This window comes from Rana temporaria, chromosome 1, assembly GCF_905171775.1.
Source record: "Rana temporaria chromosome 1, aRanTem1.1, whole genome shotgun sequence".
NCBI classification, from domain to species: Eukaryota; Metazoa; Chordata; class Amphibia; order Anura; family Ranidae; genus Rana; species Rana temporaria.
Window position 1 is genome coordinate 277681267 of NC_053489.1, and position 144179 is coordinate 277825445.

Below are 144179 nucleotides of genomic sequence, written 5' to 3' on the forward strand. Positions count from 1 at the left end.
GGCGTATCTACTGATACGCCGGCGTACTTTCAAATTTCCCGCGTCGTATCTTTAGTTTGAATCCTCAAACCAAGATACGGCGGCTTCTGGGTTCGATCCAACAGGCGTACGGCTTCGTACGCCTTCGGATCGTAAGTCCAATACTTCGGCGCCCGCTGGGTGGAGTTTGCGCCGTTTTTTTTTTTTAATTAGCATTTTCTAACGTCGTCTGTAGTCGGCTTTTTTCCGGCGTATAGTTAAAGCTGGTATTTTGCGGCGTATAGATAGACTTGCCATGTTAAGTATGGCCGTCGTTCCCGCGTCAAAATTAGAATTTTTTTTTTTGCCTATGTCGTCCGTGAATAGGGATGGACGTAACTCACGTCTAAGTTAAAAAAATGACGTTGTTGCGACGTCATTTCGCGCAAAGCACGGCGGGAAATTTCTGGACAACGCATGCGCAGTTCATTCGGCGCGGGGACGCGCTTAATTTAAATGAAACCCGCCCCTACCCGCTGATTTGAATTCCGCTGCCAGAAATACACTACGCCGCCGTAACTTAAGGCGCAAACTCGCTGAGGATTCGAGTATACGCCAGGTAAGGTACGGCGGCGTAGTGTATCTCTGATACGCTGCGCCGATCCAAATGTATGTAGATCTGGCCCTATGTGTCAGCAAAAAATCCCCCCAACAAAAGCACTGAGCACCAATCCCGATGCTTACCCCTAAGCATAAATTCCCCCTCCTCCAAGTACAAATCCGCCCCCCTGCTGCAATCCCCCCTCTCCGCACAAATCTTTGCCCCCCATCCTCCAAATTACCCAGCTCAATTGAATGCCCCCCCCCCCAAAAAAAATGATTTGCCCCTCCTAACACAAATCCTCTACTCCTAAAATATCCCCTCCCAAAACAAATCCCCCTAAACCACCACTCTTAGCACCCCCCCCCCAAATTTACCCTGCTAGAACAATACTTACCCCCCGACGCCCCCCAAATTCCCCCTCTCAACACAATTCCCCCCCCCCCCAATCGCTTTGTGGTGCCCCTCCACCTCACATGATACTGCAGTGTGCCCTCCCTTGTCCTGGCCCTGTTCTTGGGACAAGTGAAGAGAAATCTTCTCAATGGAACACAGAAAGCAAAAAAGAAAAGCTGGAAAAGTTTTATCTCACTTATTGACATAAAATGCCACCTCCCTGCGCTGCTTACACTTACCATCTCTTTGCTTTCTCACTACTCTTAAAGATTGAGGCCACATGGAAAAAGGTTTTCTGGTCAGATGAGACTAAAATTGAACACCTCAACACCAAATGATGTCTGGCGGAAATCCAATACAGCTCACCATATAAATAACGCCATTCCTACAGTAAAGCATGAAGGTGATAATATCCTGTTATGGGGGTATTTCTCTGCAGAAGGGACTGGAGCACTTGTCAGGATTGAAGAAAAATGGGCGGGGAAAAATACCATCAAATTCTTGTGGAAAATCTACTGCCCTCTGCCAGAAAGGGGAAAAGGTTTACCTTCCAGCATGACAATGACCCAAAGCACACAGCAAAAATTACCACACAGCAGTTGAAGGAGAAAAAGGTGAATGTCCTTGGATGGCCTAGTCAGAGCCCAGACTTAAACCCCATTGAAAATCTGTGGAATGACTTGAAGACTGCAGTCCACAAACGGTCACCATCAAATTTAACTGAACATGAGCAGCTCTACAAAGAAGAGTGGGCAAATATTGTCTACTCTAGATCAGGGGTGCCCAACCTTTTGAAAAGCAAGGGCCACTTAAGCGACTGGGTAACCGGTCATGGGCCACAATGAGCGGAGTGGGTTGATGGCTGCCCACTCGGCTCTATAGAGCCCACTCTACTCTCACTACACCAAACTCACGAGTAACAGAAGTCTATGGCTCAGTGCAGGTAACCCGCAGGTGCACTTCTCTGCACCTGTGGATCAGTTTGAAAGCAGCCAAGTAACCACTGCAGAACAGATATGCCCATATATACCCTGTGATTTTAGTAATAAACGTACCTTTAATAACGGTATTCTATTCTATTTTATTCCATCCCAGAGCAGGAGGTCACAGGCCACATCAGAGGGCTCCGCGGGCCACATGTGCCCCCCGGGCCACTGGTTGGGCACACCTGCTCTAGATGTACAAAGTTAGTAGAGACATATCCCAACAGACTAAAGGCTATAATTAAAGCAAAAGGTGGTTCAACAAAATACTGACATAAATAGGGTGATCCTTTTTCCAACTAAGTCATGTTTTGATTTTTTTCTGACATGTTGGTGTTCTAGCTTTCCCTTGGTTGTTATACATTGTAAATACAGCTGGATAAAGCAAACACATTGTCTGTCTTAATTTCAGGCTGCAAAGCAACAAACATTTAAAATTGTATCAAATACTTACGGTAATTTTCCTTTCCTGAGGCCAATACATGGAAGCATACATATGATATAGCTCTGCACCTATATCCACCCACAGGACCAGTTTAGCTCATTCAGGCTGGGTTCACACCTATGCGAATTGAATGCGCGTTTCGCCGCATCAAATTCGCATAGCAGGAGAATGTGACTGGCTCTCTATGGAGCCGGTTTACATATCTCCGCAGTGGGTCTGATGCGGTGTGCAAGAAAACGTGTGCCTTTATGGTTCATTTTAGGTTTGAATTCAGCCCAAAATTCGGGCTGTATTCGGACCTGAAACGGTGAACCAGCACGCACCAGACCCCTGTTGTACAACAGATGTGGCGACAGTGTGAACCAAGCCTATAAGTCTGACTGAGAGCTACATCCGCCATTCTCCGTATAAGGCACAAAGATCAGAGGGAGGGTTTGTATGCTGCCATGTGCTGACGTCAGAAAAGGAAAATTATTGTAAGTATTTGATACAAGTTTCCATTTTCCTGACGCCAACATGGCAGCACACATATGAGAAATAATGAGCTTTTGAGAGGGAGGGTTTAATGCTGCAAACTTAGTCTTTATTTAATAATAGACATAGAAGCTTGGATAGTAATTTCCTCCCAAACTCTACTGTATTAAGAGCTGCTGGATGTACCCTGTAGCGTTTTAAGAATGTATGATGTGATGACCAGCTAGTCGCTTTGCAGACTGTCTCCAGAGACACTCCTGCCTGTGCCACCCAAGAAGAAGATGACATCACTCTGGTTGAGTGAGCTCTAACCACCTCTGGAGGATCCTTCCCGGCCGCTCAATATGCCCGGTGAATAGGTTTTTACTATCCAGGCCGAGATGGTTCTGGCCGAGGCCTCTTTACCTTTAAATTTTCCGGTAGGTATGATGAAAAGTCTGTCAGAACATCTGAATGTAGAAGTAGCCTGGAAACAGGCTTTGAGGACTTTTGGAATGTCCATTTCCCGCAGAGCAGCATCTGATTCCGCTGGGAAGGCTGGAAGCACCCATTCACTGGAGAGATGAAATATCAATGCCACTTGTAGGACAAAGTGATCCAATGGTCTCAGCATAACCCTGTCTGGGAAGAACATGGAGTACGATTTGGCTGACCCCAATTCTTGGAGTTCCGACACACTTCCCCTTGAAGTTATGGCTATTAGGAAAGCCGTTTTTAAGATGCTATCCCATAATGAACAGGTCTTCTGTCGGAGCACAAGGTGGGTTTTCTAGAAAATTGAAGACTACTGCCAGGTCCCATTAAGGAAACCTATTTCTCTTGGGAGGGTGTAGTCTAAGTACCGCTCTCATGAAGTGCTCCACCAGCAGGTTTGCTGCACCTATCTTTTGGGTACATTTTTAGATGCCTAAAATTTGCACCTTAAGCAAACTTAGGCTGAGCCCCAATCCAATCCGAATTGCATGAAAGACAGGATTTAAATTACCTTTGAGTCACTAGGGTCAAATGGACATCCAGCTGCAAAGCTCATGAACCTATTCCATATTCTGGAGTAGATGGCATTGGTTGACCCCTTTCTGGAACTCTGTAAAGTTTCAATAACCTCTGGAGAACATCCTAACTCTTGTAACCCCTGCCTTTCAATCTCCAAGCCGCTAAGGTCAGTCATGGATGTAGGATATCTCCTAGCAACTAGAGATAAGAAGTCACCAGCAGAGTGATCGGTGGGCACAGGCAGAGATCCATTGCCATAGAGAACCATGGTCTGCGAGGCCAGTAAGGTAATACTGGCAAGCTGCCTGAAGCCGTTGCTGCAAAGTAGCTTTCCTGGCAAAAGCCTCATACACACGATCGGACTTCAAACTTTTCCATGGATTTTTGTTTGAAGGGAGTTGGCCGGGCACACCCATAGCATACACACGGCAGGACTTTTCTGCAAATTTTCCCAAAACGTTCCCAACATCACGTGGTTTTTCTGCTCTTTGGTCAACTTCTGCTATTGTTGATTGATTTTAACATTGGTTCTGGGCATGTGTGTTTGTACTTTGGACAAAAGTCTGATGGATTTCTGTACACACGATAGGACTTTGCACCATCGGACTTTTGTTGCCGAAAAGTTTGACCGTTTGCAGAGTGAACGTTTGTCCGATGAAAACCGAAAAAGTTTGTCCGATGGAGCGTACACACGGTCGGATTATTTGGAAAACTTGCTCATTTTGAAGTTTGTTGGCAAAAAGTCCGACCGTGTGTACGAGGCTATAGAGTCATCTCCACATAACCAACATTGCCTTTTGGGCACTGAGCCCTTAGGAGAAGCCGTGTGATTTCTTTTAAGAGTACATTTGTGCCCTTTGTACTGGGGTCTGCCAAAACTCGAGGAGTCACTTTCTGCCCTGCAAAAGTCCTGAGGATCCAGAGGGCCTGTGGATGGACTTCCTAGAGCGGGAGTGCGAGCGGCCGGGGCTGCAATAGACAAGAAGGCACGCTCGTTCAGGCATAATGCACTCTTTTTCCTGCATCTTCTTACTTACCCAAAGTTGGCCCTTACCTGGTATTGTGGTGGTCTTTGTTATGTGGTGTTAGGCTCATGCTGGTGGAAGAACCGAAAGGTGCAAGGGGGACTGCATGGCAACAGAGCAAAATAAGGGACACAAGAGAGGGGGAAAAAAATATATATATAAATCCCTTTTTTTTGGGCAAAGAGAAGCAAATTTAAATAAAAGGGATCTGGGAAAACTAACCCCCCCCCCCAATAATACATTCTTCCATGCTCCCTCTCCCTTCTATCCCCATTACTAGAATAGCAAGACTTACATATCATTGACCATTCCTCAGAATGAGATGTCTCTGCATGCCTGAATCACAAAGACATCCATTACCTGACCATTTGTGCCCTTTAAATAGAGCACCTGAGAGAGAGCGGAACCCAGAGGGACTTTGACATAGTTAGTTGGCAGGTAAGAGCTTTATCCTGAGTGTAACGGCCTGTAAGAGTTGATCTTTGAGGACAAGAAGGAGAATGGGGGAGGTAGCTCTCAGTCAGACTTTTATAGAGCTAAACAGGTCCTGTGGGTGGATATAGGGGCGGAGCTATATCATATGTGTGCCGCCATGTTGGCGTCGGGAAATGTTATTATTTTAATAGGGGGCCGATTCATTTCTATACCCACTGTAGATTATGGTAGACCATGAGAGCTTTAGCATAGCATAGTCCAAAGCAAAAGATTTTTCAAGGGTGTTAATAATCTATAGTAAAGGCTGCTTGTGTTTTTCATTACACCTTTGTTAGATTTTGCAATTACAATTTAGCAGTTAAAAATAAGTGGCACCTATATGCACAGCTGTCTGCATATGCAAGTTATAAATGGACATGTGAAGGCCTCATTATAGGTCACCAGTAACATTTTCCCCACCAGCTTTACCACTCTTTTAGTTGAACATTTGACATAGTTCACAAATAAGTTTAATTTTATAACCAATTTTTTTAGCTCATTATCCTTTGCTCCGGCATGGTTTTGTTGAAAAGACAGCGTAATGCCTCGTACACACGACTGGTTTTCCCTGCCATGACAGTTTTTCGCCGTGTGTATGCTAAATTGCAATTTTCCCGGCAGGAAAACACGTTCTCCATTTTCCTGCCGCGATTCCCAGCGGTCTTTTTCCCAGCAGTTTCCCTATGGGAAACACTGCAATGGAGCATACACACGGCCGGGACCCCAGGCCAAAGCTCTCACCGCAGTTTTCCGGAAGGGAAAACCTCTGGTGTGTACACAGGGAAGGTTACCAAGCAGGTTCTCGGTTTCCCCCCCAGGATTCCCGGCAGACTTTTTACCGCCGGGAATCCCAGTCATGTGTACTAGGCATAAGGGTTCATTCATATCTCTGAGCTTTAGTGTGTTGCATTTGGTAAGGGTTTAAAAACAAAAAGTTGAACACCTGTCAATAGCAATGAACGATATCAAATATAAAATACATCCAAATGCACTCCTTGCAGGGTTGTGAATGTAGTTTAACCACTGGACCTTTGGAAGATTTTATATCCTTTATGACCAGGCCAATTTTTGCTATCTAGTACTGTGTTACCTCATCTGGCAATTGCTCAGTCATGCAGCACTGCATGCAAAAGAAATTGATCTTGTTTTCACACATATAGTTTTCTCTTGGTGGTATTTGATTATTCTGCATTTATTATTATATAAAACTAAAAAAAGACAGAAAATCTTGAATTAAAAAAAAAAAAATGTCTTCATAAAACTTAGGCCAAATGTATTATGCTACATGTCTTTGGTAAAACAAAATCCCAATAAGTGTATATTAATTGGTTTGTGCAAACGTTATAGCATCTACAAACTATGGAATATAGACACTATACTGTAATGGTGGTAATCAGGGATTACGTCTTTACCACCAAGATTGGGAGACCTGATGAACCATGTGGTTTGCATGCAGGGCAATAAGCTCCTGAATGTTTTACAATTTGTGTCTAAGTTCATGTCATCTTTATCTCATGTGTAGGTGAGGAAGAACCACGTGTTGGGGTATGTGCACAGACAGACATGACCTAAATGAACTCCACTTGGCTTTGTTTCTAAAGTCTAACTACCAAGAGCTTAATTGTACCTTTAGCTAAAGGTTAAATATTACCGTACAGTACAGAGTTGCAAATTCAGTGAAAAGCATAAAACGGAGTTCAAACATTCACAAAAACTGCTATCTAGGGGGAAAAAAACACATTTTTTTTTTTAGAGGTCTATGAGAACATGCTTGCTAAAGGAATATCTGTATAATTTGTAAAATGGAAATGAAAAAAAATTGGGTTATGAGTTTCCAAATATTTTGATGAATGTTCACTCAGCTCCTAGTTAGATAAGAGATTGATTTGATGTTGTGGATTAACCCCATCCCCTAGACCAGGGGCGCCCAACCTTTTGAAGAGCGAGGGCCACTTAAGCGGCTTAGTAGGCAGTCATGGGCCACAATAAGCGAAGCGGGTGAAAGACAGGCTCGTGTCCACGCTGCATATGGAAAGAGGACAGACACAGCCCACTCTACTCTAGATCCAATCAGCCCAGATGGAAGGGAAACTAGACCATTTACATCTGCCGCTCCATAGGGATGAATAGAGGGTCAGCAAATTTGTTTGATTGAGATTAGCAGATTTTTCAAAATCATGTCATGCACACAATCAACATTTTCAGGAGATTACGCTGTGATGGGCCTTCCAGATTTTGCAGTATCTTTGGCCAAAAATTCACCACGCAGAAAGTTTGCACACTATTTCTAAACCTTTCAATTTGATGGGCTTTGGTCACCCAGTGATTTCCATCATATGCCTATAAATTTCCTTTGGCATTTTAGAAATTTGTGATGGCTCATTGCTCAATGCTTGTAAATTCTGCCTTCTTCTCCGCCATGGTTCATTCAATTGCCTACAGCAATTGGGAAAATAGAGCTCTAATCCTCCAAATTTGCATAATATCATATGAAATGTCACTCTTTACAACTACAATAACAAAATTGATGTTACATGTTGGGAAATGGGTCGGGCCGAGAACTTTTCAATCCCCGCCTCATTACAGCCATTTTGTTGTAGCACATGTCTTGGAAATAAGCCAGCATGTAGGAGGGTAAACTTTGGGAGCATTTCAGCCAGGTTTAATAGGTGACAGAAAAGGCATACATTTGTATTAAACAATATTTTATATATGAAGCAGAGTATTTTAACTACTGAGACCCCCTGTCTGCATAAACCAGTTTATTTAAAAGTTGAACTTCACTTTTAAGAAAACTGTCAAAATACAGTGCCTTGAAAAAGTATTCATACCCCTTGACATTTTCCAAATTTTGGCATGTTACAACCAAAAACTTAAATGTATTGAGATTTTATGTAATCGACCAACACAAAGTCGCACATAATTGTGAAGTGGAAGAAAAATGATAAATGGTTTTCTATTTTTTTCCAAATAATTATCTGAAAAACATAGCGTGCATTTGTATTCAGCCCCCTTAAATTAATACTTTGTAGAACCACATTTCATGCAATTACAGCTGCAAGTCTTTTTGGGTATGTCTCTACCAAGTTTTTGCAGCATTTTAAGAAAAGTGCTTTTTTTTTTTTTGGAACGACTCTTGATAAAACACGGCTGCACGATTATGATCCTGAAACCAAAACAACAGTCCTCACAGTGATGGCACTCAGTATTCTCCAACTCAGACTTGCAGTTCCAGTGCGTTCTTTCCAGTTCCAGAAAAAAAAGTAGCGCATGCTGCATTTTTCTTTTACAGATCTGTACTGGAACGTGGTAAAACGCATAAATAATGCACCAGACCCCAGTAGTGTTTTTTTTCCACTGTACTGGGGTCCAGTGCGTTTTACTGTGTTTCAGTACAGTTCTGTGCAGGAAAAATGCAGCATGTGCATCTGGAATGCACCTGGAAGCACATAAAAAAACGCAAAGCATTAAAAAAGTGTCAAAAACGTACAGGAATGGATCTGGAGGATGTTTTTGTGGTGTGAACTAGCCCTTAGGGTTTCAGTGCATAGACCACCCACCCTATTCACAAAATCTTGCTCTGCACCATTTCCTAACCTTAAAAAGACATTGAAAGGACAGACATTTTCAACGGATTTAGAAGTCATAGCAGCAATAGAGCAGTTTTTTGCAGAGCAAAAATTTTCAGCCCTCCTCGTAAGTTGATATGTTCCTATCTATATGGGACCCCTTAGTGTGCAAACTTTGAGGTGCTCCTTTCTTCTTAGTAAATCAGCAGAAACTCTGCTTACTTCATCCAATCGTGTGCAAGCAAAAATGCTTTTTTTCCTTTTGTTCCTCGCATGTGATTGGGTACACTTTTCAAAGTGAAACTTTACCTCATTCACTAAGCTCTGGAACAACTGCACTTGCAGAGGGCAATTGCACTTTGCAAAGTGCACAGTTTATTTGTCTTTAGTAAATTAACCCCATTCTATCATTACAATATGCCATGGAGAGGGGGGGAAGGGTATGTTGATGCTATATGAATAAAATAAACCACACTTTCTTATATTAGAAAATAAAAGTAATATAATGTAATAGCACAGACAATAAGTTATATAAATACATTTATTTACAAGCCTTAACAAAAATATGTAATAAAACACTGTAATAAATATTTAAAAAAATACAAATTGCTTTCCAATCATGACTAGTTTAAAAATGTTTGCAAAAACATAAAAATAGCAAGTAGAAAAAAAAATCTAAAAGGTTTGCTGAAAACAATCACTTTGGCTTGTGTCACGTTTTTAAAAACAAATGCCATCAAGTATTCTTAATAACCCTATGACAATGCTACTTGAATCTAGACTCTGCATTCAAATTTCATTTCTTTTGCCAATTATACCATATCAGCTGTTGAAAATGGTAATTTTCTTCTTGGAGAGAATATTAACTGCTGTGGAGCAAATCTGGGAACGACTTCAGCATTTCAACAGGGCTCATTCATTTTTAAACAAGTTCAGCGCAAACATAAAAAAATAAACTTGATACGGTCAGTCAAGGTTCGTGGCTCAATCTAAACCACTGTGGCTGTTGCTGGTGGAGTGAAGGTTTTCTGGGATATCTGATTCTAGAACACTGGCATCAGAAAAAGGTGAACTTTTGTGACCATTTTGATGCCCAGCTTCCTCAGAACAAACCTTGTATGAGCCCACGGAAGGTTTTCTTTTTGAAGATTGCCTTCTATCCTTTCCGCTAGACGATTCTTTGGATTTTTTACTTGCACTACTTTTTCTACTTTTGCTGGAATCTGATGCTGAGCACTCGTTACCAGCTCCTTTCTTTTCCGACAGGAAGGCTCTTTTTAAACCATCTGTATTCTGCTGTTCAGAAGCCATCGTGCTGTTCTGCTGCGACTCCAAATCCTTTGTAGGAAGATCAAACGCTTTGCTCTTCAAGCTGCTGGCGTGAATTTCATCAGATTCACCAGAAGGAAGGAAGGCTGCTGCAGTCATGACACGGGGTTCTACGAATAGACTTGGGGGGGCACCTTCCTCATCCCTTTTCTAAGCCATGAAAGAAAAATTTGCAAAAAAAAAGAAAAAAGAAGAGCAACTTAAAAACCAAATCTGAAAAGCACAGTTTACATCTAACCCAGGCATAATATACTGTAAATCCATTACGATTTCAGAAAAGCAACTGTGTGAAAATAAAAATGTATACCGTTTTATGAGCCTCTCATTTATCCACACGTTGCACATATGGAGAATTTCAAAATACAAACTCTGCATGATCACACCTCCATAACATGTCTTAGCTGTTAATTGTGATAAAAGCAGACTCTGTCACAAAAAAGCTCCACTTATTTCCAAAGAACACCCAAGCCGTGCAAGACAAAGTAGTGTTTTTTCAACTTTGCTACTATGTTACAAAGTGACATTTCATTCATCTTTATTCACCACATCGGGTTGCACCATGCAGTGTACTGCGTTGCAACATGCTGCAATGAAAAAATGTATATCCTACATTTATTTTTAAGCAAACACCAGTGTAGCACAGTGGTGTAAAATTAACTCATAGGACTTGAACCAAATTGCCTTGTCTGTGCGTTAGGACTGCGTTGGGGAATGCTGTCCAGCACAGCCCAAATCTTATGGCGCAAACCTGCCCTAAAAACAGAGTATTACTGACCTTAATCCATTGTTCTACAATTTTCTTCCTAGCAGGTTCTGGTTGTAATGGCTGGTCCCCCGTTGTCAAGTCTCTGACCAGTGCTGTTACCATCCCTCTTAAAGTGATTGTAAAGTCTTGTTTTTTTCCTATAAAAAAAACAAACATATTATACTTACCTGCTCTGTTGCAGTGGATTTGCACAGAGCAGCCCGGATCTTCCTCTTCTTGGATCCCTCTTCGGTGCTCCTGGCCCCAACAAGCAGCTTGCTATGGGTGTACCCAAGTCAGTTCCCTGTGTCCATTCAGACACAGAGCCCTGACCCGGCCCTCTCTCTCCCCTGATTGGCTAGCTAAATTTGATTGACAGCAGCCATTGGCGACGCTGCTGTGTCTCAGCCAATCAGGAGGGAGAATCTCGAACGGCTAAGACACTCGTTGACCTCGCTGGAAAGAGGGACCTCCGGTAAGTGTTAAGGGGGCTGCAGCACACAGAAGGCTTTTTATCCTAATGCATTAAGATAAAAAAACGTTCTGCCTTTACAACTCCTTTAACGTCATTAGATACAAGGCAGGTCCAGCTGCCAATGGCTGGTCCTGCATTATGCATAATGATAAAGAGGGCCAACCCACATGTTGGCGTTGAGGAAAAGAAGGCTAGGGTGCTTGTTGTTGGAAGACTGCAAATTATGTTAAGTAATACTCAGTATCAGAGCATTCCATCAACAAAATAAACATTACATTCTTCATTTGCTAGGAGAATGATACCTTTTATCATTTTACCATCTTGGAGTTCAACTTTAGAAATAAAATATGCCGTTGGCTGCATACTGTGAAATGTCCAGATTGAATCCACCTACACTTGTCAAATTATACTTCGATACAAGTTAACACCTTTACTTGCTTTCTTGCAATGGCAAAGCATTTATCAAGATATACTGAATAAGTGTAAAGGTTCACTTACACTAGTACATGATAGGGGAAAGAATTAGACCGGGTTCACACTGGTGCGATGCGGGTACCACAGAGATTCCTGTGCAGGTTACCGCACCGCATCACAATCGCAGGCAGTTCACACTGCTCTCTGTAAAATGCTGTGGGTGTCAATATAAAGTTAATCGGTTCGCAGAGCGCGAATTGTGGAATCGGATCGCATGGGTCGGAACATCTATGTGATCCAATTCCAGGGCAGACCAAAAAAATACCCTGCACCATTTTGGTGTGAATGCAATGCAATTTCAGCCATACAAACTGTATGGCTGAATTTTCACTGCGCAGACATCGCATGTGATGTGTACAGGCTTGCGGTGCAAATCACATGCAATGTCTCACATGGCACCAGTGGGAACCCAGCTTTACGGTTTTATCTGAAATTAGGATCACATGTAGCCAGTTTAATCGCAGTAGGTCTAGCGTGGTTTTTTTTTTTTGAGGATTTCTAAAGCAGGATAATGGTAAGAGTAGTAAAAGAAATTATCAACCATCATCAATAAATATTCTAATCTGATTACCTGATCAGTTAAGAAGGTTTTTTGCAGGTCATTGTGGGTTTCAGAGGAGGGTGGTTGGGCTTTTCCAATTGTAGAAGACAGCTGTGGATCTCCTGGCAGGGCGAAGTCGGAATGTTCAATGCCTGCCATACTGGCAAGCTGACCTAAGCTGAAGAACAGAAATATGGATTTTTAGAATGCAGTGAGCAGAATTTTTTTGTTGATTCAGCAAAAAAAAACTAAAACATGTAAGCACAGTTCCATGCGTTTTTAGGCCTAGTACAAACCAGTGGAATTTCAAATGCAACTTGAGATGCATAGAATTGCGCGACAATGGAAATCACATTGCTTTCAATGGTGTCCATTCACATCAATGCAGCACAGCACGCCACAAGGTGAACTAACACTTTAACCACCTGACCTCCTTCATGACCAGTGCATTTTTTGCACTGCGCCACTTTAACTGGCAAATGCTCGGTCATGCAACACTGTACCCAAATTAAATTTATATCATTTTTTTTTTAAAGAAAAATTATAAAATTTAGGTCAAAATTTAATCAGCTGCATTTCATTGGTAAAAATAACCCAAATCTGTGAATATTATTTAGTCTGTGTGAACGTTATAGAGTCTACAAACTATGGTATAGATATACACTGTTTAAAAAAAATGAACGCAACACTTTTTAATCAGAGTATAGCATCAAGTCAATTAAACTCCTGGGATATTGATCTGGTCAGTTAAGTAGCAGAGGGGGTTGTTAATTAAATTAACACCAAAGCAGCTGAAACTGATTAACAGGTACACTAGATGGGCAACATTGAGACGACCTCCAAAACAGGAATGGTTTTACAGGTGAAGGCCACTGACTTTTTTTTTCCTACTCATCTTTTCTGACCTTTTTTCACTAGTTTTGCATTTGGCTAGGGTCAGCATCACTACTGGTACCACTGTGGTAATGATTAGGAATGGTGATAGTAAAAAAATAAAAAATAAATTGTATTTGTTATTTTTTTTTACATACTGTCATCATAGTGGTTTAGTGTCACCATAACAACACCGACTATTCTAACAGCAATTATTTGAACTGTCATAAATGGCTTTCATTAATGACTCATTGTTTACTATTGTGATGTCCAGGTACCATCAATCAGATCACACACAGTTGTAAACAATGATGTCATGAATGAGGTTTACTAGGCCACATGTGATCGCACAGCAATCACGTGGTATCTTGGCCGACCACAGCGGCCTGATACCGAACACCATTGCGTGCCCCAGTTGGCATGAGCAGGGCAACATACAGGTACTTTGTGGTGTCTACTCAAGCCTCCAGCAAGTAGTAAAATTACTGTTGGCTGGTTTGCCAAGTGGATAAGGACCAGTGTTGCCAAATGTAACCAATTTTCAGCTGTCTCTGGAGTTTGTAACCAACACCACTGTGTCCATAAAACGTTGTCGATGGTCTAGAGCAGTGGTTCTCAACCTGTTAGTGCCGTGACCCCTTGATAAAATTTCCCAAGTTGTGGGGACCCCTAACAGTAAAAATATTTTCCTAGCGTGGGTTGTCGGCGCCCAAGGATGTACCACTTTTTCTCTTTGTTCTCCTCTTTTTCCCCTTTTATCTTTCGCTGTCCTAATTTCTTGTTTATTTCCCCATCCCTCTCTATCCGTTGTTCTTGTTTTTTCTCTTATTCTTTCTGTCCCTTTTTCTTTCTTCCTCCCCCTCTTTTCCTCTCCCTTCCATGTATTCTCTATTTCAATTTCTTCTCTTACTCCTTGGTGGAGGGGGAATGGGATCAGTGGCAGTGCTGGGAGAAGTTCTGATCAGCCAACTTAGATGCTCTTGATCAAGGTCATCCGCTGATCTGAGAACTGTAGTGGGGACTTTTAATGGCAACTATAATCACAGGTAGTGTTACCCAGTGTGTCTCCAACTTTGTGGTGTCTCGTAGCAGTGACACCTATGCTGAAATCAGGAGATAGGGTCTCCTCCAGCCCCTCCCACCTCACAATCCTCACCAGTTAGCAGACCTCTAGTCTCTGCCCCCCAACCAATGCCGTGAACTGAATGGGACGGGCCAGCTGGGTGGCCACTGGCTCCAAAGACAGCCCTGCTGAGCAGCCGCAAGAAGGCTGGGAGAGTGGTGCGGGCTTCAGGAACAGCCCAGGATTTGGTGACCCCTGCCAAATCATCATTTGACCCCCGAGAGGGTCCCGACCCTCAGGTTGAGAACCACTGGTCTAGAGCTAGAGGTTGCAGATTACACAGAAAATATTCACTTTGTTGGTATGGTGTTTCCCTTACATATTGGGGTGTGTTCGTTCATTGCGGTGCTATTCATTTTGAATGACACCCCAAAGCCCCCAACAGCGCACCTGCACTGCAATGCACCTCATCAATGAGGCGTGCTGCAAAAAATGCAGCAATCCCTATTTTTCCATTGCAGCTTGTTCATTTGGAATGGGCCGACATTAGTCACATTATAGCACAATTCAATGCACATAAATGTGTGGTCTGTGGTGGAGGGTGTTTTGGGGTAAATGGACCCTTAGCATTCAAACAGACATTAAATGTTTGAATAAGGTTAAACATATGGGGAAGTTTAGGAATGCTTGTTTTTTTTTTGTTTTTTTTTAGTGCAGAAAAACATGCAGTGAAGAACAATGAGGGTGCATTTTACTTCAGTCCAAAGAGATTGCATTTTCAGGGTTATTTCCACATTAGGCATAACAGCCAATTGTCTATAAATGATCTTGGATTAGTAGCATGTTCCACTAGACACATTAAATATTCATTTAAACAGATTACACAGAAGACCTGATATGCACTGTAAACTGGCTACAGCACTGCTATCCAACAGAGCTAACAATTACCATCATTAGTTGCAGACATAAACAAAGTATCAGGCTGAGTTATTACTCATGAAGTTACTGCAGCCAAGCCCTACCTGGCAGACAGCTCCCTAGCAAACATAATAGTCCATTTATGTTGTATGTTTTTCAATGTTTTATATATTTTTCAAAATGTGCTTTAACAAAATGGTGATTTTATAAACAGCAGCAGGTATGCAGAACCACATAACAGTGTGGAATGTATTCAGCAGGGGGGCATAAATGTATAGGACAGGGTACATTAAACAAATTTGTTAGCCTCTTCAACATGCTTGTATAAAAGCAGTACAGCAAACGAGACCACCATTCTAAAACAATATCTACTGTATATCACCTTTTTTTCATAGCAATATCAAAACTGTATATTCATGTTGATGCATCATTTGTCAAATCATGATGGCATCACTCTCTCCAAGTCTCCTGAAGTCAGTCCCCCAAGATTCTCAACTTCAGCAACTACATAGGCATGTCAGACGGACAACAATTCTATTCAGGACAGGCTCGGTTAACAAGTGTAGCTACTGTATATGATAAAATAGGATTTAAAATTCAACAAATGTGGGCGTTTTGTGAAAACAACTTTATTGCGATCACACATGCAGCGATGCGGCCTTTAATAGTGCATACGTATCCTAGCAGATATTGTATCTGTATGCATACAATGGTGGCAGTAGTTGGTACAACAGTCCATTATTAGTGGTCTAAGGCACCTTTCACACTTGTACAACCTGAAACGAACTCTAATGCCGCGTACACACCATCACTTTATGTGGTGAAAAAAAACGACACTTTCTGTGAAGTAAAAAATGACGTTTTTGAAACTTCAATTTTCAAAGACGAAGTTGCCTACACACCATCGTTTTCTCACAATGATCTTGCAAAGTGAGGTTACGTTCCACCACGTTTTACCATTGAAGCTCGCTTCATAAGTAGCTTCTGGGCATGCGTGGATGAAAAAACGTCTTAGAAAACGACGTTTTTTGCTACACACGGTCAATTTCTGTGAAGTAAAAAGTGCACTTTTGAAAAACGACACATAAAATTGAAGCATGCTTCAATTTTTTTTGGTCGTTTTTTACAAGACATAAAACGACGTTTCCCCCCACACACAGTCAATTAAAGTGACATTTTTAAAAACGTCATTTTTTTTCATCACATAAAGTGATGGTGTGTACGCGGCATAAGACTTGAAGCAATGCCTGTGTAATCTTGAGGTCTATGGACCTCAAGTTGCATCAAAGTTGGACCAAAATAGTGCAGATGAATATGAATGGTACTCATTGGAGATCATGGGATGCGACTTTGCAGTGACAAGTCACGCAAGTCTGAAATGGGCCTTAAATGAAGCAAGGTAATCTGCACACATAATGGTAGACACCCTTATTCTTGTACATCAAATCTAGTGCATCAACTTTCCAGAGTGAAATAATCAAAAGTACCGGTAATTCAATTTAGTCCAACTGATGCCTGGGTTATAAAGCACATCATACAATTACCCTGCATCTTTCAAAAGATCCAAGAAAGCGTGGAATTTACTGAAGGATTTTTCTATGCTGTCAAGAACTCCTTCATCCTCCAAAAGCACAGATGTTACCGTTCGCGTTTCAAGTGTTTCCGAAAGACTGTGATTGATTTGCCTTAATCGAGTATTTTCAACTTCCAGCTGAAAGAAAAACATAAACCAAGAGTTAGAAGCCAATATTTTTTTTCTCATAAGTTGTTATGGATTATAAGGCATTTACTCCTTCTGAAACTCTGATGCCGTGTACACACGATCATTTTTCGGCATTAAAAAAATTCGAGCATGCTGCATTTTTTAACGACGTTTTAAACAATGTCGTTTTTCGGGTTCTAAAAAATGATCGTGTGCGAGCTAAAAACGACGTTAAAAACCCGCGCATGCTCAGAAGCAAGTTATGAGACGGGAGCGGTCGTTCTGGTAAAACTACCATTCGTAGTGGATTAAGCACATTCATCACGCTGTAACAGACAGAAAAGCACGAATCGTCTTTTACCAACACGGAATCGGCTAAAGCAGCCCCAAGGGTGGCGTCATCCGCATGGAAGTTCCCCTTTAGAGTGCTGTCGTACGTCACCACGCTTTGCTAGAGCATTTTTTTAAAACGATGGTGTGTGGGCAACATCGTTTTAATGATGAAGTTGGAAAAACTTCGTTTTTTCTAAATGCCGAAAAACATAATTTTTTTCATGTCGAAAAATGATCGTGTGTACGCGGCATTATGCCCCGTACACACGTGCAGGATTTCAGACGGAAAAAAGTTCCAGTCGGAAATCCAGAGGGGAAAGCCGAGAACCTGCTCGGTTTAATCTTTCCCCTACACACGGTCGGTTTTCCCGACAGGAAAACTGCGATGGAGCTTTGGTCGGGAATCCCGGCCGTGTGTATGCTCCATCGCAGTTTTCCCATAGGAAAACTGCCAAAACCTGCCGGGCAAAAGTCCGCCGGTTTTCCCAGTGGGAAAAAAGAAAACTGGTTCTCTTTTTTTTGTCCGGCGGTTTTTGGGCAGTGTTCCTGTCATACACACAGCTGGGATTCCCGGCCAAAAGCTCTCCTCACAGTTTTTCCTTCGGGAAAACTGATCGTGTGTACGAGGCATTCGTTTTTGGGGTGTATCAGAACCTCTGTGTTAGACTTCGAACATGCATGCAGCAATTAAAAAAAATAAGAGAAAAATTGTAATTCCTTATCTCAGTGAGTCTTCAACCTTCAGGCTGGGTTCACACTTGTACGGAAAACGCTGACATTGGGAGCTCATGCCGCATGACATCTATAAATCAATGTTTCCCTATAAGAGCCATCTTAACTGTTCCAACACAAGTCGGTCTGACTTTGAAAATGCTCCCTGCACTACTGTGGTCCGACCTTGATCCTGCTTCAGCCCATTGAACATCACTGAAGTCGGATCGTCATCTTAACTGATGCGACTTGTGCTCTGATGATCTTGAAGGGGAACCCCACGCCAAATTAATAAAAAAAAAAAATGGCATGGGTTCACCCTCCAAGAGCATACCAGGCACTTCGTTCTGGTATGGGGTTTAAGGAAAACCCCCACACAAAAAAAACAGCGTGGGGATCCCCCCCAAAATCTATATCCGACCCTTACCTGAACACGCAGCTCGGTGGGTCAGGTAAGGTGGTGGGGACGAGCAAACGACCCCCCCCCCCTCCTGAACCATATCAGGCCACATGCCCTCAACATGGGGGGGGTGGGTGCATCCGGTTCTTCTCTGCTGATGTCTTCTAGCCCTCTCTGGTTCTTCTCCCCTTGTCCTCTATCTTTTGCCTAATGCCAGGTGCGCAGTGTGCCACTACTTATACTGACATGGGGGGGCACCAGGTGACATAATTCGGAGGCCCATCACCCTATGATGTCACTGTCCACCATGCCCACCCAGGCGGTGATGTCATAAGGGGACCAGTCCTCCGGATGACGTCACCTGGTGACCCCGCCCCATGCCAATATGAGTAGTGGCACACCGCGCACCCAGCATTAGAGCAGGAGAGAGCGTTGAGTCAACATCGGGGAAAAAACAGAAGCAGAAGACAGCAGACAGAGGGAGAAGAACCGGAGAGGGCTAGAAGACATCAGCGGAGAAGAACTGGAGAGGGGAAAACAACCAGCAGAGGCAAAAGGCATCAGCGGAGGAGGGACAAAAAAGTCAGAGAGAGGAGAAAAAAAAAATCGGAAAAGATGTCAGAGCTGCCTTAATAAATTACTTTAAAAAAACCTGTGTACTGCGTTTTATTTTTTACACTTTTTTTTTTTAGGTGAATGGGTAGGGGCCCCCAGATCCCGGCCCCTGACTCATTCACATAGGGTCAGGGGCCGGGATATGGGAGCCCCCCTTGTTAAAATGGGCTTCCAGATTCCGATAAGCCCCCAGCCCCCGACAACCAACGGCCAGGGTTGTTGGGAAAAGGCCCTTGTCCTCATCAACATTGGGGGGGAAGGTGCTTTGGGGCATGTGGCCTTGTACAGTTCAGGAGGGGGGGCGCTCACTCGTCTCCACCCCCTCTTTCCTTAGCTGCCGAGCTGCGTGCTCGGATAAGGGTTTGGTATGGATTTTGGGGGGTTCCCCTTAAAATCGCTACCAGACCTAATTTGCCATGGAGTTCCCCCTAAAGATTCATACCCGACACAAAGTGCCTGGAATTGTCGGGATCAAAGTCAGATCCCCATTCATTGAAGTCATACTTCAAGTCGGAGGGCAAAGTCAGGTGCACAGTCGTACGACTGTCTTGTCATACCAGTGTGAACCAGGCCTCATTCTTAAAATATTAGCAGTAGAAATACTCAAGCTGATCATTATCTTTCACACACCAGCAATAAGACAAATATTCAGGTAAGGCCGGGTTCACACGGGTATGACACGATTGTCATCCTACTTTGCCCTGGGACATCGGTCCTACTTCCAACCGACTTGAATGAACAGGATACGATTTTTCTCCGACTTTAGGACAGTCTGACTTGTCCTTTGACCAATCAAAACAATCCCAGTGTGACATAAATTTATTTTCCTGCTGCTGTAATCACCATGTCGGATGTTACAAGTCAGATGGTTAGAACGAGTAGGATTTGACTTTGATCCGACTTTAATTATATTGAATGGGCTGAAAACTGACCAAAGTTGAACCAAAGTAGTGCAGGAACCTTTTCTAAAGTCGGACTGACTTGTCTCGGACAAGTTAAGACGGCTCTCATAGGGAACCATTGATTTGTACACGTCATGCGACATGTGCTCCCAAAGTCAAAGCGTATGTTGTACCAGTGTGAACCGGGTAAGAATTATTTTTTCATCACATGACCCTGCTTTAAACTTCTCCACAACTTTATCCTTGACCTCTATGTTGTGTTCCTTGGCCTTCATGATGCGGTGTATTCACTAACAAACCTCTGAGGGCTTCACAGAACAACTGTATTTATACTGAGATTAAATTACACACAGGTGGACTCTATTTACTAATTAAGTGACTTCAGAAGGCAATTGACTCCACTAGATTTTAGTTAGGGGTATCAGAGTAAAAGGGGGCTAAATACAAATGCATGCATATATTCATTTGAAAAAACTTTTGAAAACCCATTTATAATTTTCCTTTCACTTCACAATTATGTGCCACTTTGTGTTTGTCTATCACATAAAGTCACAATAAAATACATTTATATTTTTGGTTAGAACATGACAAAATGTGGAACATTTCAAGGGGTATGACTACTTTTCAAGGCACTGAATGTAACTGTTCACACTGCCGGTGTGCTGCACTTTGAAAAGTTCTACATGCTGGATCTTTAGTGAAGTTTTTCAAAAGCACACCTTCCAACATAAGTTAATGAGAACGCATTAGTGTGAAAGGACCCTAAGGTAATGGAAAAGTGAATGTTTTGAATTGTCACTAAAACAGACATGGGAACACTCCCAAAGGGGACAATTATTCCTGTGACAACCAAGAAAAGATTCCCCCTTACTTTGGAGAGATTATCTCCCACTTTCGGTTGCATCTCAACTGACAAAGTAAAAGAAAATCAACCCAGTGGGACACAGGAATTGTGAAAAAAATAAAAACAAATGCACATATTTTTGCAGGAAAAAAAACAGGCGCCTGCATAGCATTGCACCTGTAATCAGCAGAATGTGGGTACAATGTCAGGCTCCTGCAGACAAGCCCTCTAGCTTTCTGCCCATACCTTTGTATCAGTTTGAATGCTGTAGGGCTTGTGAATGAATTATGAGCATGCTCATCTTCATCCTCCCAGTTCATTGAGCTGCATTGGCAGACAAGATTTGTAGTTTTCGCATTCACAGATCCCTGTAAATGAATGACGCAGCTGTGCATGAGAGCCCCACAGACAGAGCCCCTGTTGTGCAGTTTTAAAAATGCGATAGCGGGTGCAGGGAGAAGATCCCCACCCACTTTTAGAGGGAGGGGTTCTGGCAGCTGAAACGGTGTAAATAGGAGCATATTATGTTATATGTTACACCCTAAATAGGGATGTAATATGCTCCTAAAAAAGGTGAGCTTATTCTTTAAACCCGTAATAAGAATAATTTTATATAGGATAGTCATTTTTATGATTTGTGAACCTGAGCTAAATATGAAACCGGCTGTCTTAAACTCGCAAAAGAAATCTCCATACAGAGAGTAACTGTAATCTTTGCTATCCACCAAGGTTTCTCTAGTCACCCTCGTATCTGCTGTTAAAAAACTGCTGTGCTGGTACAAATTTCGCAGAAAGCAGCAAAAAAGCCACATTGTAAGTGAAGGCAAATGCAACAAAGCCAGAATATTTTTATGTAAAAATGAGGACTATTATTACTAATGATAATAATAATACATAGCAATACTGCTACTATTTTACCTCCATTATCCGGTCATCAGCTCTTAACCTTGTTTTTCTTTCTTCTTCTAGTCTTAGCTGGCATTCCTCCAATGCAACCTTGTTAACAAAAGAAAGACACCTTTTAAAATACTGAATGAATCCATAAATTAACAAAAACAAAAGTAAAAGTAGATGTCAAAGTTGCAGCCACTCCAAAGAAAGGGTCTGTGGCCTCGTACACACGTCCGAGGAACTCGACGGGCAAAACTCATCGATTTACTCGTAGAGTTCTGTGTGAAGCCGCCGAGGTTCTCGGCGAGCCAACTTTCCTCATTGAGCAACGAGGAAATAGAGAACATGTTCTCTATTTGGCTCGACGAGGAACTCGTCGGCTTCCTCGGCCAAAAGTGTACACACGCCGGGTTTCTCGGCAGAATTCAGCTCCGATCGAGTTTCTGGCTGGATTCTGCCGAGAAACTCGGTCATGTGTACGGGGCCTGACACTCTCAAAAACACAATGTGTGGTTGGTATACACTAGTCCTATACAGCAAAGGGCACTTTTTTTTTAGCAAGTTATCATGAAGCTAGGAGTATGCCAAGTACTCCAGACCTCATCCAGCTTTTCAAAATTCATCATTAAAAGTAATGATCTGAAAAAACAAAGAATTTAATTATGTATAGTTTGGCAACTTTTCCCTATCGTGGTTAAAACAACAACAAAAAGATGGGCAACTAGGGAGCACTGGCATGCAGGTGAACAATAAGATTAGCAAGAGAACAATATATGCAAAAATAGAATATTTGTACTCACCATATTTTCTTGGAGACCACTGAGAAACACATCTCCTTAACCTTAGCATTATATTTCTGCCTACAGAGGGTACTGTACAAAAAATCCTATTTTTTTTTCTCGTCCATAAAAGGACACAGGAAGTCCCTCGACTTCGGGACATCCAAAAGCAGTTTAACTGAGAAGATGGGCAATACAGCAAACACACAAAGCAGGCACAAGAAAGCAGGAGAGATTTGAGAACAGTCTGCAGCTCAAAGAGCCACCTGAAGGACCCTATGCCCCAAGCTGGCTTCAGATGAGTCTGCAATGTCCACTTTGCAGAACCTGGTAAACAGTTGCTTGATGCTGAAAAGCCCAAAAAGCACTCATCGATCTAGTAGATTGTGCCCTGCCAGGGAGGGGTGGAAAAAATAAACTGATGCACCTTATGGGGACCATCTTGGATTAAATAAAAGGGAATCGGTCATTCTGAAAGATACACATCGGTATGAAAGTAATGAAAAATGGGACCATAAGAAATGACAACACCACCAAAGCTCTTTTTGCTTTCATGCGTTAGAGTAAAAAAAAAAAAAACACACACGTATAAATATGTAGACACGTGAAGCATAATACATAACTCATGTCAAAGCTCTAAAACAGTCTTAACGCATATTCTTTCCTACTGGAGCTGTATGTTATAACGATCACTATATTTATAAAGCTTCAACAAATCATGATATTTTAAAGTATATTAAGTTTGCTTGCATGAGAAAGGTGAACTGGGAAGCCTGTATTTAGCACTCTACATGTTTCTTAGACCAAAGGTCTATTTCTTCAGGAGATAACAGTAGGCATATCTGAAATTCCACCGCTATATACATATGCATAACAGAGTCAAGTGCAACAAAGTACACAATTATCACAAAACCATAATAAAGATACTTATAGAGACTATCACAATACATTAATTTTAACTTCTTTAAAATGTAAAATTATTACACTTTGTTCCAAAAAATCTGGAGGTGGGCTGAAGGGGATCAAGGGGAAGCCATATTCCATGACCAATGCTTACATTTGGGTATAACAATGCAAAGATGAACTCAAATTAGGTCTGTAATATATTTTTCCCTATTTCATTTAAGCAATGCCTACTAAATAGAAATAAACACTGGAATTCCCCAACACATCAAAAAGGAGGCCTTAGTATGGATCCACACTTCTAGGCCCGGATTCACAAAAGAGTTACGACGGCGTATCTCCAGATACGTCGTCGTAACTCTGAGTGTGAGACGTCGCATCTCTGCGCCTGATTCATAGAATCAGATGCGCCTCACTGTTGCCTAGATACGAGCGGCGTAAGTCTCTTACGCCGTCGTATCTTGGGGTGCATATTTACGCTGGCCGCTAGGGGCGCTTCCGTATATTTCCGCATTGAATATGCAAATGAGCTAGATACGCCGATTCACTAACGTACGTGCGCCCGGCGTATCAAGATACATTGTTTACGCAAGGCGGCTGACCGGCGTAAAGTTACCCCTCATAAAGCAGGGGTAAGTCATGTTAGGTATGGACGTCGGTAACGTACGAACAGCGTCGTATTTTACGTTTTTTGCGTAAGTCGTCCGTGAATGGGGCTGGGCGTAGGTTACATTCACGTTGACTAAGCATGGAGCGGGCGTAATTTACTTTGAAAATGCGACGTGATACTGAGCATGCGCACGCATGCGCCGTTCGTTCGGCCATGCATCTACATGGGCTCAAGCTTAATTTAAATACAACACGCCCACGACCTGCCTACTTTGAAATACGCGCGCTTACGCCGGCCCATTTACGCTATGCCGCCGTAACTTAGGACGCAAGTGCTTTGTGAATACAGCACTTGCCTCTCTAAGTTGCGGCGGCGTAGCGTAAATAAGATACGCTACACCCGCACATAGTTACGCCGCCCTACGTGAATCTGGGCCCTAGTGTTTAATGATGTAAGTAATGCAGGTATAAATATAAACCTACAAAACATTATTAATGATACACATGTATAACTATAACTTAAAAATTATAAGGCTAATCCAAAAATAGCACAAAGAGGTAAGAACGTTTACCCATGAACATTGTAGTGTGAGAATGCAATGAAGTGCTGTGCTCCAAGAGCACAGTGCAGGCTTAAAGTGGTTGTTAACCCACATTTCATAGTTTATACAATCCTCCTGGTCTCCGGAGGATATGTCCCCCTGTGTGTGTGTTTTATTAAAATAAGTCGTCCTTTACCTTATCTCAGAGCACCTATCACGTGACCCGGCGGCTCTCTCCTCTCCCTGTCTGACAGATGCAGCTAGTGGGCAAGATTCCACCGCTGAAGTCAGTCTGGAGGGGAGGAGGAGAGAGTCGGCGGGTCACATGAGCGGCGATCGGCCCTCTGAGATAAGGTAAAGGACGTCTTACAGTAGGTGCACGCGATATTGTGTCAATCTCACTCCCTTTCTCGGCGAGATTGAGCACCTACGAGCCCCATCGCGGGAGCCAGCGCCGAGCTGGCTTGCCGCGATGGAGACAGAGCCGTCATAGAAGCGACGGGAGATCCGACTTGGATTCCCGCCAATTCTACACGTGTGCGGCGTTTGTTATGAATCCTGAGGGGGAAGTCCCCGCCGGATTTTAAATAAAAATTCGGCATGGGTTCCCCCTCAGGAGCATACCGGGCCCTTAGGTCTGTAATGGGTTGTAAGGAGAGCCCCCCTACGCCGAAAAAACGGCGTAGGGGGTCCCCCTACAATCCATACCAGACCCGTATCCAAAGCACGCTACCCGGCCGGCCAGGAAAGGAGTGGGGACGAGCGAGCGCCCCCCCCCCTTCCTGAGCCGTACCAGGCTGCATGCCCTCAACATGGGGGGGTTGGGTGCTCTGGGGCAGGGGGGCGCACTGCGGGGCCCCCCCACCCCAGAGCACCCTGTCCCCATGTTGATGAGGACAGGGCCCCTTCCCGACAACCCTGGCCGTTGGTTGTCGGGGTATGCGGGCGGGAGGCTTATCGGAATCTGGGAGCCCCCTTTAATAAGGGGGCCCCCAGATACCGGCCCCCCACCCTAAGTGAATGGATATGGGGTACATCGTACCCCTACCCATTCACCTGGAGGAAAAATGTTAAAGTCAATTAACACAACACAAGAGTTTTTAAAATAATTTATTAGTCTGCTCCGGAGGCCGCCCCCTGTCTTCTTTAGCTCTGTTTACCAGGGGGGGCTTCTTCTTTGACGTCTTCGGGTGGGGGGGGGCGCTCTTCGCCGCCGTCCGGTTCTCTTCCACCACTTCCCCACCACCATTTCCCCACCACTCTCTGAAGAATTTAGCCCCAGAAATTTCCAAATGTCCTCTTTGGTCACTGGTCCCCACTTTCTGCTTCTTGAAAACCTCTGATGCGTAGCAGCTTGTTGCTCCTGGTACCGTTTACTATTTTTTCAATAACCTCATTTGTCAAAAATAGTTAGAGGTATGACAAGGGGTTGTCATCTTCAACATCCACTTTGATACCAGGTGCTTCAGTAAATGGGAATCATGGGGGCGCTGCGTGATTCGTACCGCAGTCAATAGTGCACCGAGTCCGCACATCACTGAGGTCAGTCGCAAGATCGTCGCTGAAATAACATTCTGTGTCTGATGACGAATTTCCCCACGAATCGCAATCACTCAATTCTGCAAGTGATTCTGTATCGCTATTTCCCAGCAGGTTATAAACCGCTTTTGGAGGTAGAGGCACGCTTTTTTTATGCCATGGTCGTTCTCCAGTTTCCAGGCAGAAAGTTACAGTAAAACTGCAGGCAAGGGCACTGGACAAAGCACTGGGGGCAAACTAAGGTCAAATTATTTTATACAGTATTGTAATCCAATAAGATTACAATGTATTGTGACTTATACTTTTTGAATTTGCCACCAGTTCCAACCCCCTGCGTCGCGATGCTCGCAGGGAAGGGAAGCGATACTCACAGAGCATCGGGCGTAAGATCCGGCCGCGGTACACAGCGGGAGTGTATCGCGGGATCCCAGGGACAAGGTAAGTCACCTCTTCCAGGATCCAGCGAAGCAATCCCAAGTGTCGCTTGGGGTTACTGAATGTTACAGAGTTTTCACCCGGGGCCACACTCGGGAATACCACCAAGGAGGTTAACGTCCTGGATGAGGTCAAAGGCAGTAAATGTCTTGAGCAGGAAATCTTGGACCTCAACACTACCTCATCATAATGCAAAATGAGAAATGGCTCCCCCAGGCATAACCCACACCCTGCTCCAGCAGCTTCAGTTCGTAACAAGCAGTACAAACCAAGGAGGGGTGGGTGCTGTGTCCGTCTTATGAACTCAGAGAAATGGATTTTACGGTGAGTACAAAAATCCTTTTTTCTCTTTCGTTAATAGACGGACACAGCCTCCATTGACCTTAGGGACGTCCCCAAGCAGTGTCAAAAAACGAGGGGTGGGAAAGATAACACAGCAAACAACAGGTTACACCCCAAACAAAACCGGAGTTACTCAACGGAGGAACTCCAACCTTAAACTGCCGCCTGTAACACCCTGCGGCCGAATGAGGCATCAGAAGATGCACTCACATCCACCTTATAAAACTTTGAAAAAGTGTGGACCGACGACCAGGTCGCAGCCTTACACACCTGTAACACAGAGGCTTGGTGTCGGAAAGCCCAGGAGGCTCCAATCGCCCTGGTCGAATGCGCCGTGACCCGAAAGGGAGGCGCCCGCCCCTTCAGGGCGTAGGCCTGAAGCACAACCTGTCGGATCCACCTGGAAATGGTGGCCGACGAGACTGCCAGGCCCTTACTGGGACCGGACACAGACACGAACAGCGAGTCCGACTTCCGGAACGGAGCTGTCGCCGACAAGTAAACTCGAAGGGCCCGAACCACATCTAGAGAATGTAAAACGGCTTCCTTCGGGTTCTTCGGCTGAGGACATAATGATGGAACAACAATGTCCTCGTTAATGTGAAAGGCCGAAACGACCTTCGGAAGAAAAGGTTGCGGGCGCAGCACCGCCTTATCCTGATGGATGACCAAGTAGGGGGCCTTGCAAGACAGGGCCGCCAGTTTAGACACTCGTCTGATAGAGGTAATAGCTACCAGAAAGACCACCTTCTGCGACAAAGTCAGCAAGGGGATCTCCCGAATGTCCTCAAAGGGGGCACGCTGAAGCGCCGAGAGGACCAAGTTCAAGTCCCAAGAAGGTAGCGGAGGGCGCACCGGGGGGGCCACATGCCTGACCCCCTGCACAAACGTGCGAACCAAAGAGTGCGCTGCCACGGGACGCTGAAAATAAACAGCCAGAGCAGAAATCTGACTCTTGATCGTGCTCAAGGCAAGAGCCTGGTCCACTCCCCGCTGTAGGAACAGCAGGATCCAGGACACCACGTAAGTACGGGGGTGCCACTTCATCTCCTCACACATAGAGATGTATGCTTTCCATGTACGATGGTAAATTTTTCGAGAAGTGGACTTCCGTGCACGCATCATGGTAGAGATTACCGGGCCCGACAGGCCCCGGTCCTTCAGTACCTGGTTCTCAACAGCCACGCCGTTAAAGCCAGTGACCGTAAAGCAGGATGGAAGATCGGGCCCTGAGACAGGAGATCTTCCCTCAGAGGCAGGCGCCAGGGGGCGTCTGCCACTAGACGTACCAGGTCCGCGTACCAAGAGCGACGCGGCCAATCTGGGGCAATCAGGATCGTTGGAATCCCTTCGGCTTCCACCCTGGGCAGCAGGCGGGGTAGGAGCCTTAGAGGAGGGAAGGCGTAAATCAGGTGATATTGACCCCAGGGAGCCACCAACGCGTCCGACGCGTCTGCCCACGGGTCCCTTGACCTGGCCACAAACCGTGGCACCTTCCGATTGAGACGGGACGCCAGAAGGTCTACGTCTGGAGTGCCCCATTTTTGGCACAGGATCTGAAACACCTCCGGGTGGAGAGACCACTCCCCTTGATCCAGAGTCGTGCGACTCAGGAAGTCGGCTTGCCAATTCAGAACTCCCGGAATGTATACCGCCGACAGGGCCGGAACGGACCTTTCGGCCCACCGAAGTATGTGAGCGACCTCCGTCGCCACGGCCGAGCTCCTTGTGCCGCCCTGATGATTGACGTACGCCACGGCCGTGGCGTTGTCGGACTGGATCCTGACAGGACGGCCCTGCAGCTCCAGGGACCACCTGACAAGGCACAGCTTGATCGCTCGGAGCTCCAGGATATTGATCGGCAGGCGGGACTCCTCCTGAGTCCAGCGCCCCTGGGCTGACTGGGTGCCCCAGACGCCCCCCCAGCCGAAGAGGCTGGCATCCGTCGTGACCACTGTCCAGCAGCACGGAAGAAAAGACTTCCCGGACCGAAGCACCGGAGACGTCAGCCACCATGCCAGGGAAGACTTGGCCAGATGGCTCAACCGAATCTGGCGATCCAGAGAAGATGGGACCCTGTCCCATGGTGACAGAATCTCCTTCTGTAGTACCCTGGTGTGGAATTGGGCATACGGAACCGCCTCGAAGGAGGCCACCATCAGACCCAGAACCCGCATACAGAAGTGAAGAGACGACCACTTCTGGGTCGACAACTGTCTCACTGCAGATTGCAGGGTCCGCAGTTTTTCCAATGGGAGGAACACTTTTGCCTCCCCCGAATCCAAAACCATCCCCAGGTGTTCCAGCCTCTGGGACGGAACCAACACTGATTTTTTGAGATTCAGAAGCCAGCCGAACTCCTGCAGAGTCCGACACGTGATGGACACGTCCTCCTCTAACTCTGAGCCTGAAGAAGCTCTCAGGAGAAGGTCGTCCAGGTATCCCACGATAGCGATCCCTCGCTGCCTTAGCAAGGCCAGGATCGGGGCGAGCACCTTGGTGAACACCCGTGGTGCCGACGCCAGCCCGAACGGGAGGGCCACGAATTGATAGTGGTCCTCCCCGATCGCAAAGCGCAGATACCTTTGGTGGCTTGTGCAAACGGGGACATGCAGGTATGCGTCCATGATGTCCAAGGACGCCATGAAGTCCCCCTGGTGGAGGGCCGCTATGATAGAACGGACCGACTCCATCCTGAATCGCTGCACCTTGACAAAGGAGTTGAGGGCCTTTATGTCCAGGACAGGGCGAACCCCTCCCTTCTTGGGGACCACGAACAGATTGGAGTAGAACCAACGAAACCGTTCCAGCGAGGGAACCGGCACAACCACCCCCCTGTCCAGAAGATCCTGGACAGCCCCGGACAGGGCTAGCCGACGACCTGGAGGAAGCTGGAGGTTGGATGGAAAAAATCTGTTTGGGGGACAAGAGAGGAACTCTATCTTGTACCCTGAGGCGACCACCTCGCAAACCCAACGGTCGGTCAGAAGAGAATTCCACCGATCCGCGAAGTCGTGAAGCCGTCCCCCCACCCGAGACCCGGGCGGGGGCAGACCTTCATGCGGAAGCAGGCTTGTCCGCAGGCTTGTTTGGTTTGTTAAACCAGGGGCGCTTACGCCCGGCAGCAGGGGCTTTTGAACCTTGCGGACCTTTTCCAGCCGCGCTGGGCGCACGAAAAAACCACTTAGGGGTAGTAAAAGTAGGACCTTGCTTGCGGCGAGGTTCCTTACCCTTCCCCGACTGAGGGAGCAAGGTGCTCTTACCTCCAGTGGCATCCTTAATAATGTCATCCAGGGATGCCCCAAAGAGCCGTCCGCCCTTAAAGGGCAAATCCACCAAGGCCTTTTTCGAGGACTGGTCAGCCGACCAGCACTTCAGCCATATAAGGCGGCGCAGAACCACTGCGTAGACAGAAGCCCTGGAAAGCAAAGGAATCGAATCCATAGCCGCCTCACAGAGAAACTTCTGACCCTGAATCAACTGCTCAGCCAGGTCCCTAGAGGACTCGGAAGCACCTTGGACCTCCAGATCCTGCAGCAGGAGCTTCGCCCTTTCAGTTAGCGTCTGAGCAACCAGGGCTCCGGCCAGAGCCGGCCTTACCGCCGAACCCACCACCGAGAACAGGGAGCGGGCCACGGCCTCCACTCTCCTATCAGCGGGGTCCTTGAAAGCAGGAGCCCCCTCCACAGGCAACGTAGTAGCCTTACTCAGTCTGGACACAGGAGGGTCCACCGACGGAGGAGTGACCCACTTTTTTAAAAAGTCCTCCTCCAGGGGGTAACGGGTAGCAAAGCTTTTAGGAACCGTAAAAGCCTTTTGCGGTGTATCCCATTCCTTATACAACATATTGTCCAAATAAGGAACACAGGGGAATACCTTAGCGGTACGCGGTGGTTTGCGGAATCCAAAAGGGACAGACACCGCTGGTGTCTCCGCCACATCCTCTAAATGAAGAGTCTCACGTACCGCAGTAATAAGAGCTCCAACAAATTCCTTGTCAGCAGACTCCGCAGCAGAGTCATCCTCGCTGTCCATGTGGGTTAAGCCCGCATCCTCTGACATGACAGAACCAGAAGCAGCAACAGCGTTATCAGATTCTGCGTCAGATATCCCCAGAAACAGCCTCCGGGGGGGGGCGCTTTTTACCCCCAAACCGAGCACTGGCAGCTTCAAACCTGGTGAGAAAAGACTCCAGGACAGCCGACACCGACTCAACAGATGTGGCAGGGGAAGGGGCGCTAAGGGTTAATTCCGGCATTGTGAGGAATGAGGGGCCTGATTTAGGCTCCATATTGCAGCTGCCGTGTCACCCCCACTGCCAATGGCAGGAAAAAAGTCCCCCACAGGTCACCTCCCGGCCGCTAGAGCACAGTATGGGGCCCCCTGAGACTCACCACCCCCCTGGTACAGCGCGGTCTGTGAAGGACAAGTGTGTGCTGAGGAGAAGCTGCAGCGCTGCGTCTGTCCCCTCAGAGGATTCGCGGTCTTTTTTCCCCGCCAAAACGGCCACTAGAGGCCGAACTAGAGCTGAAAATGGCGCCGGCCACAAGAAAATGGCCGCCGAATAACACAAGCGCGGCTCCGGCAAAATGGCCGCCATTGCGCAGTTTAAAAAAGACAGTGTACCCAAAAAAGACAGTACACCAAAACAGCACACAGCACACACAAAAATGCCCAGAATGACCACCACAGTCCCCTGCAGCGACACAGAACAGCCCCAGCCATACCCGAGTGAAAAAAATGAGCCCCAGGGAAAAAAAAACCCTGCACAGCCGTCACCCAAAGGGGGAAGGAGGGAGAGGAATAAGGGAGAGAGGAAAGCAGGGAAAAACCCTCAGTCGACCTCCCAAGGGAAAACATTCCAGCCAGACCACTTACCTGAGTAAGGGGCCACTACTTACCTGTCCTGCGACTACCCGGCTGGAGGTATCCCAGACAGAACCAACGTCCGCGAACGGCATGGTTGTCAGCCAGACACACTGTGACAAGGCCATAGAGACCGGTCATATGTGTGCCCTAGAACCGAAGTTCCCCGGCCGCCCCTGGAGCCACGGGGCCTGTCGTGGACGTCCCAAAGCGGAGCTGAGGGTCGGCACACGCTCGAAGGCCGAACCTGGGGGGACTACAAGGGTCGAGGACCCAGCCTGTCACCCAGTCGGCTGTTGATAGAAGAATCGCAGGATTCAAAAATAAAAATAAAATAAAAAAGCGAGGAAAAAACTCGCAAGATGCAAAAAAAATTGCAAGAAAAAACTCCAGAGTCCAGGACTCCAGAGAGAGCCTGACTCTCCTGACGGTTAGGCAGAAACAAACTGAAGCTGCTGGAGCAGGGTGTGGGTTATGCCTGGGGGAGCCACGCCCCCTGGGAGGAGCGGCATGAAGGAAAGTTTTTAACACCTTAAGTGCTGTAAGAATTATGCCTAAATCTCCTGGTAGGAAGAAGCATAACCCTAAGGTCAATGGAGGCTGTGTCCGTCTATGAACGAAAGAGAAAAGACAATTATACAACTGTTGAAGTGGAAAGATCAAATCCATAATTGGAGACTGAAGTTTCTCCTGATAGCTTTAATAAAGAGAGAAGGACACAGGTCGTGTAGTAGAGGCATGTCAATCACTAGAGTGGCTGCACATAATTATAAATCCTTTTACAGCTGTCTTTAGCTGAAGGTGCCATGATTTATAGACCTAAATGTTAAAAAAAAAAAAAAAGGGGGGGGGGGTTTATTTACTAAAAATATCCTACCTGCAAACGTTTGTAGTTTCTAGCATTCGTCTTCTGTGGAGTGTCAGGCACCCCAGGTCTGTGAATAATTAGGTCTGCAGGGCCCTCAGATTCATCACTGTCACAGGAGGTCTCACTATCCATGGACACTTTCACCGGACTACCTGCCTAATAACAGAATACAGAAACATTTCATAACGGCATGTGAACATTTTAAACCTAACAAAGGCTTACAGTATGCTCATGGAATGTACCCTACACAAACCATTCTAAAAAAACAAAAAAACAAAAACAAAACACAAACAAAATTATATAATTTTTTATTACTTTATATTAACAAGGGAGGTCTACAGGGTCTAAACAATCTTTTAGCAACAGTGAGAACATATGTGCGAATATTCATTCAGCCAAACTCTTATGCTATGGCATTTTAAGACAAACACTGGTGCATAAACCAACACAAATGGGATTTTTGTTCAAACTTTCCCTACGTCTATTAAAAGACAAAATGAATTTAAGTAATAACCTGTGGGCTAAAAGGCGATGCACCTGAATGCCTGAAAGAGAAACTACCCAAGGACAGACCAGGGTGCACAATAACCACCCCACATATAAAAGTAGGGGAGCACCTCCATGCAAAAGGCTTTTCAGGGGGGTTAGCTGACCTCTACATTCGAGTGCCATGGGCTGACAGGGAGACAAGCAGGGAGACGAGCAGGGAGACAAGCTCAGAGGGTCTGGAGTCACCACTTGCAGACGTGGAAAAACTGAGCACGCTCTGGCCTCACGCAGCATTACTGATCACCATGTCCAGTCGAAGACATGATGTTCTTTGAAGGCCATGATGTTCCTTTGATACGTCATCAGCATCCCAGCCGACACACTTTTTTTCTGTGCACATACTAGTATAGTACAAAATTAATCATAGTACAAAAGGATTCCTTGCCATTACGCAGGTTTTTTTTTATTTTTTTTTACACAACACACGCAAATATATACTGTGTATAGGTCCATTAACCTCCAATTATCTCAAACGCCTCCAAGCTGGCATCTACAAAATTATCTATACATCACATTAGCATCTCATAATATTTGGGAACATATGTAAACCTGAAACTTTGTTTACTACCCTTGCAATAAGACACATGCAATCAAATCAAGCATCACAAATGGGAACAAGGGGACACCAGGGATATAGTGATCTTCAAATGCTTATACATACATACATACATACATACATACATACATATACAGCCCACTCGCATTTTGTGAGTGGATTTTGAGGGCTGGCGAGAAGGGCTGCCTGGGACCCCGGGGGGGCGAGCACTGCCGATCAGAGGGGAAGAGAGGAGAGCCGTCGCTGGATGATCAGAGCAGGGAACATCACAGCTTTCATTTCAATAGCTGTGTGTTTCCCACGCTGTGCGCCGTCACATAATCCCCTTCTCTTTTTCCAGGACTTTGATAGACAGATCACCGTCCAATCCTAGGACAGGTGACATGTATCAAAGTTCCCCGGATAAGAGGAGGGGCTTATGTGATGGCGCGCCGCAGGGGAACACACAGCTATTGAAATGAAAGCTGTGATGTTCCCTGCTCTGATCATCCAGCGACAGCTCTCTTCTCTTCCCATCCACAGGTAGGCTGCATTATACTGGACACACACAGGCTGCATTATGCTGGACACACACAGGCTGCATAATGCTGGACACACACAGGCTGCATAATGCTGGACACACACAGGCTGCATAATGCTGGACACACACAGGCTGCATAATGCTGGACACACACAGGCTGCATAATGCTGGACACACACAGGCTGCATAATGCTGGACACACACAGGCTGCATAATGCTGGACACACACACGTAGTCGGCTCCTCTCACAGTCCCGCCCCTTGGCCCGGCTTCTATGATGGACATAACACAGGTCCAATGGCGGGGCTGGGCGTGACTGCGAGCGGAGCCGAACCTAGCCGAGTACACTTGGCTCGAGCTATTTCGGCGGCGCTCACTCCGCTTCCCCTTACAGACAGCAGGGATTGGCGTATAACACGCACCCACGAGGGGGAAAAAAAGTACATTTTATACACCGATAAATACGGTATATATATATATATATATATATATATATATATATATATATATATATATATATATATATATATATATATATATATATATACACACATACACATATACACACACACACACACACACACACACACACATACACACACAGTAAAACCTTGGATTGCGAGTATAATTCGTTTCAGAAACATGCTTGTAATCCAAAGCACTTGTATATCAATGCGAAGTTGCAACTTCATTAAATGTAACCATATTGCTCTCTTCTCTTTTATACTCCGATGTGACATGATGCCACTCCTTATACAAGACATTGCTTGTATATCAAGTCAAAATGTATTAAAATGTTTTGCTTGTCTTGCAAAACACTCTCAACCCAAGGTTTAAATGGTGTTCTATAGTTCAGAGCAACCACCCCCCCCCCCTCTCTTTCCCTGACACAAGTCAAACTGAGAGTGTGTGACGTGTGTTCTCAGCTGCTGACTCAGTGCTGACAGCCCGAATGACCCCCCCTTCTATTTTGTGAGGGTGTGTGAACAGCTGTATTGTCATGCAAATTGAGTGAGCCGAGTGAATGGTGAAAGCCGAGTGAATGGTAAAACGAAAGTAAGATGCTATATATATATATTTTGTGTTTAATCCCTCAGAATCGATAACTGGGTTTTCAGGACTTAAGAATAAGAGGAAATCTTTATGTTGGTCAGTCGGTCGGGTTTCACAAGGTTTAGGTTTTCATGACCATTATCTAGTTAGAACGTCTAGTGATCAGTCCATGTTTTTGGACCACCTAGTGGGGGTTACATGTGCTGATCCACTGAATAGCAGAACCAACTAACTGAGGTCCGCATATTAGTTTTTATGAAAAATTGAGTAAAACTGCAAGGGATAATTGGCACTCTAACACATATATTAGGCTAAGTAGCGTTCAGGGGTACCACACTTAGTGGTAAAAGGGTCTTGGGGTAGTCTCCAGAGGTTGAAATGGATCGGACATAGATCCGTGGCATATCTGTTTTCTTATTACCGAAGATCAGCCATGCTGACACATGTAGTTCCATAGATCTAATAGGTAAAAGCCTGATGCTACTTTGGCTAGACTTGTGTTTTAGGACTGCTTAAACTCCCCCCCGCTGTTAAGCCTGGCTGTACAAGGTTGCATTGCCTCAGGCTAAGGTATGCTAATGTCCCTAGCTATCTGTAGGTCCCCAAATGAAGTTCACAGCAGTTTCCTTTCGTGTCACCATGCGGCACTTATTTTTTTTCTCTCCTAGAGTTTTTATTTTTGTCAGTTGTGGTGGCTAGTTGTTACCAATTGCCTAATGAATAGCTGTGTGTGTCCAGGCACACTGGTCGGCTCGTGTATCCCCTACTGTTTAGTGATCCCGGCGCCTCAGTGCTACAAGGGAATTTTCTTAGTCTATTGGTCAGCACCCGCTGCCTTAAGCTGGACACACATTATGCAATTCTTGTTTTCCAGTTTCTTTTAGATTTACCGGCAGACATGTAGTACGAGGGCCTGCCTGGTGGCATACGAGTTGAAAGTGCATAGGTCTGGCCTTGTATCGTATAGTTTTAGGGTTGAGTCTGGAGAAAAGGCGTGCAGGAAGATCGCATGGGGTGATACCAGCTCTTGGCTGTTCCAAGGGCCCTCACTTCCGATATATATGTGGGCATGCAGTATTCTCCTCAGTTAATATCCATAGGTGTCCTTCCTGTCCTAGATTACTGGTGTACCTTAACTGGTGGTCGGTGACTTGCATGCCAAGAATATCAGTGCAGGGTGGCACTAGACTCCTGTCTTTCATGGGAGTCCTATCTGAATGGTGAAGGCAGTTGGTTTTGTAGGGGTGAAGGATAACATAGTCTAATTACTGAATTGATAGAGGAGGGAGAAGGTGTGCAGCCTCTATGAGGGATCGGGTGTACCTGGTGGTAGGTGGTTTTCAATCCGGGTATCCAGACTATTTCCCATAATAAAGAGAGGCTCAATGGCGACTGTCTTGGGAGTGGGAGATGGGTCATTGGGTACCGTAATCACTATAGAGCTGGAGATAATCAGGAACACATTGGGAGGCCCTGGGCTACATATCAGGGAAGGGTTAGGTAAATCCAACTCGTTCTATTCTCATCCCTAAGGGCATGGACGGAACTTTGTGCATATATCACGGTCAATTTGGGTACTATCCTATCCGACTCTACTGGGTTACACCCTGGAGTCCATCCTGTTCTGAGGGTTGTGAGTCCAGACAGGAATTGAAAGAAATGTTGGAATGGGTGACTAGTATGACATAAAGGTATGTGGTGCAGGTACCCAGGAGACTGACACCTATGCATAATAAGGTGTCTGTTGGCCAAACTAGAGGGTGCTAGGTGATACATCAATGGGGTGAAAACTTCCTCGTAGAGGCAGTGTCTCATGCTTATCAGTCCTATAAAGAAGCTTTCAGTTACTGGACATGGGAGAGGTACACCTAGTTAATGTCTCACCTGAGAGGTTGAATCCCTGCACAAGTAATGCCAGTAACTACATACAGGAACATGCCCTGTCAAATAAAGGGAATACACGCGGGCTAACAGGGTACAGAGTGGTTGATAAGACTATTACCCTGTATGTGCCGAGTATACACTGAATCAAGTGATGGTTAAGTGACCAGTGGCTTTCTCCCAGAGATGTGCGGACACAGCATAAGGTTCACGCAGGATGCTTATTTCTGAGGAGTAACCCAACAGAGGAGGGGTGTATTCAGCACTATATAGGGGGAATAGGAGCCGAGATGGGCGTTAGTAATAGAGTGGACAGCGGTCTCCTGAGGAACAGACCCGCCGCCATGGCTTCAGACAATAAGCACGGCTTTGTTGCTCTGAGAGATTGGTGACAATTGTGACAACATGCAACAAAGTTACATAAATACCCAGTTTAATATGGCTCACAATTTTATCGACCATGTTAAGAGGTTGGAAGAGAGTGTGATAGGGTATAGGACAAAAACATGTCATTGGCTCTGGCGTACATGCATGGGCAGGCGGAGTTAGTGACCAGTATCAGGCTGAGTGTACAAATCTCTGTATGATGGGCGGTAGCCTGAGGAGTTAGCATCACCACTCAGTAAGACTTTGACAAAACTCGTCGCTTACACTAATCCAAAATGATAGTCAAACGCCGAGATGGGCTGTACTGGTTTGGATTGGATTGTGAGAAATGAGGTGCTGTATGATCCCATATACGGAAGTGCAGACTCGGTCTGTAGATAGGTTGGCATCAATGAGCTTACTGACTGGGGATTCTATCTTGGTGCATTTGGGGCTAAGTGACCCACATGTGATCAGAGGGTACAGAAGCTGAGAGCAGGTTGATATTTCCCCCTGTCAGAAGTGTGACCACGATGTCTTTTGCATTCCAGGTCAATACACGGTGGTGAAGGAGGAATGTTGGGAAGGTATTTCACTGTGGGTTCTGGATGGGGAGATCATTACGGGGGAGGAAACACCTAGGTATAATTTAGGACATAGGCGAGTTTTGTTTCTTTGTCCTAGAGGATACCGATGGGGTGTTAGTCATGGAACTAGGGTGTTCCTTGGACCTACCAGGTGGTAGTGGGGCATGGTCACTGAAATCAAGTCACAGGGAGGGAGTTTTTGTGGGTTTTGTCATTGTTTCAATGGTATATGTGCTGTTGTACTCAATACCGAATGCTGGGGTATGGGTGCTGGTCTAGTGATGCACTGTTGTCAGAATTAGGTTGAATTGTACTCAGCAGGGTACACCACCTTGGGGAGTCTATTGTACCTATTCTCTTGTCCTTGGGATGGATATAGACGGAACCCCGGGTTACACCCCGAGTTGCCCTGAAGAAAGGTTTTATAGCAAACCTGACATCCCCTTTACACTTACTGAAACTTCCGTTGGGATTCGGGGAGGAATTAGAAGATAGGTAGTTAAACTTTGGGCAACAGGATTTAAATGGTGCCAACAGTTTGTGCAAGGCGTGAATAAAAAGGCCCGGCTCAAGGGATTTATAAGCTAAGGGGAGGGGGTGGAACAAATATAATAACTGCTGGGAATTATCGGACATGGAGCTGGCTGAGAGAACATTTTAGGTGGAGGTGGGGTAGGCTTCCTGGATAAAACATTTTTTTTGGACACCTAGGTGTGGAAAGAGTAGCGCCTGGCTGGACATATGGGGGGGGAGAATATTCCCCCATTAGAGCAAAAAGAGACCTAATAGATACTGCCTTAGGAACAGGAGGTGTTGTCCTGAGTAGCCTAAACACAAGGGATTTAGAGGTACTCAGAAACGAGCTAGGTAGGTTGGCGCAGTAGGTAGGGTAGTATCCAAGTGTGCTATGAGTCATATGGATTGGTGGATGACTCAATTCCATGGCTGTCAAAACCTGATTTGCACAGTCTCATCCCTGATTCCGGTCGCCGGGGTTGAACATCGTGCTTATACCACAGTTAATTTGGGTACTATCCTATCGGGCACTACTGTGTTACACCCCCGAGTCCAACATGATCTGATGGTTTATGAGTCAGAAACAGGATAGGATCATGAGACAACAATGCTGGCATAAAAAAAGGGTCGTGTCTCATGGATGCCGAGGAATTGTCCCAACCTTATGTAAAATACTTGGGGCAAGGGTATTGGTGCTGGTATCAAATATCCAATGATGCTCTATATTCTGCCTACGGGTTGAACTGTACTCAACAGGGTACATTACCTCAGGGAGTCTACTGTACATCTTCCCCGGTCCTGGGAATAGATATAGCCAGGACACAAGGACGTACCCCTGTTACCCCAGAGAAAAAGCTTGATATCAAACCTGACACCCCCATACATCTACAGAAACTTCCTCTGGGATTTGGGGCTGAGTTAAAGGCTTGGCTGGTAGATTTTGGACAACAGGATGAAATATTAAATGTGCTGAGAGATGCTGAGAAACAAGCCACTATACGACCCACCCATGATCAAGATAAGTTGATCCAAGTATCCCACGCTTTAGAGGCAGACGCTAAGATTTCCTGGTGGGAAAGTATATTTGGGTATAGTCCTAACGCGTCCTAAGCTTTCCTAAACATTTTGCTCCACCCTGTTGTTGTCCTAATCTGTGTAATTTTATTGCTCTCCCTGATGCAAGTATTGTTGTGCATTACTATCAGGAGAATGAACGCCAAAACTATGAGAATGTGCACCTCAACGAGGTATCTTCTCTCAAGGAACAGAAAAGCCACTAACTCAGAAACAAATTTCCGAAGAAGCCTGTCCAAATCCAGACCAGTACAAACGTACCGTTTTTTTAATACTCCTAGTTTAAATTTTTATCATGTTCATGTAATTTTTTCTTTCTTCTCATTTTTTTTTTATCCATTACAATTTTTTTACTTTTCATTTTTATACATTTTTAATTTTTGTAAAAGTTATTCTCTCTCGGTTTTATTTAAATTTTTTAGGAATTTTTAATCAATTTTTCTCATTTTTTTTATGTTTGTCAGTTTTATTTTTTATTCTTTTTTATTTTTTTCTCTAATTTTTCTCCCTGAAATGTTATGGTTAAGGTTTTTTTCATTATTATTATTTTTTTTCTCTCTCATTCCATTCAGGTGAGAAAAGTTCCAAAAGCTTTGAACTTTGTCCACCTGAAGGGGGGAGTAGTGCATAGACCTGGACAGAAAAAATAAATAATGCATTCGACTTGTACGTTGTTAAGTGACCATGATCATGTTCACCTGTTGATCACCAATAGGGCAGAAGAGTCTATTTTTTTTTGTTTTTGTTTTGTTCTTTTTTTAAAGGAACAATGTTCTATTTTTACTATTTTTATTTTTTATTATTTTTATTTTTTTCTCGCTGTCAGCTAAAATTGACAGGGCAACTAGGTATTAAGTTTTTTTTGAAATACCGATTCAATGCTCTTTAACAATCGAAAGTGGAATCTAAACTGGAGAGCTTGGTTGGAGCAGCATTAAATCTGTAGTTTATTTTTTTTTGTTTTTTTTCTATTCTCCATATTCTTTTTCATTACTCACCTCTCTTCCTTTCCTCCTTTAATATTATGCTAAGTTTTTTTTTTTTTTGTGGCTTTTATCATACATCTTCTCAGGATAATGTAACTAGAACTATAGTCATATTTTGTTTTTAAGGCGCGTGAGCATGCCTGCCCGCCAGTGCCATATTGTACACCCATTTGACCAAAGTATCCCTGGACATCCAGGTTTTCATGTCTTAAAGTAATTCTATCTCCCCTAGTCTACCTACGGCTTTATAGTCATAAAGGCCACCCCACGGCTCCTGTCTGACATTCCTCCAATAACTGTACACTGACTTTCTCCTTTTGTATTCATACATGACTGTCTGGAGGCCCACCCAACCACCACCTGAAGAAACAATGACAACCAAGTCATCTTTTTTGAAGACAAACGTGCCATGAATAAGACACTCCGAAACCCTTCTTCATCATGCTGAAAAAGTGCTGTCTCGCGGTCCGATCCAATGGTGACAATCAGAACACCATCTTTCCAAGATACAGGACTAAATATATAAGGATCCCGCCATCAATGTTGGAATTCCACTCCTCCAATGCAGAGGGGCGATGAAACGTTGCAGTATAGACACTCAGGGTTCGGATCGGAAGTCTCAAAGGCACCAGGACTGTCTCAAGTCTACCTTGATGAGTTACGGCGAGTTCAAGAAAGGAAGAGGCCGCAGTGGTCTTGGGGGAAGGGTTGGGGCTTCTGGGCTGTTGTGGGGGGTGTACCGAATCATTGAAGGAGGACATAAGTTCAAGGATGAACTTCAGGGGGAACTGTGGTAGAGATTTTTCAAATCCATATTTATAAGATTTGTATGAAGGTGTATATGTAATTCTTTTACAAGGCTTTTTTTCTTATTAATGAGACTGGGATGTCGTTGGTCGTTTGTCCTGTTTTTTTAACAAAAGGACTATAAACCTATAATAACATAGGGAGGTTATCTCAAAGGGATGGGGATCTGATAAGAAGTATCCCCTCATGGAAGTACAGGAATTTCCTGTCATCTTAGAGCGGGAAAAGTTACATCTGAGGGGCATTCTTAGAGCGGAAAAAGTTACATCTGAGGGGCATTCTTAGAGCGGGAAAAGTTACATCGGAAGGGTATATAGAGACAGTGCTAGCTTGACTGAGGAGCTGACTGGATCATGATCTGACTTGGGAACCCTGGTGAAGTATTCTCTCTGCCCCTTTCTCCCCTTCTCTCCCGCCCCCTCTCTCTCTCTCTCTCTCTCCCCTTTCTCCCTCTCTCTCTCTCCTTCTTCCTCTCTCCCTTCTCTCTCATCTCTCTCTCCCCCCCCCCTATTTTAAGATAGGGCCTGAGATTAATCTCTGTAACTTTTCCTTTCCTGTAACTTGTCATTTCAGAACTGATGTATCCATTTTAGCCGTCTTACTGTTTGTATAATTGTGTGCCTTGGATATTATCTTCGTTTTAAAGGTGTTATCGGTTATGTTATGATTGTATATATTGGAGTAATACAAGTTTCTTCTCTGTATCAATAAATGTAATACTTTTCTCTTTTCCGCAGCACTATTCTTTGCTTTGATTTTTATATAGACAAAAAGTTTTTTTTTAGCTTATTTTAATTATTTACGTGCGATATTAATATTTCTCTGATTATTAATTATGTACGTGCGTTATTAATTTTTCTATGACAGTAGTAATATATATACCGTATTTATCGGCGTATACCGCTCACTTTTTTGCCCTGAAAATCAGGGCAAAATCATGGGTGCGCGGTATACACCGATACCCGCGCCGAGTTTGAATACTGCGCCGACATATACCGAGCGCAGTACACTCGTGTATTGTCGGGCAGTCTCGGCTCCTCCCGCGCTGACGTCCTGGACGTACAGGACGTCAGCGCAAGAGTAGCGGAGCATTGCCGACAATACACGAGTGTACTGCGCTCTGTATATGTCGGCGCAGCATTCAAACTCGGCGCGGGAAACGAGCGGGGAGGACGCGAGGACGCCGCAGAAGGACGCCGGACCCGATGAAGAGGACACCCGAAGCCGCAGACGGACGCCGGACCCGACGAGGCCGCCGCGCAAGACACCAAAACTAAGTACAAAAAAAACTTTTTTTCCCACAGGATTCGGGGCAACTTTAGGGGTGCGCGGTATACGCGGGAGCGCGATATACCGCGATAAACACAGTATATATATATCATATCAAATAAAAGGATGCATATGCTGATATAGAAAAGGCTATTACCAATAAGAAAAAACCATAATAAGCATTCATTTGTATGCTTAGTGAGGTTATACATATTGGCAAGGAGCTATGCTATAGCTGCACGTGCATCTATCACTATGTTCCCCGCCACCCCTTCTGCCTACAGTATGTGGAAAGCTTAGTTAGACTGTATGTGCCCTATTGACCGACAGCAGTAAACCAAGTTGTAAGAAGCTTTACATATGTTATCAGATTTTATGAGATAATACAGTGACAACTGATGCTCTGTGTATATACATTTATAATTATGCTTGTGTAGTTTTATAGATTTATGACCTCTTTTCCTAAAGAAGCAGATTCAATATCAGGAAATGTGTTGAAAATTGATTACTCTCAGCAAGTATCAGCTGGAAAATAAAATGCTAACTTAATACTTGTTAGTCATTCTTAGATAATTTGTATAAGCTGACTTGGAGGTTTCAAGATAACTGAAGATTAAAAGAATCTTGCGATACCTATACAGTGTATGTATATATATAAAAAAAAAAAGAGAACACTTTGTACTATGCATGTCATATATATTATGTCATATATACTTTGTACATAGATCTTTGTACTTTGATTTCTTTTCATTTTTGTATGAAAAGAGAAATTAAAATCTTGGATTTTTAAGTTGAAAAAAAAAAATATATTTTGCTGGTTTATTTATAAAGGGTTATTGGTACCTTTAAAGTCTCAAGAGTTATGGTATGTCTAGATTGCAATTAGGAATGTGGTAAAGTAATTATAATTGAGTGAATGTACTGTAACTGTAGATGAGTACTTGTGTTATTTCCGGGGCAACAAGAGCTAAAAGCAAGGAAAATACAAGAACTATTTGTGCCCCCACCCTAAAGAAGACTAGATGAAGAAATCAGGATCATCAGAAACACAACAATGCAAATTGGCTGGTCAGGCAATGTTCATTTAAATTGACGGATTAAAAAAATGATGTCAAGTACGGAGGGCTGCCATTGTTGGCCTCCTTGTAAAAATGTTAATTGCCTGTATTTACCTGGAGTCAATACTTTTGGGTTCACAGACCTGCAACCAGTATGCTGTAAATTAGCTTTAGAAACGTGGCAGTGGGTGTCCTATTGCAAGGCTGTTTTTTTTCCCCCATGTTCCTGAAGACCAGCTTAAATAGACAACTATAATGAAACACTATGCCCTTTGTACGTGGGTACTTAGAGGTTACTTGGGTTCATTATCTACTGCAGAAATCATATGATTTTGTATTAATCCCCTGAAGGACACAAGAAGTATTTTACCTTCATGTAATACTGCCATCTACAGTAAGGTTGGACACTGGCAAAAAAATAAATAAAAAACTGTAGGCCAACTTAGGAAAACCACTTTTATACTACCAGTTTGCCTCAGTTTTGTACAATAGCCAAGCATTTCAAAGAGCATGATCATAAACGCATACCGTATTTATCGGCGTATACCACGCACCTTTTTCCCCCGAAAATAGGGGGGAAATCCCGGGTGCGCGCTATACGCCGATAGCATACCTCGGAGGAGAAGGAGGGGGACGAGCGCCCGCGGGAAATCACCAAACTGTCATCTCTTCTCGGCTCTCGCGTCTCACACGCACAGTCCCGCCTCCGCCACCAGCATTGGACCAGTGTTCTGTCTGTCACTGAAGATGGTCCAATGCCGATGGCGGAGGCGGGACTGTGCGTGTGTGACGTAGAGCCGAGTGGAGATGACGGCTCTGTGATTTCCCGCGGTGATTTCCGGCCGGCGCTCGTCCTCCTCCTTCGCCTCCGAGGTACTGTATGCTGCATAGTTTTAAATAGCATAGATTTAAATAGGAGGGAGACCGCACACGCACAGGTGCACTGAAGCATTGAGCTAGCTGAGTGGATTTAAGTAACAGTCTGATGCACAAATTCAGTCAGACCCAGCTGGAAGTGGTGAACTGTGGGAGACATCTCACTTGGTGTTAGTGGTTTTTGCCTCTTTCATTTTCATTTTGTAAGTGTGGTTTTAACATTTAATAAAGGGATTATTCCTTTTTATAAGGAGAGCACTATCTTTTGTTCTTTCTATCCTTTTATATGGCTGGATATATCATTTTGGAACTGACCAGTTGAGAGGCAAGAGCCTGTAATCTGCTTTGTAGCTGATCCCAAAAGGTTCACAAAAAATTATTTTTTCCTGAAAATTCCCTCTTAAAATTGGGGTGTGCGTTATACGCCGGTGCGCGTTATACGCCGATAAATACGGTATCTATTTTCATAGGACATTAGCGTTAAACTGAAGCATAGGTGGAGTGGGGGGTCATACTGCCTATTCAACATTTTTTTTTTTAGCTGCCAGTGTCCAATTCTCCTGAAGGTAGAAAACGAAAAAAAAAAAATGGAATGCATCCAAGAGTATCATCAGATGGATGGGTAAATTGAAATCAATGTATGCTGTTCACCTTAGCGTGTGGCTGACGAGCTTAAAGGGGTTGTAATGGTTGATTTTGTAATTTTTTTTTTTTTTTAAATAACAAACATACCATACTTACCTCCACTGTGCTGTTCGTTTTGCACAGAGTGAGCTCGATCTTCAACTTCTGGGGTCCCTTGGCAGCTGTCTCTGCTCCTCCCTAACCCCCCCTCTGGGAAGCGCTCTCCCAAGGGGGTTAGCATGCGGGTGCGCTCCCCGTGTGATACACTCGGCGGCAATAGCTGCGTCATTGATTTGATTGACAGCAGCGGGAGCCAATGGCTGCTCTGCTATCAATCATCCAATGAAGAGCCGCCTCAAGCTGTGGGAAAGCATCGCGGGATCGTGCCCACGGAGATTCGGGGCTCAGGTAAGTAAAACGGGGGGGGCTGGAGAGTGCAAGGTGTTTTTTCACCTTAATGCATAGTGCATTATAATGCACTAGCTTAAAGGAACCTATTTAGAAAATAAAAAACTAACCTTTACAACCCCTTTAACATCAGCGCTGCTGGACATTGGGAGCCCACAAGATGCACTGATGTTGAGTGTGGTACACCAAATCTTGGGATGTGTTTTTGATGGCGTCTTGGAACTTTACAGTGTATCCCAGCTTTTCAACAGAGACACAAGTTGGTGTTTTCTTGGCTACTCATCAAGGTGAGCAGCATACATGGATTCCAATTTACCTGTCAATTTGCTGGATACTCTTATGCAAGCTCTGCTTTTGTCTTGTTTTCTAGTATATATTCCTTTGAGGATTTTCGGTCAGCTTCTCAAAGAGGAAACTACATATACAAGACTCTTAAGAATGCTGGGTCACCAATGATATATAAATATAATGTAATGAAAATAGAACGAACAGTGGGCTATTTGACTTTGAATTCTCCATAAAGTGGCAGAGTAACCCAATGGTTTTGCACAGAGCAGCCCTGATCCTCCTCCTCTCTGGTCCACTACTTGATGCGTCCACAGACAGAAATTGGAGCTTTGCCCCCCCCACCCCCCACCCTTGTCAAAGGATTTGATTTACAGCATCAGGAGCCAATAGATCTCTCTGCTATCAATCTGCCCTTTGAGGAGGAAAAAAAGTGCCAAGCCCCCACAATGATAGTCTACATTATGGTTGTTTGGTACACATTGAACATCAGTTAATGCTTTGCTTTTGCATGTATTTTCTACTTTGAAATCTGAATATAACAGAGGGTTTGACTGCCCATCACTGCACACTTACATGTGCTTATAGAAATGCTTCACAACAAAATATAAAATGTTATCAGGAACAAAAAAAAAAAAAAATCATAGGAGCATTAGTGATTTGGTTCCTAGTTTCATCCCTATTTTCCATTAATGCAGGTTTGCATAAAAACTAGCAAGTCTAGTGCTGACCCTAAGGACCTATTCACACCAGATGCAGCAGGCTGTAGGATGTTTTTGAATGCATTCCCACTGTGATGAGATTTCAAAATCCATGTTAGCTAATAAGCATCATTCACACCAATGCATTGCATTGCAGTGCAGTGCGTTGCAAATGCACATGTAAACACAATGTAAGACACAAGCAAAAGAAGTTTGGCTCCTTTTAAGACCTGTCCTTCCCCATAACAAAAACAGGTCAAATGCATGTAAATGAAAATGTGAAAATTGATTTAAAACTCAAATTTTCTAGAGTGAATGGTCCTCAAAGCAGGGCTCGACAAATCCCGGTCGCCAGGGCGACTAGAAATAGGGTCCTGGCGACTTGGCTTGGAAGGGTGAGCTGGCGCCATCTGGTGGTGAGCCGTTGGTATTACAAGTTATTACCACCAGATGTGTAAGCTGGCGCCATCTGATGGTGGCCGTTGGTATTACAAGTTAAGCATTACAAGTTAAACAGCAATTCTAATGTCATTTTCACTGCCACCTTCTTCCCTCTAATTAGAACCCCCAAACATTATATATATTTTTTATCCTAACACCCTAGAGAATAAAATGGAGATTGTTGCAATACTTTGTCACACCGTAGTTGCGCAGCGGTCTTACAAGCGCACTTTTTTGGGAAAAAATGACACTTTTTTTAATTAAAAAATAAGACAACAGTAAAGTTATCCCCATTCTTTTAATATTATGAAAGATAATGTTACGCCGAGTAAATTGATACCCAACATGTCACGCTTCAAAATTGCGTCCGCTCGTGGAATGCCGACAAACTTTTACCCTTTAAAATCTTCATAGGCGACGTTTAAAAAAATCTACAGGTTGCATGTTTTGAGTTACAGAGGAGGTCTAGGGCTAGAATTATTGCTCTCGCTCTACCAATCGCGGCGATACACCACATGTGTGGTTTGAACACCGTTTACATATGCGGGCGCTGCTCACGTATGTATTCGCTTCTGCGCGCAAGCTCGTCGGGACAGGGTGCGTTTTCTGGCTCCTAACTTTTTTAGCTGGCTGGCAAATTTGTCAAACCCTGCCTTAAAGGACACCTGTAATCGGAGAAATATGAAAGCTGGCAGTCACTCTTATCCTTCCATATTTTTTTGAGTCTCTGACCACGGGTTTGTGATCATCTGTTTAACCTGGTATGCACATGCTCGTTTTAGCTTTAGCTACCCACAACGAAAGCCCTGAATTTGGCACTTAAAAAATAGGAAAATGTTTGTCCCAACAGATTTTAAAAAAGTGTAATTTTTTAAAACTATACTGGCACATAAAACATTGCTAGTAATGAATATATTTATCTGCAGATAAAGCATTTAAAATACCTAGACATTTTGGATGCAGGAATAGTACATATTACTGTACTTACCTATAAAGGATTATTTTATGAAAAAGCATATAAGGCTCTGGAAAAGTTTTCAAGGTATAACACACACTTTAGCCTATGATAGGTCTGTAGATATCTCCTGATGAAATGGTACTGCCCTCTAGTGGCAAGAAGTTCAACAATCGTGTCCAAAAATCTGATTATACAGTGATTGTGGATTGTCTAGGAGACTTTCGGTTGACAATCTGCCAACTACAGTAAGTCACAAAGAAGTCCTGATAAAAGGTTAATCATTAATTGCCCTCTATCATTCCACAGTATGTTGATAATGGAATTAAAACTGCTCCGCAGATTTTTGAAAGTAATGACTGGCAAATGTTGCACTTCAGTGATATTTTTTTTGTTACCTTATTTTTAAGATAATTCTGAAGGGATGATTACTTTACCCATACTAGGCCAAGTTTAGGCAGGACCATTTATCACCCTCCCCAGGCTACAGGGCTTTTGTTCTGGGTGCGGGGGGGGGGGGCTTTCAGCAGTAGGTACTAAGGGCCAGATTCAGGTAGAAATACGTTACGCTGCGGCGGCATAACATATCCCATTTACGTTACACCGCCGCAGGTTTACAGCGTAAGTGCCTGATTCACAAAGCTCTTACCTGTAAACTTGCGGCGGTGTAACGTAAATCCGCTCGGCGCAAGCCCGCCTAATTCAAGTGTGGCGGGCACCATTTAAATTAGGCGCGTTCCCGCTCCGGACGTTCTGCGCATGCTCAGTGTGAAAATTTCTTGACGTGCTTTGCGCGAAATTACGGCGCCCCAAGGTTTTTTTGAACGGCGACGTGCGTTACGTCGTTTCGTATTCCCGGACGTCTTACGCAAAAAAATAAAAATGTGAAATTCGTCGCGGGAACGACGGCCATACTTTAACATGGCTGTTCTAAAGATAAGCCATGAAAAAGCAGGCCTAAGTTTGCGACGGGAAAAACCGACTAGCGACGACGTAAGAGATTGTCACGAACGCGCTAATCTTCGTGGATCGCCGTAATCAGCTAATTTGCATACCTGACGCTGGAAAACGACGCAAACTCCACCCAGCGGCCGCCGGAAAATTACACCTAGGATCCGAAGGCGTACAAAGCCGTACGCCTGTCGGATCTTAGTCAAAAGCCGTCGGATCTTTTTTGTGAATTACAAATAAAGATACGACGCGGCAAATTTGAAAATACGCCGGAGTATCAGTAGATACTCCGGCGTATTTCCTCTGTGAATCTGGCCCTAAGTAAAGGCACTTTTAAATAAAACAGAAAACAAGGAAAAACGTTGTGTTGCTCATAGTTAACAATCACGTCCTTAATTCAATTTACTCAGATCCTCTTGAAAATGTAATTTAATTTCAGTTTTGCCTTCTTTCAGTTGCCCAGTGAGGCTGGCTATTGTCCAGTCTAAAATCCTTGTACACTGTGTGCTGAATGAAAAAACCTGATGGATTGCTGTACTAACACACACACGGTTTTAGTACAGCAATCTCCCTTCGCTGTACTATTGTGAGAGAGAGAGACTCAGGCAGTGACATTGTGTGCACTGCTTTAAAATTCACACCCACACAACCACAGGACGGGGGTTGTAGGCAGGCACAGAGGGACATGGGGAGGAGGTGGAGCTGACCTAGCCTCCCTCCTCTCCCATTGGTTCTGGTTGTAGAGTGGGCAGACAAGCCGGAGGGCGGGTGAGTGGAAGATGGGGGGAGCTGTGCTGGCGGGGTACTGAGCGAGTCTCAGCCTTGACATCTGCAGCACAACGCGATGCACACTTGCCAGGTAGACCAGTGGAGTCAAGTCTCCACCATGGGATTCAGCCCAGATTTGCAGGATTGTTGGGAATCTGGGACGGTTGGGAGGTATGATACAGAATACGAACAGATACCAAGAATTACACCCAGCATACAGGATAAGGCCTTGTACACACGGTCGGACCAAACCGGTGTGACTGGTCCGTCGGACCATTTTCATCGGTTCACCTCTGAAGTGGCCGTACGGCCTGATATGCGTAAACACCGTCAGTCCAAAATCTGATCGGGTCAGAATGCGGTGATGTCAAACACACAACGTGCTGAATAAAACGAAAAGTTCAATGCTTCCAAGCATGCGTCGACTTGATTCTGAGCATGCGCGGGTTTTGAACCAATGCTTTTCTGTACTAACCATCGGTTTGGTCCGATGGGGCAGTGGTCCATCGGTTCGGTTTTGAAGCATGTTTTAACATTTTGGACCGCAGGAAAACAGACCGATGGCCTATACACACGGTCAGTTGGACCGATGAAACTGAACTTCGGTTCATTCTCATCGGTTCCGTCCAAACGTGTGTACAGGGCCTAAGAGAAGTGGTACTGTGTAGAGTCTATACATACATACATAAAAAAAAAAAAAAAAAAGGAGGAGGAGATACTGAGAATACAGCACAGCCAGGAAACACAACTGCAAAGTAAAACTCAGCCCAGCCTCAGTCACCATCATTAAGGCCCTGTTCACATGTAGCGATTTAGGATTATTGCCGTGATTCTGCTTGCCGCCGCCGCCCCCCCCCCCGATTCCAAATCACACTGCAATGCAATGCAATTGCCAGCAGTTCCTACAATCTCTGATAATAATAGCATGATGCGAATCAATGACAGGAAGAAATGCTGCACTGCAGCACTGCAGTTTTAGCCTGACTGTGGAATGGTGGACACAAGGGAAAGAGGGACAGACACACCCCTGGTGAACCTAGAGTGGACTGGATCACTGGGATTCTGGAACTGAGAGCAGCAGCACAGCACTTGATGACAATGATCAGAAGAACTTCCATCCACGTCCAGATGGCAGGCAGGCAGGCCATCGGCTAACACCCTTAAGGTCCAGCTCCTTCCTCAACTTCATCCACATCCAGATAGCCGCTGGCCTGCCTTCCTGCCATCTGGATGTGGATGAAGTTGAGGAAGGAGCTGGACCTTAAGGGTGTTAGCCGATGGCCTGCCTTCCTGCCAACACCCTCGAGGGTCCAGCTCCTTCCTCAAGTAACGGGCATAGGCAGGAAGCAACGCTTCATGGAGGCGGAGGAGCCCACGGAATAAGAACGGACTGGTAGGCGGAATAGGCGCCGGCTGCTCCCTCCTGTTTTGCTCAGTGCTGCTGCCTACTGTCCTGGAGGCTGTGGCCAACTTGACAAGACAACCATGTCAGATCTAGGCGCCAAAGTGCAGAGGCGGAGCAGCAAGAGCACTGTCATCCAGAGCCTACCACCACAGCCCAAGCCGAGCCCGACAGCCAGGGCTAGTAATAAACAGCAGGCAGCAGCAGAACAGCGAGTGTCAAGTGCGCTGGCGGCACAGCTGGCCCCTTCGTTAAGCACTGCAGCGAAACACAACTTCTAATCTACACTGACGGTCTGGGGTCTGGGGGGGGGGGTCTAAACCCCCCTGATACCCCCTTATTTAATCCTTGCCAGGCTACCCTGCTGCCTAAGAAATACCCAGTAATTGCATGTGTGTGGGAGCATGTTACACTGCCTCTGCAAACTCACAATGCAGCACTGTGCCAATCACCAGGCCTGAGCACTGACACCTGGGGCAGAAGAGCATATTCCAATGTAAGCCTCAACTTCAACTGCTTAGTGAGTTAAATAAATTAACTTTCCTTTAATAAAAGGAAGACACAAAGTAAACTAAAAACAAAGATTTAAAGCCCAACACCAGCCAAAACTTTTCACTTTAGTTTTGATGGATTGGAGAAGGGTTAGACCGTCTATTGTGTTTTATTGCGGTCTTTGCCTTCCTGCCCCAAGATTCCCTGTTTTTTGTTCTGGGGCAGGAAGTGAGGGGAAGTTTCTCCACGATTGTCAAAGGTAGCAATAAAAAGCTAAGCAATGTTTTAACCCCTCTATTTCAAAGCTAGAAAACAAAAATGTGTGCATTAATATGTTTTTAGCGCTTATTAAATGGTATTGCAAACAATAGTATCCAAAATAGAACCCATTAGTATTGGTGCCTCAACAAATGTTAAAGAAGAATTTCAGGTATGCCATTTTTCACATTAAAATGGCCCAGCTTAGACTAATGCAACTATCCATATTCCACACCTGTGGTATTCCTCTAGAAGCTGGAAAGCACTGTAGTAGGCACCACTACTACAGCAATCTCCATTAGCTTCTGGGTCCCTAGTCGAGCAGTTGCCCTGTTGCATTGAGAACACAAGAGGTCAGCTGCTGAGCACGGTCGCCATTGAGAGAATACTTTGTTCTTTATCAATGAATAAAAATAGTTCTCCGATTGAACGAGGCAGAGAGACAGGGCGGTGATGTCCCGCTCTCCAACTTGTTCATTCAAAGAACACATTGCATTCATTGAGGAAATGCGAAGCATTCTCTGAATGGTGCCCGTGAGAAGCGGCTGACCTCCTCTGTTCACAACGCAACGGGGCAGCCATTCAGAACCCAGTAATGATCGCTGGAGTAGCTGTGTCTACTACAGGCATTTCCCTCTTCCCAAGGGTTTCCAGTGTAACTATGTCAAAAATGTCATATCTAGGATTTTTCTTTAATGTATATGTATAATGATATTTTTTTATTTGAAGTAATGAGTTAAAAACCCCTAGCATTTCTTTTCTTGCTTCTTGTGTCACATTAATTACATTTTCCTTTAATTTCTTGTGCTAGAAGTACAACAGAAAGTGAGAGAAAATCTATACAAATTGAGCAGCATTCTCCTCTTAAAAACAGTTGTTACAGTAACATATGTCCCCACTGGAAGATTTATACCCATTGTTTTGGTAGATATACATATAATTTTAACTAGCCTTAAGCTGGCATACATCAGTATATTTTCATATGAACATTCATACGAACATTTTCAGTACATTCAATGACTTGACGAATGTTGTTCAAAAGTACCTAAAAATGATGTTTTCTTTTAACATTCGATTTTGGAATGAATGGACTCTCCCAAACAAAAAAAAAAAAAAACACATAAAAGCCCTTTACACACGGACGAGAATCCCATTGAATAAAAAATGTTGGTTTTCCCGACGGGATTCCTGGCAAGATTTTCTTGCCAAGCCCTGTGTACAGAGGCACATTCAAAAGAACCGCCGTTCTTTTGAATGGCAAGAACGCGGTGACGTCATCGACTACAACGAGCATGTGCTCGTCACATTCGATGCCGTCGCCGCCATCTTGCTTTACCCTACCTATGCCTTGGAAGCTACCGCGCATGAGTTGAAGTCTCATCGAGCATGCGCGGGTTTCCATGGAGGCAGGCAAGCATGCACACGCTCGTTTTTTTCGGCAGAAAAACACTGTCGAGAATCCCGACGAGAAAATAGAGAGCAGGTACTCAATTTATCTCGTCGAAAAACCACACACACACACAAACGATTTTCTCGGCAAAAAGCTCTGATAGCAGTTTCTTGCTGTTTCTTGCCGAGAAAAACGTGTGTGTGTGTACGAGGCCACACTCTTAAAAATGTGTTCGCTGAAAAAAAAAAAAGTCAACCTGCTTTTGAATTTTATCATCACTGGTCAAAAACAAATGCTGACTTGACCCCACTAATGATCAGAAAACATTCTTAAAATGAAAAAAAAAAAAAAAAAAAATCAACAAAATTCCACTATTGTTTTGCCAGCTTAAGACATTAGATGACAGTCCGTCATGCGTTTGAAAAGGCTGTTCTTTTAAATGATCTTACTGCAAAAATGCTTCTTAGATGACAGATAACATCTCTATGAAGCATAAAAACAGGCACACAAGCCTGGTATAGGCCTATGGAAGGGGAAATCCTGACTTAACCTAGCCAACTTCTACCTACCTCCAGAATAACTTGCTTATATAAAATCAGTCAAGTCAGGCAGAAGCCATTTCAAGTAAATGGGTAGCTTCAAGCTTTTTGGAAATTAAAGTGAGCTACCATATACCATCCACATAATAACATTTCCCTAATTGTATTGGCTGATGTATATAAATAAATAAATAAATAAATAAATAAATAAATAATGTATGGACATTTACCTGCATGGGAGAATATGGAATACAGTCCATGGACAATTCTCTAAAGGATAAAGCAAAAGTACAAATATTTAATATTTTTTTTATATAACAGAGATATAGTAGACAGTCAGAGGTTGATTTACTAAATTTGGTGCACACAGAATCTGGTGCATCTGTGCATAGTAACCAATCAGCTTCTAGGTCTTAGCCTAGGTTCACACTGACAGCAGGATTGAAATTGTGCAAGTTCAGCTAAACTTGCACGATTTTATTCCCGCGTGTCAGTCCGACGTCGGGGGTGATTTCAGAGACATCTGTGCGGGTTTCTGCACAGATGTCTATACAAATCACACCACAAAGGTCGCCAAAAGTAGTACAGAAACTACTTTTGCGAATTGGTGTGGCGTCGCAAATGCAGCGTTGCATCGTTTCGAATGGTGCCATTGCCGGCAATAGCCGCAAATTTGGAATTGCATCAACGTGAACCTAGGCTTATGGTCAAAGCTTAATTGAACAAGCTGAAGTTGAAAACTGAGTGGTTACTATACAGCTCCACCAGATTATATGTGTACCAGTTTTAGTAAATCTCCCCCTTACAGTCATAAAGTGATCTGGGGGAGAAAAAAAGAGAGAGTTTACATCAACCCCGAAAACATAGGTGCGTTACACAAAACTGGTCAGTACTGCATATGGCAGCACTACAAAACAGGTACAAAACAGATGCCCTAACATACCTTTAGACATGTTCTTCTGCATTCAGGCTGCCCCCTGAGACACTGCAACATGCAAATGTCAACACTTTTTGATAGTAAAGAAGGCAAGGGAGAGGGGCTATCAAATGCTCATCACTATCAGAAAGCGATGAAATGTACCTATTACAATGTCCCAGGATTCCAAAGATGAACATTATATGTATTTATATATAAATACATATACACGCACACACCCGTACACACTCTCTGAAAAACGAAGTACACCCAATGCAAATTGTTGACTTTTTCAATGTATTTGAACAGGCAAACATTAGATCTCTATTTAAACACTGCCTATAGATAACAGGTAACACACTTAATAAAGAACACAAGAAAACATGTCCTTTTTAACAATTTACTCACCTAAATTATCAGTAGATGTAATGGTGTACTGTGGAAACAGTAAGTACACCCTTGCCATCAAAAGCTGGTATTTCCCCCGTAGCAGAAATGACAGGGTCACTTTGTGCAAGTATCCACCAGTCTGCGACATCGACTGGTAGGTACTTCAAAGTTTAGATGCCCTCCCCATGCAAAAATCCTTTATTCGCAAGAAGTTTGTGGGTTTCTGTGCACAAAACGCCTGTTTTCATAACCCCCCTAGAAATTGGTATTGGGAATGAAATAGGGCATTTGAATGGGGCAGTCCATAACTCTCTATTTTTTTTTAACCACTCCTTGCTAGTGTGCATCAAATCATGTTGGAAGACCCATTTTCAGTTCAACAAACTTTTGTACAAACGATTTTACAGGCTCTGAAGCCGCAAAGCAATACGGTCCTCAGTTTACGGCAACCAGGCCTTCTGTTACTGTGACCAGAATGATTTTACTTTGATTGATCTGTCTTCAGTACATAGTAAATAGAGTTCCAAGAGGCCTGAATAATATAGTCTTGATATAAATGTTCTTTTTGGCCAACACAGGCTTTTTCTTCACACAGGTATTATGCAGGGTAAATTGGTGCAACCTCTTATGGATTTTAAATGCGTTGCAAGAGTTACCTAAACACTCCACAATAAAATTTGAGGATTCTTGGAGACTTCTTCTGCCATTAAACTACCTGCTCTTGAGCTGAATTTGCTAGGATGAACAAATTATCAGTTATTTGAAATCTTTACCACTTAAATATTTTGATTACAGTGGAACGATTGATTTCAAATAGTTTTATCGTTTTGTGATCTTTGTAAATTCCTTGCCAGACTCATAGCCATCCTGCAAACTTTCTTTCTGAGGACCTTAGAGAGCTCTATTTGGCAAGACAACAACACACATTTCAAAAACAGAACACCAGACCTTAGATATCGGAGTTTAAAATAAGACATGTTCCGCCTGCAAATTTCTAAGGAACGTACTAACCAATGGCACCTAATCTGGAACAAGTCCATATAACAAATCTGCGTCTTTACTTATTTAGAAAATGAAAATAAATAGACCATATTAGTTTTGTGTGCCATTTGTTAAGGTATATCACCTTTATCTGTAGGCACTATTTGAATCAAGAGCCAATGTTTGCCTGTTCAAATATGTTTAAAAAAGTCAATTTCCATGAGGTTTACTTACATTTTTCAGATGAATATATCAATGCGATATATATTTATTTGTGAAGCCAGGTCTTATTATTTTAGTTATCAGGTGATGATCAGAGGTACACATTAGCACACATGTCTGAAAACCAATACTAGTTCTATTTTAAATGTGTGCTAAAGCAACAAAAACACCACATTAAAGGGGTTGTAAAGGGAAAAAAAATGTTTACCTTAGTGCAGTCCTCCTTCACTTACCTCCTCCTTCCATTTTGCTTTTAAATGTCCTTATTTCTTCTGAGAAATCCTCACTTCCTGTTCTTCTGTCTGTAACTCCACACCGTAATGCGAGGCTTTCTCCCTGGTGTGGAGAAAGCCTCTTGAGGGGGCGAGCAGGAGTGTCAGGACGCCCACTAACACGCAGCTCCTTTCTCTATCTGCAAAGTAGAGAGTGTCCTGACCCTCCTGCTCGCCCCCTCCCCCCTCAAGAAGCTTTCTCCACACCAGGGAGAAAGCCTTGCATTACTGTGTTTAGTTACAGACAGAAGAACAGGAAGTGAGGATTTCTCAGAAGAAATGAGGACATTTAAAAGCAAAATGGAAGGAGGAGGTAAGTGAAGGAGGACTGCACTAAGGTACAGGAAGCTATTTAGGGGGGGGGAAATCCTTTACAACCCCTTTAAGGGCTCATGCAAACCAGCCTGATCTGCTGTCATGCATTAAATGCATGGGTATTACCACATTCTGAATCACAAACTGCATCACCCCAAAATGTATAGTCCATTATCGCAGCACATTAGCTATGAATGGGCCCTAAAGAAAGGACAATCTAAAGGGGGAATTTGAGAATTTATTTTTGTTCAATCAGATCATTGAGAGACCTATCTTGCTTTGTGAACATCTATTCTTCTAATCAAACAATATAACCAAAAATTTGATGCAAGCAAAAAATTGCTTTATTAAAATATAACTAAAGGCACATGGACCAGAAAGGCGGCTCAACTTTTTGCTTCTACTGGAAACTCCTTTAAGATCATTACACAGCCTTTGCCAACACAAATGTCCAATACATGTTGCTGATTTTACGTTAGGAGAGAGAACAGTTTTCAAAATAAAGAATTCCTCTACCTGTGTCTATTTGCTCTCTCTGCAGTTCTCCAGGGAAGAAACCCTTGGACTCCTGCAGGCTTAGGTTCTGGAGCATATGGTTCGTTGGGTGTATATTTTCTTCCAGGAACAAAGGGCTTCTTAGTAGAAAAGCCTGTAGAGAAATTAACAAATATATAAGAGTCGCAGAATCCAATAACTTTAAAGATTATAGGCATATTATGGTTAAAATCCAACATTAAACAATAAACTAAATGGTATTCTAAACATCTCTCACAGTATCACTTAGGCCCGGTTCACACTGCCACGACTTTGAAGCCAACATCCCAGTGCGACTTCGGCACGACTTGCATATAACTTCTTTAAATAGAAGTCACTGCAAATCATGCCAAAGTCGCAACAAAGGTAGTGCAGGAGTCGTTCCCATTAGGATGGTTCCATTGCACTTAATGGGGCGCGACTTTTCATGCTCTCAAAGTTGCAGTGCATGTCGCACCAGTGTGAGCCAGGCCTTAACCACTTCAGCCCGGAAAGGTTTACCCCCTTAATGACCAGGCCATTTTTTGCGATACGGCACTGCGTTACTTTAACTGACAATTGCCGGTCGTGCAACAATGTATCCAAATAAAGGCCCGGATTCACATACATTGGCGCATATTTATGCCGGCGTAGCATATCCAATATACGCTACGCCGACGTAGCGCAGAGAGCCAAGCACCGAATTCACAAAGCACTTGCCTCCCAAACTGCGCTGGGTTCCCTCGGCGTAAGCCGTCGTAGGTGGAAGTGGGCATGAGCCATGCTAATGAGGCGTGACCCCATGCAAATGATGGGCCGAGTGCCATAAAGATACGAATAAAGAAACGGCGCATGCGCTGTCCCGTGGACTCATCCCAGTGCGCATACTCAGAATCACGTCGGAAAAAACTCCCAAAGATACGCCGGATCACTGCCTACGACTTGAACATAACCTATGCCCAGCCCTATTCACGCACTACGTAAACAATGTAAAATACGACGGCTGTGTTCCCTGGTCCATACCTTAGCATGAGTTGCGCCTCATATATGGGGAATAACTTTACGCCGGACATACGACTTATGCAAACCGCGTATATTATGCGCCAGGCGCAAAGTACGTTCGTGAATCGGCGTATCTCCCTCATTTGCATAGAAAATTAATAGGAGCGGCAAATGCGCCCAGCGTAAATATGCGCCCACAATACGACGGCGTAGGCAAGTTACGTCGGTCGTAGGAAGCCTATTTTCAGGCGTATCTAGTTTTGTGGGCACGGCGCACAGATACGACGGCGCATATTTACACTTTACGCGGCGTATCTCGAGATACGTTGGCGTAAGTGCTTTGTGAATCCGGGCCAAAATGTATGTCCTTTTTTCCCCCCCACAAATAGAGCTTTCTTTTGGTGGTATTTGATCCCCTCTGTGGGTTTTATTTTTTGCGCTATAAAACAAAAAAAAAAAAGAGCGACAATATATATATATATATATATAGTTTTACTTTCTGCTTTAAAACACATCCAGAAATATTATAAATTTCTTTATGAATTTAGGTCAAATCCCAATAACAAAATACCCCGTATATCGATTAGTTTGTGCAAAATTTATAGCGTCTACAAACTAGGGGATAGTTGTATGGCATTTTTATTTATTTTACTAGTAGTGGCGGCGATCAGCGATTTTTAGCGAGACTGCACTTTTGTTTTGGGAACCAGTGACATTATTACAGTGATCAGTGCTAAAAATATGCACCGTTACTGTACTAATGTCACCAACAGGGAATCGGTTAACATCAGGGGCGATCAAAGGGATAAGTGTGTCCCTAGGGTGTGCTTGCTAACTGTGTGGGGGATGGTCTGACTGGTTCAGCTCAGCAGAAACACAAGATCTCCATCTTCTTCCCTATCAGAACAATGATCTGCCTTGTTTACATAGGCAGATCGTCGTTTTGCCTCTGGGGAAAAATCGCGGGCTGCCGGCGGACGTTGAGTCTGTCGGACCTGCGGATTGGCTCCCCATCTGTCCAATCAGCGTGCGTGCGCCCCCAGTGTCTATTGCACAAAATGATGTACGGGTTTGTCATTTCACACAATAGAGCCGGCCTGCTACAGTACATCTGCAGTAGGCGGTTGGCAAGTGGTTAAAGTGGATGTAAACCAGATTCATGAATATTGACCCATGCACATATATCTGTAATGTTTATCTCTCTCTAAAGCCCTAAGTCCTGTGTATTCCTGCTGTTTCGTTCCTCTCTTATCAGCATGATAACTTATGACAAGTTCTCTGAGATGGGAGATAAAAGCAGTTGAAACAGTGTGTCGTGGGAGGTTGCTATAAATAGATTAGCAGAGGGCTTGTCTTGTCACAGCACAGCTCTGAAAGTACAGTGGAACCTTGGATTGCGAGTAACGCGGTTAACAAGCGTTTTGCAATACAAGCACTGTATTTTGAAAAATCCTGACTGTTTGCTAGGGTTGTCTCACAAAACGAGCAGGATTTAGGCAAAAGCGGTGTGCAGTACCGTGTTTGGCCTGAGGTGGGGGGGGGCCCAGAGCCGATCGTAAATACTCCGTAAATACTCCGTTCCCGAGCCTTTCCAAGGTTTTCCGAGTTCAGCCGAGCTGTCCTTTGGCCTTTCCGGGTGTTTGAGGCTCTCCGGCTCCCCCCCCCCCCCCCCCCGGCCACATGTGGTATTGCATGCCATTGACGTGCGGAACAAATTATTTTCGTTTCCATTGACTTCTATGGGGAAGCTCGCTTTGATATGCAAGTACCTTGGATTACGAGATTTCTCCTGGAACAGATTACCGTATGCTCGTAATCCGAGGTTCCACTGCATCTTTGTTCTTCTGTGGAGAGGGGGTGTGTGCCTTTCCTCCAATCAGCAGTCTCCCAGTGTAAGCCAAGACTCCAGAGAGAATTCAGGCATAGATGTCCTTTAGTCCCCTGCAGTTAACCCAACACTACCGCCTTGCCCACACCATACACACAAAATTGTTTGTTTTATATTTTATTTAATAATTTCAATAATGACCATTTATCTAAAGCTAAAGAAACAATGAAAATCAAGGAAAGTCCAGAGTAAGACTGGAGACGGGTAAGAATACAAAAACGGGTACATTAAGTTGTACATCTTTACGTAAACACCCAATCCACCCCATATGGATCATACAGTTTGTGGTAAAGGCCGTATAGATAAAAAAATAAAATAAAAAATCTGACAGCCTCTCCGAAATCCTATTGGGAGATACCTCTGCTTGAGATCACCTACATTTAAGATGGACATCTAAACATCTCAGGTGAATTTGAACAGATTAGGATTATCTATATAAAAAGCTAGGACTGGCAATGAACGCCATTAAAACGTATATATGTTCAAAACGATTTGTTTAGTTGTGGATAGAATGAATAGGGTTTAAAACCCTGTGCTTCCTGTCCTAGAGACGAAAAAGGAAGTAAGAGCAAATCTCAATAAATTGTGAAAAATGCTCCTCTTAAACAGTTGTCTCCGTTGGAAGATATACCCTCAACTTTTGACAACAAAATTTCCCAGCACTTTGTCTTGGCAAAAATGGTCACCAGGAAAATTAGAAAGGAAGAATCTCCCCAGCGGGGAAAAAAAGCAGTAAAAACAACATAAGGTTATAATACTTCCCAAATCTATAAAAAAAAAAAAAACACTATAGATGCAGTTTTGTTAGGGCTCGTTCACATCATACATGCAATAAAACTGATAGGAACTGAAGGGAAAACCACACAGATTTCACTTGCACAGGAATTAGTTTCACATCAGTTTTCATGAACATCAGTTGTGTGTCCTGTTCGCACCAATGTTGTCATGTCATTTTTTTTCATGTGCAGAAAACTGCATACACGTTGCAGATTTCTGCACAGAAAAAATCTGCATGTTGTGGTGTGAACAGGGCACATAGAGAACAAATCGTTTTTTTGGTGCCCTTGCAGAACGCGTGCAGAAAAACTGACATCTCTTCACCATTTGAACAAGGCCTTATGCCGCGTACACGATCATTTTTCGGCATTGAAAGAAAATGTTTTTCATCATGTCCAAAAAAAGACATTTTTCCAACTTTATCATTAAAAACGATGTTGCCCACACACCATCGTTTTTGAAAAATGATGAACAAAGCGTGGTGACGTACAACACGTACGACGGCACTCTAAAGGGGAAGTTCTATTCGCCTTTGGGCTGCTTTTAGCCGATTCCTTGTTAGTAAAAGACGATTGGCGCTTTTTTGTCTGTTACAGCATGATGAATGTGCTTACTCCATTATGAACGGTAGTTTTACCAGAACGAGCGCTCCCGTCTCATAACTTGCTTCTGGGCATGCGCGGGTTTAAAACGTTGTTTTTGCCCACACACGATCATTTTTAACACCACGAAAAACGATGTGAAGCCCACACATGATCATTTTAAATGACGTTTTTAAAAACGTCGTTTTTTTTTCATGCCGAAAAATGATCGTGTGTACGTGGCATTACAGTTTGCATGATAGACTATTTAGAACCATAACGTATGCATTTTCGGAGAACCGAGTGGAAAACGGCAGGATACATTTTCCTAAACCACCTGCCACAGAGTAAAGCAAAGATGGAAACTGTGATTAAATACAATGCTACATGCTTTTCTTTACGATTCCTTTGCAGTTTGCTTTCTTTCCAAAACAAAGGGCAAACCAGACCAGTGAGGGTCTGTGGACTTTAAAGGCTGTCTATTACAGCAGATTCAAATCACATACACTTTAAGAACAAAAAAAGAAAGACCACTAGAGGGAGCTTCTACATATCTGTAGAAGGAATGCAAATCAAAATATGGGTAAGCAATGGTTTCACCAGACAGGAAGTCAGCAAAAATAAATCTACAACAGGGAAACAGATGGGAGTTAAACAGCTGACAGAGGTTCTAGCCTTTTCATAATCTACACTTGGGGGGGGGGGGGGGGGGGGGGAATGTTCTTACTATGAAAAAGGTGAGGGGTTCCGCGCAACCTAGCACGCGGACATGGTGAAAGTGCTAAGTATAAATAAATAAATGAATGAATATAAATATAAATACTAATCAGTGTTACCACAAACAATTGCAAAATAACAGCTCAATCCAATCCAGTGAAAGAGTGTAAATATCCAAACAGAAAATACTGGTTCTATATATGCAGTGTGCATAAAATAAGCAGTGAATAAATAGAATAAATATATATATATATAATCAATAAATAAATATATATAGTGAAGTCTCTAGCCGTGAAAGAGTGTCCATTCATAGGATGAGAAATAAATAAATAAATAAATGAATCTGGTGATCCCGTGCTAATATTGATGCTTCAAACAAACAAAAGCTGCCAGAAGAGATGTGACTGATATGATCACAAGGTAATCCAATAGATAGTGTTGATAGATGGGTGTAATAATCCCTCCCCGAGCTCCCGGGACTCTTACCTCCACACAAATAATCAAGTGCATCCACTATAAGTATCTCGACCAGACCTCCGTGTATATGCTCCACTAATCCTCCTTAGATCTCCATGACAGGGTCCTCTTATCCATCCAAACGGTTAGTGTGCCCAGGAGAGGAAACAAGGGAAACACAAAAACAAAGGAGGGGACTCCAATCGTGAAGTAGTAAGCACAAGCTACTTATTTATTAAAGAGGGAAAAAAACTGCGCTTACATGTGTATTAAATGTGTACATGTCCCCAGATGAAGACACGTGACACGTGTCGTAACGCGTAGGGATTGGACGGGAGGACGTACACCTAGAGTGACGTATACAGGCGCCTGAAACGCCGCTCGTTTTAAAGTTCCTTGCTGTAAATTTTTTAATACACATGTAAGCGCAGTTTTTTTCCCTCTTTAATAAATAAGTAGCTTGTGCTTACTACTTCACGATTGGAGTCCCCTCCTTTGTTTTTGTGTTTCCCTTGTTTCCTCTCCTGGGCACACTAACCGTTTGGATGGATAAGAGGACCCTGTCATGGAGATCTAAGGAGGATTAGTGGAGCATATACACGGAGGTCTGGTCGAGATACTTATAGTGGATGCACTTGATTATTTGTGTGGAGGTAAGAGTCCCGGGAGCTCGGGGAGGGATTATTACACCCATCTATCAACACTATCTATTGGATTACCTTGTGATCATATCAGTCACATCTCTTCTGGCAGCTTTTGTTTGTTTGAAGCATCAATATTAGCACGGGATCACCAGATTCATTTATTTATTTATTTATTTCTCATCCTATGAATGGACACTCTTTCACGGCTAGAGACTTCACTATATATATTTATTTATTGATTATATATATATATATTTATTCTATTTATTCACTGCTTATTTTATGCACACTGCATATATAGAACCAGTATTTTCTGTTTGGATATTTACACTCTTTCACTGGATTGGATTGAGCTGTTATTTTGCAATTGTTTGTGGTAACACTGATTAGTATTTATATTTATATTCATTCATTTATTTATTTATACTTAGCACTTTCACCATGTCCGCGTGCTAGGTTGCGCGGAACCCCTCACCTTTTTCATTTATATATTTGTGTATTGTAAACACTTTAGGTTTTGCAGCAACGTATTGATACACTTTGTTTAGGGTTTATTCATTGAGTGTCTATAGTAGCGCATAAGCACTGTCACTTTATTCAATGTTCTTACTATACCTCATTTCTTGTCTAGTGAAACTGCTATCAGTGGGACAGAAAAGCGAGTGGAAATCTGCCTGATGCATTGTGAACACAGGAGCTTGGACGCTTAGCACAGGCACCATTCAGATAAGGTATTTAGCATTGTGAGAAGACATTTAGTCATGTGACCTCTGTGGAAGGGAAAGGTCAGCAACTCCCCTTTAGCAGATCATGGTCACTTAACCTTTTATGTCTATTAAAAAGTATGTTCATACCAATACGTATTGTATTCTTCCCTTTCAGACCATTTCGCAGGCTGGAGGGTCTTCTGGTTTTTGATCCTTTTGAAGATGGAGAAGTAAACCATTTGTACTGTTAGAAAACAAGAATGTGTAAAATGTTTATAAACCAAAAAATGGAAAGGCAACTGTATATTTGCTCTGTGTGTTTACATCAATAAAAAACCTTTTTGTTAAAAAAAAAAATATATATATATATATAATAATAATAATAATAATAATAATAATAATAATAATAATAATAATAAATACTAATAATAATATGGAACAAGGGCGCACCATAGTCCACAATAAAAATGCTCAAACTGCTAGATTTCTAGACATTAAAGTTACATAGTCAGGTTGAAAAAAAGACCATCCAAAAAACTCCATCCAGTTAAAAAAAAAAAAATGTATTAAAAATAAAATGCTAAAAATAATAATATAAAATAATATCAAAGTTCATGCAGTTGAAATAGCAATCAATGGCTTAGTGAACATATAGCATCACGTCTTGGTAAAAAAAAGCAGACAGTGTAAAGTGGTGTGTGCTTAAAGTGCTATTTATCAAGAGATAAATCAGCAGCAACCATATGAACATATTGTTAGTACAAACCTCACGCATTAAGAAAGAAAAAAAAAAGCGCAGACCAAATACAAAATAGAAGATACAGATAATTTATCAGACAAGCATTTTCTTTCTACTCCACGATGAACACTTTCAACTTTTCAAGTTTCAAAGTGAGGGCTCTGTGTAGGTAGTGTGGTGTCACAAGTGGTCCTAGAAATGTATGCAAGACCATAATTTTTTTTTATTTTTTTCATAAAACAAGTAGTCATGGAATTCTACACTGGGTAGTCTGTCCTCTTGGCCCCATCCCATTATATTCCCATGATTGGTTAAGTAACACTCACACTGATGCAACATTGACATTAAAAGGGGTTATAAACCCTTGTGTTTACATCCTATGCATTAAGGTGAAAAAACAGCCCCCCCGCCCCCCCCCCCCATTTTACTTACCTGAGCCCTGGAATTTCCCACGCTGGAGACAAGCTCTTTCGCTGCCTGGGGTTCTCGGCTTTTGATTGATAGAAGCGCAGCCATTGGCTCCCGCTGCTGTCAATCAAATCCAATGACGCAGGCACCGGGCCGAATCAGGCATTCGTGTCTATGGACGCAAATGCTGGACTCGTGAATGCGCCTGCAAGCTAACAAGCCTTTACAATCACTTCCATTCTGGGTGTTTGGTTTGAGACTTGTTTTGGGGGTTTGTGCAGTAATCCTCATTTAAGAGCCCTTTCACACTGGGGCACAGGCCGCATTAGCGGTAAAGCGCCGATAGTTTTAGCAGCGCTTTACCGGTGCTGTGCAGGCAGGTAGCGGGGGTGCTTTTAACCTGCAAAGTGCCACTGCCGAAGCGCTTTGCAATCGCTTGCCTATTGATTTTAATGGCAGGTGCGGTTGAGGAGCAGTGTATACACCGCTCCCCCACTGCCCCTTGCAGGACATTTTTGTTTTCGGTCCTGCAAGCGCTCGGGCTTTCACACTGGGGTGGCTTGAGAGACACTTTACAGGTGCTATTTTTAGCAAAAAACGCCTGAAAAGTGCCTTCAGTGTAAAAGGGGTCTTAAAGTAAAGCGTCCAGCTTGTTGAGTGCCTGTCCTGAGCCATCAACCGATCCAGACTCCTGGAAGGACGCGCCCACAGTGACAACATTATAGGCATGTAAAATGACAAGACTACCCTTCCTAACATAATTGATTACATATGCTGCAATCTAAAGTGCAGTCAGGGGAGGCAGAACATGCAGTCAGGGCAGGCTGAATGTACCCAGTTGAACTTGGTTACAACCAGCCTCCTGGATCTACTTGCAATTATCGCTAGCGGCTGCCCCGCCTTCCCCTACCGGGAGCACACAATTGCTCAGCAGGAGGGATTCCCCCGTCAGGCCTTTTTGTGTTGATAGGGGAATCGTGCAAATTTCCTTCCTGCAACCAATTCACACGTCTATGGCCTGCCGGCATGTTGTACTTTTTTTTTTCTGGAACTGAAACACACCGCATTTGTGAACTATGCCATTGGAACCCACATAACCTACTTTCCACATGTTTTTGATTCAGAAAAAAAAAAAAAAAAAAAAAAAAGGGGGTGAAGGGGCCATAAATGGATTTATAGGATTCATAAAACCCAGCTCAAGAGAATCTTGTTGAATTGTATTTAATTATCTAAGATGCATACCTCTGAAGTTGTGTCATGTGAATTCAGTAACACTCTTTCAATGACAGTCTTCAGCAGTTCATGATCTAAAGTAAAAGCAGAAATAGACGTGAGTATATACACATTTTTTTTTTCTTCTTTCTTAAAGTAGAAGCCTGGGCTCCCACCCACCTTCTATCACTTACAGTATACCCTGTAAGTACCCTGTAAAGTAGAAAAAGATGCTTATACTTACCTATTTTCAGTGTGCTCTGGTCCGGTCCCATGATGGGCTCCCACAGCCAGCTTCAGGGGTGAGGAGGGACAGTAGGCAACAGATGCATTCCATCCATTGTCAGTGCTCTCTCCTGTTCCCTGAAGCTGGCGGCTGGGGAGATCACATAACTGGACCAGAGCGCTCTGAGAATAGATAGTGCAAGTATATGCATGTACTTTTTACAGGGTGATTAGTATAGGAGTTAGAAGGTGGGTGGGAGATATTATAAGTATAGTTTGTTTTAGCCCAAACTTATCCTTTTTGCTATATACTGCATTTCAATATTTTGCATTCATATACTTTGCCACCATGTGGAGCATTAGGGTATGTTATTTATAGATTTAAAGTTTCTCTTTACAGCCTCTTGGAAAATGACTTTTACAGAGCTCAGCAGCTAAAGCAGAAATTTACACACACACAAAGAAAGCAGTTAGAGCAGCACCTTAACCCTGTCCTCTCTGTACAGAGATTCAAACAGAAAAAAAAAATATGCCCAAAAGGACACACCTGCTGTGCTCTCACATTAGAAAGCTCATAGCGCTATGGCAAGCCGTTACTGTGTATTCAAAGTTTAAAAGTATTTGCAAAACAAAGACTGTATATACATAGCAAACCCATATTTTAAACATCAGCTTAAAGTGGAGTTTCACCCAAAAATGGAACTTCCACTTTTTGGAATCCCCCCTCCCCCCCTCCAGTGTCACATTTGGCACCTTTCAGGGGGGAGGAGGGAGCAGATACCTGTGCAATACAGGTATTTGCTCCCACTTCGAGGTGACCTACACCACTACCGGAACCTACTCTGTCCTCCCCGCTGTCTTCTGGGGAGACACACAGGTCCTAGAAGACAGCAGGGACAAGTGAGGATGTGCAGCGTGACTCACGCATGCGCAGTAGTGAACCAGGAAGTGAAGCCCCAAGGCTTCACTTCCTGATTCTCTTACCGAGGTTGGCGGCGGCAGCCGAGAGTCGATTGAGAGATCGGCTTCGGCTGCCGACATTGTGGGCCCCCTGGACAGGCAAGTGTCCATATATTAAAAGTCAGCAGCTGCAGTATTTGTAGCTGCTGACTTAAAAAAAAAAAAAAACTCTGCTTTAAACACTAAAAAAAAAAAAAAAAAAATACATGAAATTAGTAGTCTCTCTTTACAGTTAAACGAACACTCCAGATTTAGGCCGCTTCACACTACTGCAATGCACTTTTGATGCGATTTTCAATGCAATTATACAGTGCAACCTTGATGCGACTATGGATGTGGTTAGAATATTTTATGGAGCCAAACTGCACTAAAATCACACCAAAGTAGCACAGGAACCTTTTCCAAAATCGCACCAGAGTTACACTAATGTGAAAATAATGTGATTTCCCTTGTTGTGCAATTCTCGCATCAGTGTGAACCAGCGCTACAGCAAACACAAATTTGGTAAGAACAAACTGATTTAAAAACACAACATTTTTCAGATTACAAAGCTGGTTCCAGATTTAGTTTGGTTGTAACTTTCTTGATTTACTAATGATAACCTCTATTATGCTTTGATTTTCTCCCCATTGCAACTTTTTGTACTTGTAAGTAAGTTGTCATACCAATAAGTGGGTTTTTTCTTACATCCAAAATCATCAGAGTAGTATTGGTTTGCAAAGCATGGAGGAAAGCCTTCGCCCCTTCATTGGTTATTCCACATTGTCGCACATCTAGTGCTAGGAGGAGAGAAAAAGTGTTATCAAAGAAATAATTTAGACAGACAACAAATATCACTTTGTTTCTTATATTAGTCACATGGATGAATATTAGATATTTTAAATTAAAAGCCACCACAGAAAAAAAAAAACACTAAGGATGGAGTAAAACCACACAAAAAACAATCAATCCTCAAAATTCAGAGGAATATCAAATCTACTATGGGGCTCATTTAGGGTGCATTCACACTTGCAAATGTACCCTGTGTACGATTAGCTGTAAGATTCCCAGCACGAGTCTCTGTGATTAGCTGCGAGTGGGAAGCCCTATTTAAAGCAATAGGAGCTTGCTGGCTCTCGCAGTCAATTGCATCCACTAGCATGTAATTTCTCCAGCAGCGATCACATACGAGTGATAGGCCCTGAATGCAAGCAGGTGTGAATGCAGCATTACACTGGCAGCAGCCTTTGCCACCCCTCTGAAAAGTGATCCACAGTGAATCACTTTCCAGAGGGCACTGTCACTTCCTCATAGACGGTTTTAATTAAACCTGAACAGTCTGTACCACAGTGTAGCAACCACCTTCACTGCAACCACTTACAAGACAGTTGCAGCACAGGCCCCATTCACTTTATTTGATCGCATTCAGTAGCAGTAAGCATGTGCATTTGTACAACCCCCTCTGGTCGCTGTGGTTAACGGGGTGCTCAAACCTGACTCCACTGCCTTAACTGCCCCCAGCCACTTGTGTGAACAAGCCCTTAAATGTTGTAATCACCCATCCTGACTGCACTTCTTCATTTCCAGCCTATGGCATATTTTACTGTCTTAAATAGAGCATTGTCTGAGGGGGAAATCCACTAGCCCAGTGGTTCTCAACCTTCTAGTGCCGTAACCCCTTTATAAAATTTCCAAAGTTGTGAGGACCCCTAACAGTAAAATTTTCGTAGCATGGGTTGTCAGCACCCAAGGTAAGACAAGTAATTTGCGCCCCTAAGCCACAGACATTTAACGCTCCCTGAATCCTTTTAATGGAAACTACTGTATAATCTCAGGTAGTGTCAACTCACTTTGTCTCCGGCTTCACTGCGTTACCAACTTTGTGGTGTCTCCTTGCAGTGACACCTATGCCAAAATCAGGAGATAGGGTCTCCTTCAGCCCCTCCCACTTCACATTCCTCACCAGTCAGCTGACCTCTAGTCTCTGCCCCCCCCCCCCAGCCATGCCGTGAACTGAATGGGTGGCTGCGAAGAGGCTTAGTGGGCGGCTGCGGGCTCCAGGAACAGCCCGGCTAGGTGGCCGCAAAAAGGGTGTGAGAGCGGTGCAGGCTTCAGGAACAGCCCAGGATTTGGTGACCCCTGGCAAATCGTCATTCGTACCCCTGAGGGGGTCCCGACCCCCAGGTTGAGAACCACTGCACTAGCCTCTTGTCTTTGTAGTATATCTGGTGTTTGGAATCATAGTGAATCTAGCACATGGGTCTTCCCTTTAAGGGCTGGTTGCATTTTTTATGTGTTTTAGTGTGTGTTTGATGCTTTCTGCTGCATGTTTTTCCCCTCTTTTTTCCCCATCATTTCAATCGGGGACATACATGTTTTGGTGCATTTTCTTGCATTCCAGATGTGTTCCATACAAAAAAATGCAATGTAATCTACTATTGTTGACTGTACTGCAACACACCGCATGGGTGTGAACTACAGGCCATTGGAATCCATGTTAAACACTGTCCATGCATCTTTTTATGCTAATATAAAATGCACTGGACTGCATCTGGTGTGAACTAGACCTTATGCCGTGTACACACGATCATTTTTCGGCATGAAAAAAACTAAGTTTTTCTAACTTTATCATTAAAACGACGTTGCCCACACACCATCGTTTTAAAAAAATGCTCTAGCAAAGCGCGGTGACGTACAACACGTACGAAGGCACTATAAAGGGGAAGTTCCATGCGGATGACACCACCCTTGGGGCTGCTTTAGCCGATTTCCTATTAGTAAAAGATGATTCGCGCTTTTCTGTCTGTTACAGCATGATGAATGTGCTTACTCCATTATGAACGGTAGTTTTACCAGGACGAGCGCTCCCATCTCATAACTTGCTTCTTTTAACGTTGTTTTAGCCCACACACGATCATTTTTTACAACCTGAAAAACGACATTGTTTAAAACGTCGTTAAAAAATGCAGCATGTTCGGGGGAAAAAATTGTCGTTTTTCAGAACCCGAAAAATTATGTGAAGCCCACACACGATTTTAAAATTACATTTTTTTAAAACGTCGTTCTTTTCATGCCGAAAAATGATCGTGTGTACGCGGCATTAGATTCCCAACATTATTCCCTTATTTTCTTTTTTTATTATTATTATTTTTTCACATACATATATTTTTATCTTCCCTCAACTCTTTCCAGAGGAATAGATGCACGTGACACTACTGGTTTTCAATGTCTGCCCCAAAGGAATATCCAAATCACTAAAGCCAGCCATACAAGAAATGAAAGTCGGACACTCGATGGGCTTGTGTACAACTAGCCTGCCGGGTTTTTCATTAACAATTAGTCATGCCAGCTAAAGTCGGCAACACTAAACATTGTGCCAGCAGGGAAGGCTCCCCACCAGCAGAATACAATAGCGCTGCAGGAGAAATTTCCCCATCAACACTGATTGTGTTGATGAGTGAATCAAGCAATTTTCTTTCCTTACACCCATGTTGGAAAGAAGTAAAACTGCATAATCTATGGCCTGCTTAATTGGACTGCTGAGTTGCAAGTCTTTCTACTAAAGTAACATTTTGAATTTCAATGATTTAATACAAAACGCATGTGAACTTGTCAGGAAGATAGAATGCCTAAACGATATCCATACACATCCACTACTCAATGGCCCGCTAATCTATTTTTCTTCCTTGTAACATCCTCTATTAGCTCTTAAACCTCATTTTGCCCCCCTCACATCTGCTTGTTCGGAATGAGCAGTGCACGTTAGCTAAAGGTCATGTGGACTGCTCTAGACATACCATAAATCCCATCGTCTATAGTGCCTAGTCCATTCCATCTCGAGCGCAAGCAAGAGAGGGTGGCTCCATTCCTACATACAGTAAAAACCATGGAGAATGAAAGTAGCCACCCTTTCAGAACACACAAAAATAAATAAAGGGAGGCTAAAAAGGCATTGCAATGCACCTTTTTTGAGGTAAAAATACATATTACAATTACATTTTTTTTTTCAAACCAGAGTTTACTGCCACTTTTAGCTGCGAATTCATATTTATGTATTTACATTTGTCCTTACCTTTTAACCAAAGTTCCTCTCCAAGTACTTCTGACAATGCCTTTGCTCCCTGATCACCAACAAGGGTATTACAGTTGAGAGAGATTCGCCTCAATCCATTCATACAGTCAAGGTCGGGTCTTCTATATCTCAGGCTCTCTGCCCAGGCCTCACTGTGCCTCCTTGTTGCCTGATGCTAACAGAATACCAGAAATATAAAATACAGCTCTACATCATACATTGCACATTATAATCAGAGCACAAAAATAATAACCTGGGCCACATGCCCAGTTTAATCTCCAGCGAAGTCGTGCCACAATTCCATTTTTGGTAAGATGATTTACAGTACAGTAGGGATAAAATATACAAGTACACACTGCTTTTTTACTATTTCCCTGCTATATAATCCTTTCCAGTGGCCATGTCCATAGTAAAATAGTTATTGCGTGGAACAAGAAGGAATCTTTAGTTTCTTTACCGTACTCTGGTTTCTTCCCAACAACATAGTGAAGTTGACGCTGTCAAAAACAGCTGAGCATCCATTTTTAGGTCAAGAAAAATTTATATTTAAAGTGGAAGTAATGACAAATAAAAGTCTGCTTAAATGCAATGCCTCTCCACACCTATGCTGCATACCATTTGTAAAAGAGATCAGTGTAAATACCTTTTTTTAATCAACTTTGGTGCAGTCACATGATTGAGAAGCTGCAGCTCCCCTGTGTTAGGGAGCACTCAACAACGGGCTGAATTCACAGAGCCATGACATTACTCGCTGGCTTCCATTACCTGCAGTAAACTTTGATTACCCCACGTATGCCTGAATATCAAGGAACTTTGAACAGGTAGGCTCTTACACAGGTAAGATTTTGCCTGCTCCTGCCCCACAATGTAAGTTTGCCGGTCACCTAAACCCAAAATCTATGGCAGCCCCAAGAGGAGTCTTTTTTTTTATTCAACCAGCAGGTTGAACAAAAAGAAAAAAAACTGGACTTGATTAGTCCATCCACACATTCAAGATGGATGGGGGAAACCTCCCTGCTGAGTTATTGTATTCTGACAACGGGGAGACTTCCCCCGCCATCAGAATACATTGCTCAGCACTGCTGGCTATAGTGGGGAAAATCGAATAGGGCAGTTGTACAGAAGTCGATAGGTTGATTGAGTTCTATACAACAGTGCCCATACATGGATTGAAATTCGGATGGTCCCTGCTGAACTGGCCAAATCTCGATTCATGTATGGCCAGCTTTAGAATATTCAGTCCGTGTCCTGTGCTGTATATATGAGATACACATTTTCCCTGGCTCCTGGTGACTTTTTGTTTTCTGTGTAGACTGCATGCCAAGAATAGAACTAGATATCAGAGATAATGTGACTGCTACGTGCATGTGCAGAAGTTACATCATCTGTGACCACCCAAGTCTGGACAGGTCATCGCTGGTAAGCAGCAGAGAAGGAGAGATGTGTGTGCGCCATAATCTGCAAGTCTGTTGTGCATACTTGCACATTATGACCAGAGCTCATCCCCACCAATGAGTTTACTCCTGATTTAACAAGGATTTGACGTCCGACTCCCAGGCTAAGCCCTGCTAATTTCTATGCATCCTGTCCGAAAAGGAGGTTGGCCCAAAAATCTGAGAAGTCAAGCCCCTAATAACAAAGTGAAACTAAACCAGATAGAGGAGAGTTTTGTCAATAAATGCAATATAGCCATTTTGCAATGTCTGCGTATAGCAAGACTTTTAAAGTTGTAAAGGCTGAAGGCATTTTAACCTTAATAGAGAAGTATGGGGTTTATTTTCCTTTTCTAAACCATACTTACCTAGGTGGATGTCCCCCACCAGGTCTAACACTGAGAACCAAGCGAGAACCAAGCTCGGTTCTCACAGCTTACTGGGCAGAGAGCTAGGGACTGTCAGTCACTGATGTCTGCTCTGCCCCCCTATGCTCACTGGACCGATTGGCTGTAGAGGGGGCAGGAACGGCTGGCTCAGGCTCTCAGCGGCTCGCCAAGAAGAGTCTGAGCCGGGTGCCAAACTAGGCACGTGGGCAGATTCCCACAGTGGACTTCAGCTTGCTGTCTTCTGAAAATGGGTTCCAGGAGTGCAGAACAAACTGCACTCCTGTAATCCACAGAAGAACAGCCAAACAAGCTTTGGCTGTACTTCACCATTATTGCATTCTCTGCATTAAAGTTGCGTTCCACCCAAAAATGGAACTTCCGCTTTTTGGAATTCTCCCCCGGTGTCACATTTGACACCTTTGAAGGGGGAGGGGAGCAGATAACCGTCTAGTCCAAGCATTTGCTTCCACTTCCGGGCCTAGATCGCCACAGGCTCTGCGTTGATCTATGCCATGTCTGGCCCCTCCTCGGCCCCCCCACTGTCTTCTGGGAGACACACATGTGCCAGTAGACAGCAGGAACCAGTGGGATCACTCAGCGAGACTTGCGCATGTGCAGTAGGGAACCAGGCTGTGAAGTCTAACGGGTGAAGACAGCGTGGGCGCCCTGGACAGGTAACTGTCCATATCTTAAAAGTCAGCGGAACTGCGCTTTAAGCTAACAAAAACACTTCTATTGTCAGCCCCCCCCCCCCCCCAGCCATTCAAATATTTACATGAGCCCAATCTCAAGAGGCTGCAGTGGGAGCCATTGGCTTCTGCTGCTGTCAATCAAATCCAGTAAAGTGGGAGCGTGGCCAAACAGAGCTGTGTGTGTGTCCATGAGAGTGAGCCCACACAAGTGCTCCCATAGGAAGCGGCTTCCTATGCCGAAGAAAGAGCCAGGAGCGTCGGCAGGGGACCCCAGAAGAGGAGGTTTTGGGCAAAATCATTGCACAGAGTATGCAAGTATGACATATTTGTCGTTATTTAAAAATAATTTTAGAATCACTTTAAAATGTTTGTAACGGCTGACAACTTTGCCTTCATTTCACTCAACACTTACAACCTACAGGAGAGAGACGCTAACTTAGAGACATACCTGTGATAGCAATTAAACAGGCTACTTTGCAGGAGAGGCCGTCTATGCAAATTTTCCGGATGGGTTCAAAGGATGGTTATTGCAGTGCAGAGAGAACCAAGTTGAGATCCCAAGGTAATACACAGTGCTGAAATGAGGGCTTATAGGAAGATAAACCTTTAAGAAAAGTTTTTAAACAATGGAGAGCAAAGCCAGGGATCTTTGACAGAGAATGCACAAGGTCAAAACCTGTGCCATCAGAGTGCTTAAAAGGCCAAGTTCTGGTCAAAAAGTGATTGTAGAAAGACCAAAATGTGAGGCACAGAATACTCTCTGGGACTTTTCACACAAGGCAAAGATGAATTTCCAGGTACAATAGCATCTTCTTGCTTTTAGCAAGGTAAGAAAATGGACTCCTTTATCTTTTAAGACCTTGGCTTCAACAGCCATGCAGACTAAGTCAGCGACTCTGAAGCAGGATGGAATAGAGGGTCTTGAGATAGCAGATCTTGCCTATTGGGAGGAGGCCAGGGGTTATCTGCTAGAAGTCCGAGTATGTCTGTGTACTGCGCTCTTCTGCGCTAGTTCAGTGCAATTAGAATCACTATTTTCCTCTTTTGCCCTATCTTTTGAGCAGATGAAGCAGAATTCCCACTGAAGGGAAGGTGTAGATTAGCCTGAACTGAGACCAAGGGAAGGATTATACACCGAGGCTTGCGTTAAAGGATCGTTGCTACAAACAGATGTAGCTGGTGGGTTCCAGCAGCCATCTTGCTAATTTTCTTTCTCATTCCTGGAGCTGTGCAGTGCTGGATATAGGCCGGTCAGGACTCCATCTTTGGAGCAGGGAACTGAGGCCCGTTCTCAGCGGGTATGTCATGGTTCACCAGCCATAGATTATAGTGGCTGTATTCAGGCTAACCTTTGGCCCTGTCTGTGACCTAATCTCCATTACTATTTGCCGATTGGTTTAGCTCTGAGGAAGGGGGTGCGCCCAGGAAAATGCATCAGCTTACCAGCAACTCGGCTTTGCTCGTTCATCATGCGATTCCTGCACTGGATTGTGCTTCATATGTTTTTAATGCCTTCTTTACCTCTAACTTTGAGTACCCATGTGTTTATGTTTTTGTTCCACACAATAAATCTCTGGTAATGCACTAGACATTTGCGCCTTCCTGTGTGCTTTCTTGTACTTTATACTGGATATCCCCCTTCTGAGGAGGGCTGCAATGGTGGGCAAACTAACAAACATTTTCCACTCATAGGAGAGAGGGTGCACCTTCATTTGGAAAAGGCTTTTGGTAAGACTTGCTGGGTTTTGTGGCCCAGGTCATCCATTGAAAGCTGGGGTTTTGAAGTTGAAGCCTGGATACAGCAGTTAGATGCTCTGCATTTTGAGAAGGTAGAGGTTCCTGAGGAAGGGGGGTTAGGATCTTTTGCTGTAAGAGTAAAACCTTTCTTTCTTTCTGTGACATCTTGGATGAACTGGTCAAGTACCTCTCCAAACAAACGCTATCCTTGCAAAGGCATGCGTGTGAAGGGTGTCTTAAAAGGCAGCTTCAGCTGTCCAGGAGTTTAGACACAAGATTCAGCGCATGTAAATGGAAATTAGGGCCAATCTTGACATTTGTCTGCTTCTGGAGAATCCACACAAAAAATTAGAGCAGACCCAACTCCTGTAAAATTGCTCTTGTAAAGCATAATCCTGGAAAACAGGGTCCTATTGGTTGTTTATTGCCCTAGCCCTGTTAGCTGCAGCTTGACATAGTGAGACTGTAGCAAGAGCTGGTTGCAGGGCTTTCTATTTGCAGAATCTCTGAAAGAAGGAACGTCGTCCGTGGGTATGGTGAGATGTTTAAACACAGACATGTCAGCATCAACTACAGGAATAGACTGCTTCTTTGTGAATTCTTTACCCCACTAGATTTAGTTTGGCAAAAATCTGGGGGCAATAAAAATCCTGTCTGGAGTGACCCTAACTGCACATTCTATTTGTTCATGAACAGGGAATGTTTTAAAAGATTTTGCAGGTCTCTCTGTACCCAAAGGGGCAAGGTAATTTTGAGGAGAATCAAGCTGCACAATGCTAAGGCATCTGCAGATAGCAGCAGTGAGCTCTTCTATATTAGCAAGCAACTTGTGTGAACCTCCCACTTCAATAAAGATACAATCTTCTGAAGATTTCTTCAAAATAGCCTCTATGTCCTCTTCATTCCTTCAAAATAGCCTCTATGTCCTCTTCATTCCTTCAAAATAGCCTCTATGTCCTCTTCATTCCTTCAAAATAGCCTCTATGTCCTCTTCATTCTCTTCTGTGTCTACTTCATCTAGGGAAGGCATATTTGGATCGGATTCAGGCAGAGAAATTGGAGTGGGAAAAGAGGTGTGGCGCTTGAGCCCCGGGGCAAAGATAGTTGTGCTAAAGCCATTATTTGTCGAAATAATTGTGACACAAATGCAGAAAGCTCTGCTTTTGTCAGGTAGGTCGCTTGTTGTGTGCCTTAGACAGAGCTAGAATTGGATGCAGAGGGCACCTCATCACTCTGAATTGAGCGTTGTGTGGGGGTCTCTCTCCATCTATATCTCATTATATTATATACACACACAGGCCCGGATTCACATACATTGGCGCATATTTATGCCGACGTAGCGCAGAGAGGCAAGCACCGAATTCACAAAGCACTTGCCTCCCAAACTGTGCTGGGTTCCCTCGGCGTAAGCCGTCGTAGGTGGAAGTGGGCGTGAGCCATGCTAATGAGGCGTGACCCCATGCAAATGATGGGTCGAGTGCCATACAAGTACTTAAAACAAACGGTGCATGCGCCGTCCCGTGGACGTATCCCAGTGCGCATGCTCAGAATCACGTCGGAACTACTCCCCAAGATACGACGGATCACTGCCTGCGATGTGAACGTAACCTACGCCCAGCCCTATTTACATACTACGTAAACTATGTAAAATACGACAGCTGTGTTCCCTGGTCCATACCATAGCAGGAGTTGCGCCTCATATATGGGGGAATAACTTTACGCCGGGCGTACGACTTACGCAAACCGCGTATATTATGCGCCGGGCGCAAGTACGTTCGTGAATCGACGTATCTCCCTCCTTTCCATATTTGAATAGGAAATCAATGGGAGCGCCACTTGCGGCCAGCGTAAATATGCGCCCACGACACGCCGGCGTAGGAAAGTTACGTCGGTCGGATGAAGCCTATTTTCAGGCGTATCTCAGTTTATGGGCACGGCGCATAGATACGACGCCGCATAATTACACTTACGCGGCGTATCTCGAGATACGTCGGCGTAAGTGCTTTGTGAATCCAGGCCACTGTATATATTACAAAGGTTGCCTGGTTGGAGTCTGTATACGAGTACACTGTGCAATCTGCAGTATAAATGTGGGTACAATGGGATTCCCTAGAAAGGTGTTGGTATGTGAAATGTGATGTGTAATATGATCAAGTCCTTTTTTTTTTCCCTCTGTTTTCTCGAGGTCTAACCCACCTAGAAAGTCATCTATTTTTACGTTTTTGTGGCAGTCACATTTGTCTGCAGGGAGGTGTATAGAAGTTCATGTTTTGTTCAAGTACCACTTTATCTTGGAAAAGGTGTATACACAAACTATATATTAGTCTTATGAGTGCTGCTTGTTAATTATATATTGTATTAGCACAAACATTTACATTTATTTCACCTTGATAATACTTGCAATAAATTCAGCTCCACGCCATGTGAGATTGCATCCAGTAAAATTAACCATTTTGATTTTTGGTGAATTTTTCACACTTTGACAGATAACTACAAGAAGACAGAATATTCATAATTAGAAAGAGGGAAAAAAATATATATATATATTTTTTTAATGTTGGTTAAAAAAAAAAAATTAACACCACACACACACACGAAGCAAAGAGGTTATAGGAAAAGCTAAGAGCAAGACATATTTTTCGGTGGTACTCAGTATAATTGACAAACAGAAATTAAGAAAGTCTGGCAATGCTCTAAAGTGCATCTACTGACAATTTCTCCCATTTTTGAATAAAGTAGGAAACGTTTGGACCCCTGTCAAGTTGTTATTGCTGTCTATTTGTCTTGGTGACCACTGTTATCAGGACTGAAAATTGTGGGAAATCCACAATTTACATTTTTGTCCCGAAGAATAGGAGGGAAATTCTTCCAATTGAGATACTTTTTCCAGCGACAATTTATAGAAATTTTCCTCCCTTTGTCCCATGTCCTCGGGGACATGGGACAAAGATGCATTAAAAAAAAAAGAAAAAAAAGAAAAAAAAGAGTTATTTTAATCTTTACAGCTTTTTTTCCTTCCTCTTGCCCCATCCACACTAAGCATCACAAAGTATCTCCAATGGCCTACTGCAGCAAACATCTCAACCCACAGACTATTGCTGGCCTCCTCCACCAAGGTGAAGGAGGCCAGCTTGTAATGATCATGGCAGGTAGGCATGATTTGAACAGGGGCTGGGGCAATTTCAAAGACAGTCAGTGAAGAATAAAAAAAAAAATTTGAATTACACACCCACTCGACCCCCCTAATCTAGTAGGAGCGGTGTTTTTCCCCCCCCCATTATCTGTGCCCCTTTCTGATGATCATGTGCTGGTCGGAGCGGAGGGAATATTTCTTCAGTTTCGGGTGCATGTCCATTCAGCTCCGCTCACATGTTCTTCTGCCTTGGCTCAAGTCCCAACCAGTCGCCTGCCTGCTTATCTCCTTGCCTTCCCTGGCGGAGTGATCTTCCTCCAATCCCCACCCAGTAGTAGCCGGGACCCGAAGAGTAAGACTTGACAGGCTGTGAGGCGGGCTGCGGCGGCGACGGGCAGAGTCGCCGATTGCCGCCAATACTAGAAAAAAAAAAAATATGTCCCCGCATTTCATTTTAAAAATCTGGTCACCTTATATTAGGGTCCCTCACTGATGGTCGACCGATTGAGCCTTCTGCCAGTTACCGAAAAACTGAAATATCCATTTTAGAGAAGCTGGCACTTTAATACCACACATTTTGACAACATTAAACATTTTAGAAATGGACAGATGAGAATGCATTAGAAAGATATGGGATTAGAGTTCACAGATGGGAGACTGTGCTGTTCTTTACAGAGTGATTGCTCCATTTAAAGTTCATTAATTCACATACTGCAGCACATCAAACAGCTGATTGTACAAGGCGTTGCAGATTCAAAAATACAATTTTAAATTTATACTCCTCTGATCTCCATGGAAACCGGGAAACTGCAGATATGAATTCCTCAAAATAAAAGCAGCAAGTCACTGGAGGAAATGCTGCCGAGAATGACTCACTGTGTCCATTGCTTGTGCTTGTGCTCAAGCTACAAGCAAAGCAGCTTGTGAAGATCAGAGAGTACATAAATATCTCTTTATGATGCCAAGTCATATAATGTACTGCATAATTAAGAAGAATCATATTCTGGACATAACTTTGTATGAATCTTCTCAGACAGGTGAGGTCAATGGCTACTGTGAAACATTCATGTTGTATATTTGCGCCGCTGACTGGTGGTATACGAGTAAAAGCTGAAATTCATTCATTTACTAGGCTAAAGGAAAAACAGATTCCTACAACAATGTTGGGCCTTCAAATATGAACATCACATAATAGATGCAATTTATAGAATGTACAAATGCCAAAAAAAAAAAAAAGTAGAAAATAGATTTCTTACTTACAGATTCAAGTTCACGAGAAAATGGCAAACCTACTATTGCCAATTCTTCAAAATCGAGCTCCATTTTCTTATTCTAAGTATTTAAGGAATTACAAGGGTTTGCTTCAAAATGGCAGACCCTTTGGACACCCTGCAAGCATATTCTGGGTATACCATGTCACCTTCTTGCTGCTCTAATGCAATGCTCACTCACCTGTACTTAGCCAGAGGTTCTTAGGCCTACTAACAATTTTGGAAACCCATGATTGAAAAACGAGCATATCTGTGGCACAATACTTATACAAAATAATAATAAAAGAGGTTTAAGCAAGTTTTGAAAGCGACATCTCTGGTGCAGATCACCTTGTGAAAGACAAGTTTGTGTATGCCTAATACATGCCAACTGGCAAGCTTAAAAATGACTAGAATGTGGGTGTGTTCAGAACATGGCTGAGTGAGCAGTACACAATTGGAGCTCTGGAGCAACAGACGGTATTTTTTACTCACAGTGCACTTTATATCTCACCAATTGTAGCTGGTTTGCTATGCCTAAACAAAAGCAAACAAACAATCTGGGGACTGATGCAGGGACACCTCGTAGCTGGCCATTAAGGATGAGCTCCGGTGTGTTCGCACAGTCCATGTGCAGAGCCCGCCAGGAAGTAGGTACTGGGCTGCGCTAATCACAGGCAGGGAGACATTTCCCGATGCTCAGCTGCAGAGATCGGGAAATGTCTCCATGCCTGTGATAAGCGCAGTGCGTTTCCGACTTCCAGGCGGGCTCTGCACATTAACGGTGCGAACACGCCTGAGCTCATCCTTACTGGCCATCTAGCATTTTTTCTCACCCCACAATTCTAACCTCTCTGCAACCAAGATAGGGCCCACTCGTTTCACTTCCGCATGTGAGATCAGATCACTGGCCCACCATTGCCAGACCCACAGGGATCAGATGACAGCTCACAGTGAGACTTCTACCAACCACCAGACCCAGAGGGAAGCAACCCACTGGACAAACCATCTTATTTGCAACTGGCCTTCATTTTCCTTACATTGGAAGCTGTCTGACCATGCATGCAAACCTAGATAAACTCACCTTACTTGTCTCCTCAGCACAAATTAGGGCTAAGGGTATGCTCTCGACACTTTTTTCCATCTGAAATGGTATGCACCAGGGTTTCCCACTCTTTTCATTGATTTTCATCTCGACATTGAAACCCTTTATTTGCCAGGTACATATCAACCGGAACATCTCAGTATAAAAGTTGGCAAACATACCCATAAAGTCTCTGCTTATGCAAATGACTTTGTTTTGAGCAATTATGAAACCACCCTCGTGAAATTTCTTGCGGAGTTTACCATATATGGAGAATGCTCCGATTTTTACATTAATTATCAGAAATCAGAGGTCTTGGAGCTGAATCTTACACAGCCCACTTTACTCACATTAAACTGAAATGTTTGCCTTTAAATTAGCCTCTAATATTAGATACTTGGGAATTCAAATGTCTAATGCCCCCGCCCCCCCAACCATTTTCTTATTTATTACACATCCAGCTATCCACCTGGTTCCTGAAAGAGTATCTTGGATTGGGAAATGCAATATCATTAAGCAAAATGTTATTCTCCTCCAGACAATCCAGATTCATATTTTCATACCCTAATTTACGGCTCGACAGGTCTCACATAAAAGAACTTTGTCTGGTCTTCCAAACTGGCATGCTTAACCACTTCAGCCCCGGAAGATTTGGCTGCTCAATGACCAGGCTATTTTTTTCGATGCGGCACTCTGTCGCTTTAACTGACAATTGCGCTGTCATGCGACGTTGCACGCACCCAAACAAAATTGACGTCCTTTTTTTTCCCCACAAATAGAGCTTTCTTTTGGTGATATTTGATCACCTATGCGGTTTTAATTTTTTGCGCTATAAACAATAAAAGAGACTATTTTGAAAAAAAAAAAAAAAAAAACAATATTTTGTACTTTTTGCTATAATAAATCTCCCCATTTAAAAAGAAAAAAACTAAAGGTTTCCTCAGTTTAGGCCAATATGTATTCTTATACATATTTTTGGTAATAAAAAAAGTCAAAAAAATAAATCACAATAAGCATATATTAATTGTTTTGCGCAAACGTTATAGCGTCTACAAAATAGGGGAAAGATTTATGGCATTTTTTTTTTTACTAGTAATGGCGGCGATCTGCATTTATCGGTACTGTGACATAGTGGACACATCTGACACATTTTTGGGACCACTGGCACTTATACAGTGATCAGTGCTATTAAAATGCACTGATTACTGTAAAAATGTCACTGGCAGGGAAAAGGTTAACACTAGAGGGCGATCAAGGGGTTAACTGTGTTCCCTAGTGTGTGCTCTTACTGTGGGGGGAGGGGACTCACTATAGGAGATGACAGATCGTGGTTCCCAGCTTGTAGGAACTCACAATATGGGTATATGGGAATGTTTGATATTTTTTATTTTATTTTATTATAGTTGAACTGGATGGACTTTTTTCAACCTGACTAACTATGTAACAATCTGCATCTCCTCACAGAACAGGGATGTGTGTGTTTACACACACACACACAAAGTCCCTGTTCTGCCTCTTGTGCCTGCGATCGCTCGTGGCCGGCAGTCAGAGACCGCCGGTCACAAGCATCGGCACCCCCGTAGTGCAGCGGCGCCCGCTATCCCACAACCTGCCACAGTATAATGACGGTGGCAGGTCGGCAAGTGGTTAAAACACACCACTTCGTGTAAGCAAAAAGATCTGTGAGGCATGCAAAATACCAAATACTTTCTAAGGCTGGCCATACATTATACAAATTTTCTTGTGGAATTTTTCTTTAGGATTTACTAAAACCATATACAGTGCCTTGCAAAAGTATTCACCCCCTTGGCATTTTTCGTGTATTGTTGCCTCACAACCTGGAATTAACATGGATTGTTTGAGGATTTGCATCATTTAATTTACAGAACATGTCCACAACTTTAAAGATGTTTTTTTTATTTTTTATTGTGCATAACTATTCACCCCCCCCTAAAGTCAATACCTTGTACAGCCACCCTTTGTGGCTATTACAGCTCCAAGTCGCTTTGGATAGGTGTCTACGAACTTGCCACATCTTACCACTGGGATTTTTGCCCATTCCTCCTTGTAAAACTGCCCCAGCTCCTTCAAGCTGGATGGTTTGCGCTTGTGAACAGCAATCTTTAAGTCTGACCACATATATTCTATTGAATTGAGGTCTCAAATCACACACAGAGTGGTACAGGTTTTTCTCAAGAATATCCCTATATTTAGCACCATCCAACTTTCCCTCAACTCTGACCAGTTTCCCAGTCCTGACTGCTAAAAAACATCCCCACAGCATGAAGCTGCCACCACCATGTTTCACTGTGGGGATCGTGTTCTTTGGGTGTGCTGTGATGTGGTGGGTTTGCGCCAGACATAGCGTTTTCTTTGATGGCCAAAAAGTTACATTTTAGTCTCATCAGACCAGAGAACCTTTCTCCTTACATTTTGGGAGTCTCCCCCATGCCTTTTTGCAAACTCAAACTGTGCCATTTTGTTTTTTTCTGAAAGTAATGTTTTTCTTTTGGCCACAAACCCCAACTCTATGGAGTGTACGGCTTATTGTCGTCCCAGTCTCTGCTGTGGAACTCTGCAGCTCCTCCAGCGTTACCTTACGACTCTGTGCTACCTCTCTGATCAATGCCCTCCTTGCCCGGTCCGTGAATTTTGGTGCGTGGCCGTCTCTTGACAGGTTTGCGTGTGTTCTTTTTATTGTTTGGTTATGATGGATTTGATAGTGCTCCTGGGGATCAAAGATTTGGATATTTTTTTTTTATAACCTAACTCTGACTTGTACTTCTCAATAACATTGTCCCTTACTTGTTTGGAGAGTTCCTTGGTCTGCATGGCAGTGTTTGGTTATTGGCGCCTCTTGCTTAGGTGTTGCAGCCTCTGGGGCCTTTAAAAAAGGTGTGTATATGTACTGACAGATCATGTGACACTTAGATTGCACACAGGTGGACATCATTTCACTAATTATGTGACTTATGAAGGTAATTGGTTGCACCAGAGCTTTTCATGGGATTCATAACAAAGGGGGTGAATACATAAGCACATGCCAATTATCAGTTTTTTTATTTCTAAAAAAATGTTTTATGTAAACATTTTTCTAATTTTACTTTACCAACTTAGACTATTGTGTTCTGATCCATCACATATAATTCAAATTAAAAAAACATTGAACTAAAGGCTGTAATGTAACAAAATAGGTAAAAAGCCAAGGGGGTGAATACTTTTGCAAAGCACTGTAATAAGAGGTCAAACCTAAACACTGAAGGTAAATTTAAATGAAAATGAACAAGAAAAATTGTATAAATTTGTATAAATTGTCATCGTAGAAAATACTAAAAAAGTTAGCCATTTCCTCCAATCCTTGCCAGCTCCAGCAAAGTTTTCTCCCACCCTAACTCAATTCACTCAAAGGGGATGTCAAATAGTTGAGCCAGTTAAACATGCGATCTCCCATTCTTACAAATTGTTTTTTCAAAGATAACTACCATGTCATAAAAATCCTCCAAAGTAATACATTTCAGGAATCCGACTATAAAAGAGTGTCACCCGTTGGTATAGTACCCCAACAATATCCAGTGTCACCTACCCTGCTTCACCAGCAACATACTGGAAATGTGTACAAGGACCCAGGGACTTGTTACATACCTTTTGGTCTTGCATGGCCCTACAACAATTTCTGGATGCAAGTACATGAGATAACACAAACATTCAAAGATAGCACAATACCGAAAACACCAGCATTTTCCTCTACCCTAACTTAATACCTGCAACAGCCTACAAAACATCAGTGCCAAGACACTTAGGGGTCTATATGTAGGCTTGATGTACCAATGTTTTGGTCTACTCATAACCATGCATATAGATTTCTGAGATATTATGTGATGAGAGAACCCTAGGATTTACATCCTGTTTGAAATGTATTTTTTTTACTGATGCCCTATAACCAGGTCCTCTTCCCTATGAATCTTTCAAACACATGACAAATAGTCTTCTTACTTCACAAGACATATTTTTTGATGTACAAAATGTGCCTTATACAGTGATCTCTTTATACTGTACCATTGAGTTGGGTAATAATGACAACAATTATCAGCGCTTAGACACAGCGGCAACGATGTAATTGGCGCTATATAAGTGTAAACATTATTATTATTATTACTGCATGTTTACCATGTTGTGTAGTATAATAAAAAATGTAAATAAAGAATGCAACAAAGAAAAGGCCACAATGAAAAATACTAGACTAACTTTTATAATAAGCCAAAGCCAAATTAAACCACATCCCGCCCGCCATATACTAGAATGAAGTGCACAAAGTGGTTAATTTAACCTGACTGGATGTCATATGACGTCCAGCAGGATAAGCCAGGGGCGCGCAGCACGGCGATGGTGTGTCAGTATGACACACCGCATGACCGATCTCGATAAAAAGCTTCTGACGTAGGCCCTTTACCATGTGTTCAGCTGTGTCTAATCATGGCTGATCACAGTGTAAACAGGCGGAGCCGTGTATTGGCTTTTCCTCCACTCACGCTGACAGACACGAGTAGAGGAGAGCCGATCGGCTCCTCTCCCGACAGGGGGGGGGTCTGCGCTGATTATCAGCACAGCCCCCCCAGGATGCCTACCGAGGACCATCAGGGATGCCCACCCAGGACCACCAGGGATGCCAATCAGTGCTGTCTATCAGAGCCATCTATCAGTGCCGCCTATGAGTGACCATTAGTGCCCAGTGTCATCTCATTAGTGCCACCTTATCAGTGCCTGTCAGTGTAGCCTCATCAGTGAATGAGAAAAATTTTATAACAGAAAAAAAACTTTGTTTTTAATTTTCGGTCTTTTTTTATTTGCTCCATTTGTGGGAACTGATAAAAAAATTTGGGTACAGTGTTGCATGACTGCGCAATTGTCATTTAAAATGTGGCAGCGCTGAAAGCTCAAAATTGGCCAGGGCGGGGGGGGGGGGGTTGTTGGGAGTGCCCTGTATTGAAGTGGTTAAAAGAAAAAAAAAAAAGAAAAGAAAAGAAAAAATGAATGATCAGGTCATCAAAAAAATACTCACTTTCGAGTCCTTCATCTCCACATGATGAATATGGCAATGACACGCTCTCCAAAGATTTTGAGGCAGCCAAACCCTATAGCAAGAAAAAAAAAAAAAATTCCTATCATTACCCTGTAAAATTAAAGCGGAGTCCCACCCAGGAATGAAGCTTCCGCTAATCCGATTCTCCCCCCCCCCCCCACCCCCCCCCTGGTGTCACATTTTGCACCTTTCAGGGGGAGGGGGAGTAGATACCTGTCTAATCCAGGTTTGTGCTCCCATTTCCGGTGAAAGAGCGCCGCAGAATCTGTGGCAAACTACGTCATGTTTGGTCACTCCCCTGTCCCCCCTGCTGTCTTCTGGGAGAGATACAGGTACCAGAAGATAGCAGGAATAATTCAAAATGTGCAGCGCGACTCACACATGCGCAGTAGGAAACCAAAGATGCCGGCGCCTCCACCTGGAGCCCAGGGACGGGTCAACTTTGGGTGAGGACATGGCAGGCACCTTAGACAGGCAAGTGTCCTTATTTTAAAAGTCAGCAGCTGCAGTATATGTAGCTGTTGACTTTTATTTTAATTTTTTTTGCAGGGGGAATTCCGCTTTAATGTAAACAGCAAAGGTAGGCTTATTAACCCATGTTTTGCTTTCACAATATAAATATTCTAAGCTAAAGTACACATAATATTTATTAGTGATAAGACAATCAACCTGTGAATCGCAGGAATATGCCTATGTATAAGTATGGATGTACAAAACACTGATCGCTCTTGAATAAAAACTAGACAGATGTTCTAACCCCTTCCCTTTTTAAAGTAGTCTATATCTATTGAAGACTTCCTGGGACCTCATTCAGTCTGAACCCTTAATCCAGCTGAAAGCCACAAAGAAGAAGTGAAAGATCCACATGAAAATCTACAGTAATGACAGTCTAATATACCTGATGAAAGGGGGGTTTTATACCACAACAAGCTTCTCTTTAAGGCCAAACTGAAAAAGATACAACTAAAATGCCTTGAAAGTGATTGTAAATTCTCATGTTTTTTTCTATTAAAATAAAAGACATAATATACTTGCCTGCTCTGTGCAGTGGTTTTGCACAGGGAAGCCCAGATCCTCCTCTTCTCGGGTTCCTGTCTGTAGCTCCTGGCACCTCCCTTCTGTCCAGTGCCCCCATAGCAAGCAGCTTGCTATGGGCTATGGGGGCACCCGAGTAGAGCTGCAGCACCGTGTATCCTATACAGACACGAAGCTGCAGTTTAGCACAGCCCCTCTCTCTCCTGATTGGCAGCAACAGGAGTCGATGGCGCCACTGCTGTGTCTTAGCCAATTAGGAGGGAGAGTCCGGGAGGGCCGAGGCACTCGTGGACATCGCTGGATAGAGATAGGGCTCAGGTAAGTATTGGGTGGACTGAGGGGGGTGGCTGCACACAAGGCTTTTTATCTTAATGCACAGCATTGTTTTACGATAAAAAAACTTCTGTCTTTGCAATCACTTTATTTGTTCAAGTAGTGGTACAGCCTGTTTTGTGGCTTAAGGAACAGTAGACATGCCTTTATAGATTTCAGTAATGTGGCACATGTTATAAGCTTCAATCTGAAAAAAAAAAAATCTCTAAATTGTAATTATATAACAGAAATGTGTACAAGAAAATAAGTAATGCTCTCAGCTGGATAAAGAATCGACATACTAGGGTAGATGTAGCCTGGGACAAAAGGGAGTCATTACAGTTCCAACACAATTGTTGAGGTTGTGAATAGCAAACACAAATGTGAAATGTCATTTGAACAGAGAGTATCTCACAAAAGTGAGTATACCTCCTCACATTTTTTTTTTTTTTCATGTGACACACTGAAGGAATTACACTTTGCTACAATGTAAAGTACAGTAGTGAGTGTACAGCTTGTATAACAGTGTACATTTGCTGTCCCCACCACTGGCAACAAAAGTGAATACACCCTTAAGTGAAAAATGTCCAACTTGGGCCTAAAGACTGGGAACAACAAACGCTGGGGGAGGGGGGCATCGCACTGCCTGTTATACAGCTGCCACCTTACTTTCACTTTCAAGCCAGGAGCCGGCTGAACAAAGCGGGCACAAGTTGCCACCATCAGCTTGTGATTAATAATTCACTCTTTGGATGTGCATAGCAAAAGTGTCAACATTTTGTGTGGCCACCATTATTTTCCAGCACTGCCTTAACCCTCTTGGGCATGGAGTTCACCAGAGCTTCACAGGTTGCCACTGGAGTCCTCTTCCACTCCTCCATGACAACATCACAGAGCTGGTGGATGTTAGAGTCTTTGCGCTTCTCCACCTTCCATTTGAGAATGTCCCACAGATGCTCAATAGGGTTTAGGTCTGGAGACATGCTTGGCCAGTCCATCACCTTTACCCTCAGCTTCTTTAACAAGGCAGTGGTCGTCTTGGAGGTGTGTTTTGGGTGGTTAAATTGGAACACTGCCCTGCGGCCCAGTCTCTGAAGGTAGGGGATCATACTCTGCTTCAGTATGTCACAGTACATGTTGCCATTCATGGTTCCCTCAATAAACTGTAGCTCCCCAGTGCCGGCAGCACTCATGCAGCCCCAGACCATGACACTCCCACCACCAGGCTTCACTGTAGGCAAGACACACTTGTCTTTGTACTCCTCACCCCACACATGCTCGACACCATCTAAACCAAATAAGTTTATCTTGGTCTCATCAGACCACAGGACATGGTTCCAGTAATCCATGTCCTTAGTCTGCTTGTCTTCAGAAAACCGTTTGCAGGCTTTCTTGTGCATCATCTTTAGAAGAGGCTTCCTTCTGGGACAACAACCATGCAGACTAATTTGATGCATATGTGCGGCATATGGTCTGAGCACTGACAGGTTGACCCCCCGCCCCCACCCCTTTAACCTCTGCAGCAATCTTGGCAGCACTTATACGTCCATTTCCCAAAGACAACCTCTGGATATGACGATGAGCATGTGCCCACATGTGAACGTCTATGGTCGACCATGGTGAGACCTGTTCTGGGTGGAATCTGTCCTGTTAAACCGCTGTATGGTCTTGCCACTGTGTGGCAGCTCAGTTTCAGGGACTTGGCAATCTTCTTATAGCCTAGCCCTAGGCCATCTTTACGTAGAGCAACAATTATTTTTTTTCAGATCCTCAGAGAGTTCTTTGCCATGAGGTGCCATGTTGAACTTGCAGTGACCAATATATAGAGTGAGAGCGATAACACCAAATTTAACACACCTGCTCCCCATTCACACCTGAGACCTTGTAACACCAACGAGGGAAAATGGCTAATTGGGCCCAATTTGGACATTTTCACTTAGGGGTGTACTCACTTTTGTTGCCAGTGGTTTAGACATTAATGGCTGTGTGTTGAGTTATTTTGAGGGGACAGCAAATGTACACTGTTATACAAGCTATACACTCACTACTTTACATTGTAGCAAAGTGTAATTTCTTCAGTGTTGTCACATGAAAAGATATTATAAAATATTTACAATGTGAGGGGTGTACTCACTTTTATGAGAAACTGTATTTTAGGAAAATAAATGTAGGTAAGCCACACAGTCCTTAGATGTGTGAGTAACCCGACTATGAATTATACTGTGCAGCATTTTGGCCCAAGCTAGTTTATAAAGAGCGGGGGGGAAAAGAAATACAGAGCAAAACTGGAGAAGCAACAAGATTTGTTGCTTTTCGTAAATGTTTTTTTATTAAAAATTAATATTTTTTGTGGGGACTTAAAGCGCTTTGTCTGCTGTTGGGGCAGATGGTGAGACAGCGCTCTTGGGCACACTCAGTAGAATATCATACTAGGTCCAATTTCTAGCAGGAGCCAACTAACCTACAAGCATGTCTTTAAAGTGTAGGAGGAAACCCAGTCAAGCACAGGAAAAACATGCAAACTCCATGGCCCGGATTCACATACATCAGCGCATATTTATGCCGCCGTAGCGCATCTCTTTTACGCTATGCCAGCGCAGCGCACAGAGGCAAGCACTGGATTCACAAAGCACTCGCTCTTAAAGATAAGCTGGGTTTCCTCGGCGTAAGCCAGCATAGGGGGAAGTGGGCGTGAGCCATGCTAATGAGGCGTGACCCCATGCAAATGATGGGCCAAGCGCCATAGAAGTACTTAAAATGAACGGCCCATGCGCCGTCCCGTGGCCGCATCCCAGTGCGCATGCTCAGAATCACGTCAAAACAACTGCCTAAGATACGTCGAATCACTGCCTACGACGTGAACATAACCTACGCCGAGTCATATTCACGTACTACGTAAACGACAAAGGATACGACGGCTTGTGTTCCCTGGTCCATACCTTTGCATGAGTTGCGCCTCCTATATAGGGGAATAACTTTACGCCGGACGTATGACTTGTGCAAACCGCGTATATTATGCGCCGGGCGTAACTACGTTCGTGAATCGGCGTATCTCCCTCATTTGCATATGTGCATAGAAAATCAATGGGAGCGGCAAATGCGCCCAGCGTAAATATGCGCCCACGATACGACGGCCTAGGCAAGTTATGTTGGTCGTAGGAAGCGTATCTCAGATTGTGGGCACGGCGCACAGATACGACGGCGCATAGTTGCACTTACGCGGCGTATCTCGAGTTACGTCGGCGTAAGTGCTTTGTGAATCCGGGCCCATGTAGTTAGAGTCAGGAATGAACCCTCGAATGAAGGACCACAGAGCTGCAAGCCAGAAGTGCTAATCATTAGAGGCCACCAAACTGCACCCTAAGTTTTTTTTTTTATTCAGGCCCTTTACAGTGTTTGATTGAGCAACGGGATGCTATATAAATCTTCTAAAGTGGTTGCAGATCACGTGGCCATTAGCATTAGCTTAAATAGTCCTGTAAGACACTTTGACATTTTTATTTTACTGAAGGGGAACACTTTAAAAAATATTCACCCAAATCTTTTTATTGTGGAGATGGATGTATACACTAGTATTTAAAATACTTGCCTTAGCTAGCATTTTCAAGTCTCTTTCCCTTAATGGCAATCCATGGAGCTCCACCTCTTTCAAAGTGCTCGAAACATTCAAACATGCTGCAAGGGCTCGGCACAGCTGGAAAGTCATGTCCTTTGATCGAATAGGTGGAATACGTCTTCGAAAGTGGATTCCATATTTTTCAGAATCTGTGTCAGTTCAAATATGAAATATTATACACTTAAAATTAGATGTTTGGTGTTGAAGAAATTCATACAGCATTCTAGTAAGCAAAAAAAAAAAAAAAAAAAAAAAAACTTTCCTTCATTCCTGTGCTGATATACTACCACTATATCAAATACAAATTATTAATACAAATACAAATTATTTCTTACATTTATGGAACCAACAGTGATGAAAGCCTAATTGCATTGAATGCGAGTATGAGGTTCTCATTTGCATATTAATATTTTATTGCTTGTAGACTCCTGCATGCACTTGATGCTGGAATGCGATTGGGCCTCTCTTGTCACTGAAAGCCACGGGTCTCTAACTAACGATCAGGAACCGGGAGGCCCAGTTCATGATCACCTAGATGCTGTATCAGTCCCTGATTGGCTATCACAGTGATCAGTCACTGCAGAGCCAAAAGGTTGGGTTTAAAAAGGTAAGGTCAGGGTCTGTGTATTTAGGTACGATTACATTTTTTTTTTTTTTTAAACTTAGCATCAGTGTGTTTTAAAAAAAAAAAAAAAGTAAAAATGTTTACCATTGTTTCTGGGCCCTACTATGGCTACAAACAACATACACATATTTGGCATTACTGCAATCGCCAGGAACTGAAACCTTTAATTTGGGTTGTGCTTTGGTGGTAGGTTATGGGAATAGCAAGAAATATCCAGGTAAATAAGAAAAAAAAAAAAAAAAAAAAAGGGGAAGGAGATATTTATTACCATTTACCACAAAATGAAAGCCCAGTTTTTCCTTAAAAAAAAAAAAAAAATAAATAAAAAAAAAGAAAAAGCATAACCTACCTGGATAGACCAAGTAGTTGCGATATGTACAGTTTTACAAACATTTGTCAAAGTTGCAAGATTGTGTTAAGATTTGTTTTACCCTCCGTCGTGAAAGGTCTCTTTAAAGCGGGAGTTCACCCATTTGTAAAAAAAAAAAAAATTTCTCCCCTTAGCTTCCTGCTCGTTCGGTCTAGGGGAATCGGCTATTTGTATTAAAATATGAGCTGTACTTCCCCTTTTTTCGAGCTGCATCTTCTTCCGTCGCTTCCGGGTATGGGTCTTCGGGAGCGGGCGTTCCTTCTTGAGTGACAGCCTTCCGAGAGGCTTCCGACGGTCGCATCCGTCGCGTCACTCGTAGCCGAAAGTCGGTGCGGCTCTATACTGCGCCTGCGCACCGACGTTCGGCTTCTTTCGGAAAATCGTGACGCGATGGATGCGACCGTCGGAAGCCTCTCGGAAGACTGTCAATCAAGAAGGAACGCCCATTCCCGAAGCCCATACCCGGAAGCGACGGAGAGGATGCATCTCGTAAACGGGTAAGTACTGCACATATTTTAAAATAAATAGCCGATTCCCCTAGTAAAAACGAGCAGGAATCTAAGGGGGAAAAGTGCCCTCTAAGGGTGAACCCCCGCTTTAAGGGCACTTTCACACTGGGGCCACATCGTCGTTTTAGCTGTGCTTTTCCGTCATTTAAGCTGCGCATTTAACCACGCTAGCAGCTGAAGAAAGGGTTAAAAGTGCCCGCGTTGCATCGCTTTTGAAGCACTTTGGAGGCACTGCCCATGCATTCCAATGGGCAGGGGTGGTTTAGGAGCGCTGTATACAGTGCTCCTAAACCGCCCCAAAGATGCTGCTTGAGGACTTTTTGTAACATCCAGCACTCAGGATTTCACACTGGGGTGGCATGGGAGGCGTTTTTTAGGCACTTTACAGGTGCCATTTTTAGCACTAAAACGCCTGAAAAATGCATTCAGTGTGAAAGGGGTCTAAAGGTTTTTATCCAATATCATACCTACAGGTGCATCACATACAATTTGAATATCATCAAAAAGTAAAATTTCAGTAATTCAATTTAAATGCCCCGTACACACGATCGGAAATTCCGACAAGAAAACTGGATTTTTTCTGACAGAATGTTGGCTCAAACTTGTGTTGTATACACACGGTCACACAAATCTTGTCTGAAATTCCGACCGTCAAGAACGCGGTGAAGTACAACACGTACGACAAGCCGAGATCAATGAAGTTCAATGGGCAGTTCGGCTCTTCTGCTTGATTCTGAACTTGCGTGTTCTTTTGCACGTTGGAATTGCGCAAGCAGATTTTCCCACAAGAACCTTTTCCGTCTGAAATAGAGAACCTGCTCTCAATCTTTTGCTGGTGGAAATTCTGACAGAAAATGTTGGATGGAGCATACACACTGTCAGAATATCTGACCAAAAGCTCACATCCAACTTTTTTTTTTACGGAAAATCCGATCGTGTGTACAGGGCAAAAAAGTTAAACACATATTTTGTATAGATGCGTTCCACACAGAGATTATTTCAAGCATTTCTTTCTTTTAATTTTGTTGATTATGGCTTACAGCTAGTGAAACCCAAAACTCAGTAGCTTAGAATATTACAGAACACCAATAAAAAAACAAAAAAAAAAAAAAACAAACAAAGTTAATACAGTTGGCTTACTGAAAAGTATGTCCATGTATAGTATAGGATGCACTCAATAATTGTTAAGGGCTCCTTTTGCATGAATTACTGCATCAATGTGGCATGGCATGGAGGCGATCAGCCTGTGGCACTGCTGACATGTTAGTTATGGGAGCCCAGGTTGCTTTGATAGCGGCCTTCAGCTCATCTGCATTGTTGGGTCTGATCTCTCACATCTTCTCTTGACAATATCCCAGATTCTCTATGGAGTTTAGGTCAGGCGAGTTTGCTGGCCAATCAAGCACAGTAATACCATGATCATTAAACCAGGTATTCATGACGGACTGTGGAAAATATAGGATTTCATTTGGAAATCAAGGTCCCAGAGTCTGGAGGAAGAGTGGAGAGGCACAGAATCCAAGTTGCATGAGGTCCAGTGTGAAGTTTCCACAATCAGTGATGATTTGGGAAGCCACGTCATCTGCTGGTGTTGGTCCACTGTGTTTTATCAAGTCCAAAGTCAGTGCAGCCCTCTACCAGGAAATTCTAGAGCACTTCATGCTTCCCTCCGCTAAACAGCTTTATGGAGATGCCGATTTCATTTTCCAGCATGATTTGGCACCTGCCCAGACTGCCAAAAGTACCAATGCCTAGTTTAATGATCATGGTATTACTGTGCTTGATTGGCCAGCAAACTCGCCTGACCAAAACCCCAAAGAGAATCTGTGGGATATTGTCAAGAGGAAGATGAGAGACTCCAGCAGATCCAACAATGCGGACGTGATGAAGGCTGCTATCAAAGCAACCTGAACGCCTCCATTCCATGGCGATTTGATGCAATAATTCATGCAAAAGGAGTCCTGACCAAGTATTGAGTGCATACTATACTGTACATGGACATAGACATACTTTTCAGTAAGCCAACATTTCTGAGATACTGAATTTGGGGTTTTTACTAGCTGTAAGCCATAATCATCAAAATTAAAAGAAAGAAATGCTTGAAATATATCACTCTTTGTGTAACACATCTACATGAAATATATGAGTTTCACTTTTTGAATTGAAATAAACTTTTTGATGATATTCTAATTTTATGAGATGCACCCGTTTAATAGGACTGAATAACCAGTGCTACCAATCATTTATTTTCAACTTCCTAAAGACATTACAAAATATAAAAAAAATAAAAATGTTATGCCGCATACACACGATCATTTTCCAGCATGAAGAAAACGTTGTTTTTCAAAAACGTCATTTAAAATGATCGTGTGTGGGCTTCACATAATTTTTCTGTTTTTTTTCGAACATGCTACATTTTTTAACGTCGTTTTAAACGATGTCACTTTTCGGGTTGTAAAAAAATGATCGTGTGTGGGCTAAAACGATGAAATAAACCCGCGCATTCTCAGAAGCAAGTTATGAGACCGGAGCGCTCATTCTGGTAAAACTACTGTTCATAATGGAGTAAGCACATTCATCACGCTGTAACAGACAGAAAAGCGCGAATCGTCTTTAACTAACACGGAATCAGCTAAAGCAGCCCAAAGGGTGGCGTCATCTGCATGGAACTTCCCATTTATAGTGCCGTTGTACGTCACCACGCTTTGCTAGATAATTTTTTAAAAACGATGGTGTGTAGGCAACATCGTTTTAATGATGAAGTTGGGAAAACTTCGTTTTTTCTACATGCTGAAAAACTACGTTTTTTTTCATGCTGAAAAATGATCATGTGTACGCGGCATTAGATTAGTGTGTGGAAGCCTGTGTCCCCACTGGGAAGATTCACCCCCTGTTAGAGGGGATTTCTCCTAAATTTTAGAGATTTTTTTTCCCACCTCCTCCTGTTGTGTCTCCAAGACAAGAAGTGAAAGGGAGATCTCCCCAAAGGGACACAAACAGCATAAAGGACATCCGATAGTGGTTTGAACTAGGGTTGTCCCGATACCGATACCAGTATCGGTATCGGTACCGATACCGATACCAGTATCGGTATCGGGACCGATACCGAGTATTTGCGGGAGTACTTGTACTCGCGCAAATACCCCCGATACCTAAATAGAATACTTGCCCACAGACAGCCACCCCCCCGCCGCCGTCGCCGCAACGAATGCCGCCACCGACCCGTCGCATACCGCAACAACGCCGCCGCCGCATGGGTTAAACAGCGTACGGGGAATATCACAGCTTTCATTTGAATAGCTGTAGTATTCCCCGCTTCACTGTGTATAGACACTCCCCCTTGCTAGGGATTGGACAGATCCCGAGCAAGGGGGAGTGTCTATACGCAGCGCATAGACACTCCCCCTTGCTCGGGATCTGTCCAATCCCTAGCAAGGGGGAGTATCTACACACAGCGGGGAATACTACAGCTATTCAAATGAAAGCTGTGATATTCCCCGTACGCTGTTTAACCCATGTGGCGGCAGCATCTAGGTATGGGGGGACATGGCTGGGGGCACAGCGAAGTGGAAGCATAACCAAAATTGTTCATTCATAAAACCGATCATCTCCTAGTGCAGCTGACTGGAGCGCATCGTGATCTACGTAATGCAGCAGGTTGGCTCTGTCCTATCGGTGCTCTGCCCTGTATTCTCTGTGCTTTAGCCTTTGCTCTGCAGTCATAAGCCGAAACGGGAGATGCGCGGTTCTGTGGCGTCATGTATTCTGTTCCACTGTATGTTTTAGTTTACTTGTTCTATCTCTAGCTTGCTGTAATAAAAGAAAATATATATATATTTATTTTTTTTCTCACGTTTGCCGCTGCATGGGTTTTCTATATACAGTTTACTGCAGCAAGCATTTTACATCAGTAAAATAGGCACAGCTTCGGTAAGGTTATGACTCGGCTTGTTGTCTGATAAGAGTAAATATAAAACAACTTATGTTGCTAAACACAGTTTAAGACTGCGTTTATAGAAATATATAAGATATATAATTTATAAAGTGTTTACTGAAAATAATGTATGTATTGTAAACAATGTGTTCTGATAGCTCTTCACATGGGATGACCCTCTTGCTTTCAATGGAAATAATTATAACGTGTGTGTCAAGGCATAATGATAAAAAAAAATACCTAAACAGACTATTTGGCCCTGTGCTATTCACATAAACCCCCCCCCCCCCCCCCCAAAACAAACAAACAAACAAACAACCTTTAGCAATGCACACCAAACTGAGCATGTACAGAGAGACACTGAGGCTTTGTGCTATCAGCAGATGGATTGGGGATAGTAAAGGAAGGGGGGGATCAAACAGCCTTTTTGCACAGTGTGGATGATTAACCCCTTAGGTTCCACAGTGAGTATAACGAGCATGCTTTACTGCATATAAAGACTGATTTTACTGTGGGGTTAGTAACACTTTAGGTGCCGAAAATCATATTTAGCCCCTATTCAAGCTTTTTTCCCTATGCATGGCTACACTCAACATGCAGAATGTTATTTTTAATTGTCCTCCGTAATGCTCGCTTAGAAAAGAATTGCTGAAGTGGGAGTGGCTACCTGCCTGAAAAAGGGGCTCCCCCACAAAAAGAACAAAAGCTACTAAATATGCGAGGAGGGTGGGAACCTGCTTTTAAATGACTGAAAAAAAAAGTATCGGTATTCGGTATCGGCGACTACTTGAAAAAAAGTATCGGTACTTGTACTCGGTCCTAAAAAAGTGGTATCGGGACAACCCTAGTTTGAACCATTTCATAATATAAATAAAAATTTGCTTTATGAAAACATTATATTACAGGAAGAAAAATATCACTCTCTTTCTCCAACCTGATTCTCCAAGTCCTGGTTGATGGCAGCTTTTTATAGATACGCTCATCAAGCTTTTATTAATTTTCAATGTATTCAGAATGGGTGGCCAGTCAGCTAATCGGATCCGATCTGCATTGAAGCTAAGGGCACCTTGTCGTATATTCGCCTTTACAGCTTGTAAGGGGACAGAATCTTGTAAAACACACATATATTCATAATGGGACTTAAAGTCTATAGCCCCTTGCCGACGTATCTGAACTGAATCGATCATCTTTTCGGAGACACACTATCCTGTAAATAAAAAAAATAAAAGAATTTTAAAAAGGTTGTCATTTCCAACACCAACTCTAGTGGTACTTACAACAGTATTAAACCCCAAAACAAAAAAGTCATATATTGCAACTTATCAATTTTTTGTCCCTTATTTCATCTGGCCTTGTCTAAAAAATAAAAAAAAATAAAAAAATAAAAGCCGGATTCCAGCTAACACTTTCTGAGCAGTTAGAGCAACTATTTTTTAGTTTTTTGTACCTTTTTCAATAACAAGTGTTACATAAATAAATAAAAGCTGATCATTCTGAACACCCAATCAATATTAAATGGTTTTCCTCAACCCTCCAACTGCCACTTTGGCTGGACATTAACCACTTGCTGTCTGCTCACAGTAGATTTACTGTGAGTGGGTGGCACAGGCAGGCACCGCATTGTAGTTTAGTGTTGTGTGTTCCCCCTGCTGTCCCATGCTGTAATTGGACACAGCACAAGTTTGTCAGCAGGTTACAGCCAATTATTATGGCTGGCTACCTGCTGATCAGCTATGGCCAATCACAGCACAGAGTTCTGTGGTTACAAACACACTGAGCTTTGTACACAGACAGCAATCTGGCAGTTTTTTTTTTGCAGAAATCAATTAGTTGTTCAGGGCACAAAGACAGTCAGATCTGTGAATAAAAGCAGCACACATTACAATTGTTAGGTACACAGTTAATCCCTTGATTACCCCTAGATGTTAACCCCTTTGACAGTGTCATTAGTAAAATGTACAGTGTACAGTATTATCACTGTGTTAGCGTCACTAGCGAAGTCAGTGTCAGTTAGTTAGTGACCCTCCCAGCCAGTGTCTGTTAGCACCAGATTCTCCGCTACACTATAAATCACTGATCACCGCCATTAGTAGTATAGTGTCTGAACGGATCAGTATCTTGATCACATCAGAACTATACTAGTGTCCCCAAACCACAATTTGGTTTTTACCAAACATATGTAATAGAAAACATTTTTATGAAGAAATTTGATTTTATTGGATATGTTTTATAACAGAGAGTAGAAAATATCGTTGTTTTTTTTGTTTGTTTTTAGTATTTTTTAAACCCAGTGATGATCAAATACCACCAAAAGAAATATTGATGTATATAAATGTAATTTGCACACAGTGTTGCATGGCCAATCAATTGGCAGTTAAAGTAGCACAGTGCTGAATAGCAAAAAATGCCCTGGTCATGAAGGGAATAAAACCTTCTGAAGGTCAAGTAGTTAAAGGAAGAAGAAAAATAATTTCCCAGGTGCATGCTGGGGGTCAGGCAGCCAAAAAACACACTGGAAACACATCAAAAAAGCATATGCCCTTTTTAACAGAGGGGTGTGAAAGCAGCCTAAAGAGCTAGGTGTGGAGAAACAGCAGTACACTGACCGAACCAGTAAATGGCTTGCAAGGGGGAAAGATTTTAGCACAAGCCTGAACACTGAAGGACAGGCAGAATGTGCTCCCAGCACAGCCAGAAAACTGACCAGACTGGGATAGATGTAGCTTATGCCATGGGTGCAACTACAGGGGTCACAACTGCAACCTGGCCCCATGCTCCAGGGGGGCCGTGAGGCTCCCATGTACACCTGGATTGGTGGGGGGCGGCATATAGAGGAACTGATCCCCCTCCATTTTCATCCCGCAGCTGCTAAAAGTCTGCTTCTCCTCCTCTCCCTCTTGCAGGCATTCAGTGGCTGCAGGAGGAAAATGGAGGGGATCAGTTCCTGTATATGCCACCCACTGCCCCCCCCTCCAGGTTTGACTTCTACTGCCCTCAGGCCCCCCTCCTCTCCCCACAGCTTTGCCAGCTTCCTCCTCTTCTCTTCCGCTGGATGCTGCAGGAGATTGTCAGGATAAAGAGCAAAGAAGGGGCCAATAATTATGTCATTTACCTGCCCCTTCCTTGCCTGAATGAATACAGATCTCTGACTCTGTCCATTCAGAAGTGAAGCATTGTAAACTGTGTTTACTATGCTTCAGTTTATAAATGAACAGGAAAATTTGTACAGAGCTATCCCTGTCCATTCATTATGTACAGCTGAGGCTGCAGAGATGGAAATTGAGGGCTGTGTCCTCAATCTCCTTTTTTCATCTCAAAGGTAAAACATCAAAGGTCTGGTTAGACCCCTGATATTTCACCAAAGCCCCCCTAAAAGGCTCCTAAAAAAATTGTAGGAAAAAAAAAGACAAAAGGGATAACAAATAAACTACTAAACACACGTGGTGGAACTACCAATGTCACAAGTGCACTTGCGACCGGGCACTGGCGTCCTGCCACCGGGCTCAGAGGGAAAGGCCCCGGCTCGGGGGTCAGGGAGGCCCTTTATGGTTTCTTGCACCGGGGGGCCCTGAAGGTTCTAGTTATGCCTCTCTCTCATGCCTAGCGCAGTGTTGCCAACTGTCTGTAAATTTACAGACAGTTTGTAAAAATCTTTCGATTTTTACACTGTCCGTAAATGTCCGCTACGGACAGCCACTACTCTCAGGTTGGCTTCAGAAGTGGGCATGCGCTGTTCCAAAGCCATCTGGCCATCAGACATCGAAGAGGGGGAGGGAAGCCGTTGGCGACGTCTTTGTTGAACTACATTAAAGGGAGCCGTGCATTCTTCTTAGCAATACATGTCCCGTGAGTCATGCGGGATCCGGGAGTGCTGCGGGAGGTCAGTGCATGCATTCTGTCAGTACTGGTAACTGGCACTGGGCAATAGTAACTGTACCAACAGGGCACTGATATGAGACATGGTGCAGGGATGGCCAGTGACAAGAGATGGAAAGCATGCAGGCCATTGAAAAAGAGATAAAAAGCAGAGTTGGGCAATGACAAGAGGTTCAGAGCACAGCATGATAGGAGACACTGAGCAGAGGGGGGCAGTGAAATAAGAAGCAGGAGTATAGTGGGCCACTTATAGGAGACATGGAGCATTGGGAACGGGGAGAGAGGAGCGTTGCTATTGGGAATGTGGGAACGCAGAGAGAGGAGCGTTGCTATTGGGAATGGGGGAACGCAGAGAGAGGAGCGTTGCTATTGGGAATGGGGGAATGCAGAGAGAGGAGCGTTGCTATTGGGAATGGGGGAACGCAGAGAGAGGAGCGTTGGGAATGGGGGAACGCAGAGAGAGGAGCGTTGGGAATGGGGGAACGCAGAGAGAGGAGCGTTGGGAATGGGGGAACGCAGAGAGAGGAGCGTTGGGAATGGGGGAACGCAGAGAGAGGAGCGTTGGGAAGGGGGGAACGCAGAGAGAGGAGCGTTGGGAATGGGGGAACGCAGAGAGAGGAGCGTTGGGAATGGGGGAACGCAGAGAGAGGAGCGTTGGGAATGGGGGAACACAGAGAGAGGAGCGTTGGGAATGGGGGAACGCAGAGAGAGGAGCGTTGGGAATGGGGGAACGCAGAGAGAGGAGCGTTGCTATTGGGAATGGGGGAACGCAGAGAGAGGAGCGTTGCTATTGGGAATGGGGGAATGCAGAGAGAGGAGCGTTGCTATTGGGAATGGGGGAACGCAGAGAGAGGAGCGTTGGGAATGGGGGAACGCAGAGAGAGGAGCGTTGCTATTGGGAATGGGGGAACGCAGAGAGAGGAGCGTTGCTATTGGGAATGGGGGAACGCAGAGAGAGGAGCGTTGGGAATGGGGGAACGCAGAGAGAGGAGCGTTGGGAATGGGGGAACGCAGAGAGAGGAGCGTTGGGAATGGGGGAACGCAGAGAGAGGAGCGTTGGGAATGGGGGAACGCAGAGAGAGGAGCGTTGGGAATGGGGGAACGCAGAGAGAGGAGCGTTGGGAATGGGGGAACGCAGAGAGAGGAGCGTTGGGAATGGGGGAACGCAGAGAGAGGAGCGTTGGGAATGGGGGAACGCAGAGAGAGGAGCGTTGCTATTGGGAATGGGGGAACGCAGAGAGAGGAGCGTTGCTATTGGGAATGGGGGAACGCAGAGAGAGGAGCGTTGCTATTGGGAATGGGGGAACGCAGAGAGAGGAGCGTTGCTATTGGGAATGGGGGAACGCAGAGAGAGGAGCGTTGCTATTGGGAATGGGGGAACGCAGAGAGAGGAGCGTTGCTATTGGGAATGGGGGAACGCAGAGAGAGGAGCGTTGCTATTGGGAATGGGGGAACGCAGAGAGAGGAGCGTTGCTATTGGGAATGTTTGCAGAAGCTGGTCTGTGGTCTCTAGAGTCCCCCATCACAGTTCTCAGTGTTGCCCTTTAAATCCTCAGAGTTCCCCTGCACGTCAAAATCTGAATTGTCAGTGTAAGGGGGAACCTTGCAGAGACTGGTGTAAAAGGGGAACTCTATGGACTGTAATACAAATAAGAGTTCTGTGGACTCTTATGTAAGAGGGTAGGAGGGCTCGGGTGACCAGAGACCCAATTACATCAGAGTTTCCCTACACCATAGTCTGCAGCATTCCCCCTTACATCAGAGTCCTCAGAGTTCCCTTTTACATCAGAGTTCTTCTTTACATCAGAGTTCTTCTTTACATCAGAGTCCTCAGAGATCTCTTTTACATCAGAGTTCCTCCTTGCACTGCAGAAGGGGAACCCTGCAGACTGTGTTGGGTCATTAACCTGACCTTCATATAAATGAAGAAATATGTTTTTTTGCCTATTGTTATACTTTAAACACATTGCTAATCGCACGAGCTACATGTTTGTAGGTTAAATATTGATATTTGCATAGTTTTACACTAAAAACAGAAATTTTCTGTACATTATTTAAGCTCTGTTAGTAAGTTTTATGATTTTTGCCACTAAAAAAATTATGTGGTTTGTAAATTTGTGGGCGTCCGTCAGTAAATTTCAGGTGGGGGGTTGGCAACAGTGGCCTAGTGTGGTCAGTTTGAAATCAGAAAGCAGGGTGACTGGCAGGATCATCAGGTATATCACACAAGGAAAATAGAATACTTCTAATACAAGTACATGGTACTGCAGGCACATATCAGGGATATGAAATGTTGTGGGTGAGGACATAGGTAACCATGCAGATTGGTGACCTGGGAACCATAATGCAGGAAAAGATTGGAAAGAACAGTAGTAACAAGGAAGAGACTGATGTAAACAAGCCTGGGGTGCAGGACTGGAAGAAGCCTGAGTGTGTAGAGGTGCAGAATGCATAGAGTGGGGGAGCTGTATACTTACAGTGCCGTATTAGTGGAGAACAAAGCTTAGTATACAAGGCTGGCTCTGTCACCATCTGCACACATCGGATCCCAGCTCTACACCTCCTCCCGCTTCCTCCATAGCATTGCGTTCCCTTGGTTTCCAACCGCCTACGGAAGCCCGCCCTCTCCTCTGTGACCCCGCCTCCCTCTGACCCGTCTTCCCCTTCCTCACACCGGTGACCCTTGCCCCGCCCCGCTTCGGACCACTCCCCCTTGTAGCAGGCGTCGTTTGTGCATAGCGCTGTGTGTCCTGCTATGGCGGCTTGTCTTGTATCCTGTGAGAAAAAAGAGCAGGCACGGCATCACTCGGAGATCCCTTCCTTCACAAGTGCAGTGTGCACAGCCAAAGAAGCTGGCTTGCACTCTTGGGTTTCATTCACACAGGAATTAGTCGTGCACACAGAAATAATAAATGCGTTTCTACGCGCTTACATCCGATGCGTTTAGATGTGTGCGTGCATACGCATTTACATCCATATTGCATTGGTATGCGCCTAGCTGCACCTGCCGGGCTGTACAGACAGAGGCGTCTACGCGCAATTGCAGAAAAAACCGCAGGCTGCGACGCAACTGTGCTTTGTTTTTTGTTTTCCAAACGCAGTGGCTATAAACGGATGATTGGATCCATAAAAAAATGAATTAATGACTTGCCTACTGGGCACTAAGGCTGCATTCACACCTAAGCGACAGCCACGTTCGCGTGTAGCGGCAGATTTGCCGCGAGTACAAATGTTTCAATTTTTTTTTTTCCCTAAAAGTATTCCCATTGCTGTCTATGGGAAAACGCGTCTGTCGCGTGAAAAAAAGGGTCCGGGACTTTTTTTCAGGCGACAGGCGTTGCGCGTCTATGAGATGTGAACCATCTCCATAGACAGCAATGGGAATTCTCCCCTCTAGCGGCAGAAGCATCCCGCGTCGGGCGTTTTGTCGCTTAGGTGTGAATGCAGCCTAAGGATGAGCTCCGGCGTGTTCGCATAGAACACGCGCAGAGCCCGCCAGGAAGTCGGCACCAGCGCTGCGCTAATCACAGCCAGGGGAGACATTGTCCGATGCTCGGCTGCAGAGATCGGAAAATGTCTGCCTGGCTGTAATTAGCGCAGCGCCGTGCACACTTCCTGGCGGGCTCTGCACGTGTTCTATGCAAACACGCCGGAGCTCATCCTTACTGGGCACTTTCACCCTGTTTTTGCCCTTGGCTCATTTTCAGCTTTCAGGGCCAGTTCACACCACATGCAATCCAGTGCATTTTTTTTTTTGGCATCAAAACCACATACAAAGTAGGTAATATGGTTTTCAATGGCATAGTTCACACCAGTGCTTGCAGTTTCACTGCATCCCAGTTCCAGAAAGAAAAAGTAGAACATGTTGCATTCTTCCTGTACTGGAACACAGTAAAACGAATTAAAAACGCACTGGAACGCACACGTTCTTATATAACTTCAATCTGCTCACATCATTTGTAATAAAAACATCTTTGCCATTGTGAAGCTTCCCTCCAAGCACTTTGCATATTATTTTATTATATACTGTGATTTTGTACTTGCCAAATATGCTGCAGAAATCTCCCTCCACTAAGTCTGGCTGCAACTATTTTATATGTGGGCAGCTGAAGCTGCTGCCTGTTCACTTCTTGGATTTACACAGAGGCACACCTCCAGCTCTGCAGCTCTTATTGGCCCTCTTATGGCGCACCCCCTCCCATCCTGGAAGACTCTGAGGAGAAAGAACTGTGTATGATGTCATAAGCCTAGGCTTTTTACCAGACAAGAAACAGGAAATGTATAAAGTATTTACTGGTAGAAAAAAATATATGTTTTACTATCCAAAGTAAAAACAAGATGGGTAAAATATTTAACCACTTAAGCCCCGGACCATTTGGCTGGCCAAAGACCAGAGCACTTATTGCGATTCGGCAACTGCGTCAATTTAACTGACAATAGCGCGGTCGTGCGACGTGGCTCCCAAACAAAATTGACGTCCTTTTTTCCCCACAAATAGAGCTTTCTTTTGGTGGTATTTGATCACCTCTGTGGTTTTTATTTTTTGCACTATAAACAAAAAAAAGCAACAATTTTGAAAAAAAAAGCTATATTTTAAACTTTTTGCTATAATAAATATCCCCCAAAGATATAAAAATGTATTCTTCTACATATTTTTGGTAAAAAAAAATCGCAATAAGCGTTTATTGATTGGTTTGCGTAAAAGTTATAGCGTCTACAAAATGGGGGATAGTTTTATGACATTTTTATAATTTTTTTTTCTTTTACTAGTAATGGCGGCGATCAGCGATTTTTATCGTGACTGCGACATTATGGCGGACACATCGGATACTTTTCACACCATTTTGGGACCATTGTCATTGATACAGCGATCAGTGCTATAAAAATGCACCGATTACTGTAAAAATTACACTGGCAGCGAAGGGGTTAACCAGTAGGAGGCGCTGAAGGGGTTAAGTGTGTCCTGGGGAGTGCTTCTAACTGTAGGGGGGATTGGCTGTGTGTGACACGACACTGATCAACTGCTCCCGATTACAGGGAACTGTGGTCAGTGTCCTGTCACTAAGAGGAATGGGGAGATGCTTGTTTACATGAGCATTTCCCCATTCTTCCTCTCCGTGAGACGATCACAGGTATCCCCTCAGACATCGAGTTTGCGGGACCCGTGGTCGGAGTCACGGAGCTCGTGGCACACGTGTGCCCCCGCTGTCCTGCGTGCGCCCACAATGTTGCGTCTTAAAGGCAACGTATATACGTTGATCTGCCCAGCCGTGCCATTCTGAATTATGAACTGGCCCTCAGCACTGTCACACTTTGACAATTGCAAGGTCATGCAACACTGTACCCAAACAAAATTGTTATCATTTATTTTTTAGACAAATAGAGCTTTCTTTTGGTGGTATTTTATTTTTTGCTAAACAAACAAAAAAAAGATAGAGGGCCAGGTTCTCAAAGAATCGGCGTTGGCGTAGTGTAAGCCATTTACACCACGCCACCGCAACTTACTGGAGCAAGTACCGTATTCTCCAAGCACTTGCTCCGTAATTTGCGGCGGCGTAGTGTAAATGGCCCGGCGTATGGCCGCGTAATTCAAAGGGGGCGGCTTGTATTCAAATTAAGCGCGCCCCGCGCCGATCGAACTGCGCATGCGCCGGGCGGAAAAATAGCCCAGTGCGCATGCTCCAGCTCACGACGGAAAACGTCAATGACGCCGACGTGAGCGTCATTGACGTAAAGTCGTGTTCGTGGACGACTTAGTAAAACGACGTAACCGACGGAAAAAGACGACACTGACCCGACGCCATACTTAACATGGCATACGGCGGACTGGCGTAAGGTTACCCCTCATATAGCAGGAGTAACCTTATGCTTACGGAAACAACGTAAACGACGACGAGGCGGCGCAAAATCGTTCGGGAATCGGCGTATCAGGCTCATTTGCATAGTCAAATGAGAACTGAACGTAAACGCCACGTAGCGGCCAGCGTCGAATTACATCTAAGATCTGACGGTGTAAGTGACTTACGCCTGTCGGATCTAGGCCGTATCTATGCAAAAATTATTCTAGGAATCACTCGCATAGATACCCGGGGCCAAAAACAGAGATACAACGGTGTTTCCTGAGATACACCGTCGTAACTCTTCTGAGAATCTGGCCCAGAAATTTTTTTTTCTAGTTTCTGTTATAAAATGTTGTAAATAAGTAATTTTTCTCCTTCACTGATGTGGCTGGACTGATGGGCACTAATAGGTGACACTAATATGCAGCACTGATAGGTGGCACTTATGGGCACTGATAGGCAGCACTGATGGACAATGATAGGCACTGAAAGGCATCACTGATGGGCACTGAAAGGTAGCACTGGTGGGCACTAGCAGGCATCACTAATGGGGCTGCACTGATAATCATTGCACTGATTATCTGTGTGCATGTTCCCACTGGAAAACGTCTCTCCTCTTCTCATGTGCCGTCTTTTAGTTTTGAATCCCTCTTCAGGGATCAGGCTGTATTGAGTGCCTCCATGCAACAAGCCGGAAGAGTAAAACCACATGAAAGTGTCTTGCCCCCTCCAAGGAAGCCCAGATGGATGGAGAGGGCCACCACAACTGGGTTAGCAAAGCCACTGGGGTCACTGAGGCCAGGCTGAGGGGAACCTGAAAATGGACAAATGGGATGCCCGGAATTGATGCAACTTAAGTTGATATGTGTGCTGGCGTTGTCCAATTGGGGATGCTGTGATTAACTTAAAGTGGTTGTAAACCCTGTTACACCTGTAGCACCCACTACCTTTTGGTAGGTGCTAAAATGGGGTTTTTGTATCTCAGGTTCTGGCAAATTTAGACAGGCCTGTGCATTATGCTAGGCCTGTTTGTTTTGATCTGGGACTGGAAGTGTTTTAGTGCAGCAGTGGGTATGGCCACTTGTGCTCAGACTCAGAGACGCCTCCCCTGGTTCAGTCAGTAAGTTCTGGAAAAGGGGTTGGACTTGAGGTTCTGAGTGACAGGCAGTTTGTATAGGAGCTCTGACCAATCCCCAACTAGGATTGTCAGGGGGGCGGGCCTGCTATATAAGCTGAGGTAACATGCCAATGGGAGGAGTTATTGAGAGGGAAGAAGATGGAGCAGTAGTGTCCACTGCTTGGGGCATGGGGCCTACCAGGTGCTGAGGAAAGGGTCCCGGCGGAGGACCATTCTTCTTCAACACCGCGGAGGAGGAATTCAGGATAAAGAAAAAGGAGTATTGGAACTGTTACTGCTGGACTGTGCGGTTAAATCACGTTTCTTCTATGGCCCAGGGAACATGGAGAAGGTCAGTAGGTACACTAAAGCAAGTGATGGAACCGGACGAATTTATTACTTTAGTGTGGATGGCTGTGGTCGGGGAACTCAGCTTCTGCAGTATTGGGACTATCTGGGACTAGTAGTCCACCAGTTGCCATATGCTGTTAAGGTACTGGGTGGTCGGGGGGAGGTGTGTGGCGACATCTCTGACGCAGTTCCAGCATTTGAGTAACTGTTCATGTGCTGAAGAGTTATTCAGAGTGACTCTTCACAGGAAAACGGGAAACTCAGGAACCGTTTATAGCCAAGGCTTTACTCAGGAATATTTAAGTAATATTCTACAGGAGTCAATGCAGCAGTCAAGGAGCGATAGTCTGCAGTGACGCAGCACAATAGACTGTGGGTCTTTTATGTGCCTTATCTTCAGAATTTAAACTACCAATGTGCCAAGATGTAAGGGCATCCCATGTCATTATATTCTTTCCAACTCTACCCAAGTTAATCCTGCAATAAAATACCGCAAGGTAAAGCAAGTAACTTTTTCATTATGTCTGGAAAAATGGATGAATGGATGGTCAGACAACAGGGTGATGTGTGGATCTTCTGAACTCGTGCCAGTGCACCGCTAAACACCACTTGTACCTACAGGTAAGCCTATAATAAGGCTTACCTGTAGGTACTGTAAATATCTCCTAAACCTGTACGGTTTAGGAAATATTTACCATATATGCTTGCGCCAACGTCATTGGCGCATGCACACTGAAGAAACCACTCGATCGTGCCGTTTCTAAAGGACCTGTGCCATGACCAATGGCTCCGGCATGGGAGTGACGTCATCACGGCTCCAGCCAATCACAGAGCCGGAGCCCGCGAACCTGGCAACGCCAGTCACAGTGGTGTATAGGGACTGCTGCAACAGCTTCAATCTAAGATAAGTATTTCATAATGAGCTAGTTTTTTAGTGTTAATGAGCTTTGGAGTTTATTGGCTTTTTTCTGAACGCCCGGAATTTGCGTTCAAAGTGCCGTTTTTCGGGGGGGGGGGGGACCCGGGTCTTGCCCCAGGGAACATGTATCAATGGAAAAAAAAGTTTTAAAAACTGTAGTTTTTTCTGGAGCAGCGATTTTAATGATGCTTAAAGCGAAAAAAAATCAAAAATTCCTTTAAATATCGTACCTGCTGGGTGTCTATAGTAGTGGCACGTGTTTAGAAATGTCCCTGCACAACATGAGATTACTCTCAGAAAAAAATAATTTAATACTGCTTGCGGCTTTAATGTAATGTTTGGTCCCTGCAATATGGATAAAAATCATTGAAAAAAATAGCATGAGTTTTCCCGCCACCACTCCCCCCAGGTCATTACAAGACCCAGTGCCGATCCTGACCTCCCTGGGGCCCTAAGCAAAATGACATGGCACATTAAAAATGAGAAGCAGGGGGCGCTGACGACAGTGACATGTCACATTAAAGAAAGTTGAGAAGCATGGGGAGGGGGTGTTCTGAAATGACTCAGCCAGCGAGTTTAGAAGCGGGGTGAGGGGGCGAAAATGACTTCTCACCAGGCGGGGCCTCTAGTAATTTGGGGGGCCCTTTGCAGCTTTGCGTAGTGAGCCTATAGGGAGGATCGGCCCTGACAAGACCCTTTGGCCCTATATACTTTGAACAGCAGTATACAGGCGGTGCAAACAAGACAAGGACTGTAGGTTTGTTAAGTAGAATCTGAACCATGTCATACTTTGCTGCTGCATATTGTACAATTTCCTAAAGAGACCCTCAACAAACTACATGACACTTGTGCCTGGTGATGAGGCCATTGATGTTCCAGTGGTGGCCCGTGAGCCTGTGGCCATTCAGGCTTGGCCCCCCAAAGCGCATGTGCTGTGTGGCAACAATATGTCGATTATTTTAGGGGTGGGGGGGGGGCCATTACAATGCCAGATCTTGGCTCAATAAATTATTTTTTGGGGAAAGAAAAATTCTAGAAAAAAGGGGGGTTGCCATCCGGGGGCCCCCTTTGAACAAATTCTGTGAAGAACTCCTGTTCTCTGAAGGCCTCCATTATTTCTGCAAGTCAAAATTTAGCAAAAAAAACCTAATGTCAGTCAAGCCTTAGCTTTCTCCCCATATCTAACCCACAAACTCATCCACTGATCATAAAGTCCAAAAATCAAGTTTCGTATCGTCGTACTGCATGTTTTTTTTCCCGACGTTTTCTACCGACTGCGAACGACGTTCTCACTCACGCAATATCCCTTTATACACTGCAGTAAGAGCAACTGTGTTTATGGGCAAATAAACAGCACATATACAGTAAGAGCGATTGCGTTTATGGCCAAAAACACAGCAAACGTGCAGTAAGAGCGACTGTACTTATGGGCAAAAACACAGCAAACGTGCAGTAAGGGCGACTGCGCTTATGGGCAAAAACATAGCAAACGTGCAGTAAGAGCGACTGCGTTTATGGGCAAAAAACACAGCAAACGCGCAGTAACAGCGACTGCGTTTATGGGCAAAAACACAGAAAACGTGCAGTAAGAGCGACTGCGTTTATGGGCAAAAACACAGCAAACGTGCACTAACAGCAACTGCGTTTATGGGCAAAAACACAGCAAACGTGCAGTAAGAGCGACTGCGTTTATGGCCAAAAACACAGCAAACGTGCAGTAAGAGCGACTGCGTTTATGGGCAAAAACACAGCAAACGTGCAGTAAGAGCGACTGCGTTTATGGCCAAAAACACAGCAAACGTGCACTAACAGCGACTGCGTTTATGGGCAAAAACACAGCAAACGTGCAGTAAGAGCGACTGCGTTTATGGGCAAAAACACAGCAAACGTGCACTAACAGCAACTGCGTTTATGGGCAAAAACACAGCAAACGTGCAGTAAGAGCGACTGCGTTTATGGGCAAAAACACAGCAAACGTGCACTAACAGCGACTGTGTTTATGGGCAAAAACACAGCAAACGTGCAGTAAGAACGACTGCGTTTATGGGCTAAAAAACAGCATACGTGCAGTAAGAGTGACTGCATTTATGTGCAATTAAATAGCCCACGTGCATTAACAGCGCCTGCGTTTATGTGCAAATAAATAGCACACGTGCAGTAACAGCTAATGCGTTTATGTGCAATTATATAGCACACATGCAGTAACAGCAACTGCGTGTATGTGCAATTAAATAGCACACGTCCACTAACACTGAGTACTATGTTTAGGTGTAAACTAAACACTATGCAGGCAATACAACACATTAGAGCACTACATCTAGCACAATCTACTGCCTAACAATAGGAATAGCTGATCTAGCTAAGCTATACAGCAGGGATATGCAATTAGCGGACCTCCAGCTCTTGCAGAACTACAAGTCCCATGAGGCATAGCAAGACTCTGACAGCCACAAGCATGACACCCAGAGGCAGAGGCATGATGGGAATTGTAGTTTTGCAACATCTGGAGGTCCGCTAATTGCATATCCCTGCTATACAGTCTATAAATATATGTACAACGCTAGGATGTATATATATCCTCTACACACTGTAAATTTAACTAAACTGACTAGCCTGCCTGCTCTATCTATCTATCTATCTGGTAGAAAAGACACTGTGTCTCTATCTATCTCTCTCTCTCTAACCGTCTGACTGACTTCTCTTTAACAAAGCCGGAACATACTACACGCGGCGGCCTTATATAGTGTGGGGAAGGAAATAAACCCCCTGAGCCATAATTGGCCAAAGCCACCCTGGCTTTGGCCCATTATGGTTCTTCGTTTTTTGCGCGCTGTGATTGGCCAAGCATGCAGGGTCATGCAGGGTCATGGTGCATGCTTAACCAATCATCAGCGTGCAATGCCGCAGTGAATTATGGGCCGACGCGCGTCACTCGAATTAGGCGCGAACGACCCGTTTTGTTCGAAATTCGTCGAACGTGCGAACAGACGTACGTTCGAGTCGAACACCAAGCTCATCCCTAATTATCACAGGATCCCAGGAGCCTCTCATGGGGCCCCCTACTGACCCGGTGGCCCTTGGTAAGTGCCTAAGTGCATAGTTGCCAACATTTCAAAAATATTTTTAAGGGACACTTTTTTTTACAAGTGCTATATTTAGAGTAGCTGAGATCCCCTATGTTTCTCTATACATCACAGTAACAAAATTAAATAAGTACTAATAATGGGTGGACAAATATGAGGACTGAGAAATTTTCCTTTAGTTGAACTAACACAAGTGTGCCCATTCTAGAGCTGGTAACATTAAGGATATTCAGTATAATTTTAAAGAATTGTTTTTGTGGGTAAGAGGCATAGGAGAGGAGTATGGATGGTATTAAAACTGGGAAGTATGTGCAAGTGAGGGAGAGGAATGTGGAGGGTCCAACAGTGGGCACTATGTACAGGAGAGAAGTGTGGAGGGTATGACAGAGGGTGGTATGTACAGGAGAGGAGTGTGGAGAGTATGACAGTGGGCAGTATGTACAGGAGAGGAGTGTGGAGGGTATGATGGAGGGCGGTATGTACAGGAGAGTAATATGGAGAGAAACATAGTTGACAGTATGTAGAGTGTGAAGAGTAAGGTTGGGTTACAGTATGTACAGGAGAGGAGTGTGCAGGGTATGACAGTGAGCAGTATGTACAGGAGAGGAGTGTGGAGGGTAAGGTTGGGTTACAGTATGTACAGGAGAGTGTGGAGGGTATGACAGTGAGCAGTATGTACAGGAGAGGAGTGTGGAGGGTATCACAATGGGTGGTATGTACAGAAGAGGAGTGTGGATGGTATAATAGTGGGCAGTATGTACAGGAGAGGAGTGCGGAGGGTATGATGGGGGCAGTATCTACAGGAGAGGAGTGTGGAGGGTATGATAGTGGGCAGTATGTACAGGAAAGGAGTGTGGAGGGTATGACAATAGGCAGTATGTACAGGAGATGAATGTGGAGGGTATGAGAGTGAGCAGTATGTACAGGAGAGGAGTGTAGACGGTATGATACTGAGCAGTATGTACATTAAATGAGTGTGGAGGGTAAGACAGTGAGCAGTATGTACAGAAGAAGAGTGGGGAGGATATGGCAGGGGGCAGTATGTACAGGAGAGACATGTGGAGGGTATGACAGTGGGCCCTATGTATAGGAGAGAAGTTTGGAGGGTATGACAGTGAAAAATATGTACAGGAGAGGAGTGTGGAGGGTATGACAGTGAGCAGTATGTAAAGGAGAGGAGTGTGGAGAGTACAACAGTGGGCACTATGTACAGGAGAGAAGTGTATGACACCGGACACTATGTACAGTAGAGGAGTGTGTAGGGTAGGGTGACCAGACATCCCTGGTTTCAGGAGACAGTCCCCAGAATGAGGACACTGTGCCTGCCCCAAGACTGCCCCCGGTTTTGTCCCCGGATTGCAGGGGCAGACTTAGGGTTGCCGCCTGTCTGTTTTTTTTATAAGACATGTGTCTGTGTCTCTGCCTGCCTCTAACCAGGCAGTGCCGGCCAAACTTTCTCCCTCCCTATCTACCCCCTGCACTCGGCACCTCCATCCACTCAGTGTGCTACAGGTGGGACACGGAGGTGGAGCCTCCATCTTACTTTGGGATCTGGCTGGCTGCAGGAGGCATACAGAGGTGGGGTTTCAGGTGGAGCCCCCATATTACCTGCTGCTCTCTTGAAAACTGTGCAGAGATTGCGCTGGGAGACTTGGATATTAAGTGTTTGGGGTATTGTGTATGTCAGGAATTCAACAAAGGGTTCTCACCTCCTCCATACACCATCAACATATACAGTTTTCACCCCCCCCCCCCATACATCATCCACATATACAGTTCTAACCCCCCCCCCCTTCCCATACACCATCTATCCATACAGCCCCCCCCCCCTCTCCACACCATCCATCCTAATTTCTAAGAAGTATATTTTTTTATCTTTTGGGTGAAATGTGAGAAATGAACTCTATGGGCCAGATCCACAAAGAACTTACGGCGGCGTATCTACAGGGAGTGCAGAATTATTAGGCAAGTTGTATTTTTGAGAATTAATTTTATTATTGAACAACAACCATGTTCTCAATGAACCCAAAAAAACTCATTAATATCAAAGCTGAATATTTTTGGAAGTAGTTTTTAGTTTGTTTTTACTTTTAGCTATTTTAGGGGGATATCTGTGTGTGCAGGTGACTATTACTGTGCAGAATTATTAGGCAACTTAACAAAAAAAAAATATATACCCATTTAAATTATTTATTTTTACCGGTGAAACCAATATAACATCTCAACATTCACAAATATACATTTCTGACATTCAAAAACAAAACAAAAACAAATCAGTGACCAATATAGCCACCTTTCTTTGCAAGGACACTCAAAAGCCTGCCATCCATGGATTCTGTCAGTGTTTTGATCTGTTCACCATCAACATTGCGTGCAGAAGCAACCACAGCCTCCCAGACACTGTTCAGAGAGGTGTACTGTTTTCCCTCCTTGTAAATCTCACATTTGATGATGGACCACAGGTTCTCAATGGGGTTCAGATCAGGTGAACAAGGAGGCCATGTCATTAGTTTTTCTTCCTTTATACCCTTTCTTGCCAGCCACGCTGTGGAGTACTTGGACGCGTGTGATGGAGCATTGTCCTGCATGAAAATCATGTTTTTCTTGAAGGATGCAGACTTCTCCCTGTACCACTGCTTGAAGAAGGTGTCTTCCAGAAACTGGCAGTAGGACTGGGAGTTGAGCTTGACTCCATCCTCAACCCGAAAAGGCCCCACAAGCTCATCTTTGATGATACCAGCCCAAACCAGTACTCCACCTCCACCTTGCTGGCGTCTGAGTCAGACTGGAGCTCTCTGCCCTTTACCAATCCAGCCACGGGCCCATCCATCTGGCCCATCAAGACTCACTCTCATTTCATCAGTCCATAAAACCTTAGAAAAATCAGTCTTGAGATATTTCTTGGCCCAGTCTTGACGTTTCAGCTTGTGTGTCTTGTTCAGTAGTGGTCGTCTTTCAGCCTTTCTTACCTTGGCCATGTCTCTGAGTATTGCACACCTTGTGCTTTTGGGCACTCCAGTGATGTTGCAGCTCTGAAATATGGCCAAACTGGTGGCAAGTGGCATCTTGGCAGCTGCACGCTTGACTTTTCTCAGTTCATGGGCAGTTATTTTGCGCCTTGGTTTTTCCACACGCTTCTTGCGACCCTGTTGACTATTTTGAATGATACGCTTGATTGTTCGATGATCACGCTTCAGAAGCTTTGCAATTTTAAGAGTGCTGCATCCCTCTGCAAGATATCTCACTATTTTTGACTTTTCTGAGCCTGTCAAGTCCTTCTTTTGACCCATTTTGCCAAAGGAAAGGAAGTTGCCTAATAATTCTGCACACCTGATATAGGGTGTTGATGTCATTAGACCACACCCCTTCTCATTACAGAGATGCACATCACCTAATATGCTTAATTGGTAGTAGGCTTTCGAGCCTATACAGCTTGGAGTAAGACAACATGCATAAAGAGGATGATGTGGTCAAAATACTCATTTGCCTAATAATTCTGCACTCCCTGTATTGATCCGCCGCATAAGTTCTACGATGCGCCGTCGTATCTTTGTTTTGTATCCACAAAAAAAGATACGCCTGAATGTGGGCTAGATCCGACTGACGTACGTCTTAGTACGCCGTCGGATCTTAGGTGCATATTTACGCTGGCCGCTAGGTGGCGCTTCTGTTGATTTCCGCGTAGAGTATGCAAATTAGCTAGATATGCCGATTCTCAAAGTACGTCCGCCCGGCGCATTTTTTTACGTAGTTTACGTAAGGCTTTTTTCGGCGTAACGTTACCCCTGCCTCTGAGGTGTACGCAATGTTAGGTATGGACGTCGGGACAGCGTAGAATCCAAGCCTACTTTGAATTACGCGGGCTTACGCCGGCCCGCATATGGGAGCAAGTTCTTTGTGGATACCCTAGGAGCCACTCTGATTTACGGCGGCGTAGCGCATATGAGATGCTCTACGCCCACCTAAATATACGCCCGTTTTTGTGGATCTGGCCCTATCTATCTACTCTATCTCTAACTATATCATATAATCATTCCATAAACACATACCACATACACTGCATATATCATTTGAGGAAAATATGCTTATTAAATCGTAAATTTGCCCAAAAAAAAAAAATGGCCCCGGATTTCATTTTTAAAATCTGGTCACCTAAGGCCCCATACACACGATAGAATCCATCCGCTGAAAAATCCCAGCGAATGGGTTTCAGCGGATAGATCCTATGGTGTGTACACTCCAGCGGATCTGTTTCCGCAGATATTTATCCCCTGGGATGGATTTCCAGCGGATAAATATTTGATGACATGCTATCAAATCTATCCGCTGGAATCCATCCCAACGGATGGATCCGCTGGTCTGTATAGACTCACCGGATCCATCCGTCCGAAGGGATCCCCCGCATGCGTCGTAATGATTCGACGCATGCATGGAATTCCTTATATGACAGCGTCGCGCACGTCGCCGCGTCATAATCGCGGCGATGGCGCGACACGTCATCGCCAGAGGATTTCGGCGCGGATTTCGATTCGATGGTGAGTACACTCCATCGCATGGAAATCCGCGCAAATCCCCGAGAGGATTTATCCGCGGATGCGGTCCGCTGGACCGTATCTGCGGATAAATCCTCTCGTGTGTATGGGGCCTTAGTGTAGGGTATGACAGCGGGCACTATGTATAGGAGAGAAGTGTGGAGGGTATGACAGTGAGAAGTATGTACAGGAGAGAAGTGTGGAGAGTATGTACAGGTGAGGAGGATGAAGGAATATGGGAAGGAAAAATGTAAAGGTTTGTGGAAGGATGTTTAGGAAATGCGTAGTGGTTAAGCGGTACATGCATAAATTGAAATTATGCCAATTAAGCAGAGACCAGCCATAGTTGATCATTGTATTCATAAGGCAGAACACAATAACACTGCAGGAGTGATTCCCCCATCCACAGATCAGTAGGTGAGAGGGTGTGTGGGGACAGGCTGGGGAGAGATACTAGTCAGTCCCTGGGAAGGCCCTGGCTAGTATCAGAGCCAGATACACACAGGTTACATACGCCAGGATCGTTAGAGCAAGAGCAATAATTCAAGCACTAGACCTCCTCTGTAATTTTAAACATGTAACCTGTAAAAAAAAATTCAAGCATCTCTTAGGTCACAGTGGTCATCAACCCTGTCCTCAGGGCCCACTAACAGGCCAGGTTTGCAAGATAACTATAATACATCACAGGTGATATAATTTGTTGCTCAGTGATTGCAGTATTCTATAGGTGGATTCAGAAAGACTTAGGCCCCATACACACGAGAGGATTTATCCGCGGATACGGTCCAGCGGACCGTATCCGCAGATAAATCCTCTCGAGGATTTGCGCGGATTTCCATGCGATGGAGTGTACTCACCATCGAATCGAAATCGGCGCCGAAATCCTCTGGCGATGACATGTCGCGCCGTCGCCGCGATTATGACGCGGCGACGCGCGCGACGCTGTCATATAAGGAATTCCACGCATGCGTCGAATCATTACGACGCATGTGGGGGATCCCTTCGGACGGATGGATCCGGTGAGTCTGTACAGACCAGCGGATCCATCCGTTGGGATGGATTCCAGCGGATAGATTTGATAGCATGTCATCAAATATTTATCCGCTGGAAATCCATCCATGGGGATAAATATCCGCGGAAACAGATCCGCTGGAGTGTACACATCATAGGATCTATCCGCTGAAACCCATTCGCTGGGATTTTTCAGCGGATGGATTCTATCGTGTGTATGGGGCCTTAGGCTGGCGTATTAGTAGATACGCCAGCCTAAGTCTGAATGTGCGCCGGCGCTAATTTAAGCGTATTCTGGAAACCAGATACGCTTAAATTAGGCTCAGATACGAGCGGCGTAAGTGTCTTACACCGTCGTATCCTAAAGTGTCATTTGTAGGCTGACCGCTAGGTGGCGCTTCCATTGTGGTCGGCGTAGAATATGTAAATCACTAGATACGCCTATTCACGAACGTACGCCCGGCCGACGCAGTACAGATACACCGTTTACGTAACGCATTATCAGGCCTAAAGTTATTCCATCAAATAGCTGGAATAGTAATGTTAAGTATGGGCGTCGTGCCCACGTCGAAATTCGAAAATTTTACGTCGTTTGCGTAAGTTGTCCGTGAATAGGGATTTACGTCATTTACGTCCACGTCGAAACCAATAGGACCGTGCGGCGTACTTTGCCGCAATGCACACTGGGATATGTAGGCGGACGGCGCATGCGCCGTTCGTAAAATACGTCAATCACGTATGGTCACCCACCATTAGCATAAAACACGCCCCCTCAGCCGAATTTGAATTATGCGCGCTTACGCCCGCCGGATTTACGCTACGCCGCCGTAACTTAGCAGGCAAGTACTTTGTAAATCCTGTACTTGCCTCGCTAACTTACGGCTGCGTAGTGTAAATGCCATACGCTACGCGGCCGCAACTATGCGCCCGCCTACCTGAATCCACCTACTAGTCTGCATCTCCCCAGGGTAATACATAAAACCTGGCCTGTTAGTGGGCCCTGAGGACAGGGTTGATGGCTTAGTATGCAAAAAAATTGTGCTAATTTTAGTGTTTTTTTTATATATTTAGGCCCAGATTCACAGACAGCAGGCGCACATTACGCCCCGCAGTGCATCCCCCTGTGCGCTACGCCGACGCAGCGCAGAGAGGCAAGCACTGCATTTAGCAAGCTATTGCTCCCAACGCTGCGTCGACTTGGCGTAGATTTCGACGGCGCAGGCCGGCATAGGTGGAAGTGGGTGTGACCCCATGAAAATGATTGTCCAAGCGTGGTGCAGTGATTTACACCCGGCGTATTATGAACGGCGATTGCGCCGTGACGTAGATGTATCCCCAGCACTTCTATGCGCATGCTCACAACTACGCCGGCGCAACTGCCTAAGATACGCCGGCTTACGCCGAGCACATAAATACGCCCAGCCATACACCCGTCCAGCCCAAAAGTACACCAGCTTGTCTTCTGCTTGGTGCACAGTACTTTTGTTATCAGAGCTATGTCAGATACTGAGGTGGAGAGGGAGAGGAGAAAAAAAAATTCTCAGCGGAAGAGAGGGCGATCCTAACCTCAGCAATCGCCAAATATTATGCCTACCTCCATGGCGCAAAGAGCGCCAGGACCAGCAAGGCCAGGAAGCAGGAGATCTTCCAGAAGATCACCCTGGAGATCAATGCCCTTGGGCATGAAAACCGGACCTGCAAAGACATCCAGAAAAAAATCAATGACATGAGACGGCGGGTCAGGGAGAAGCTGGCCAAGGTGAGAAGGCACCTCAGGGGCAAGGGAGGCAGACCAGCTTCTTCTCTCAAGTTGACACCTGAGGAGGAGGTGATAGCCAGCTGTCTGGAGCATGAGCAGGTGGAGGGCCCGGAGGGCTTTGACTCCAGTGACCAGGACTTGAGGAGGGGTAAGTGTGTTTTATCCCCCATCCAGTGTGTAGCATGTGAGGGGGTGGAAGGGAACATGTGACAAGTGTGTGGGTCCACCAACATGTGAATGCTTTGTGTCATCCACAGATGTTCTGGAGGGAGCTGGGCCATCGTCTGCCCCTGGACGACCCACGCCATCCCCGGAACATCAGCCTCAGCCTGACCCCCTGGGAAGCCAGGAAAGATCGGTGGAGGGGAGTGCCCACACCTCTGCTCTAGAGGTAGTTCTTGAGGAGCAGGTGGATCTCCACCAGGAGGAATGCCTCTACCTTGAGGAGGCTTCCATCTTCCCCGGACCCTCTGACACCTCCACGCCCATCAGGGGAACCCCCTCCAGGGCTACCCCATCCAGGGGAACCCCCTCCAGGGCTACCCCATTCAGGGGAATGCCCTCAAGGGCTACGCCGTCCAGATGGACACAAGCCTCTCCATCTCCCCGGAAGGCTCCGAGGAAGACCAGGGGTGTACCCGGTTCCCTACAAGAAGGGCTGGAAAAGGAACAGGCACGGCAGACGCGCAACATGGCAGATATTGCGTGCGACCTGCACCGAGTGGCTGACAGCCTGGCCTCCTTTGTTGGGTCCTCGGATATGCAGCAGTGCCTCACACAACAGGCTGCACATACCCAGGCCATATCAGACTGTCTGCAGGACGTCAATGCGAACTGCGCAGCCATGGCCACAAGCCTCTGCGACCAAAGTCAGACCCTTGATGCCATGCATCAGCACATGTTAGCGGGGGGTCCCTTGTCATCTGCGGACCAGGGATCTGGGGACGTGCAGGCCACCCAGGCCCGGTACACCGCGGCTATTGTGGAGCTGCAGGCCACCGCATTAGGGATCCTGGCAGAGGTGAAGAGCCTGGGGGAGGTTGTGCAGGCCAACACTGCCGCCATCCAGGCGGAGGGTCGGCAGAACAGACGCCTACAGCGCCAGACCAACGCACGCCAGCTGCGGATGCAGGCAGATACCAACTGCGTTCTGACATGCATTGCGGTTGCCTTAGAGGGCATGCAGGCAACATCTGCCCTCAGATCCAGGAGTGACAGGCCAGGGGATGAACCTCCTCATGATGCCCCACCCCCCACCCGAGTCGTCGCCCAGGCAATTGAGGAGCCGTACCCTGGGCACGAGGCCTGGCCCACGAAAGGGCAAATGACTGTCCTCTGAACGTTTGCAGATCAGATTATGAGCTTTATATCTTTTTTTTTTTGGACGTGCACAGATGTATGTGCCGTCCTCCTGTAAGGGCATGATCCCTATATTTTTTGTTTTTGTCACTACACACGGTGAGGAGTGCAGAAGTGGTGCCTGGACACCAGTTTGCAGGGGCAGGGTTTGCCCGGTGCTGCTACAGTGTGACTGGTGTGTGAGTGTGTGTATGTGACATTTCTGCCAGCAAGGCGTGTCACCTTGGATCGTCGGGGAGAGGTTATCCCTACGACCGTGTGAATGTGGTATGAATGGACAGCAACAACATTGGGGCGTGGCGTTGCTGCTCCCAAGTCCTGCGCAGTGGACTTGGGCTAAACCAATGTGAGGTGGATGTGGTGTGTGTGAGCTAGGGACCACAGTGGTGTGCATGCGTGCATTGTCCAAGTGCCATGATGAATGTGTGTGTTTAACGTGCAAAGATGCGTTCCACGAGGCAACTCCTGACTGCTGTTCCCTCAGCAGACGGGGTAGCCTTGGGCAGGGGGGGACTGTGTGGCTCGGAGGTCAGGTCATCACATATGTCAATCTCCAGGCCCTTTCTCATGGCGTAGTTGTGCAGCACGCAACATGCACCGATGATCTGGCACACAAAGTTTGGGGAATACAACAGGGTCCCCCCGGACTTATCCAGCCATCGGAATGCCAAATGCACGGGTGCGTATGTGTGCAGCATTGTATCTTCTCTCTCCTCTGGTTTGGGGATTCCGGTATGGAGTCAGGAGATGGGGCCCAAGTGCATATGCAGAGTCACCTGGAAGGGAAAAGACAGGAGGATGTTAGTCGTGCATGTGCCCCTCGTGATGTCTGCATCATGGGGTCGGACAGTCATGCCTGACACCCATGTCACTCACCAACCAGCCAGCTGTCCCTGTACACGTTCTGTTTGAATTCCGTTGGGATGTTGCTTTGACGGTATATGTAGCTGTCGTGGCTGGCCCCTGGGTGTTTGGCACGGACGTGCCATATGAGGCATTGGGCATCGGCTATCACCTGTACGTTGATGGAATGCCACTGCTTACGATTGCGGTATATGTGCTCTGTGGCACGGGGGGCCGTAGTGCTACATGTGTGCAATCAATGGCCCCGACGATGCGTGGGAATCAGGCAATTCTGTAGAAATCCTGCATTGCCTTTTGCCGCAGGTGCTTATGGGTGGGTTTGATGATGTGGTGGGATATGCATGTGAGGATTGCGGGGACAACCTGGTGCACGCATCTGCTCATGGTGGATTGTGACATCCCAGACACGACTCCACTTGTACGTTGGAAAGATCCACTGGCAAGGAAATGGAGTGTTTCCAGTACCTTGACCAGTGGCTGCACTGCATGTGAGCTTTCTGTCTGGCTGGTGATTTTATCATGCAGGGCTGTGGCTAATTCCAGGATGGCATCAGGGCTGAATCTATAGATGGTATACACCTCCGATTCCCCTATGCCAAAGACGTTCATGCGCGTTCGGTATATCCTCTCCTGTGCCCTCCTCCGTGCCTATGGACGCAGTAGTGCTATGACCATGGCTGCCCCTGGCATGTTGGCATACAGATGTGTTGTCCTGCAAGTGTGGTTGCTCAGCTCGTCCGTAACAGTGCTGCAGCAGCTGCTCTCCAGCTGACCTGTGCACGTCTGTTGCCGAGTTACACCTCCTTTATGGGGAATAACTTTAGGCTGGACGTACAACTTACGCGCACCGCCCGTAGCCTGCACCGGGTCCACGTACGTTCGTGAACCGCCATTGATTTGAATGCCTAATCAATGGGAGAAGCAACATGCGTCCTGCCCATATTTGCACGCACGCTACGCCGGCGTAGGCAAGTTACGTCGGCGGGATGAACCCTTTTTTTAGGCGTATCTTAGTTTGTGGATCTGGCGCAAAGATATGACAATATGGCTTTGGCCTCAAAACAAGGCTTTAATGATTGGCAGCATCTGACAAGACATTTAGGCCGACATGAAAAAAACACAATCCATATCACAAATTATAAGAAATGGATGGATCTTTCAAGAGCTCTGGAAAAGGGAACAATCATTGATCATATCAATCAAAAGATCATTAAACAAGAAGAGAAACGCTGGTATTCTGTCATACAGCGAATAATCTACATTATCCAATATTTAGCAGGACAAAATCTGGCGCTTCGTTGCTGTGATGCCCGTTTGTTTCAAAACAATAATGGTAACTTCCTGAAATTGGTTGAAATGATAGGGAAATTTGATCCCATCATATCTGAACACATTCAGAGAATTCAGTGCTCCATTTCACAGCATTCACAAATGCCACATTTTCTCGGTTAAAATATTCAGAATGAGATAATTGCCATAGTTGGCACAAAAATAAGAGAAAAAATTATACGAAGCCTAAATGGTTCCAAATATTTCTCCATTATCCTGGATTGTACTCCTGATATGAGCCACATTGAGCAGATTAGTATTGTTGCCCGATTTGTTGTTCTAGATCAAACTGCAAAAAAAATTGAAATTCGAGAACACTTCCTTGATTTTTGTCCAGTAAACAATACAACATCTGAAGGACTGACATCCTTTTTACTGGCCTACCTAAAGAACAATCACATTGCAATTGAGAATATGCGTGGTCAAGGCTATGACAATGGCGCAAATATGAAAGGAAAACATAATGGTTTGCAGCAAAGAATACTCAATATCAATCCAAGAGCCTTTTTTGTGCCATGCAGTGCACATACTCTCAACTTGGTTGTAAATGACGCTGCAAAGATTTCATTCCTGACAATAGATTTTTTTGGCATCATTCAAGAACTTTATGTGTTCTTTGTCTCATCCACCCAACGGTGGCAAGAACTCAAGGAGCATGTTACAAATCTAACTTTAAAACCACTCTCCAATACCAGATGGGAAAGCAGAGTTGTAGCAATTAAACCATTGCGATATTTCCTACCTGAGGTATTTGATGCACTGTATGGCATCTCAGATGATGACAACAGGGACATTAACACTAAACATCAGGCTCAATCCTTGGCAACGAAAATAAAATCATTCAAATTCGTCTGTTCCATTGTCATTTGGTATGAATTATTATCAAAGGTGAATGTACTCAGCAAAATACTGCAGCAAACAACATCAAACCTATCAGGCTGTGTACAGGAACTGGAAAAGTTGATCAAGCACTTGGTGGAATACAGGTCTGATGAAGGCTTTGAGAATGTGCTAGCTGATGCCAAAGAAATAGCTGAAAAGCTTGATTGTGAAGCGAATTTTTCTGATGCCTTTACAATTAAACCTCGACGGAGAATGACGATTTTTGACTATGAACATGAAGATGACCCTACACAATATATATATTTTTTTTACCACATCAGACTCCACCAGTAATGCCGCGTACACACCATCACTTTATGTGATGAAAAAAAACGACACTTTCTGTGAAGTAAAAAATGACGTTTTTGAAACTTCAATTTTCAAAGACGAAGTTGCCTACACACCATCGTTTTTCTCACAATGTTCTTGCAAAGTGAGGTTACGTTCCACCACGTTTTACCATTGAAGCTTGCTTCATAAGTAGCTTCTGGGCATGCGTGGATGAAAAAACGTCTTAGAAAACGACGTTTTTTACTACACACGGTCAATTTCTGTGAAGTAAAAAGTGCACTTTTGAAAAACGACACATAAAATTGAAGCATGCTTCAATTTTTTTTGGTCGTTTTTTACAAGACATAAAACAACGTTTTCCCCCACACACGGTCAATTAAAGTGACGTTTTTAAAAACGTCATTTTTTTTCATCACATAAAGTGATGGTGTGTACGCGGCATAAGAAACACAAGACTTGCTCGCGTTTTGGTTGCTTATAACGTCTCAACTATTGTTTTGCATCATTCGTGGTTTTCCTTTTATCGCACTTCTTTTCTATTATTAGTATTTCTTTTTTTGTTTTGTATTTGAACCCTCCAACATGGTTCAAGAGACTTGACAAAAATATAGCCATATACAACATTTTAAAGGAAAACCCCATGCTGAACTACTCTATTCCCTAATTATTTCCTCCCCCCCCCCCTGTCCCCCCCCTCCCCCATCTACCTCACAGTTACTGTTCTTACCAACGGCGGATCCAGGGGGGGGCAACAGGGCAATTGCCCCCCCCGAGGCAATCATGTCACATTGGCTTTAAAAAAAATAATTTTTTTTTTTTTTTTTTACTATTTTTTTTTAAAACTGCTTTGTGGCAACGGCGGATCCAGGGTGGGGCAAAAGGGCAATTGCCCCCCCCCCCCCCCGAGGCAATCATGTCACATTGGCTTTAAAAAAAAAAATTTTTTTTTTTTTTAAACTGCTTTGTGGCAACGGCGGATCCAGGGGGGGGGGGGGCAACATGGCAACATGGCAATTGCTCTCCCCCCGAGGCAATCATGTCACATTGGCTTTTAAACTGCTTTGCGGTGCCTGCAGCTCCCGCTGCCGAGTCTCTAACTCTCTCTCCCTCTCTCATCACCAGGGCTGGTAGGCTGCCTGTCCTGAGGCTGCTTTGAGCTGTAGCTGACTGCAGCGCTCCCCCTCTCTCCTGCGTGTATGACACCGGGCATCTCTGGCTGTGTGTGAGAGCTGGATCTGTGTTCGGCTGTGCTGCCTGTGCTAGACCTGCTCGTGTGATAGTAGATGGAGATGGAACACTGATTGAATCAGTGTTTTGTCTATCACACAAGCCCGTCTAGGGTGGGACTTTGCTAGAGCCGAACACAGACCTACAGCTCCTGTTTGTTCCATGACACACGTCGGGAGAGGAGATACCTGCTGTGTGTGATCGAGGCAATGCCATGGTAAGTGCCATGCACAGTGTGGCTGCATTAATAGACAAAAGTGGGGCTGCATTCATATACAGAAGTGGGACTGCATGTATATACAAAAGTGGGACTGCATTCATATACAAAAGTGGGACTGCATTCATATACAAAAGTGGGACTGCATTCATAGACACAAGTGGGGCTGCATTCATAGACAAAAGTGGGGCTGCATTCATAGACAAAAGTGGGGCTGCATTGATATACAAAAGTGGGTCTGCATTGATATACAAAAGTGGGTCTGCATTGATATACAAAAGTGGGACTGCATTAATATACAAAAGTGGGACTGAATTTATACACAAAGGTGGGGCTGCATTCATATGCACAGTGAGGCTGCAATGGTGGGCACTGATGAGGCTGCATTGATCTCTTGTACCATGTGTTCAGTCTCTGACCATCCCTTGTACCATGCCTGCAGTCTCTGACCATCTCTTATACCACGTCTGCAGTCTCTGACCATCCCTTGTACCATGCCTGCAGTCTCTGACCATCTTTTATACCACATCTGCAGTCTCTGACCATCCCTTGTACCATGCCTGCAGTCTCTGACCATCTCTTATACCACGTCTGCAGTCTCTGACCATCCCTTGTACCACGTCTGCAGTCTCTGACCATCCCTTGTACCACATCTGCAGTCTCTGACTATCCCTTGTACCACGTCTGCAGTCTCTGACCATCTCCTGTACCACGTCTGCAGTCTCTGACCATCTCTTATACCACTTCTGCAGTCTCTGACCATCCCTTGTACCATGCCTGCAGTCTCTGACCATCCCTTGTACCACGTCTGAAGTCTCTGACTATTTCTTGTACCACGTCTGCAGTCTCTGACCATCTCCTGTACCATGTCTGCAGTCTCTGACCATCTCTTGTACCACGTCTGCAGTCTCTGACCATCTCCTGTACCATGTCTGCAGTCTCTGACCATCTCTTGTACCATGCCTGCAGTCTCTGACCATCTCTTATACCATGTCTGCAGTCTCTGACCATCCCTTGTACCATGCCTGCAGCCTCTGACCATCTCTTGTACCACGTCTTCAGTCTCTGACCATCTCTTGTACCACGTCTGCAGTCTCTGACCATCCCCTTGTACCACGTCTGCAGTCTCTGACCATCTCTTATACCATGTCTGCAGTCTCTGACCATCCCTTGTACCATGCCTGCAGTCTCTGACCATCTCTTGTACCACGTCTGCAGTCTCTGACCATCCCTTGTACCACGTCTGCAGTCTCTGACCATCTCCTGTACCACGTCTGCAGTCTCTGACCATCTCTTGTACCATGTCTGCAGTCTCTGACCATCTCTTGTACCATGTCTGCAGTCTCTGACCATCTCTTGTACCATGTCTGCATTCTCTGACTATCTCTTGTACCATGTCTGCAGTCTCTGACTATCTCTTGTACCACGTCTGCAGTCTCTGACCATCTCTTGTACCATGTCTGCAGTCTCTGACCATCTCTTGTACCATGTCTGCAGTCCCTGACAATCGTCTACAAACTATGGGATAGATTTATGGCATTTATATTTAAATATTTTTTACTAGTAATGGCGGCGATCATTGATTTTTTAGCGGTACTGCAACATTGCAGCGGACACATCGGACACCTAATTGATTTCTGTAAGCAACACCTTATTTTCTGGCAGTGCCCCTCCCGAGACTAGACTCTGGATCCGCCCTTGGTTCTTACCGCTCTATTTATCTCAACCGACCTCCACTGGTCCCTGTCAATCCTTAACCCTTAGGTTCCTACACAATATTTTAAAGTGAATTTTTTCTTTGCCGTTTTGGACACATCCATCCAGTCCATAAATGAGAGATTCAAATTACTTCAGAGCCACTGTGACACATTTTGCATTTTTATATGAAATCCCAACACTTGTGATTGACAAAAAGGATATATTGAAGTGTTCCATGGATCTGCAAAACAAATTAACTGGCAGCCAGTTATCCCACTCTGACATTAATGGAATAGATCTTTGTGATGAACTGGACACCATTAGACCTTTTCTAACCCAGGAGATGACAGTCACCAACATCTTGCAGTATCTAGTGGAGAATAACTTGACCAACACATTCCCAAACCTTTCTGTTTCACTGAGAATATTGATGACAAATCTTGTAAGTGTAGCTGCTGGGGAACGTTCATTTTCCAAACTAAAGCTGATAAAAAATTATTTTCGTTCCACGATGTCCCAGGCAAGACTTACCAACTTATCCATTATATCCATTGAAAAATCCTTCTGCGAAGACTTGGATATAGATGATGTGATTAGAAATTTTGCTGTTGCCAAGGCTCGAAGAGTTCGTTTTGTTTGATTAAACAATCAATGTGTACACACTGCATGCATCCTTTCCTAGTGTCTCACAACTAGAAGATAATGTACCAACATTTTTTGGGAGACTGGAGATGTGTTTTTTCAATATTTAGCTGGGCTTGGATGTTTTTCTTAAGAAAAGGCGTGCCACTCTACCCCATAGCCCAGGCATATGAAGAATACGGGAGATTGTTGTGACATGTACCACCTTACAGCCAGCACTTGCCAGATATTCCTGCAGCTCCTTTAATGTTGCTGTAGGCCTCTTGGCAGGCTCCCTGACCAGTTTCTTCTTTTCATCAATTTTGGAGGGATGTTCAGTTCTTGGTGATGTCACTGTTGTGTCATATTTTCTCCACTTGATGATGACTGTCTTCACTGTGTTCCATGGTGTATCTAATGCCTTGGAAACTCTTTTGTTACCCTTCTTCTGACTGATACCTTCTAACAATGAGATCCCTCTGATGCTTTGAAAGCTCTCTGCGGACCATGGCTTTTGCTATAGGATGCGACTAAAAAAATGTTAGGAAAGACCTACTAGAACAAGTGAATTTTATTTGGGGTTAATCGGAGCACTCTAAGGCTAGATTTAGGCTGCTGTGCTTGATGCGTTTTTCAGGCATGTTTTGCAGTGCTTTTTGTGTTTTTAAACCCTCCTTTTTGCATGCAGTTTTTATGCATTTTGTGTTTTTTTTTTTTCTCTCTTTAAACACACTGGGCCAGATCCACATAGAAATGGATAGGCACAGCGTATCAGAGATACGCTACGCCGTCGTACCTTACCTGGCGTAAGTTACGGCGGCGTAGTGTATTTCTGGCGGCGGAATTCAAATCGGCGATTAGGGGGCGTGATTCATTTAAATGAAGTGCATCCCCCGCGCCGAATGAACTGCGCATGCTCCGTTTCAAAATTTCCCGCCTTGCATTGCACGAAATGACGTCACAACGACGTCATTTTTTAAACTTAGACGTGACTTACGTCCATCCCGATTCACGGACGACTTGCGCAAAAATAAAAAATTCAAATTTCGACGCGGGAATGACGGCCATACTTAACATGGCAAATCTAACTATACGCCGCAAAATACCAGCTTTAACTATACGCCGGAAAAAGCCGACTAGAGACGACGTAAGAGAATGCGACGGCCGCGCGTACGTTCGCGGATCGTCGGAAATAGCTAATTTGCATACCCGACGCGGAAAACGACGCAAACTCCACCCAGCGGACGCCGAAGTATTGCATCTACGATCCGAAGGCGTACAAAGCCGTACGCCTGTCGGATCAAACCCAGATGCCGTCATATCTTGGTTTGAGGATTCAAACTAAAGATACGATGCGGGAAATTTGAAAGTATGCCGGCGTATCAGTAGATACGCCGGCGTACTCTCACTGTGGATCTGGCCCACTGTATATAGCTGGTTGCTAAGAAGGAGGATGGAGAGCAAGCCACTTTAACTTTATTTAGTGATTGTATTTATTGAAAATGTAAAAAGTACAGAATCAATCTATCTTGCATATTTTGCATCTGTAGTTATAGATTTTCTGCTACCTCATTTTCTGTTCAAAAAATGTATATTGTTCAGTTCATATTTATAGTCCAAGTTTTGTTTTTTGCTACACTATTTGATTTACATGCACCTGACACAGAATTGTCAATAAATAAAACATTTATTTTGGCTCGTCTAAGCTGTTGACTAAGTTATTGTCAAAGCAAAGTGGTGGGGCTGAAGTTGGGGAGTAAAGTTGTTGCCATAGAAACGTGTGTAAAGGGGAGGAATTGGTAAGATAACCACGCCCATGTGGGGGGCACCAGAAATATTTCTGCACCCAGGTGCCTGTGACCCTAGGATCAGCCCTGGGTACAGTTATTTGCCCATTTCAGATACAATGGAGGCTGAGGAGGGTTTATTTCTAAAGACTCACAATGAATGTATACAATGCAGTTCAGATTTTCTTTGGTCTTTGAACATTTGACCAACTGAATTTTTATTTATAACACGTCAAATCATTTTTCTCAACTTGTATTTGTTTTAAAAAAATTAAGATTGTGAGGTAGGCAGATTGTAACAATTTATTCAGCTCTTCTCAATTACACAAGTGAATGTTCCTACAAGACATCAATTACAAAGAAACTTCATGTGACTAAGGGCCTTGACCTTGATCATAGAAATTGGAAGAGATGCTAATTGGTAGAACATTAAAGCAGTGCAGCGTGTGCTACGTGATAAGCAAGAGCTTTGATCCCAACCAGTGAGAAATTAAAAAATACAGACATCGACATCAGGCAACAAAGATGGGCTGCAGCTGTCTCAGCAAATCAGAAAAATGCTACTTTCAGTGAGAAACACATTTTTTTTTTTTTTTTTCAAATAACAGTTTTTTATTTTTTTATTTTCATAAAATTTCAGAGAAACACATTTTTATGTGTATGATTGATAAGTGACTCCTTTGAGATAATATTTTTTGAACAATACATGTTTAGACCAGTAATCCTCACTCATTGGGTAACATATGGCTGTCTGCTATCTATCAAGTTGCTTTCAGCTTTTTTTTTTATTATTGTTAAAGTAGGCCATGCATAAAAAAATGAATAGCAGTATGGTCTAAGTTGGTCATTCAATAGCTATCTTGAACCTTAAGATCAATATCCATGCACTGGCCGTGTGGCTGCACTAGGGGGAGAAAAAGGAAAATTTATTATCATACTTACCGTAATTTTCCTTTCCTGATGGACTCCATGGCAGCCTACGTGTGGGTTAATCCCGCCTCCTCTCCATTGATAGGACCCCATACCCATAAAGGTTTACTCACCGCCCAGTACTGGTGTTCCGTAACTATCCCGACTCCATAATTTCAGGGTGGGAACTCCGTCTGCCATGGAGTCCATCAGGAAAGGAAAATTACGGTAATTATGATAATAAATTTTCCTTTTTCCTGACTGACTCCATGGCAGCCTACGTGTGGGAAATAACTAGCCAGACCACACGGGTGGGTATGCTGAACAAAAAAATTTTAATTTGTCCCGTCAACTGACAAGACTGATAAACCAAAATTCACAGAGGAAAGAGATGCAGGCTCAACACAGTAATGAGACATAAAAGTATGTATAGAAGACCAAGAGGCCGCTCTGCAGATGACATCTGGAGCCACGTGACGAGCTGCCGCCCAGGAAGCTGCCATCCCTCTGGTAGAGTGAGCTGTCACCGCTTGCGGAGGAGCCAAGCCCTTCGCCCTGTAAGCCTGCTGAATTGTCTGGACGATCCAGGCCGCGATTGTTCTGGCAGAAGCCTTTTTCCCCTTGTTACTGCCTGAGTGCAGGATAAACAGATGATCCGAACGTCTAAAGGGGGACGTCATCTGGATGTATTCAGAAAGGATCTTGCCCATGTCTAGAGGGTGAGTCTCATTGGAATCTGAAGACCTGAAGGTAGGAAGGACAACTTCTTGATTCTCATGAAAGACAGAAGAAACTTTCGGATTTGAACCCAGCATGGGTATCAAAACCACCCGATCCGGGAAGAAGGTCAGGAATGGCTCTTTGTGCCCAAGAGACCCAATCTCCGACACTCTTTTGGCCGAGGTGATAGCGACCAAGAATGCCACTTTAGCTGAAAAGTCCTTTATAGAGGACGGGGAAGGCCCCGTCGTACTGAGTCCACTCAGAAAATCCAGGACTAGTGGGAGATCCCACTTGGGAAATCTTGGCTTCCTTTGAGGTTTCAACCTTGATGCCCCTCGAAAGAATTGTTTAACTAGTGGGTGTACTGCCCACGAAATTCCAGAGAAGGCCGATAGAGCCGAGATTTGAACTCTCAGTGAACTTACGGATAAGGGAAGATCTAACCCTGTTTGGAGAAAACTCAATACATCTTGGATTTCTGGATTCCTAAAGGACCTGCCTGAGACCATAGAGAATTCCACAAATTTAGCCCAAATTCTTCCGTAGACTTTATTCGTGCTTGCCCTTCTCGAGCTCATCAGCGTGGAGATCACTCTAGAGGCGCAACCAAGGGATTCCAGCCTCTCCCTCTCAAGAACCAGACCGTCAGTTTCATCAGAGCCGGACAAGGGTGTAGGAGTGAACCCTGAGAGAGAAGGTCCGGTCTGACTGGTAGAGGTACTGGGTCCCGGTAGCTCAGTTGGACCAGGAGAGGGAACCATGGTCTGTTCGGCCAGTAGGGGGCCACTAGTGTCACCTCGACATCTTCTGCTTGAAGTCTCTGTAGGAATCTCAGAATTACTGGGATCGGGGGAAAAGCATATGCTCTCTGAAAACTCCACCGATCCGTCAAGGCATCCGTCCCGATCGCCTGACTGCAATGACCTCTCGAGTAGAACTTCTCCATCTTGGTATTGTGCTGTGAAGCGAAAAGATCTACTTGGGGACTGACTCCCAGAGACAGGATCCATTGGAATGTTTGGATGTGGAGAGACCACTCGTTGATGTCCAGCTGAGTGCGAGAAAGATAGTCTGCCTGGGAGTTCTGTATTCCGGGAATAAAGACTGCTGTCAGGTTGACCAGGTTTTCCTGTGCCCACCTCATGATGGGTTCGACTTCCCGTAGAAGAGACGAACTCCGTGTCCCTCCTTGCCTCTTGACATAGGACACTGCTGTGGTATTGTCCATCCTTAACAGTACCGACTCCCCCTTCAGGAGTTGGGAGAAGGACTGGAGGGCACACCAGGCTGCTCGAAGCTCTAGTATGTTCGAGCCCGGATTGCGGAGGCGAGCATCCCATCTGCCCTGTGCCATGTTTGTACCGCACAGGGCCCCCCAGCCGTAGCCACTGGCATCGGTCGTCACTGTGACCCAGGAGACCGGGGCGATGGAATGACAATTCCGTAGATTTTTTGGCTGGAGCCACCAAAAGAGGCTGTTCCTCATGGAAGATGAGATGCGAATCTGCTGATTCTTGTTGCCTGACTTCCACTGTTTGAGGAAGCCGGACTGGAAGGGACGTAGTCTCCATAATGCCCATTTCACCATGGGGGTTGTGGAAACCATTGTTCCGATGATTTTTAGACACTGGAATGCCTTCAGGTGGTGGGTGTCTAACGCTCGAAAAATCCTCTCTTGAATCACAGGGATCTTTTCCACTGGAAGAGAGATGGTTTTCTTCACTGTGTCGAACTGGGCTCCCAGATACACTAGGTATTGAGTTGGTTCTAAATGGCTTTTCGATAGATTCAGGAGCCAACCGAATTCGGACAGGATCGAGATTACCTGATCTCTTTGCGCTAGGAGCTGCGTCTTGTCCTGGGCTAGGACAAGGAGGTCGTCTAGATAATGATAAAGTCTTATCTTTTTCAGTCTGATGAAGGCCACCACTGCTAATAGGGTTTTGGTGAAGACTCGCGGTGAGGTTGTCAGCCCAAAGGGTAGGCACACGAATTGAAGGTGTTCTTGCCCAACGTGGAACCTGAGATATTTCTGTAGCTCGATTGCCACCGGGACGTGGAAATAAGCGTCCTTCAGATCTATCGAGATCATCCAATCGCCTGGCTGTACGGCTTGCTGGATTGTCGACAGAGTTTCCATCTTGAACCTTCTGTGTTTTATAAATTTGTTTAGATAGGTCAAATCTATGACTGGACGCCAAGCACCGCTTTTCTTCTGAACCAAGAAGAGGGGGGAGTATATTCCATGAAACTGTTCGTCCTTTGGGACGCATACTACTGCTCCTTGGGATTTGAGTAGATCCACATATGTTAGAAGAACCTGCCTCTGATCCGCTGATTTTGGGAGAAGGGTGGAAATGAACCTTGGAAGAGGAATGTTTGAGAATGACCATGCGTGGCCTGATGTTATTGTTTTGATGACCCAAAAGTCTGTGATCGAGGCCGCCCAAACGTGCCGAAAGAGGAGCAGTCGAGCTCCCACCCGATCCGCCTGGGCGGGCGTTGTTTCAAAAGGACTTAGGCTGATCGCGCCCACTCGACGCTTGGTTAGAAAACGCTGGTTTGCGAAAGGATGCACGGCCTCTACCCCAGTTTCTTCTGAAGTTCCCGCCAGGTCTGTAGGCGCGAGCCTCTCTAGTGCGGTCCGGACTATACCTTCTGAATTGCTGTTTCTTCTTACCGGACTGACGCCTGTCCTGGGGGAGAAAACCCGATTTACCACCTGTAGCCTTAGAAATGGCGTCATCCAACTTGTTGCCAAACAAGGATGATCCCTCAAAGGGAATCTTACACCAATTTTGTTTGGATGATGGGTCAGCGACCCAGGGGCGCAACCACAAGGCCCTTTTGGCTGTAACAGAGGACAGCATAATTCTTGCCAATAGGCGAATTAAATCAACGGATGCCTCCCCCAGAAAGGCAACTGCTAGTTTAAGTTCTGAAGTAGCAGAACTACTGGCCAGCTCTTCAGAGACACCTTTAAGGAAGGAGTCCACATTTTCCGTCCAGGCCTCCATTGCTTTGGATAAAGCTGCCAAGGCCAAAGCAGGTTTGCAGGCTGTACCAGCCAGACCGTAGATTCTTTTGAGGTCTTGATCCATCCTTCTATCAAGACCGTCCTTGAAGGACACTGAATCAGCCAATGGAAGTGTAACATGTTTGGCCAGTCGTGTCACTGCTGCGTCTACCACAGGAATATTCTCCAGGTGTTTGACGTCATCTGCTTTGAAGGGATACAGTCTGGAGGCCTTATTGGCCATAGAGGACCTCTTGTCCACTTTACTCCATTCTTCCTCAAAGATGCCCTTCAATTCGGTTAACAACGGAAAACTCGGGCGTTCTTTCCCCAGACGTTTGAAGTACTTCTTTTGCTTAGCTGGAGAAGTAGATTGCTCTTCCCACAAGAGAGCCTCTTTGATTGCTTTGATAAGTGGCGTCACTTGGGAGAAGTCGAACTCTAGACTTTCCTCGTCGCTATCCGGTTCACCCTCCTGGGAATCTGGAGAAGCAGCGCGAGGCTGGGAAGGACCGGGATCCTCAAGGACCTCAATGGCCTGAGAACCAGACCTGACGGTACTGGCTTGATTTTGCGTGTGGGAGATATTCTCTCTCAAAGATTTTTGTACCACACGTTCCACAAGAGACTCGATACGACGATCTTCAGTCTACTTTTCCCCAACCGCCAGGGCATAGCATTGGTCACATAATGATTTGCCCTCCGGGACATAAGTATCACATCCCCAGCAAGCTCTGCGATCAGAGCGGCTTTCATGGCGGTGGGAGCGGTGTCTGGAGGAGGAATGGGAACTTCTCCTCTGATGGGAAGATGTAGACGGAGATCTTCGTTTACTCTTTGATTTAGATTTAGAAGAAGAACGATGATGTGGCCTGGCAAGGTCTGCGGATTGGATAGCGGCATAAGGATCAGGACCGGAAGGGCTAAGGAAAAGGTAAAACATACGTATAGGGGGAATAAGTCAGATATATATACAAAGTATGAATTCCACCCCTATGCCCCTCTCACCCGCACATACCTTGTGCGTAAGGGCTGGCCACCTGTAGACGGTGACTGGTCCGTGGTTTCTTGGACCTGCATGGTAATGTGATATATATATATATCGAAACAACTGAAGAGATCCTAAGATGCCAGAAAAAAATACAATATAAGAGTACTGCCCCTTTAAGAAGAAAAAACATTTTTTTTAAAACCATATAGAAAAAAAAAAAAAAAATTCAAAAATGTTATGCAAGAAAATAAATACATTTTAAAATCGATTTAAAAAATTAATCTATGCAGCATTAAGATACCAGCAAAGACAGTAAGCATATAAGAAAGTGGAATAACAGGGGGGATCTATGCCTATAGCATAGGCAGATCCCTCACTGACCTGGTAGACTGTCACAGGATCAGCTGCTCGCCTGACAGGAAGAACCCCAGTGTACATTGGCGAGCAGCTGACTTTTGAATCCCCCGCCGATGACGTCAGACGCTGCCCACGTACGCGCCTGCGCAGTGGTGGATGGCTCAACGGCGCCTGCGCGGCCGCCGCGAGTCCCGTCCGACTGCGCATGCGCGAACCAAGCCTCGCTCTGGGATTGGGTACTGCGCATGCGCGAAGGGCTCTGGTGCTTACACCAGGAAGAGAGCAAACGGCGCTGGAACGCAGAAGCGCTCCAGCCGCCATACAGGCAGAAAAAACACACATGGGGACATACAACATATAGGTGACTGCCATGGGAATAAATATAAGACCTTGCCAGCCAGGAAGTCCGGATCTTCAGCACACGCAGCTACTACCGCACAGCGGAGGGGAAGTTGCTGCAAAGCTCTCCACCCGCCCATGGCTGGGATCCGAGCTGCACCGCTTAAAGTGTGCCATCCTATTTCAAGTAAGTCCTTGTACAAATCAGAATTTCCTAAAGTTGGTCCATGGAGGAGGACAAAAAAGGAACACCAGTACTGGGCGGTGAGTAAACCTTTATGGGTATGGGGTCCTATCAATGGAGAGGAGGCGGGATTAACCCACACGTAGGCTGCCATGGAGTCAGTCAGGAAAGATGGTTTCTGCCAGGCTCAGCAGCAACTGCAGGAGGCTTCTACCAACCATGATCAGAGACCGCTGGACTTCCACTGACACCTGGAGGATTTTAGACCAATGGTCATCAACCCTGTCCTCAGGGCCCACTAAGAGGCCAGATTTTATGTATTACCAGAATACTGCAATCACTGAGCAGCAAATGATATCACCTGTGATGTATTTCAGTTTTTAATATTAAATTAATATTTTTTACTTTTTGCTATAATAAATATCCCCCAAAAATATATAAAAAAAAATTTTTTTCTCAGTTTAGGCCGATACGTATTCTTCTACATATTTTTCGTAAAAAAAAATTGCAATAAGTGTTTATTGATTGGTTTGCGCAAAAGTTATAGCGTTTACAAAATAGGGGATAGTTTTATGGCATTTTTATTAATATTTTTTTTTTAATAGTAATGGCATCGGTAAGCGATTTTTATTGGTACTGCGACATTATGGCGGACACTTCGGACACTTTTGACACATTTTTGGGACTATTAGCATTTTTATAGCGATCAGTGCTATAAAAATGCATTGATTACTATAAAAATGCCACTGGCAGGGAAGGGGTTAACACTAGGGGGCGAGGAAGGGGTTAAGTATGTTCCCTGGGTGTGTTCTAACTGAAGGGGGGGGTGGACTGACTTGGGGAAATGACTGATCGCTGTTCATACATTGTATGAACAGACAATCAGGCATTTCTCCCCTTGACAGGACCGGGAGCTGTGTGTTTACACACACAGCTCCCGGGTTCTCGCTCTAACGAGCGATCGGGGGTGTCCGGCGCTGATCGCGCCCGCCGGGCACGCGCATCGGCGTCAGGGGCGAATGCCCCTATTGGCTGCTCGGCGAGATGACGTATAGCGACGTGATCTGGCCCAGCAGAACCGACCTGCCGCCGGCGGCTGGTCGGCAAGCAGTTAAAGTCTAATATGCAAGTTATTGTCCTAAAAAGGGTCTGGGGACCCGGGTCCTGCCCCAGGGGACATGTATCAATGCAAAAAAAAGTTTTAAAAACTGTTTTTTTTCGGGAGCAGTGATTTTAATGATGCTTAAAGTGAAAAAAAGGTGAAATATTCCTTTAAATATCATACCTGCTGGGTGTCTTAAGTATGCCTGTGAAGTGGCACGTGTTTCCCATGTTTAGAACTGTCCCTGCACAAAATGACATTTCTACAGGAAAAAAAGTCCTTTCAAGCTGTTTGGGGCTTTAATGTAATGTCTGGTCCCTGCAATATGGATGAAAATCATTGAGAAAAATGGCATAGGTCCCTTCCCCCAGGTCATTACCAGCCCCTTTGGGTCTTGTATGGATATTAGGGGGAACCCCGCACCGAAAATTTAAAAAAATAAAGGCGTGGGGCACCCAGGCCTGATATAATCTGAACAGCAGTATACAGGTGGTGCAAACAAGACAGGGACTGTAGGTTTGTTGTTAAGTAGAATCTGTTTGTAATTTTGAACTGGTACATTTTTAAAGTGTAGCTCCAGCCAAATAATCAATTTTTAAGCTTTTCTGAAAACATAGGGAAGGGTTATCACCCCTGTAACATTTGTTTTGCTGTCTTTGCACCTGTTCAGAAGATTTCACCTCACTTTCTGTCCCAATGACAATTTATTTTTGAAAATTTGGGGTTTTTAGTGAAACAAGGATTGGTGAAAAAGCATCAGTGGAGAGGAGACACCTTTTTCCCATATTAGCTCTTACAGGAGAGAATTTCCCTTCCTAGGGGTAGATTTCCTCTCACGTCCTGTTGTCTCCTTCCGTTTGCAAGTAGGAGTCATTTGTAAGTTGGATGTTTGAAATTTGGGCCTTATGCCCCGTACACACCATCACTTTATGTGATGAAAAAAAATGACGTTTTTAAAAACGTCACTTTAATTGACCGTGTGTGGGGAAAAACGCCGTTTTATGTCTTCTAAAAAACAACCAAAAAAAATTATGTGTCGTTTTTCAAAACGTCAACTTTTACTTCACAGAAATTGACTGTGTGTAGCAAAAAACGTCGTTTAAAACGAAGTTTTTTCACCCGCGCATGCCCAGAAGCTACTTATGAAGTGAGCTTCAATGGAAAAACGTGGTGGAACGTAACCTCGCTTTGCTAGAACATTGTGAGAAAAACGATGGTGTGTAGGCAACTTCGTCTTTGAAAATTGAAGTTTCAAAAACGTCATTTTTTACTTCACAGAAAATGTCGTTTTTTTCATCACATAAAGTGATGGTGTGTACGGGGCATAAGGTGTTGGTGTTGCCACAACACTGTAAGCCCTCACAGTTAGGCCCCATACACACGATAGAATCCATCCGCTGAAAAATCCCAGCGAATGGGCTTCAGCGGATAGATTCTATGGTGTGTACAATCCAGCGGATCTGTTTCCGCGGATTTTTCTCCCATGCGATGGATTTCCAGCAGATAAATATTTGAAGACATGTCTTCAAATCTATCCGCTGGAATCCATCCCAACGGATTGATCCGCTGGTCTGTACAGACTCACCGGATCAATTTGTCGTAATGATTCGACGCATGCGTGGAATTCCTTATATGACTGCGTCGCGCACGTCGCTGCGTCATCATCGCGGCGACGGCGCGACACGTCATCGCCAGAGGATTTCGGCGCGGATTTCGATTCGATGGTGAGTACACTCCATCGCATCAAAATCCGCGCAAATCCTCAAGAGGATTTATCCATGGAAACGGTCCGCTGGACCGTATCCGTGGATAAATCCTCCCGTGTGTACGGGGCCTAAGTCTTGGTGTGAACTATTATATCAAGAATTGTAATTACATGCCATTGTTGAACAGTGGTAGAAAAATTGGGCCTTTGGTGGTGGTGCTGGTGCCACAACACTGTAAGTCCTCACAGTAACTCTTAGTGGGCGCTGGAACAGGCCCTGATGTGAAATATTATATCAAGAATTGTAATTACATGCACCTGTTGAACAAGGGCAGAAAAATTGGGCCTTTGGTGGTGGAGGTGTTGCCACAACACTGTAAGCACTCACAGTTACTCTTGGTGGGCGCAGAAATGGGCCCTGCTGTGAAATATTAGATCAAGAATTGTAATTACATGCCTCTGTTGAACAGGGGCAGAAAAATTGGGCCTTAGGTACTGGTGCCACAACACAGCAACCTCTCACAAATACTCTAGTTGGAGCGCAGGAATGAGCCCTGCTGCAAAGTATTGCATCGAAATTTGTAATTACACTCCCCTGTTAAACAGGGGCAGAAAAATTGGGCATTAGGCACTGGTGGCGGTGCCCAGAACCAAAACTGTTCTTACAAGCTATCAGCATGATCATTGAGGAGGAAGAGTATAGTCACTTAGCATAACAGGATAGTCACTCAGCATCAGCATAGGCAGTCTTGATGGGATCTGACATTTCAAAAAAGATTATTCGGTTACATCAGCATCAGGTGCTTGGTAGCTGGTGGTGATCCAAGACTGATTCATTTTTATGAAGGTCAGTCGATCGACCGAGTCGGTGGACAGGCACACCCTGTGATCGGTTACAAAGCCTCCAGCAGCACTGACTGTGCATTCCGAAAGAACGCTGGATGCAGGACAGGCCAGTAGCTCAATTACATACTGTGCAAGCTCTTGCCAGTGATCCATCCTCAAGACCCAGTAACCCAGAGGATTTTCGGTGGGAAAGGTGTCCAAGTCTGATCTTGCCCCTAGGTTTTTCCGCACCATGAAAAACAGATGCTGGCGATGGTTGATGGAAGCGATCATACCTTGGGGCTGCAGACTAAAAAATTGTCTGAACGCATCGGTCAGACGGCCACCTTTTCCACTACTCCTTCTTTTTTTTGTAAAATTATTTTTATTCAATTTTCAATACATAGATACAACAACAGGCCACAAGACGTGACCAACAATTACCGGCCAGAACATAGTTACCGGTTTACAGTAAAAAAAAAAAGGGAAATAATAATATACATCAAATACTTTTGCCTAATCCTAGTTTCAATGCTGACCTCCCCAAACTGGGGGTAGGTGCTAGATGACACAGCACCCGCGCTTTCTGCCCCCCCGGGCCGTGATATCGGATAGAGAATAAAATGCAAAGCATAGCCCTCCTCCCCCCGAAGAAACCCAGATACAGTGGGAAAAATAACACGTACCCCTCCCAGAGTCAACAGTTACCCTATAATATGATGATCAATGGTCCACCAACCCCCTAAAAGAATTCCCTGCCTACTATATCTTGCATATAATTAATGGCTTTACTGAACCAAGCCTTAATCCGACACCGTATCCACCGAGGCCATCCAGCCCCCCCACACCTCCACCGCTCCTTCTTTGACTGACCAAAGCCTCAGCAACACATTGTCCAGGACCAGGATTTTGTAACCTCTCAGTCTCTGGGAACGCATTGCACTGACCTTTCTGCAAGGCCTCCTGAAGATGTTTCATTCTCTGCTCCCTCTGCGACGACCAGATAAGGTCCGCAACCTTACCCTTGTAACGTGGATCAAGGAGGGTTGCCAGCCAGTAATGTTCCTTCTCCTTGATACCATGAATACGATGATCCTTTCGCAGGCTTTGCAGGATCAGGAAGGCCATGCAGCGTAGGTTTGCTGAGGCATTCGGTCCAGAGTCCTCTGGGTCACTCAGGACGACATGATTCGCAGCCACGTCCTCCCAGCCACTTACAAGTCCATGGGTTTCTTGGGACTGTAATTGATCCCTTGAAGACTGCTGCTGATGCTGAGTGCTAGGCTCCACCTCCATGCTGACACAATCCTCCTCCTCCTCTCTCCTCCTCCTCTTCCTGTGTGATAGGCGGGCAAGCAGGAACACTGTCTGGATAAAGGGGGCCTTGAGAGGTAAGGAAGTCCTCCTCTTCCTCCCTCTGTTCTGTCTCAAGTGCCCTGTCCATTATTCCATGCAGCGTGTGCTCCAAAAGGTGGATAAGAGGGACAGTGTCACTGATGCAGGCACTGTCACTGCTCACCATCTTCGTGGCCTCATCAAATGGTGACATAACAGTGCATGCATCCCTGATCATGGCCCACTGGCGTGGGGGGGAAAAACAAGCTCCCCTGACCCTGTCCTGGTGCCATATTGGCACAGATACTCATTGATGGCCCTCTGCTGCGTCTGCAGCCGCTGCAGCATGGCCAACGTAGAGTTCCACCTGGTGGGCATGTCACATGTCACAGATTAGGTTCTTGGGCAGGTTGTATTCCTTTTGGAGGTCAGCCAGCCGAGCACTGGCATTATATGACCAGTGGAAATGCACAGAGTTTCCTGGCCTGCTTCAGGACATCCTGTAAGCCCGGGTACCTGCCCAAGAACCGCTGCACCACCAAATTAAGGACATGAGCTAAACAGGGCACATGGATCAGTTGTCCCTGTCGGAGGGCGGAGAGGAGGTTGCTGCCATTGTCACAAACCACCGTTCTTGGCTTAAGCTGGCGTGGCGTCAACCACCTCTGAGCCTGCGCCTACAGAGTTGACAGAACCTCTGCCCCAGTGTGGCTCCTGTCCCCCAAGCACACCAGCTCAACCACCGCATGGCATCTTTTTGCCTGCGTACCTGCGTAGCCCCTTGAACGCCTACGGAGCACCGCTGGTTCTGAGGACAAATCAGCACAGGAAGAGGCCATGGAGGAAGAAGAAGAGGAGGGGGTGGAGAAGAGAGGTGTGTCACAATCACACCAAGTAGTAGCATTTTGGAGGTGTGGTGGCGGAAAAACCTCCAACACTACTGTACCTTGTCCTGCATCCTTCCCAGCTGCCAGCATAGTCGCCCAATGCGCCGTGAAAGATAGGTAACGTCCCTGTCCATGCCTGCTGGACCATGAGTCAGCAGTAATATGCACCTTACCACTGACCGCCCTGTCCAGCAAGGCATGGACATTGCCTTCCACATGCCGGTAGAGAGACAGAATCGCCTTCTGTGAGAAAAAGTGGCGTTTGGGAACCTGCCACTGAGAAACCGCACATTCCACAAACTCACGGAAGGCGGCAGAGTCTACCAACTGAAAAGGCAGCAGTTGAAGTGCTACGGTAGCAATGTAGCCAAGCTAGCATTCAACCGCTGGGCATGTGGATGGCTGGGAGCGAACTTCTTTTGGCGCTGCAGCAGCTGGGGCAGGTAAATTTGCCTGGTACAATCTGACGTCGGTGTACCGATAGCAGATTGCCCGCAAGTACTTATCTGTGACACACCTAATTCTACACCTTCATTCCTCTCAGTGCAGGTTTCAGAGAGGACTGAAGGTATAGTGGGGTTGGAGATCCCAGCTGATGAGGAGCAAGGAGAGGTCCGCTTTGTTCTTTAGTGTGGGTCTTTTAGGTACGCTTGCCAATGAACTGCATGGCAGGTCGACATATGTCTGGTCAAGCATGTGGTGCCCAAGCGGGTGATGTTTTGGCTACGCAAGATACGCATGAGACATATGTTGCAAATAGCAGCGGTGCGATCTGATGCACTCATCTCAAAAAAGGCCCACACCAAAGAACTTTTGGAATAACGCAGAGAGACAGCAGAGCCCTGCACATGCGGAGCTCTGCGGTGTGATGCAGTTGGTGTGCTGCCCTTAAGCTGGCCCCTGGAGGGAATGCTGCCTCATTAGAGATGTGCCTCTGCCTCTTCCTCCTCTCTTCTATCAGGCACCCACATGGAGTCAGTGATCTCATCATCCCCTCCCTCCTCATCACTGGAGCAAACATGGCAGTATGCTGCAGCTGGGGAACATGACTGCCAGATTGCTGTCCTTCTTGGGCACCCCCTCTCTCTGGGCTCATATTACTGCCTTCCTCTAGCTGGGTACTATCATCGGAGCCTTCAAAACGCTGTGCATCCTCCTGAAGCATTTACCCAACACTGTGGTCAAACAGTTCAAGGAACTACTCAGATGGACATGGTGGGGCTAGGGAAGGAGTGACTGATGCCATTGAGCTGATGGAAGATGTCGCGTTGGCAGCTGCTTTGCGAGACAAAGTACCCTGAGCCTGGGTGAAAGAGGGTGAGGAGGATGAGGATGGCTTGGTCATCCACTCTACCAAGTCTTCGGCATGTTGCGGAAAAAAGGACAATCGTGTCCCACGGCCACGTGCTGATGAGGATGCACAGTATCTACGACCAGCATTGTTGCCTCCAGATGCAGAGCCTGCTTGCCCTCTTTTATCGGCTTGTGACTGTCTGCCTCTGTACAAGGAGGGGCTTGAAATGATGACTTTAAATCTATATTAATTTTGCTTTATATACTGGGCTCCTATTTTTAGGAGCTCCGGCTCACAGGATATAATGTACACAAGTTTTTTTTTCACTAATGCCACATACACACGATAATTTTTCGGGTTGTAAAAAACAAAGTTTTTCAGGCTCTAGAAAAAATGACGTTTTTTTCAACTTGATCATTAAAACGGCCTTGCCTACACACGATCGTGAAAAATAAATGCTCTAGCAAAGTGCGGTGACGTACAACACGTACAACGGCACTATAAAGGGGAAGTTCCATTCAGATGACGCCACCTTTTGGGCTGCTTTAGCTGATTTTGTGTTAGTAAAAGACGATTTGCGCTTTTCTGTCTGTTACAGCGTGATGAATGTGCTTACTTCATTACGAACAGTAGTTTTACCAGAAC

At 44.6% G+C, this 144179-nt stretch overlaps 1 protein-coding gene across 1 annotated transcript; it reads right to left on the reverse strand.

The window, feature by feature from the left end:
• Nucleotides 1–9482: 9482 nt before the first annotated feature.
• CEP78 (centrosomal protein 78) lies at nucleotides 9483–103617 on the reverse strand. Its single transcript, XM_040355839.1, has 16 exons — nucleotides 103458–103617; nucleotides 98039–98311; nucleotides 91640–91815; nucleotides 86683–86755; nucleotides 78543–78646; nucleotides 71906–72080; nucleotides 68520–68633; nucleotides 66700–66764; nucleotides 64458–64554; nucleotides 57542–57674; nucleotides 54160–54199; nucleotides 32627–32773; nucleotides 21762–21839; nucleotides 16881–17047; nucleotides 12513–12660; nucleotides 9483–10397 (listed from the first exon to the last, which is right to left on the reverse strand). Exons 2-16 carry the CDS (start codon nucleotides 98289–98291, stop codon nucleotides 9903–9905), a joined length of 2265 nt encoding a protein of 754 aa, XP_040211773.1. The 5' UTR covers nucleotides 98292–98311; nucleotides 103458–103617; the 3' UTR covers nucleotides 9483–9902.
• Nucleotides 103618–144179: the final 40562 nt, after the last annotated feature.

Excerpts from the sequence above, each read along its gene's own strand:
- CEP78 (XM_040355839.1), bottom strand. The coding sequence starts at position 98,291 with ATGATCGATTCAGTTCAGATACGTCGGCAAGGGGCTATAGACTTTAAG. Across the intron at positions 91,816-98,038 it reads ACCAGGACTTGGAGAATCAG|ATTCTGAAAAATATGGAATC; the intron begins GTTGGAGAAAGA and ends GAACTGACACAG. Across the intron at positions 21,840-32,626 it reads GAAACTACAAACGTTTGCAG|GTTGCATTGGAGGAATGCCA; the intron begins GTAGGATATTTT and ends TTTGTTAACAAG.